The 144,179-nt window shown below is 39.1% G+C and overlaps 1 protein-coding gene across 4 annotated transcripts; it reads left to right on the plus strand.

Annotated features, from left to right (window-relative positions):
• Window positions 1–4,453: 4,453 nt before the first annotated feature.
• On the plus strand, window positions 4,454–116,256 carry ephb2b (eph receptor B2b). 4 transcript variants are annotated; one of them, XM_075461700.1, is made up of 16 exons: window positions 4,454–4,616; window positions 47,500–47,579; window positions 56,453–57,137; window positions 82,177–82,332; window positions 84,988–85,323; window positions 98,705–98,829; window positions 99,944–100,106; window positions 101,464–101,572; window positions 102,852–102,919; window positions 104,487–104,609; window positions 104,771–105,018; window positions 110,521–110,736; window positions 111,158–111,307; window positions 113,078–113,271; window positions 114,079–114,234; window positions 115,291–116,256. In XM_075461700.1, the coding sequence occupies exons 1-16, from the start codon at window positions 4,565–4,567 to the stop codon at window positions 115,397–115,399; spliced, it is 2,970 nt and encodes a 989-aa protein (XP_075317815.1). In that variant the 5' UTR covers window positions 4,454–4,564; the 3' UTR covers window positions 115,400–116,256. The 4 variants fall into 4 exon arrangements, with proteins under 4 accessions (XP_075317815.1, XP_075317817.1, XP_075317816.1 ...); XM_075461702.1 differs by having other exon boundaries at window positions 104,496–104,609; XM_075461701.1 differs by having other exon boundaries at window positions 102,855–102,919.
• The last annotated feature ends 27,923 nt before the right edge of the window (window positions 116,257–144,179 follow it).

The following is a 144,179-nucleotide window of genomic DNA, read 5'->3' on the forward strand; positions in this document are numbered from 1 at the left end:
TGCATTCAATTAAGCACAGGAAAAATCGCACAATAACAAAGTCTGACCTCTCTACTGAGACAAATAGATACACACACAGGTTTTAAAACCTGGATTATACAAACTAGGTTAAAATCCTCTGCCTGACAAAATTCCATCCAGACGACTCTACTCTGCCTGCCCATGAAAGCATTGTCTCAGCCAAGGTTAATCCACATGCAAAAAGTCTCTCGAGATTAGGAGAGTCCATAGCTTTTTCCGAGCGCAGGAACAGGGATCAGTAATAACATCAGTTATGGATAATAGGGCATTTTATTTTCTGTCCCTTTATCCAGTTGCTGATGCCGACTGGGTGAAAATACTTAATCTGAAACTCCTTAAGACTCCAGGTGAAATAAATTCAAACCTTTTTGAATGGACTGAGTTTCAAGCTAAGCTTTCTATGCAAGGTGGGTTGGGCGGCCGCCCCGTGTATGGAGGCTGTAGTCCTCGCTGCAGCTGGCCCCGGTTCCCGCACCGGACGGCCCTTTGCTGCATGTCTTCCCCATCTCTCTCTCCAACTGACTATACATTGAAGGCATAAAAAGCCCAAAAAATTAAAAATTAAATAAAAATAAAAGTCATAAACTCTATGAGTAAACAGTAATCTCATTTACATTTAATTCAAAGTAGAAATTACAAATACTGTTTTTCTTTTTAATTCCTAGCATTATTCAGAATTAAATGTGAATTAATTTCGAGTGAAAATACTTTTTAAAGAGCCTTTAGCAATTTTCTTTGTAAATTTCCAAGTTTAATTTCAAAATAATAATTCTCATTTAAAAAAAAAAAACACACTTCAACTGTGACTTTGAGTTTTCAAATTATGTATTTATTCAAATTTCCAATGTTTTAAATAACAAGACATCAGTGAATGTTCAGCTTTTGAACTCTGGGGGGCAGTGTTGATGCAATGACACATTACATGGCTCTGGAGCGGATATCTACTATAAATACTTGTTTCATTTTTTCTTCAGGTATTAGTTTTAATACATTTACATTTCTTTCTCTGAACTTGGGCACTGTGGATTGCTCTGTCAATGATTGTGTGTAAATTGGCATGAATTATAGAATGAATCTTTGTGCATTGCATTTCTCTGCCCGAGCAGCCTCATATCCACTATTATCCACCCTCTCATACATAATCTCATTCGCTTTAATCAATTCACTGTCAACCTATATTCTATACTCAATAAGTGCCTTTAATTTGATAATTCAATACAATTGTTTATGAATTTGATAAATATAAGGTGAGACATGATAATATAAACCTTTCCACAGCAGCTATTTCCTGGGTTTCAACTACAAATGTTAGGTAGGGAAACTTAAACGCCTGTTAATTATTTTCAAAAAAGGGTGCGGGTTAATATTAATACATTTTGATAATAATAATATAAATTTGTGTTTTTATTTGAACCTCTAATACTATATACATACTTTTACTGATTAAATTATTTACAGCAAGTTACAGCAAACCTAAAAAGCTCATCTCATTATATCAAATAAAATGTATCTTTCATGTGATATGTAAATATCATCAATTCAAACTGTGGACAAGAACACATATGTTTATCTGGGGAGGAAAGAATCTAATTGATATTTAAGGCTTAACTTAATGCTCAGAGTTTTATAGAAAACATTAAAAGACCAAACATGTCAAAATGTTTTTCAGAATATTTTGTATTTGCATTAACACGTGGCTCTGCATTGTTACAATAATGTAGCTTTATGTTACAAAATACAGATGTTTCACAGAATTGTGTCTGAATCGTTTCGACAGTGATCATATTCGTAAGCTTGGTCATACCTGTCCAGGAAAATCAATTCTTTGTGTACCTTGTATTCATCATTAAGGCAAAATTTGCAGGTAATTTGTTGCATGTATTCTGTGCTATGTTTCGTGTTCACTGCTGCAGTCAGTGTTAGCACATACTGGGCTGTCTTAATACTCCTGAGTTAAAGAACTTTAGTGCTATGTGTTTTGGATTTTACGGATTTCAGACTTGCAGACAAGCAAGAGAGGATTTCTGACGCATTCAGACTTTTCTGCTTTGCATGAAATATTTCATTACAGCCGTAGCAGACATTGTATCCATTATAACGCAGCGTGGCAGCGAGATCTCTCTGGGCAATATTAGAGGAGTATTAATATCATTTCTTCAACATATTTCACTTCACTTCTGGCTCAAGTCAATATTGAACTTGTATGGAACTCATTATAGTAAGTAAAAGCTGCTTTCTCAGTGCCTTGCCATTTTGTTCCATCTGTTTTGAAGTCACCTGAACATGATCTGAAGCCAGCCAGTCAAGTGACCTGGAATCAATACAGTCCTGCCCAGTGGAGGCAAATAAATCAGCCTGGTTCGTTTAACCCATGAGAGTCCTGCTGCATAGCTACAGCTGCACAGCTTGTAATAAGAAGGGCATGTTTGATGACAAACCACTTACTCTAAATTGTTGTTTCTCAGGCAGTTTCAGTAGCGTCAAATCTACAAGGCATCTCTCTCCATGTTTACTGGAACAGAGTGGAGAATCATGAGGACATGCACAACCCAGCTTTAGTTCTGCGGCCATGTCTGTATAATTCTTACAAGAAGCAATAAAACATTTTTGTGTATGTTGCAATATATTTTTTTTATCTGGTTCTCTCTCAGTATTATTCAATGTATATCCCTGCTTTGTATCTGACAGTAAGCAATTTCTTTAACATATGACTTTTGCAACGGCCTCCGTATATCCCCCATAACTATCTCTATATCTGCCATTGCTATATGATACTGGTGCGACTTTTCTGTTTTTAGAAATTTCTAAAAATATTAAAATTTTACCAATAGCCTCTTGATGTGAGATAAAGATCTTTTATAGCTTTGACGACATTTTTAAAATATGACTTCAGCTTGCAAGATGCACAATAAATTTAGATTCAGCGACAACTTGGTAAAGAGCAATCCCATTAAAACAGCAGGAAACTCATAAAAGTTGAACGTATTACGATCATTGATATGCATATGTATTTTACATTTAGCATTTTGATGGATCGTTGAAAATTGAAACGAACAGTGGTGGCAAACTGGCACTGTGCAAACTTAAATCAACTTAAATCAACTTACTGCAAACACAGCTCAGTGGCAATTACTAAAGATGAATTGTGTCATGGTTTGATATTCTGAGACACTGTGAGCCAGCAGCACAACTACCAATGATTGTTTTATGATCATTCTTGCACAGGAAGAAAAATGTTCGCCTCTGGGGGGGAAGTCACATTTCTTTTGACAGCTTTGGCTCTCTGACTCTGTTATTAAAATATAAACACTGTTTAGCTCTTTGATTAGGAGGCCTGCTCAGTCACTTGATTCCATCCCCACACATGAAATATGGTTAGTTGGGTATGAGTTCAGTTGCTTGAAGCTAAAGAAAAAGGCTCAATATCTGATGTTTAGCACGTCCTAAATTATGCAAATATCGACCATTTACCAAAGAATCCATGCAGTCAATATTTAGTGATAAAACATTCGCAATATTCAATATCGTTTTCATTAATTTACAAGACATATATAAAAAAATAAAAATAAAAAGAAAGGAGTGGATCCAACTTTAACTTACTGATACTTATTTGTTCTGCCCATTTCACAGCAGGAATCAAGCGTGGTATACGTGAAGGATTGTTAATCTGCTTTGAAAGCCAAACAACATAAAGATTATGTTATTTTTCGATACCCACAATAACTAAAAGTAACCCTGATAAAAAACTGCATGTACGTACTGTCTTTTGAAAAAAAGTAGAAAAGTAAAAAAGTAATTTTTTCCCTTAAAACAAATCCTCATACATCACATGACCTAGAAGATCAATTATTGTAAAATTGCAGCAACATCCAATTAAACTTCCCTCAAACGGAAATGTGCTTTTAGGCAAACGGAAAAGCAAATGTTAAACTTACTTTAGTTTTTGCCTCGTGCTGGTCACCTGTTACAGTCGGCGTTAAAGTGCTTTCCTAAGCCGTAAAAGCTTCACAGAGAACCCCGATGAAAACAAATGGGCTTTGTCTGATAAATGAAAGAGCGGCATCTCCAATTTGTGCGCCAGGAAGGAGAAGCTGCTCCATCTCTTATACACAGTCCCCAAACTCTTAATTATCAGATAGGTAAGGCAGTGTGGACTTTCTGTGTGTAGATGACTGACAGCGAGATAAATTGAAGTGGATATGAAGGGGTTGCAGGATCCTCTTCACGAGCGTCTATATTTATGATCACGAGTTTCAAAACGCTTTATCACCAATTCCGTACACATTGTTTCTGTTCTGTATGAAACGGAGTCGTGTAATATTGCAGTAATTTGCGGAGCCGTGAGTCTGTGTTGCTCAGTGCTCCCCTCTGTCTGTGGTTCTTTGGTTTCGCCCAAACTTGTTTCAGCATTGAGTTCTTTTGCGCTGCTGTGGGAGAGCGCTCTATTGGAGGAGAAGGACCGTCAGTCCCCTCTCTGCTTTTGCTGTCAATGGCTTTCGGGACTTATTTTATTTGAATGTCTGGGCTTTTTTAGTGACCAATAATGGATATTCTATGGATATTATGGACCATACCGGCCGTAATAGCTGTTGAAGGTAAGCTAATGTTTCCATCCCCACGGTAAAAGACGCATCATCACGCCGGCTTGAGTTTGAGACAAAGCGCGTGTGTGGATGGTTTCTTATTTTCATTAAATCACTCCTCTGCACAGTTTGTGTGTTCCAGCGTGTTCTGTCGTGGCGTTTATAGTGCTAAATATGTGACAAAGAGTCAGCTTGGGCAGGGTATGATAGTGGGACACAATGACATATGCTCTCGCGTCTCAAAATTGGCTCTCAACGGACGCTATTAACCGATAATAGCGATAATCACGGGATGAAGACTGCGGCTTTTTGTTTTGCCAATTCAGCTATGGATGGATAGAAAATATGAAATATGACAGTCACATCTCTATCTATGGAGGTGGGTCGCTCACAGTTGTCAAACAGTTTGTGATATACAAAAAAGGAAATCTGACTAGGACGTCTCATTAAACCTGTCAGATTTCTTTTCTTTTCTTTTTTTTTTAAATTATCAGATTAAACATGCATATCAGCTGAACATCCCCCTAGTTTAACTCACAACAGGCTCTTTCAGGTCTGCATGCAGGCAATTGTACACGAAGCTTTGCAAAGCAGTAAAGGGCATCAGTCTGCGTGGCTCAACGCACAATGAAACAGGTTGACTGGTGAAAACAGTCATCATTTGCTTTAATGTGTTTGCAGGAGTATGTTATGTCCCAAAGCAACTGCAACATGGGCCTTACTTACCACATCCAATCGTGTATTTAAACGTGTAAGATCATGGCACATGTAGACAGTTTATCACTGTAAGATTTACTCCTTCGAAAACATTCACAAATCTAGGAAGCCAAATTTGCTTAATTGTAAACGGGTCAGTTTTTACTATATCATTTCTAAATCTAAACTGCAGGTAATTTTGAGTCAGTGGACACAGTTTGCCCTTTGACAGGTCAGGAGACACCACACTGAAGAGTGGGAAGTGTCAGCCTAGTCATTTATTCAATCTATTTTGAGGATGCATACAGAAAACAAATGTGTCTTCTTCCTCTGGTCATTTTAACTAAACCTCATAATTACAGGTGGGGCCAAGAAACTATTTCAAACTAAACCAAATGTAACTGTGGGATAAAACAACAACCCAAAAAAAAAAAGAAAAAAAAGGGGAAAAAAGAGTCACATTCTCGTTTACACTATAATCCTGTGTACATGTAACATCCCACATTTATACAGACAGGTTAAAGGACCTGGGAGGCTCCATTTAGGACTGACAGACATCAAGCTATTAATGGAGACCACTGCAGCCTGCTTTAGCTTACGCTTTCAGTTCAGGTAAAACTCCAAAACTTAAAAGAGCATTCCTGCTAGCATGCTTTGCAATATTGATTGTCAGCTTTACCATTTGCGTAGCAACTTTTAATTAAATCTATCAACAGATACTGCTTCAGGGCAGCCTTATTATTTTAGCATGTGCAGTCCGGCCTAAGCAATATCATTAATGTTGAGAATGACATACATTTTGTGCAATCAAAAAACTGCACTCATATTTTAACAAATTAGAATTTAATGTAATTTTGGGTCATATTTTAGAAGCACGATAAAACTATTTAAATGAGATTAGATTTAATTTGCATAAATTGACTATAATTTCCCACATCATAGTTTTGACATTGTTGGATAGTGACTTAAACTGAAGATGAAATTGAAAATATATTCAATAAATGAAAAAAAAAGTACCATAAAGATATGGGACATAATCTGGTATAAATGTGCATAATAGTCATTATGATTTATTTTCATTTAATTAGCTTTATTGTGATTGCTTGATTGCTATAATAACAGTTATTTATTTTTTTAAACTTTAATTTAACCATGCTAGGCTTTCCGAGTGCAAGGGAAGTGCAGGGAAAGAAAACTGCCAAAAATAACAACAATTTCACACTAAGCAGTGCTCCACTTCCCCTTGTTTTCTCTGTCTCTTAGAAATGCAAACAACGATCATGTCATTGTTGGTTTTGCTTATGAAGTATAGTTTTCACTGCAGTCTTTGATCATGCATCGCCTCAAACAGCAGACAACACTTTCCTCAAATAGCCATTTCATTATATTAATAAAATTATTGTCGGTTTAAGAATAATGCAGCTGATACTCTGTGTTAGAGCGGACGCGTAGATGCGACTTTCGGGCTGTGGTGCTTTGTTTATTTTTTTTTATTCTGAACCCTGCCAATCCCGTCACCAACTGAATGCAGTCCCCCCTCTCATTTCTACCCCGTGACTCACCCTGTTCGACTGTCCAATGAAGTTGCAAGAAGGGTTTACGTAGGTAAAAAAAGGAGTTGAAAAAGAGGTCACTGCAGCTCTAATCCGAAAAAAATTACCCCATCCCAGCATGCAACTGAAAAGAGCCCTCCAGTGGATCGTTTTGACTAACATTTAGTGAAGGGACACTACATTTCGACGACATGCTCACATACATCTGTTATTTCTTGCTTAAAGCATAATTTACTGAATAAATCATGCTGTACCATCAAATTTGATTATTCACTGAATGATAAAATGCTACACATACTTTTAGACAAGTTTGGTACAAATAATTTACGATATAAAAGTGAATGGAAATCCTAATAGCAGCGTCTCTAATAGACTTAATTGCCAGGCAGCAAACATGAAAAGGCGTCTTGTTATACAAATAATCAATGAATCGGACAGGGACCAAATTGGAGAGGATTAGAGGATTAAAACTGTGGTCGAACTTAACAAAATCCTAGATGCGTTCCAAGTGTCCATTTTACAAATAGTATTTCAACATCGCAACCCATCTTAAACCTACGATAAATGTAAATTGGCCCAGAAACTTCGATGTTTGATTTAGTCCATGCCTGTTTTCCTCATCATTTCATCTCTATTCAGACTACTACACTGCGGTATGTTCCACCATTCCACTCTGTAAATGAAGTCCATTCATCAAATGCATTCAACCATTTTAAAAAAGCGTTTACCCTGCGGAATGCAAAAAAACTTTAAATTATTGATTAGTGTTAATGTTAACGGATGCCATGTCTTATTGGTTGAAAATTGAAAATTAATGGTTGTTGTACTGCCAAGAAAATGAGCGTAGCTCTGTCAAACATGTCTGAAAACACAGTGGCTTTATCCCTTCCTTTGCTCACCCGTTCATTGTCATCAGCACTAAGTTGACAGCAGGGCTCATCTAATTCTGTTGTGTGGAAATTCTCAGGTTCATCCCCAGCCATAAAATTGTTGTAGCCTGTATTGTTACAAAGAGATAAGACTTACAAGTCAGATAATTTGGCTTTTCCACTCTTGACTCCTTTTCTCTTGAGATGTTTGCATTTGTACTGTCCGACCACTTTCTGAGAGGATTGGTGTTGCTATGATGCTACAACGATCTCCTTTAGACTTGTATGCGAGTCATTGTTGGGGTCAGTAGGATGATAGATCACTTTGATTCAACCTCTTTTTTCTCTCTGTCTTTGATGGAAACATAATGGGACAGAAACCACAGTTGAAGATGGTGAAGTGGGGTAGAATGAGATCACAGCATGGCGTCTTTAAAAAATTGTCCCACAGATTTGATTGCATTTCAGTATGCGCTGCATTCCTGCAGCTCTGTATTGAAAACTGGAGCCTACTCGGTTGAACATTGGCAAAGACAAGCCATGTTGATGTCTCACATATTAGTAAATTACATACTGTATATTATATATGTATTTTGATTGCTCTTGTTGTACGCCTTTCTTACACAGTGTAAAATAGTTTGACAGTATAATACACATTGCATAAAGTGTAGCTGTTTTGTTCAGTATGACCCATCCAAGTTTAATGAAGATGCTTTCATATGTAAATTCAGCAGCTGCTTCTGACCGGAATGGTTTTGAAAGATGTAAAAGTGTAACAAGGTGGCATCATTCGTTTATTTGAAGAATAAAAAAAGACAGATAGAAGCAGGTTTTGAAATTGGATAAGATAAAGGTAAAACGAGCGACCGTATGCAATCCGGTGTTTTCTCAGTCCACCCGATGGGCATATGCAGGGGAGCTGGCCTGGACGCCAACCGCCACAGTAGGCTTTCACAAAGAATCTGTCTCTATTCAAGCCTTAATCCATGCTGCCGAGGGCCCAGGCATTGTCACTTTGCATGCAAAATTTCAATTAGTGCTGGTACCAGTTGTTTCACTTGAAGGGGGTGTCACATTTCTGAGACATCTATGGCTACCTCTAGGGCGAGATTAAAGCGTAAGTATCATTGATTTGCTTAAAAAAATGTTTTGCTCCTCACACTGCACGAGGTTACAGACACTGGGACTGACCAGGCTTGCTTGACTTTGGCCGCTGCATGTATTTTTTCTAGACCTTGGTTACATTAATACGATAACAACTATGTTGTATGATACATATTCAAATTTTACTATCTAAAATGCAAACAGTTAAGGGTCTTTTAAGTAGGCTTTGTTAAAAATCTTCACACAAGGAACTTCTGTTTTTATAGGTTTTGGTCCCAGCTGGCTCTGCAAGCAAAATAGCTGCATACATCGCTCCTGGCATCAGCCTGTTCAAGCAATTTTATTTAAGTTTGAGTCCAACATGTGATGGACTGTTTGACACAGTTTCCATGCTTTCAGCTGTTAAACACCGTGTGCTTTGAGCAACTTTAACAGGCCAACTATCCAATTTATCCTGATGTGAACAGTCCCAGACATGTGCCTTCTAGATGTGATTCTAAAATTATATTTTAGTTTGTGGAATATATTTGAAGGAAGTTGAAATTCTGAAGATACAAGGTATTAAATAGTAGAATCATACAGTGTTGAAGTGGTGTTGATAGGGCTTCAGGTTGTCACATATTTGGACCTGGGTAGACTTTCAAATCAATGTGCATGTCATCTTGGTATTTTTAAAGTGCACAACTGTTCATTCTTGACCACATTGCACTTTAATCAAACCGAAAAGGTGCAACTAATGTCATGTTGACCTGACCAGAATGCAAATCATTCAGGCAGTCTCAGTCAGATGAAGCTACAGAGGCTAAAACAACAGGCTGATGTAAAGCACCACTATATAGTTCATAATGTTTGTCCTTATAAAAAAGCAACCGCTTGGATTGTGTGTCATATTTGCATCAAGTTCACGTACATTCACATCTGTGAGAGCACTGCAGAGTTAAGAGAGGCAATATCCAAGGATCAACTTACTTTACATCTAAATTTAAAATGCACACGAGGTAGCAGTACATCATACATTATAAACACAGTTTAAGCCACTAAATGTCAACATCAGTAGCAAACTGTGTTACACTGCACAACCTCTACAGACATAGTGGTTGACTACTTACTTTGTAAAGAAAAGTGCACAGTATGCTAGAAGTTCTGTGCAGAAATGGCTTTTTTGAAGTCTTACTTGTGCTGTATCAGAATTCTTCATATTCATTGGGTCTACTGCAGTTAGGATGACTTTTTTAATCTCTTTAAAAAGGGAACAGGTGTCACTTTGGTCTATAATCGGGCCTGATTAGTTTGCAAAGACCAGATGGTAAGATATGACTGCTTCTTGATACTATCTGAAATGAAAATATTGCCAGAGTCAACAGGTGTTTCAAGTCTTTCAATATGCCTCTTAATGCTGTCAAAGCATGGCTGGCAAATGAAAACTAATGACTCATTTCAAAGTAAATATGACTCTGATTTGTCCCAGTTTACATTTGTAGATAAAAAAAAAATTAAATAAAGTCTGTAGCAGGGATTTTAGTTTTTGGGCTGTCTGAATACCAGTTTTTGGGCTTTAGATTTGCACATTCTTGTCGGTGGGTCTTTCACTTTAAATTTTTTAAAACTTGTTTTCACTTTCTTTACAACATTGTCTGATAAAAGTTTCAGATGTACAACAATAGGTCAGAAACTAGATACTGCCAAGTGTTTTTCTTATTTTTCTCTTAAACAGCTTTCACTCAGGTAACAAACCACATGAACAATGCAGTGCATGTGCAAACAACTCTGTCGCAGATGTTGATGTTTGCTCTTCTCTGCCAAGTACACATCACAACGGGAGGTTCTTGCTTTTCAGAAGGGGGCGCAGCTCGCAACCTTTTGCTAAAAAAAAAAAATCACAGACCAAAATGGAACAAACAAAAAGCTGCAACACTGTTTGAAAAGTCACTTAATCTAAATCTTGTGACTAAGCCTCTGGGTTAGGACATGTGAACTGAAACACAACGTTCACTACAGTGAGTGAAACAGAGGTCGGGCAGACAGCCGTAAATTCCTCCTAAAAAAAAAAATAAATATAAAAATTGCAAACCAAATACCGTCACACTGAGCGATCATCTGAATGGTCGAATATTTGTGGCCAGCCATTTTATGCACAAAGGTTTTTGTTGTCTTGTTGAAATGACTGTTTAAATTCAGCTTAAATCAGGTATTAGTTACTCAAACGATAACCCTGAGCTTGTCCATTTGGTACATTAGGTATCAGCAAACTCTTGCACTTTTAGCTTGCCATGTTCACAGTTTGATTCCATTACCTAAAGTATATTTTCTATTATTGTTCTCCAGCTTGTTCACATTATTTTTTTTTTTAGCTGATAGCTGATAGCTGATTTAGCTGATTGTATTTTTACAGCCCAAATGAGTCATATCACCAAATTACAGACTCTTGATGAGTAATAACAGAAAGATAGCCCGTAGAGTTTCTCCTCTCACACCTCTCTCCACTCAGCTACCATATCAGTCTCTCCTTTGGCTCTCTCACGTCTGTTGTAGGCATTTGCTCAGTCCCACATTTCTGGCTCAAACAGGATTCCTATTAGCAAATACCACTCTAGCCATAGTGGAGGAACAAATCACTGTGGGCAGGGAGGGAAGCACGTTCCAATAAGAGGTACAATTATTGCAAATGAAAAGGTTTGCAAACAAAACTCTGTTATTCTCAGGCAAATTGTCTATAGAGGTACTTCCCATGAAGTAAAACGTCTTAGTTGAATTAGAGTTCTTGACTGATAGCTTTGCCATTTGAAATAAAGCTGACATGTGCTTTTTTTTCTTGCATATTAGAAAAGGATTGAACTTTACCTCTCCATTACCTTTTTCACATCTCACACAGGAATCTAGATCAAGGATGTTCTTATGTTATCTTAATTAGCGCATGTTAATTGGTGTTGTAGAATCTCTGGCTAAGTTATATTTATCAGGAAGAGCCTGATTCAACCTAACCCACTGGGAATCAAAGTCATTAGGGGACAGTGAAATGTATTTCCAGATATTGTTCATGACAAAAAATGTGGAAAGGCCCTCAAAATGGAATGGCCCAGTAAGATTTAGGCATTATTTTTTATCTTAATTTCTTGTAAAGTTTGCTTAATTTGACCGGAGTCTCCGTTATCTGGAATCCTAAAATGTTGTGTCCATGACACTGTACATGTCTTTTCTTTTTTCCAGATGTTGTAATTGTTTTTCATAAGTCTCAAAATGATAAGTGCGTTTTCCCAAAAATCAGAGCTGGGCTGCTCAGTTTGACTCTTATCCGTGTCACATCTTCTGAGTGAATATGAGTCATGCACATTAACAATATGGCGCTTCCAATATTCAACCACCAAAGGCAGCTACTCAGAGCGAGGATGCTAGGAGAAAGAGAGACAGAAGGAAGAGGAGGAGGGAGAGTGTACCCTGAGAGAGGTCAGACCTCGTTTCAGAGACCCACATCCACACACACCCCAGGTACTGTGACACTGCCTTTATGAGTGCGCCGGGAGAACACAAACCCAACGGATTAGTGTCTGTCTCTCAATGTCCCTGGGAGCAGAGCCCCTCGTCCGAGACAAAGCGGGGTTGATTGTGTTGTCATCTGCATCACAAAGGGAAGCCTTTTCTACCTGAACAGCCGCCTGTGCGTCGAGCTAAACATCACATCTATCAGCGACTCTGAAGCCACGTGACATCTGCCTTTTGTTTTTCATCCATCTCTGTCTCCCCCATTTCCATTCTGTCTCTCCAGCCCACACCGTCTGTCCACCAGCAGCAAGACCCCTCCCCCATCCCTTCTTAGTGGAAACCTGCATCTTAGTCTGCAACAATATTACAATTTTCTGGTTTTGCTGGTAGGTATGCAGTGTGCATTATCCTATCTTGCCCACAAAGCCAAAGTCTTATTCCAGCTGGGTCTTGCTTGCTAGCTGTATCTCAGGACTGCCAGCATGCTTCAGACAAAACCCAGTATCTAGGTCTATCAGCCTTTCACGGACAGAGAGAACACCCCATCTGAGGTGCTGCCAGTGACTGGATGTGTTTCATCTGATTAGTTTATTGAGCAGGCAGGTCCTGCTCTTCTATAACTGATGACTGTTGTCGTGTGTTGATGACGTGACGTAGCTGACGTGACGTAGCTGACTCTTCACAACCACAACAGAATTAGATCAAGCTTCTGTCTTTGGATTGTCTTCTCAAGCCTGTACACACACATATTTATATTTTATATATGTTTTAATATGCTGTGCTGTATTTAATCTTTGCTGCACAAAAACAAAAGGTTTACTTTTTGAATCCACAACTGAAAACTTATGAATACACTCTGATACAATCTGATCAGAGTTTGACATTTGAAAATCCGATGAAGGCATGGAAACTGAGAGAATGACTTTTTGTGTCCTCAAGTGTGATAGTTTCTATTCACAAGTAATTGCATTAGCTCAGAGAATAGGGAATTAACACAAGGCAATTAACTGATTTGGCCTTTGGCTGTGACTTGTCTGGTTTTTGAGAGTTGGATCGTATCCTGTATTTTACTAAATTAATTTGGAAATTGCTTTTAGAACCTTGTAAACCCTAAAATACAAAAACTTGGCCCTTTATGTAATTCAGTCAGATAAATTAGTAAACAAAACATTTTTAGTACAGAGCAAACAGTTGCTGAAAGATGTGATTAATTGTGATGAAATAATAGTAATGATGAAAAGCACAAAGAGTTCAGGATGAAATGTTAAGAAATCCAAACAACAGCAGGATAATCAGACTTTTAGTGCTTAGCTTCCTGTAGTCCAATCACAGAGGAATGCTAAGCCTCAATACTTTTTAGATATTGGTAATTACATTCTCCATGTTCTTTGCTGCATATGCAATATAAGAACCATTTGGCTTCTGCTATAACATTATTAACTCACCTGAAGAGCACGTAAAAATAAGGGCATGTTAAAACAAAACAAAAATAAAAGGGACTTTTGTTTCTTGACTGGCAATTTGAATGTCTTAAAATATATGGCAACTTGTGAGGTCAGATATTCAAAAAATAAATAAATATGTACAGTTTGTACAGTACAATATCAACATTTTATGTTTGTCAAGCATAACTTGGTAAAACTCAAGATGGCTTTCATTTGTATCCAACAGATATGTGGAGAATGACTCTGAAGCACAGGGTTCAGCCTATGTGGTTTAACTGTGAAGTCATTTAATGAAACATATTCATCATTTGGATTGTTGAAAGCCAGGACTTAGCATTTTTCTCTTTTTCTTTGACCTGATCCTATTCCAATCAGTCAGCCTCTGAAAACAGCTCTAAAATCAATAGCCCAGACTCAGCAAAGATTAGACTCCTATTACTGTGTCTATGGCGCTCTATCAATTGACACCTCATCCAAGTTGTTTAATATTCAGCAAAGCTGACGATAAATATTGGGCAGATTTGGGAAGTAAGTGGATTAAGTGGAGGTTCCCATTCATCGGTATCTGCCATGCTAACACTTGTAAAAGCCTATGTTATTGTAATAACTAATATCTTGTTCCCTTCTTGTTGCAACCAAAGTTTCATTGTTAACTTTTCTAATTTCAAACCTCTTAAAGCCATTCAGAAGGAAATAGTATCTCTAAAACTCATGCCTACAATTATGTTAAGCTGCCAAAGAAAGACAGATACATGTCCTTTGGGGTCAATAAAACAATGTCTGGAATCACAAAGCAGCATTGAGGGTTACTGACACAACAGGAGTCAGGTACATAAGGAGATGGTGAAATGATGACTGGTTTCCATGCCTTCCCTTGGCAGGGACCTTTCACGAAGGAATCACAGTGGATCATTTGGGAGGGCAGCTGGAAAATCCATATAGAATCTCAGGAGACCTGCTGTGCCTGTGAAATCAATACAAAGATCCAGCTGAGACCATTAAATGAAATGCATGTTATATGATAGGGTTAAACATACAGAATATTATTATCGCAGCATCCAAATAGGTTTTTCATCTGCAGATAATACTAGCAGGACTGGACGCCAAAGATTGCCTTTATTGTATGTGATGGCACGGAAGTAATATGCAACACATACAAGTGAGTCCAACATATTTCGGTTTCTTGAATAAACTAAGAACGTTGGATCAGTTGAAGATCAGAAAAGGAGTTGCAACAGATTGCAACACTTTCAGAGAAGACCAAAACACCAACAGGCACAGCTTTGGTGGCACCAAGGGTCAGAACTCCAAGCCACAGAGTCTTGTTGAAGCTCCAAAAGCTCTGAGAGCTGTGCAAAGAGAAACTTTCTCTCTAGTCTTTAGGACAGAATGATTTTAAGCTCCAAGGACACAGCTAAAAGGAGGGAAGAGTGTTTTGGCATGACTAGCTCCTGCTGTGAGGCTGTGGAAAAGTGTGTCATCATGGATAGCGGTTTGGCATGCAGACCATACTGTCCTATAGAAAAAGCCTGATATTTGCTTGTATGTAATTATAAGTGCTCATTTGAAATGACTCTGATTTGCATGCAAATCTACAAATTTTCAATCATGCAGTACAATTTTTGCAGCTATATGTCTTTATAGTCTGTTTCTGATTTTGCAAGAAAATTAGCAGTTTGATTGAGCAGACACTTGGAGCCAGTCAAACATTTTTTTCAAAGTAAAGTCTTTTGTCTGGGATTTAATCCTAAGTGCCTTACAGTATAATAAAGGAATAAAAAAAATCTGGCTTGGGTGGGCTCAGCAGGGAAGAAACCCCAAAATAGGCTACAATTCCTTGCATGCTGTGAGTAGTGTGGTAACGCCCCAGCTTGGTTACACCTCATCTGAGAACTTTAAAGCTGCTCTCCTTTAAAAATGATTTGACACTTTGTAGTGGTCAGGCAGGCATACTGCATGCACGTAGTGCCTGTGGGAGTTGGGGGGGGGTTACTGTCAGGAACCCTGATGGTTTGAGTGATTGAAAAGGCATTTTTGGGATTAGTGGCCTGTCCTCATCTGTGAGACGCTCTATTGGCTGGACAGCTTTCCGAGCCTGGCATAGTTCTGAGTGATGGAGTAGGTTGACCTCACTTTCCTCACTCTGCTGACATACAGTCTTTCACATTACTAAATGCCCACACTGTACATACCAACTCAAACTGCTTTACCCACATAACACGTGTAATTACAAAGACAGGTATATTATACACTTTTGCTACCAATTAAAAGAAATACATTGAGAGTGAACATTAAAATTCCTGCTCCAAATATCCTCTGGGCACGCTGAATTCAGCAGTTTTAACACAAAGGCAATTGTTTTGACTTATAGCTTCAGCTTGCCTTACTGAGCAAAATGAAAAGGCTGTGTGTCATTTCAGCATATGACCTAGCTTGTCTTTCTTTTGTTATAGCCAATAAAACAGCACGTTATGCAAAAAAATATATTTCTTTTCATCGCGATGCCTACAGTAATATGTCCTATTTCTGAGAAACATGAAATTGAGACCTATATTGTTTCCTCCTTACAGGCAGATTTTTGGTGTGGGCACGTCCTAATCTCTATTTCACAGATTCCGGCATGCTTATTTTCTGTCTCTTGTTCTTTATGTGTTTCTCACATACATAAAATGTATGAATACATCTACCAACACTATTTCAAACCAGACACCTGCAGTGTTGGGCTGTCAGGTTTTTTCTGGAATTATGGCATTAACTTGGAAACTAAAGACTTGAAGCTGGATTAGTCACAAAGAGGTGTTAACACAAGGTTAGGGAAAAAATGGCCTTTCAGCTAATGTTTGTAATCATAACTCCTTTATGTCTTGTTATGAAACTAGAATGTTTGGTGATAAGAAGCATAAATCCTTCCTTTACATATTTTTTCTTCATTATTTTGAGATTTTGGAACAAGTTTGCTGAGTGCAGCAGGCTTTTTATGGCTTTGCTTGGAAAAACATGAATTGTAGTTAAAAAGTCTTTTGACTGTGAAGCTTGGGTAAAAATAATCTGCTAAATCTGGCACAGTTTGACAATACAGACAGCAATGATTTTTATCCTTTAAGTCTGTCACATGATCATGTGCTGCTGTCCCTCTGTCACTGCTGTTAGATGAGATCTTTGATGTACTGAGATACACAGTCTTGTTCTAATTTTTCATATCTATGATTTATATGTATTTGCATAGGTGCTGTTTAGTGGAGTTTAGTTTTAAGAAATTACTTGATGAGGGTTTGGAATACATCTAGGCTTGTACTTAAACAAATACTCTCATAAAGTGCCCCATACAAAATTTCCTTTTTCTGCCTTACCAGGTGGCGAGCCTTTTGCAAAAGACAGAAAGTGTGGCGCCGCAATGAAAGTGGTGCTGAGTGTCACGTTTTTGTTGCAACCGAAGTTTCATTGTTAACTTTTCTGATTTCAAACCTCTTAAAGCCATTCAGAAGGAAATAGTATCTCTAAAACTCATGCCTACAATTATGTTAAGCTGCCAAAGAAAGACAGATACAGTTTTTGTTTGTGACTATTTCATTGTTTGCTGGGAGAATAAGTTGGTTATATAACGGTATTGCCATCACCATGGCAGTGATTGAAACTTCAAAGAATTCTACAAAGAATCTCACCAAATCCGGGTTGGATCAGACTGGATCAACTTATTGTGACTTTCAAAGCAGCACATTTATGAAATTGAGATTGTTAATACAAAAATAGCAGGTACTGAAGTGATTTAAAGAAATGGTTGTGGAATTATTTCATAGACAGGTTCAACAAACTGAATTGTTAAAGGAGCTTTAAAGCATCTCAAACCACAAAAAAGTTCCCTTTTGAATGTTTCACAGCACTCCATAAAGATGCATAATAGTACAAGTTAGCATACAGCTCGATTAAAGGCCTTTTAGATATGAATTAACAACCATAAGATTCCAGGCCCAAATATTTATGTACTACTGCATAGGTAACAAATTATGCAAGTCAGCAAAGAGTGATTAATGGAGTATGCTATCTAAACATAGGCATCTTAGAAAACTTTCCTATGCTGTAGATACATAATAAAATTGGTGCTCAGGGTAAAGATTATTGTCCCTATCAATGGCAAAGATAATTAGACACCCACTAACAGTGTTTGTGCAATTGTTCTCAACAAGAGAAGAGAAAAGCTCTATGCTGCAGGTTTAAAATTCACTGATTGCACAAAGACTAACAATGTTTAGGTAACAAGGAGAACTGGTTGCTGATGAAAATCTATTGCCTGAAGAGAGCGTTTTAACCTTGGAACAGTTTCCAAACACAATACTCATGATGTATGGTACAGATGTAAATTTAATCTGGACAATAATCCACAATGGGTGCATTTACTGTGACACTACTTTAGAAGAAGTAATCTAGCCATTATTCTCTAACAAATGGTCATTTATGTTTTAACCAGATCATATGTTTCAGAAAGCATCTGCTTCAACAAAAGGAAACAGTACTTCTTGGGGCTTTGCCTTTCAGTTGTAGCAAGGAAGTGGAACAAAGAGTTCACAATGCTTAATCCCTCATCTGACAAAGAAGTGTGTTAAATTCCTTACACCCTTGCACTCATGTTGGGTAGGTAGAGGGCACTTCTCAACAACTCACTCTTAAATCCTCATTTCAAAACACCTAATTTTCAGCCATCTTTTTCTCCTTTGTTCTGCTCCAGGCCTGTTCCCTAAAAAAAAATCCACTTGCTGTCCTTTCTCTGACCAGCCGCCACCTGTCATCCCAATGCTAATGTGAAACATTAATGGCAGCTTGAATAGAAATACATTACCTGTCATCCTGTCTCTGGATTAGGACTTCTCTGCTGTCAAATGATTTAAGGGCCCTTTGCTTCATTGTCAAGAGAGACATGATTGTGCCTTTGGCCATAAAAAAAACACGTGCTTTTTTTTTTCTTTCTTGAAGGTGTCAAGCAATCAGCACCAGATGTGTAGTGAATGTTTTTTTTTCCTTTTTTCTCTCACATGAGCGTGTGTCTGACACTGCGTACAGCTGCGTGGTGGAAGAGTTAAGTCTGTTTCACGGGGAGTGAAGAGGAGGTGAGAACCAGCAGGTCTAATTGAAGCGCTTAATGGGCTGTCTGAAACCATCACTCTAACCGACATTGCACATGGAGAAGCTCATCATCACTGAATTGAATCTGATTCAACAGCTCTTATATAAAAACAAGCTATTGGCCAAGACAGGGCATTTTTAAATGTGTAAACATCGCTTGATGAAAATTGTCATACTTGACTCTATCACAGCAGATGTGTGATATTTTTGGAGGGGAAGATTTATTTTGTTTCCTCTGAAGAACCCTTTCATCTCTATTCAAACAGCATTCTATATTGGCAAAATGTCATTTTAACTTCTGTTTTTACTTTTAAAATTGGATGCTCCATTTTTAGCTTTAACATGATTTAAGTTGTTTACTTTCTGTGCAATCTAGTCTAATTGATTCTGGCAAAAGAAATTCCCATCATTTGCCATCATCACTGAAAACTGTTTAAAATGCAGTTGGAACACACTTTCATTTGCTTCAATATATGTATATATATATATAAATATAAATATATGGATAAATAAAAATACTTTGGTTGTTTTCCCAGTCTTAGTTAGCTTCAACCCGGTCCCAACCACATCTCTCCAAAGTCTCAGTCCACTTTGTCTGGCTGTAGTCCCAGCAATAACCTTATTCCCAGCTCTGTCTCTGTTCGTCCCACTCCAGCCACAGCCCAGCTCTCAGTTCCAATGAAAAGCATACTTGATGAGAGGAAGGTTTTATGTACTGTGCACACAGCAAAACATTTCTGAACAAGCTGTTTCAGTGGGAACCTTTTAGCAGCTCTTACTGGAGCGGTTAGGTATCCTTGTCTTGCTCAAGGGCATCACAGTGAAACGGAATAGAAAGCAGGGTTTGTTCATTTAGCCAACTGGTTTTTCTAGCCATGTGGCTACCACTGACTGAGTGTAGCATTGGCAGGGGAGATGTAAAACAGGCGGGTAAGTCGATTGGTTATATTAAACATCACTGACACTTTGAATTGCTCCTTTGGGATTTATGTTGAAAAAGGTGCAAAGTTGTGTCAGAGGCAAAAGTGTGGTCAGGTTTAGTGAACAGACATCCATTATATCAGGGCTTTGCAGCTGGATCACATATTTCCCAACAACCAGGCAAGTCTTGTCGTGGAGATCTGTGGAGGAATTTGTTGTTTGCAAGTTATGCCTAGATTGATATCGTGGACTTGAGAAAGAGACACACAGTGCCTGAAACACATTAATATTGAAAGGTTTTATTTTTTTTTGTTTTAGTTATATGGTGAAGTAAGAAGGTTCATTTTCACAAGCTCTTCCCACAACAAACCACAAATAATGATTTGACAATAAGGGAGTGTAGATGGCATTAATTACTGTAAGTTTTATAACATTTGCAAGACAGTGTCGAGACAGTGTTTTAAGCTCAGCGGTTGGTCCTTCAGAAGATTTCAGCTTTCGCTCTTGGAGTACTTTTAAAAACAACATTTTTTTTACTCTGTAATCAGTTTCAAATTAAAACCGAGGCTTTGGCAGACTTTATATTGCTGCTTTTTGATTAATTCTGAGAGCATCTTAAAATTAGCACAAATAGTCAACGAGAGTCCATAAAGTCCATCTCAATTGCAAGTGCTACATTGTTAAAGACCATTTAAAGATGAGCTTTTCGGTGTGTGCATGTCTTGGTTTCAATAATTGACTATATCTATCAAAAAATAAGTCTTTGTAGGTGTTGAAGTAGCTCTGTGTTGTAAGGATAGTGTGAACTGAATTGTGAACTGTCTACAGCCATTAATTAGTCTGTGGTTTTGAAATCTATAAATGAGTTATTATTCAAATATATCTGGCCATTTAGGATGTTTTATTATTCTTAATGATAACATATGGTTCTTTGAAGTGATCATCTATTTGGTGAAATATATTTCTGAATATGAAATATTCATATATAATATTTTTGTTGTTGTTTCTTTCTTTGTAAGAACAATAATCAGCCGTTTTTTCCTGAAGCGTACTCCACTTCGTCAAATATTAGAGGCTGCTCCTCTATTCAGTTTCCCTTTTAATACAGCCTCTTCAAAGCGGGACTGTTTCACTTTGGTTGCTCCTTTTTTTCCCTGTAAGGTATCGAAACAGATATTATAGGTAACGACAGAGGAAAAGTCTAACCCATCAGCTAAGGTTGTCACAGAGCTTAACCGACTTCTGGCATCAACGCTGTTGTCACTGGTTCTTCACTTGAGAGCACTTGGATGTAGTTATGCCATCTCTGTTTAGTTGGTGTGAATTAGTACACTGACTATTTAAAATTCAGTCAGTGCAAATCGCAGTGATGCTTTTGCTTATTACTGGCCTCTACTTATTGCTTTAAAGCCCCATTGCCAATGCCAACAGGAGTTTACATGGCTGAGTGGGAATGGGATGTAATTTTCAAAGAAGACCATCTGCAGGGAATATCTTCTGCCTGTGCGAGTGGCATATGCCTCAGTACATAGTTAACAGGGCCAGTAAACATGCTTCCCCCCTCAGTGAATTAATCCGTCAGGGCACACTCCCTGTCATTCTCCATCTTATTCAAGGCTATCGAACAGTTAGGGGTTAAGTCTCTGAGCCACTCCTGTCATCCGTAAAAGAAATATATACCCTAACATACACGTAGAGCTGATCCATCAGCAGAGCATGAGTCATTAGTTCCTTTTTAGCTCCTTGGCCAGTGGACTCAAGCTGATTGCACATATTTGACCCAGGTCTGGGATTGCTGAGGGACTTACTACAAACAATAATCACATATTTTTGTTGAACGCTCGATCCTGAATTGACTGCAATCAACTGGCTTTTCCTTGTCAGCAGCCATATTTAATGTGAGGATTATTGAAGCCAGGCTTGAAGGGATGTAGTCAGGGCAGTATATTACACAGACCTGATGAAGCTTGGTACGAGCACAGTAGGAGAGTAATCATACCTAATCTTATCATTAATATTGGAGAAGTCAGGATGTAATTTCTTCCACTATGGGAGTGCATCCGACATTATCTAGTGACAGTCAGTACCAGGAACTTCGTTAGGCCATTGTTCCATTTTTGGACACAAGGAGCAGATGTGGGTGCACACACGTCTTGATCAACTAAAATGATCCTAAAGAGGTAAGCAGATAATTTACATGCATGGCACAGCTGACCAATATTTAGTATTCAGCACATTCAATGGAGAATATCTGAACACCAGCATAAGATGTGCATTTGCAAATGGTGAAGTAGGGGGGAGGGGGACAAATACAGAGGGGAGCATAGTCAGTTTTAGCCCTTGAGGACTATCTGGCCTGTAAGACTGTATGTGTGCGAATTGTAATTTTAATTGCCCCACTTTTTGTTTTAAGATGGAGATATATATATATATATATATATATACATATATATATATATATACATATATATATATATATACATATATATATATATATATATATATATATATATATATATATATATATATATAGATATTTATATAGATATATAGATAGATAGATAGATAGATAGATAGATAGATGTAGCTCTGTAATTTCACTTCATGTGCTCTTTCCCTTTCTTTTTTCTACTCGTGACATGAAACTCCTTGTTTTGAGGTGCAGAACTGCTCTCATGTCAGCTACAAGCAAATTGGTAAAATCAGCCAGCTCTACTCTGTCAGTGCATCATATCATGTAGCCTACTTCTTGGAACCAATAGCACCACTTAGAAGGACATTTTTATGATTTAACATTATGGTTTAGTTTGAATGAAGTATCTCATCATGTCAGGTGTCACTGTTTTTTTTTGCATAAATTATATGAAACTATTATAAATGCAGTGTACAACATTCTTCAGGTATTAGATGTTAGGATAAGAGTATTTTATTTTCACCTTAACTAACTATAAATGTCATTATAAACTTTCTTTGGTGACTTGATAAAATGTATCGAGTAACAAATCTAGCCACTTGCTCTCCTGCTGCAGATGCACCTCTTTCTGCTTCAACTACTCAGTGGCAGAAAATGAGCAGCTGCACCCTTGGATGAGCTGTTTGCACATGCACAGTGTTATTCTTGTCGGTTTATACTCACACTAGATGAAGGTTGTTCACTTTGCGAGAAGAAAAACAAGAAAGACATGCTGTCACTTCTAACTTTCTCCCCGAGTGATCATAATTTTACAAGTAAATCCAGCCGTAATCACTACACAGCTGTTGTCCTAAATTTACATTATGTATATGATGAAGACGAGGCTGTGGTTATAGTTACATCAGTTCAAGCACAGCTGCTCTGTTAATGCACCCCATCACTTATAAGTGTTAGCCAACTGAACTCCATTATATCTGCATAAACTCATGGAAATGATCACTCCCCTTTGTCAGCTAAAAGGTAAAGGCTGAGTGTGGATGTGGATGGCTGTGTTTTCCACTTAAAAACTTAATTCAATCGTACCTCTTTTAAGATAATTACTTGTTCAACCTTGTACGCCTGACAAAATTAAGATGTGTGATTTTATTTTATGTAATCATTAGGAAATAAAAACAGACGGTGACAGAAACAGATGGAAAGCAGAGTCCTGACCTCAATCAAGTCTGATTGTCAAAGAAAAGCAACAGCAAGCCAGTAGATAAATGCATGTGTTATTCAGAGCTGCTTTCAGCTAATTGGCTTACTGGTTAGAAACTTGAAAAACACTTCATTTGATATTTTTTATGCTAATCGTAAATTGTTTGCTTGTAAATAAATAATGCTTACACTTTAAAGTTTGAATTTGTTGCATTTTAGCTGAAACAAACAGTATTTTCCAAAGAAAGCATACAGGTAGAATTGTGGGTTGATACCAGGCAGGGCCTCAGACTTGTCACCTTTGAACACAACATCTGTTGATACACAGTCTCTAATTGTGTCTGTATAATTTCTTTCTCTATATCCAATCCTCAAATCAGCAGTTTAGTTTTTATGCCTTGCAACTGTATCATATCACTTCTTCTGCATTTTATTTAACCTTACAATTGAAGGGTTGTAATAAAATTATGATTCTTGTGGAAAAGAAATCATTACCTTCTTTCAAGCCTATTAGATTGTGGCTTATGTATGCTACCAGCCTCACGATTGTGATTTTCTTTTGTCAGTGATGTCATTACAATCAATAATTTTATTAATCTTTTCATGTTCATGTTCTAAAAATAGTACTTTTAGGAGGAGTTGCAGCCATTGTGGATCATTCCAATAAGAAGCTGCTTAAAAAAATCCACAGCAGTCCATCCAAGAAATACAGTTTACTGCAGTGAGAGAAGCTTGTTCTGTCTCATTCTTTGTTCATCCGTTCTGTTCAGATACAAAGTGAAGGTAGCAGTAGCTGGTGCTGATGTTGCTGCATGCCAACATTTGCCGTCCACTATAAATGTTGCTTTATATAGCTGTAAAGATTATGGAAATTATACCATGCAATATTAGGTCAACATCTTTCCTGAATGTCAGAGAAATAGTGAGTTGACTGGACAAACCATACCAGTAGGAACAACGAAAACAAAGGCGAAGACTTGCATTTGGCTTCCTTAGTCTTCTCAGGGTACTTGCAGTCTACTGAAAATATGCAAAGTCATGCTTGCTGAGATTTCTAAACCCTCAGATCCACAGCACTATTCTACACATTTAGTCTAACATTGACTTATTCTAAAATGAACATCAGTTGAGTATCTTGCTGTTTCTGAATGATCTCTCCCCCCTTTTACACGCTGGTTGGTGTAATAGCCAGTATCCACAGAATGAAAGCATTTAACTCCAATCAATGGGATTTATGGCTGCTTTAAAAGGCAAAGGTGTCTTTGCTCTCCAGAAAGTGCTGTTTTGGCTGTCTTCCAGCTTAAATCGAACCAAAAGCTATGAATGAGTAATTGTTATTATCTTGGCTGCCTGCTGTAGGATTCACACTTCTCTTTAAGTTTGAAAGGGGTTCAACATCTTCCTGCATTAATCAGCAGTGAAGCGGATTTTACCTTCCAACTATATGTCACGTCTTACTCTACAAAGATGAAACTAGGCAAATATAAACCAAACAAATTCAGCTACAGCTGGGGATTTATTGGGGAGCTCAGACAAACACATCACATCTTTACTTTCCCAAGCCTCTTTTCCACATATTTCTTATGTGTGCCTCTTAAATTCTTAGAAATGAATTCTGTTCTGTTCATGAAGTGATTACACACAAGCAGAATAAATTGAGAGCAAGTGTCAAGGAGTGAGTACTGTCTGGGTTAAAAACAATTCTCTGTCTTGTTCTTCTTATATATAGGAAAGGGGGAATGATTGCACATCAAGGTTAATGTCCAAACGATGGAAAGAGTTGTTTTATCAACTGCAGGACTATATTTTTAAGTAGTCACTGAAGCCTTTGATACTTTGGAGTTCATGTCTGCCAATGCATGATGTGATTTCTTGTAGATCTGTGGGTGATGACCACTCATTCGATCAAATGACCTGTGGAAGTGAATAGAGATATGTCGGAGACAGTGTTTTTATCCAATATTTAAAGGGGTTAAGACTATTGGATGAACCAGGCAGCAACAGCAAGTGGAGAGCTATAATCAGCTTCACATCTATCTAAGACTCAGTACCATATATAGAAATGTGTTGTGTTGTTGTTTGACGGAAATTCGCCTCGCTTGGATATGGTCCAAGCTGGAATATGGAACTCACAAATATGAGATTTCATTATCTGATAGAGAAAGATTGAACTCTCCCAGCAAATGTATTTATTGTGCTCAGGAAGTAAATGGGAAATGGAACGCTTACAAACTAAACCAACACAGACAAACTGGATATTTGCGATATGGCAAATAATTTAATATTTTGTTGCTTTTGACGGTGTCCGTCATTCAAAACAGTCTTAACTAGTTTAAACATGTTAGAACAGTTGCAAAAGAGAATGCAGTCCTCTAGATCGAGTTGCTCCTCTTTCATGACCCATTGCATTTCTGTTGCACTTGTGTACCAGGCATTTTTGTCCATGAATTACATTAAGAACTTGCAACTTTTCTGCATGAAACTGCTAATAGGCCATCAGTGAGAAACCTTTTCCTGTCAGTTTCTGTAATCTTCTTACAAACCGAAGCTCTTTCACACAGTAGGTGCTGGAGTTCTTTGAGTGTGCAGTAATGTATTACTGTCTGCTGTTTTTTAAACAACTGGAAGTGATTTAGTTGATGCTGAATTTTATTTGCATTGCATGTGAACTGTTTTGTTCAAGGATCTTCATTTCTGCTCTCTGAAGGGATTTGCTCCACTGCTGAAGAATATGGTATTGTTATTGATATGAATCCTCATTCTGAATGTGGTGAACAAAAAATAAAAAACGGTTCTTAATTAGATAATCACTTTTTGTCATCACTTATAATATCTGCCTAAACTATAATTTTAGGTTGTATAACTAAGAAAAATAGTACCTTTTAAGTGCTTCTAAATTTTTTGTGAGTGTGAGGATTGATTTTAAAAGAGAGAAGGGTCTGGGTTGCTGTCTATAGACTGCGTTTGGGAGCTCATTTGCCTAATCTTGGGAACTAGAGTGGAAGCTGTGTATAATCAGGACTAAGGCTTGTCTGGGATGGCGAAGAGGGGTTGGGGTTGGGGGAAGCAAAGTCTTAAAGACATGAAGGTATTAATTGTACAAAGGGGCAAAGGAAAAGTTTATGCGGGGAGAGAACGCCTGTGGAATGGTCAAACATTTTTCCATTTTGACTGCCTTTGTGAAAGGGCCAACCAAAGGACATCGAAAGAGTGGGACAAAGGACAGAACAGCGAAGCGAGAATTCTTTTTATTTTTACATTTTAGGGCTGCAAGGATGCGCTCTGATGTTTAAGCCCATCTAAAGTGTAAATTTGGGATCTTTTAGAGCACATTTTTGAATTGTTCATCCCAAAAAGGAGACACTGTTCAAATTGGTGCAAAGAAAGTGAAGCTGGCTATTCTTTGCTGCTTTAGGAATGTAGGTCCTGCTGCGAAGTTTATAAAGAATCAATGTGAATTAAAAGATGTTTCTATGAATACCCCTCCTGGAACAGATTGTAATGCATCTTGCATAACCCTCTCTTGCACAAGGGGATTATCTGAAGTAGTTTATTCATAAATATTCTAACAGAACTTGCCTTTAAGGAATGCAAAGACTGAGATATCTTTGTGGCATTTAAGCTCACAAAGAAAATAAGTCATATCAGACATTACTTTAAAACATATTCAAAATATTTGGAGCAGATTACTGTAATAACTTATTGTGACTTAAAGTACTACTTATTGAGATTTATTTTGATGCTCGTGTAGCAGAGCTGCGTTTTCCTAAACTTCTCATTTTAAACCAATGAATCACATGCCCCCTAGGAATGCCGCATCTTTATCAAGCTGTTTTGTTTCAATAAGTTATGTCGGCTGGTTTCCCATTCATATGTCTCCATTTGCGTAATTAATCACCATTTTCTTCGTAGGGCCATAACAACCTACATAAACACATAAATGGGTCTTCTTTTCTGTATTGACATATGCCCCTTACTATTCATGCCAAGACCACTGTCAACCTAATTTTGTAATGATACAGGCATTATCCAGTGTAATCTAGCAGTAAATTAATTACAACCCTCAATCCCTCAATTCCCGCAGTGTCCCCTTTGGAGTTTAGCACAGTGACTTACTGTGAATGAGTGCTTCATTCATAACAGCATAGTTTGAGAGTGACTGCTGTAGGTGTATGTTTTCTACAAAACATTCAGAACCAAAGATTTACATGGAAAACCTCCAGCCAGGTAACCTTGGCGAGCAAAAACCTGATCAGATATTCAGTTTACCATTCGTTTGCATAAAATCTGCCAACAGTGTGAATGCATTACTGTGTTGTGTCCTGTTGCCAAGGTCAGCATACATTTCAAAGTAGCCCACAACTTTGTAGAAATTAATTCACCCTCATAAATAACAATTAATGGCAGGCAGGTTTGACTTTGCTGTAATTAGTTCTGAAATATGCCCTTAGAAAATGTGGAGAAAGTGGTTTAAACATGACATTGGAAATGTTATTAAAGCTCCAGGGTGAAACTGTTTTTTTTTAATTGTTTTAAATACAATCATTATCATGATGTGCACTCATCAGAAAGTTAGATCAGGCAATGATAATCATTGTTTTGTGTATTCTTTTTTGTGCAGAGAAGATAAACTGCATTTCTTTTCATTTCCCAAATATGTCTCAGTTTTTGTCTTGATGACTTCTATGAGCAGCACTAAAATAGTAGAAAACATTCAGTAAGGATTTTCTTACTCAGCTTGAGGACATGTGATACTTGCCTACATGCACCAGGCGAACAGAAAGCCCTCGTGAGTCGAACAAGTAACCCAACATTAAAACATATATAAACACATTACCAAGAAAGAGCAAGAGAATACGTCAGGCACCCAGAGCGCTGAGTACACACACAGTCACACACAGTGAAGCACAAGGTCTCAGCACTGGGTTGGCTGAATGTGCTCAATGTATGCAAGCACACACCCCAACGGAGAGAATACACAGGAAAATTAATGCACACACACACACTCTTTCCCAGAGATAAGCTGTGGCAGCATGTTGTCTTGGGAATTTGACCATCCATATCATCCAAAAAAGGCTCTCCATTAAAATTTAAACCTTTAAGAGCAGATATTATATTCATAATTTCTGGTATTCATTTGTCACTATATCATGGACGGAAATCCTAAGAAATGTTCTCTGTAACTTTCTGAGCTCATGAATGGCTGATGCCATTGCATAGTAGAGATTAAGCTAATGAGATTTTCACACTTTGTCAACAAGAGGTGTCTTGTGAAAGGAATATCCAGAAATGCTTCACACAAGGAACAGAGCCAGACTGTAGAAAAAGAATTAGAAAACGAACTCACTGTTTGTCAGGATCACACGACACCTTTCACATCAAACCAGTTGTTGTTTTCAGAAGGAGACTTTTGCGATGGAGCTATCTTGGTTCATTGATGTTTGAGGACTTTTGTCCTCCTTAATTCTAAATAAAGCCATTTGAAAGGAATTACTGCATCAGTCTGACTGACAGTGGAAGGAGTGAGCTTGTGTTTAGAAATGGCTGTTTTCTGAGTATGTGGCACATAGTTGTCTGGACACCACCCTACAGAGTCTGTACAGTTTCAGACACATTTTTTACAGATGTGGGTAATTACATACCGCTTTGGACAATTAGCAAATGAGTATGACAATAACCTCCAAGCATTAATCACAGTAAATTACACAGAGGAAGGCACAGCACAGAGGTTCAATTAACCTTTTAGCCCTTGTCTGAACGTGGTGGATGGGGCTGGTTATTCAGCAAACGCCCTGAACACTCTCTCTAGGTCACCAGGGAGAGCGAGGCACCCAGGGCAACAGAGGAGTTGTCAGATACACACAGTCAGACCCTCGCTACTCTCCCCATCCCAACACACACAGTCCTTGTCAGGCCCAGACCCCACAATTTGGAATCACTGAGCTTTCTGGAAATCAAAGCAATCCTTGTGTTTGTGATTTTCTCACAGCTGCAGTGCCAAAACTCCCCTATTTATTTAGTTAAACTTAGCCAGTGGTTAAAGCTGACCTTGTGATAACCAACAACACAACGTGGCAACTCTCTGGGGAAATCTGGAGCCAGTGCTGGGGATTTGCAAGGCTATCTAGAATAATCTTCGATATCTTTAACTTGTGGTGATTAGAATTATGAAAGACGTTGCTGTCATTGGTTTGGCCGGTTAAGTGTGTCTCAGGGCAAAGCCTTAAAATTATTCTATGGCTTCTGAATTGCTGTAAAGGCCACAAAATATATGTTTCATCAGTAAGCCCTTTTGCTTCAAAATGCGGATTTTTGCTATCCGTGTATCTCAAGTTTGGTTCCCTGACGGCTGTGTGGCTTTAAACTACCACCTCATTGCCCTGTCGAGCAAGACACAGATCCACCGTTTCCTGCTGACTCGCAACTTTTGAGGCTTATTCTTCCGCTCTCCTGCATATTTGCTTTTATATCCTTTTCCTTGTCAGGCTGCTTGGTGAGCATTCCCCTTTAACAACGCTTAACAAAAGCTTGTATTAACAAACCGAGTCAAACTGTATGTTTCTACAACTCCTGTTTGCCACACCAGAGATTTAACAGGAAAAAATCTAATCAGCACTGAGTACCCCTTGCACCCCATTTGGCAGTTTTATATGTAGCACAACCTACTCAGAACCCACACACTTTCATTCCACAGTAATAATAAAGTTGTGCAAATGCCGAGGTGATAGAGGAAGGAAGGAGAAGCTGTACAGCCAAACAGAAGTTGTAAAAGCAAGGAGAAGTGCCACAGCTCAGAGCTTGATTGGAATAACAGACTCATGAGGAAGATTTCGTGACAGCAGTGATGGAGAAAAAATGGGACTGTGTGTGGTGTGTTAGCCAAGCCTTGTGGTTTAACTTTCTGTTTTTTTTAATTAATGCCATGGTTTTTTTTTTTTTTTTTTTAGATATAATCAGCACATGTATATAGTTGAGAAACAGCAGTTGAGAGATAATAAATTAATAATCGGTGATATGCTTCATCTTGGTGTTTTGCTAAGTAGTCATGTGAGGCTAAATTCTGGCTAAGCAGAGGTTAAATGAAGGGAAAAGAGTTGTTTTGATAGAAACACTTTGAAATATATCTTATGTTTGCCTTCTCTGTAAGGCTATTAATGTGCTGCTACTCCGCTTTGAGACAGACGGAGACATACTTTTCTTTGTCTGCCTGCCATTAGGAACAGACAACATAAACAGACAAATGAAGAGCCAGAGGCAGAGGAGGCATAGAGGCAGACAGATGAGGGGGGAATACTCCTCACAGTTGAGTCAGTTCCCAGAGACAAGTCAGCACAGCGCTGCCTCTGTCCGGCCTCGTTTAGTCCAGTTTGCGCTTGTAGGTTGATGCTGATGTTTCAGGATTGATTTGTCGCATTCAGCAGTGAGGCACCCTGCGTGAACAATGAAACAGGCATGCGGCCCTAACACGCTGCCCTCTTGTTTCTGACTGCTCAGTGCCACTGTGAGAACCAGTGGTCACATGACCTGGCCAGTCACAGATGAAGCGAGAAGGACTCTGGGGCTAACACCCCCCACCCTGTAGTCACCCCAAAATCCCCACTCCCCCGGGTCCACGGTTCTCTTTCTCTCTCTCTCTCACACACACACACACACACATGCTAAACCACTCTGCGATAATGCCTTTGTGTAGTGCCGGCACACATGCAAGTCTACTTAGACACACAGACATCAACACACTGACACATGCACTAAATCTACATACATGTTCATTCATGCATACAGCTAGATGTGTACACACATGTACACGCTCCACCAATAAAACAAGAGCACACATACACACATGGCCACCCACATGCGCAACAGGCACAACAGATGCCTTAAGGAACACGACCCTTTGTCATGCACACTGGGACCCTTTCCACAGTACTATCCAAGGTCGAAACATGATTTTAACCTCTAAAACTTCTTCCCAAAAGGCCTCTCAAAAACACCCGCTCACACAGATCAAGCTTTACTTCCCTTTCTTTTATCTTCGTTATGCCTGTCTTTCTTTCATACTGGAGAAAACCTAAATAAGTCACGCAGTCCACGGCTGGCTCCCATTTTTTTCCGTGACCAAGTATAAAATGATATCTATAATGCCAATTTTCACCGCTATTCTTTTTTTCTTGGAAGAGGCTAAGCTTCATATGTTTAATCATTGTCATCTTGAAAGATGTGAAAGTACTTGATGTCCGGTACCCAGATATCATGTAACATGATGTCATTGAATGATACTTTTACCAACTTGGCCAGCCTGTGGTCACTTTTACTGAACGGATGCATCGGGTCAGGTAATAAACGGTCCAGGCTCAGTGTGTGCCTTTTTTTGTGTTTGTGTGTGTTTTTGTTACAGTTTAGAGTTGCCTCTCTTGAATTAGGTGGTGTGAGTGCTAACAAAAAACAGAAAAAAAGAGAGGCTTTTTTAATGATAATTATTTTTTTCAGTGCACAACTACCAGCCAGCCCCCACCGCTTCTTGCAGCTTTGCTGGAATTCCTTGCGGATCACTGCCTTTGCCCTCTTTATTCCCATTCTGTGTCTCCTCCGACACCTGGCCGTTGCCCCCCTCTCAGTCCTCCCTGCCCTCTCCCCATTCTCTCCCCAGCCCCTCATTAATCGGTCCTGATATTGATGGGAGCTGAATGCTGGCAAATGACTGCCTGTGAAACCTCTTCACGCACCCGCTTCTCACCCTGCCTGTAACCCCATACAGGCTTGATTTGCATGCCAACCGCTCATCAGGCTTGTGAATCAGCCCCTCTGTGCTTCAGCTGGCTGAGTCCTTCACTTTATGGTTTATATATATCATTTTGTTTCTCTTGTATCCCATATCTGTGCCTAATCTTTGTGAAGATTCTCTTGGCAGCCTTATTGTTTAATTTTTCTCATTCCTCTTTGCCACCTGTTGATGCCTTTCTATCTAAAAAATTTCTAAGATTCGGTCAAAAAGTTAAAAATGATGCATGGACACAAAAGCATAAAGTGTATTTGAAGCTTGATGAAAAGGACAGAGAGTATCTGTCTCCGTGGAGCCAAAGTTACAAACACAACTGATGTTGGATTTTTCATTTGTGATGAACAAATCTCTTAAGTTGTGCGTACAAGTGTAAATATTATGTACATCCAGTACATGAACATACAATAAATTTTACCCTGTGCAGGCCTCAACTCACAAAAGTCTTCTTTCAAACTGCTTTAGTTAGAAACTTAAATGCTTTGCTTCAGGTTCTTCAGGTTTCAATATCTGCATGGAGAGACAACACTGCATGTGACCATGTAGCTCAACAGGTTTTTCTCACGTTTAATATCTAGTTTCCTCTGTCACTTCTCTTTTGCTCCTACAGGTCAGCATTATCATGTCTTAGAGGAATGGAGTCATCCTTTACTGTTAACGACATCCTGCAGTACACTGCTTACTAGTTTCCATAGCAGCAAGAGTTGCTTGGATGTGTTGACGTGGCTTTTGCCTCTTGACTTCAATCCATGGAACATATTCCTTTTTCTCCCTCTGGGCAACATTATCTGTTGCTATCACTCTCCACAGGCTTTGTTTTGACATCTCTCCCTCGTGCTCACCTGTCAGGCAGCCCTTGGCGCTGACATATGCCTTTTGTCTTTTTCCCCGTTGGAATGAAACCATAAAGTCCTTCGCAGACACACGTTTGCACTTCTTTTTTCCACCTCACCCTCAAAAGCAATCTGTCTTTCATCTCTGTCACAAGTAAACATGGTGATACAAGTTAAATCCAAAGTAGAACAGACGCCTAAAACACTTATGCGTTTCAGCTGTTGAGAAGATAAGGGGAACAGAGTACTTTGTCAGACTAAGTGGCCATAATGGCTACAGAGCAAACAGAAGGAGAGCTTGCTTCTTTAGAGCAAAGAAAGACTGCATTCCGCTGAGAGCTACGAACGAAGCATCTCTGGACATAACTTGAGCCAGACACGATTTCTTTACCTTGCAGGTTGTAATGCAAACATTTATCCAAGTTTATCAGTCAAAGGCCTGTTTGGGCAAAAGTCTGTTCTACACCTTACTGTTCTTGACATAATAATTCATGACAGTTAGACTAAGCCAAGTTGTTGTGCCAGTTACTGCAAACATATATCAAAAGCCAAGAACTTTGCTTTTGTTGGCCCTGCATATTGTAGCATTCATTGAGTAAGATCAGATTTTGATTCAATGCCCAAAATAATGAGTCAAGAATTCTTTGGCTCATTATTTCCTGTTCACTTTGTCCTAAGATGTGTTCCGTTATCCAGCCTTTTCTGATTATGTTGCTAAAAAAAATAAAGTAAAGTTGTGAGCACAGCCGCCGTAAGAGGACAATCTCGACATCAAATAATCTGAGTTATATATTTTGTATTTTACTCTGTAATGGTGTAGTAATGAACAGATTTAAGGCCTTTTATTGACGTACAAAGAAGCTCTCTTTTGCCAGGAGTATACTTTCTTTTTACACGTGCACATTGTGGGTGTAATTGTTCACATACTTACCTGTGTACTACACCTGTTACAGATGCTTCTAAAATGGTGCTGATCTCTTGCCAGCTACTTTCACAAGCATATTTGTCACTGGGCTGTAACAAAGATACACTGCAAAGATGCAAGTAGTAGTGAACATCACTACAAGTCTGTCCTCAAAACCTTTCCCCATTTTTTAACACTGCCTCCTCCATGATTCTACATCCGCTCAAAGTTGGCCCTATACTAACCCCTATTGCTCACCTAGATATTGCAGCTTTCAATAGGATGTGCACAAACAACACTCCAAACAAACGCAGGACACGCAAAGCAGCCAAGATAAACAGAAGTATGCATAATTAAAAGGATATCATTTCCTGGCTTTACTCGACCCCAACTGTCCTAAGTCCCCTTCTGGCTTGCCACCGTAGTGACACACAGGGGAACCGCATAGAAGTGAGCCAACATTGAGTGTGCAACGCCTTCTGACTGCCTGCTATTTGGCACAGTCAACTACCACAGGACCCTTGCTAGACACTTGTAAAAATGTCACAGATAAGATAAGATTTTTTGTGCAAAGACATGTGGCTCATTGTTTTTGTTTTGGGGAAGGGGGGTTTCAGGACTTTATGATTGAACTGGAACCACAAAATAAAATTCCAAGTTGCACTACAATCTTATCAATCATAGTTGAGCTGTAGAACGCCCCATGAAAAAATATTAAGACGATACTAAAGGATAGGACACTTGCTCTGACCACAGATGGATGGACATTGCTGGCCACACATGCTTATGTGACTGTCACAGTTCACTGCATTTCAGACACATGGGACCTTGACAGTTATGTCCTGTGTGCTAAAGAATTGAGAGGAAGTGACACAGCTGCCCACGTCGCCGAAAACATTGATAGCACATTGGATTCCTTTCACATCTCAGGTTAAGCAGTTGCACCATTTGCTGAAATTTTGACTGAAAATGCTCTGAACTGTAGTCCATCTTTTCAAAGGATTTGGAGAGGAGACAGTCAGAAACATTTGAAGAATTGCTTCTTTATTTCAAATTCATTCAAACTTAGTTTAAAAAAAAAAAATTACATCTCCGTGGAAAGTGGTATCCTGTTTTTCGTAAGTCTTTTATCTTCTTTTCCCCACTTCTGTCCCCAACCTTTGCTTACTTTTGTCTTATTTCACAGCTGGCCACCATGAAACCATTAGCTCTGTGTTTGTGTACCACTGGTATCCAATATCTCCCAGTGTATGTTAGTTTGGCTAACACTAAGTCCTTAAAGTGCCTTAATGGTGGGTCAACGCGATTTCCAGTGAGCTGTGCATTCGTTGATTAAGAGGATGTTGATTGCTGGGGCGTTAGGGGTGCCTGTACTATGTAGTGTAAAGTGATATTTGGGTTATTCTGAAGCATGTTGTTGCTGCATGTGTGTGTGATTGGATGCAGTAATGGTCCCACAAGTGGAGCAGGCAGGCGGGAATGCACATGGTTGAGGTACTGCCTTCCACTGCCTCCCATTCTCTGCTTTATAGACCTCTAGGGGGTCATGACCCCACCATAACTCTTCGGAAGCCAAAGTGGGTTAGAAGCTAGCTCACACGCCTGGAATCCACCAAGATGCCTTACCTCCCGTGTGATCCCCTGGCTTCTCTCTTCCATGAAATGTGTGGTCCCTATCAGGGAAAGCAGATGGGGTGGTGATGGTTAAACAGTCACGGTGGTTTGGAGGCACCCCGTTAACCTCTTTGGAACACAGCGTATAGAGTATTACAAGTAAAAATGGTGTGTTTATTTTGGATGGAATAAAAGAATATCAAGTGGTGGCAGGGAGGAAACAATACTTAAGACCTCCAGTAAAGTGGAGAGGAGATGAAGGAGGTGACCTGAAGGAAACCGTGAGGAAAGAAAGACGGAAAGAAGGAGAAAAGAGGCTATTGGAGAAGCAGGACTGCAGATAGAGTGTCCGTGGGTATTAGTGATTACTCCTCTTGCTTTCCTACCTCACTGCAGGCATTGTAAAACACAAGTAAAGATATCCATTAATACACATTATTATAACCCTATCTACCCTCCCTCTTTCAGTTGATAGGTATATGATATCATCCTTAACAGCACTATTTTATTGCTGGTTGCTCATACACCATCTTCTCCGCCTAGCTCATCATTTCTCAAAGTGTTTACAATATTTAATGCCTCTTTTCTGAAATATTATTTTTCTCCAAACATAAAACAACAAATAAGTGAGAAATATATATTGGCTGAGTATGCCATACCATTGATTAACTAGCAAGAGGTCTGGGAGGTGGATGAGTTGGTGTGTGTATGTGTTGCGTGCCTCTGGAAGAGAGCAGAGGTGGGAGGCTGCAGTATCTGCCCAGACAGAGAAACAACTCTGATCTGATGACTTTGTTGGCAGACAGGTTGTATTGACTGGCAAGAGATCAACTCCCCAACCTGACCTCTCACACATCAATAATGTTGTTCAGATTCCTCCTCATGACACACAGGCACAACATGTTTTACCTGGAAGCAGAGCAGATAACTTGTAATCAGGAAAATAGAAAGAGGCTTGTGGGCAGATGGGGATGAATGACTTATCTTATTAAGGGTGTCAGTGTCTTATTTCATCTCATTGGATTTATTTGTTGATTGCAAGCTTTCTTTTTGTGCAAGCACTGCCAGTCAAACAGATTAATTTAACAGTTCATTCCCAGGGTTTGTTATGCTCAAATAATAAATAGATTTTCAATACGCGGGTAGAGTTTCTTGGAGAACATGTTGAATTTTTAATAACATGCCAACTTTTGAGTTAAAATGTATCATCAAATACAATTTGATGTGACTGCAAATTGTTTTTTGTGAGTTCACTTGTATTAAGAGGAAATGTCGGTAACAGAATAGTCAGACTGGTACTATGTGCTACTTTGGATGACCAGTGCTAACTCTTGGAATCTATTTGCCATAAAACAGATACAACTTAAAGTCTGTAAACATAACCTCTTTAAACGTGATCTGGCTCTTGTGCTAATAGAGCTATTGCATGCACTAGACATCTCTCCTACAATATGTTATTCATTTAACTATATTTCATCAACAGATCTTCCCAGGCCCCAAGTCAATTTCTTAGAAAAAGGTGACTGAAAAAAAACAAGCATTAAGGCCAGTGTTGTTTCAGGTAATTTATTTATCTTCACAGAGTATGTTAATGTGCACTTTGGATTGTTTCAGAATTATAGAGGTGTATATACATAGTGAGGTGCTATAATGTTAGTGTTTTGTGAATCAGTGCCTGCTAGGTCACACCTTCACTAGCCAAAGTCATTGTTCATTCACCAGCAGGCAGCACACGAGTCGTCAAAGAAGAAATCAAAAGGCAAAAACCTCAGGCATTATGGTTGTGAAATCCCACCAAGTTAAAAGAGCTCACAATGGAGTCATCTTTTGATGCTTTGTTAAGTGTGTCCAATTGTCAAATCAGGATTTGTGGGTTTCATGTAAAGCTTATGCAGAGTGTCAACTTCCAGCATGTTTGTGCATTTTCAGAAACAGAATTTACCACAATTATGGAAGTTAAATACAATAAATAAGTGTTCTGATTCTGTTTGAGTCGTTGCAAATAAAAAAACTACATCTGGATTTCCTGAAAGGTTATTATTTTGATACGACATGCCTTTACAAGCACAGAGAGAGAGAGAGTTTTCTTTTTTTGCATCCTTGCTTGTAGTTACAACTTACCAAGACAAATACAGACAGCTTTGCAGCAAGGAAAAGCTACTCATTTATTTAAAGTTCATGAAACATTTACAGCCTCAGATGAGGAAGATTTATCATTAAACATGGGTATGTCTTAGGATTTTATTACTCCTTCCCCTTGTACTTGACCCCGAAACCAAACGTGCACCAAAAAAGGACTGCAAGGGATGTAAGGTGGTTTTTAAAAGTTCGTTTGATATATGATGACATGAACAACTAATTTGCCAAGCTCTGCTGTGGTCTTTAGTTATCATGCAGCAGTGGGGTGTTGACAAACCTCAGAACAGTCATGATATGTCTCAGATAGAGCAAAAGGAATTCAAGTTTGAAAGGGCTTAACACAGCACAGCTAAATATGTTAATCTGGCGAAATATGGTAACGCAGAGCAGTGATTTTAAAGCTTTACAAGCTGCAGAAAACTTTAAGATGGTTCAATGTTAAAAGTGGAGAGGCTTTAAAAGGTCCTTTGTTCGTGTGTTGTTCTGATGTCATACATGTTACTGCAGGCTGTGTAAAGCTAATGTTGATCTGCTTTTCATTGAACAAATGCTTATTTTAATCATAGCAAGTTAAAGCATTATATTTCAGCAATGGCTGAAATGATCTGAGAGAGATAAGCTATTTGTGGGAACAGTCATCCACAAATAGCTTAATATCAAGGAAATGAAAGTAATGAAAGTAGACAGTTGTGGGACATCGCTATGAAGTCCTGTTTTTTTTTTTTTTTTAAGAAATGTATTTCCCTTTGAACAACTATTCATTCTGTTGTCCTCTGTATTGAAATGTTGGGGGCTTCATAAATGTGAAGACTGACTTTTACCTTTCGCATTACGTGTTTTAACTTTTCACTTCGTCTGGATCTTCAACCAGCTCGTATATTTTTTTATCAAGAATATCATTCAAACAATTAGAACAACCCTGCAGCTGCATTGATTATACTTTTGTTAATAGGGTTGGAATACTTTCCTAATGTGATACATATATCACATTATATAAATGTCAGGATCTACTATCCAGAACAGTTAGCTAATCACAGCCTTGTCATCTACACTTGTATATTTATTAGGTCTTGTTACTTTTGGTTGGAATTCACAGATTCACATCAGACACTGATGGATGTTTTGTTGAGTAATGTTTATGAGTCTCTGTCAAAAATGCAGCTCTAAACCTTAAAGGTTGAACCTTATCACCACACTTCAGATGATAAGGACCCAGAGCCTCCACACTGGAATTTACAACAGCTTTTAAAGCATCTTTTAGAGGATCTTTTAGAGGATAAAAGAGTCTTTAAAAGGATGTAGAATAGGTCATAAACTAGATTTGTTTGTCAGGCTTTAATGACTTGACTTAGCTCATAATATGTGGTGGAGTCCTTTTATCAGCTAACAAGGACAGACCATCTCAATAAAAACAGGTACCTATCATTCACAGAGCTTTTACAAACAAACAAATGCATGCACACGCATACATTTTCAACACTAAGTTTTGGGGTCTCACTCAAATTTTCATGCAGTCACCTACATTATTATCATACTTCCTTTTCTACCTCACAATTTGTCTCAGACGCCTGTCAATTTGGTTGGCATGGGAATGCTGCTCCCTTAACAATTACAGACATTTTATGTAGAACAAATTAAAGGGGAGACATTCGTCTTTTTGCACCCACAATTTCAGTTGAGTACATTTGAAGCTGGGGGAATGTTTTATCTTTGGCATTAAGTAAGCGTATCACGGTCGTACTGTTCCTATAAGGCCTTCGGGGGAAGAAAAAAAAGGAGAGAGAGAAAAAGAAAGAACATATGTCTTCAGGCTAAGCTAGAGACCACATATTAGTGAAAAAACAGGATCACTTTATGTTCTTCTATGAGCTTTGTGCATTTTTTAATCATCCACTTTTGAATAATGGCTTGTAGCCAAGGCGTGGGAGGCTTGTGATTTCCATCAAGTCAATTAGTAGTGGTATCTGAAAAGCTGTCACTTTGTTGAAAAGTGATTTGTATATTCCTGTCTAACTTTGCTGAAGGTACTTCGACCGCTCTCATATGGTAGATTCACATCAGAGTGCTCATAAAACACTTAAAATGATTGGATGGATAGATGAATGTCACTTGTACTGCCTACTTTTTTTGAGTCATACTCTCGTTCTCCTCAGCTGCCGCTTATAAAAATGTGGGACCCACTTTTACAGAATTTTCCACAGCAAAATTTTAAATGTACTGATCTGTTAAACAGGTCTTTTTGGTTTGTCAGGGATTTGGGAAAAATGGAAAGTGTACTTATAAATTCTCAAGCCTATATTAGTAGCCAGGTTCCTTTCACATTGCAAAAGACTGGTCAGGTGATTGTTCCAGCTCACGATTTACTGCTCAGACCGATGTCTCTCTGCCATGGAACATGGTGTCGCTGAGACCTAAACTTTTTTAATGGTGACTGTAAACTAATGAGATCACTAATAGTAAAAACATACCTGGATGCATGTTAGAAAAAAAAAACTATACTTTCTTCTTAGCAAAATAAGACAATAATGGGCACTTAGAGCTAAGAGACCTTCCATGAAATAGTGTAAATTTTTCTATCATCAATGATTAAAACTTGGAACGTAACTCATAGACTGGTATAAAAGCCGCAATTCCAAAATAGCTGTAAAGTGTAAATAAAAAATAATGCAATTATTTGCAAATCTCATAAAGCAGGATTTTACCAACCAAGTGAGAGATTTTACTGTTTCATGAAAGATATCAGCTCATCTTGAACTGGAAAGGGTAAACGAAAGGCTGGAAAAGTAAGTGGTGTTTAACCAAACAGCTGGAGGATAACTAATGAGGTCAACTGGCAACAGGTCAGTAACATGATGGGGTTTCAAACTGGCACCTTAGGGAGGCAGAGTCTCTGAAAAGAATGGGCAGACGTTCAGTAATCTGAAAAACACTGCGTCAACAGTTAGCAATTTCAGAATAATCTTTCAGAGTGTAAAAATTGAACAGGCTTTGAACATCTACAGTCAATAATATCATCAAAATATTCTGAGAATCAGGAGACTACTCTGTGTTCAAGATACCTGGATGGAAATTCACGACCTTTGGATCTGCATCAAAAACAGGAATGATGCTGCTAATTATATGGATTTAGGAACATTTACAGAAATCATTGTCTATGCACACAGTTTGCTGTGCAGTCCACCCATCATTCAAAGAAGAAGCCATATGTGAACATGATCCAGAAAAACCACCATCTTCTTTGGAACAAAGCTTATTTAAAATATACTGAGGCAAGATGGAAAACTGTTATACGGTCAGAAATCATACTGTATCCTTTGGACTAAAGAGGAGAGGTACCCTCTGTGATGTTATCAACATCCAAATCAAAAGACTCCATATCTGATGGTAACATGAGTGCTTACGGCACTGGCAGCTTGTACACGCTCCCATCCAGATGATATCTTTTTCTGGGAGGACCTTGTATACTTCAGCAACACAAGGCTAAACCACATACTGCATCTATTACAGCAGCATAGCTTGAACTGGCCTGCCTGCCTGCAGTCCAGACCTTTCACCAATTTAAAATATTTTGCTCATCATGAAACACAAAAATATAACAGATAAGACCCATGGCCGTAGAGCTGCAAGAGTCTTATATCAGACAAGTGGGGAACTACATTCCTCTCCCAAAGGCCCAGCAACTGGTCTCCTCAGTTCCCAACGTTTACATACCTTTGTTAAAAGAAGAAGGGAGGCTACACAGAGACGAACATGGGCATGTCCCAACCTTTTATGGACATGGTTGCTGCCAACAAATTTATGACAAGCATACCTTTTACATTTGAATTACCTTGTGTACGAATTGTGCTCTATAAATAAAAATGTATTTGTTTTTGTGGACACATGAATAATTAGTCCTCGGATATAGTGCAATTGTCACATTTTCAAACATGATTTGAATATTCCTTTTAAATGATATTAAGTACATTTGGAGCAAAAAATATTGATAAGATTTTTCCTTTCCCATTGTAACTTTATTTAATTGGAGGCACGGGACTTACATGCTGATTATATTATTTAACTTCAAATCATTTTAAATGAACATCACTGAACAAATACAATATATGATGGAAGATGCAGCAACTGGACTACAAATAAGGTTACACTGTATTACATCATCATTGAAAGAAAAAATTGAAAATTGAAAAAAAAGAAAAACAGATCAAACTCTGAGATGGGATACCAGTCAAAGATAGTTACTGTCAGGCAAGAAAGTGTGTCAGGCAAACATCACATAGTATTTGCATCTCTAACATTTGTCTTTTGGCTATTTCCTATTGGCTAAGTGGACAAGTTCAGTCACACTGACTGATAACACAGCTTGGCCGTGTAAGGATTACTGTTGTACATCCTGTGTGAGGCCCCTGGGAACGCCATGCTGTATCATTCTGTCAACAGTCAGTGCTCTAAGAGTGCTCCACTCTCTGTGTTTGTGTGTGTAGTACTATATTTCACATTCACTATACTCTGCCAAAATCAACTGACCAGGTTCCTCGCTCATCTTTCTTCGCTTTGGAAAACTCTTAATGAGGTGAGGCTGAACTTTGAGCCCTACCTCACCTATCCCCGAAACACACATCTTCATCCTAACTCTTAACCTGCCTTCATAAGATTTAATAGTAACCTTCACACTCTGTTTATCTATTTTACAGAGGGCTGCAAGAAAATGTACTTTTCACCATAAAAAAACAGAAAAAATAACTCTTCTGTGGTTTTGGTCAAGACCTCAATGTCCTCAAAGTCTGCCTCATTGTAAAGGGGCATTAATAATTCATTTAACACATAGGGATAAGCTGTAATACAGTGCTGGGAGCTTTACAGTACCTTAATGAGCCCAGCTTGTGCTGACAGATAAGTTGAGCTGATTTTCTCAGGACCGAGGGCTCCATCCACTTCTTCCCTCTAAATGAAAAAGACTATTATTATTTCCAACAGGCCATACAGTAGCACTGTCCATCATTAAAGCTATAAATCACATCTCTGGCGTCCTCTTGAGTATATTATTGCCTTTCCCCTTAATCTGGGGAGATTTCCATGCTTGGTCCACAATATGATACTGTTTTAAGCACAATTACCAGCTTGCTCGTGTTACTCTGCAACTGTAGTTCATACTACAGTCTTCCCACATTTGCCATCAAATACTGTGGTTTCAGGTGTTCGGTCATACACAAGTTAATGCACATTCATCCTTCAATAGTGGTTAAATGGAACGTAACACAAGAGGGATTTTATGTGCTGTATTTTAGCTTTGATAGCTGACATTATCACAGCAACAGAAAGCACCATATGTGGTTTATATCGATTTTAAATTGAACATTGAGGAATTTATTCTATACACTTTGCTGAAAAGAAAGATAAAAGGAAGTCATGCCTCTGAGCTGCTTCACACTGTTTTGGAGGTCAATTGCTTTCTGGAAATACCCTTGTTAAACAGTAGGACCTGAATATAAGTGGGTTTGTTAGAAAATTGGTTCCATCTCTTTGATTCTTGGTCGAGCCACCGTGTTAAAGTCATTTATAGGCATGGTTTCTCCTGTGATGCAATAACATGCAAAGCAGTTTGTCAAATCAAATTCCGCATGCTGAGAAGAGAAAGCCAGGCAGAAATTTCTCAATATGTGGTTACATATGAACATGTACCTTCAGTTTTGCACTTGTAACTCAAAACCTTGTGCTTAGATATGACTCTTGGCAGTAGAGACATCCATCACTCAGACTCCAGAAATCTGTCTATCTCTTCCACCTAATTGGTCATCCAGCTGTCACACCACTATGTATGCCCTTTGGTCAAATCATGAATTGTTAGTCCATTGTAAAGTGACTGCACATGTTGGGAAACAGGTTGACAGGAAAAATAAATAATTGAGCCTTAAGGAAATAGTTCTCTCTGGATAGAAAGTGAGCACATTTTACACACAGTATATTATGTGCAATTCAGAATAAACATCTGGTTAATATCACCAGTACTGATAGGGGTTATTGCAATGGCTAGCAGTTAATTTTCAGTCTTAAGTCTTGTTGTTATGGATATTTCCTGCGATTGTTTGTGCTGAAGCATCTTTTCTGTAAACAGTTCTCCTCTCCGTCCCCCAAAGAAAATGCTGCTGCTTTCTTTGAAAAGCAGGGATGCAGCATTGACCCTTCTCAGAGAAGAAAAGTGTTGTTATAGTACCGCGGCCCCCCTTTCCACTCCCCTCGCCTGTCACTTCAGACAGCCTCTCACTTGAGAGCTCTCTCTAAGATCAGCACTAAACTCTTCTGACTCTTAGGAAGTGTTGGAGGAAGCACTCTCTTTATAGTAGGCTTTTCTTAGACTGATTGCATATTCATAGCCATCTCCAGTGTCAAGGGTATCACGTTTAAAAAAGGACTCCTTAATTATTTACCGTCTTATTGTTAATATTCTCTGTGTTAGAAACACTATAACTTTGCTCATTAATGTTTCATATTTTAAAAAAATGTCTTTTGTATTCTGAAGTATTGCTGCTATGTTTGACTGCTAAGATAGAGACCATTTTCCCATGAGCTCAAACAGCTAAAACACTTATGCGTCACTAAACTGCTGCACAAATAATAAGACACTTATCGCTGTAAGTGGGAAATGGAGAGGCTACAATTTTTCATCAGATGTTAGGGCAGTGAATGTGTGCTTCTGGTCTTTTGAATAACACATTCTGGCGTTGAACAAATCCATCACACAACAAACTGCACCGCATCAGGTAATAAAATTTGTACAGAGTTAGAGCAAATTTAGCACTGCATTTTTCTCCGATAAGGTGAGGGGAAAATAAGAATGTCATAGTTTTCAGTGTCTTGGGATGTATAGCAAAATACCAGAATACATATATAGACAAAAAGCTTGGTCTATATTTTCCTTTCATTTTATTAACTTGTCTTGAGAATATTGAGAAAATTGATTTAAAAAAGAGGAGCTAAAGTAAGTAGTTAATTTTATAAAATGTTTTTTTCAATAAGTTTTTTAAACATTCCTGATGAATATTTTCTTTCACAATAATATAATCCATTTTATTTCAGATGCAGCTTAAAAAAGGTTGTTTAAGACTCAAAACCAAACATTGGTAAATATATCAAATCAAATCAAATTTATTTATATGCACATTTCATGTACAAACAGTTCAAAGTGCTTTACATAAAATAAAAGCATTGCAGCGGAGTGGAAGAAGCATTAAAAATACATAAAAGAATATAAAGAGAAACAAATAAAATCATTTAAATGAATATATGTTAGTTGTTTAGCTTGAAAATTATACAAAAGACAAGGACTTAGACTTTCATGTCATATGTCTACATTCAGGTGCTCCTGAGGTCACAAAAATCTATCATGGAAAAGTAAACATTCAGTGACAGGCCCAGCAAATACCTTCATTAATACACTGTTATTGATTTTACTGACAGACATCTGATACTCTTTCTGATAGACTTTCAGCGTAATAGTAATAGCAATAGCGTCACTTCTCACTTTTTTATGTTTTTGTTTAGTATCCTAATGGAGAATGTGTGATGTCTGTAAGGCATTCAACATTATATTACCCGACTAATTAAAATCCTCCAGCGTTACTTCTTTCCTTCATCTGCTTAAGAGTGGCTGTAAAAAATGTACGGCTCTGAGCACAGTTTTTATGAGCATTAGTATCTTGGTAATCCTCACACCTTCTTGACTCACATTATATAGTCCTGATTTACCAGTCCCGCATAAATCCATTTGAGATTTCTATTTGGACAAGTGGTAACTTAATGTCAACACACCCAGCCTTTGCCATGAGGGGCAAAATTTAAATGATCGCATTGTAAACAAGTCCCCACAAGAGGAAACAAAAAATAACTGATTGCTATGCGTTCATGCGAGAACCTCTGTGCCATGTCCTCATTCTGATTAATATCCACCGTGTCTTGCTGAGCATCCATGCTCTGCCACGGCCGGGTGTTCAGACTGAGAACGAGGTAGAGGCTGACAGTGGTGAGCTATGTGCTGCTCAGCCTCATGGGAGGTAATGGATCTGCGTGGCTGCCAGGACTCAAGTGTAGACAGCAGGAGGAAGAAAAGTGATCAGTCTTTCATGGTGAGGTACTTCTTGTCCAGCATGTGGGCCACTGATAGCCGGAGAGAGACGGAGCCTGAAAGAGAGGGCAAAGGAGGGAGCAGAGGTCTGTGCGAGAGAAGGGAAAGAAAGACGTGAGAAGGAGCAACACAGCAGAAAGTATGAAGGGAGCGTTATTCAGGTTCAAGGACGACAGAGAGTGGTGGATAAGAGGAGAAAGAGAAACGGGGAATGTGTGGCTGCAGCGAGAAAAAGACAAAGAAGGTTTGGCGGAGAGGATGACGTGTCACCGTTCTTAACATTCCTTTTGAAATTTGCTCCCTGTTCCCCCACAACTCTCTCTAACTACCACAGAGGGGGTTCATTATTCTCACTTTACTCCCCCACTAATTATCGTTATCATTATGGGGTATAATTACCATTTCACTGCCAAACACCCATGTAGACTGCTCAGCTCTGAGTCACACAGAAGGTTATCAATAGCTGCTCAATTGCAGTCTCATCTGCCTAATTATAAGATTTAGGCTTTGTGATAACTGAATAGGATGTGAAATCTAGTATTATGTCTAGTGAGTGCTGGTAAGATGCTGAAAGTCAGCAGAAGGCCCTGAAATAAACCAATGTGTACAGAGCCTTTTAATTAAAAGCGGTGGCTGATATAAATCAGAGGAAATCCAAGGTTATGAAACAACTGCAAGTCTCTGAAATATCATCCTGTTCTTTATAACTTTAGATCCTTTGTGTTTTATTCCCCTGGCTCATTACCTGTATAAAGAACTTTTACATTTTATCTCAGTTTTACTTCTCCACCAAGACTACTTCTACTTTCAGTTAACCCAGGCTAGTAGCACCATTTCATTCAATCCATATCATCATTAATGAAGAGCCTGTGTTGCAGTCACTGGCTTTGACTCATGTTAAGATTAGTAGTCGTGTTTGTCAAGGGGGTTTCTAAATCCCTCTGTGGCATTTTGGAGTTGCAGCTGACGCCTTGAACCTGATGAATGCTCTCTCCATCTGCTGCAGCTCTGCACTGTTGTACAAGACTGACACAGGCCTAATCAGCAGAAGAAATTCATTAGACCTGCCTTCTGTCACATACAGAGAGAGCACGGCAGAGCGGAGAGGAAGTTTTGGATGGAAAAGCAGACATGAGGTCGTGGGTACAGAGATTAAAGGAAAAAAGGAAAGAAGATGACCGTATGAATGGCTCAGTAAGCATATGACAGACGGTTGGACCAGGCTGGTGGAATTTGTGCCATGGAGAGCCTCATGACAGACAGGAGGCAGATTCTCTTTGACCCCAATTACCAGAGGTGTTTCTTTCCACCAGCTAATCCATGGCGTTTAGGGTGGCCCCTCCTCTGTACCGTAGAGATTTGCTTTTCCAGCCTGTTGTTTTCCCCACAGAGACATAGGAATGATGGCATAGTTCTGCTGACTTGGATGCATCTGAGGTATTCTGGAAACCTCTAAAAATCCATTTCATTGATATATTTTTACCCAAATACAAAATCCTGACTCCTAGTTTTGTTGAAAGCTCCTCAATTATAATCCTAAAATGTGATAACACACTTTTAACACTTCGTAATATTATGAAGTAAAAGTGGACATAACAGAGATTTGACATTTTAAAAAGTAAACTCAACTTCTGTTTCCCAGAATGATTGCATTTCTTAAGCGGTTTCTCAGCAACTGATTATCTGATGGGCATTTATTTTTCTCTTTCTGCAGAGACACTCATGGACTCCACCACAGCCACGGCAGAGCTCGGCTGGACGGTCTACCCTGTGTCGGGATCGAGTGACAACAGTGTAAGTGACCTACTCTACTTACACTACATTCTAACTCTAACAATGACACTTTAATGTAATTACTTCCAAAGCAGTGATATGTTTTCATGTTATTTTAGGCCATTTTCCTAATGACAAAGATAAGGTGCGAGGTGGCCCTATTTTTCTAATTGTGTAAGTGAAGTAAATGTGTAAATTTGCCCAGTCCCCCATGAAAACTTCACTTCTGTAGTCAGTGTTTTGAGTTCTCACTCTAAGGTTAAAAGATCAGTCATTGAGCCAGCCTGCCCCCCGGTGTGAGCAAGATCGTTTTTCTCTTCAAACTAAACCAAACAAAAAAATTCCCATACATAGAAATAACTTGACTGATTTTTTTCTCTTTTGTTTGTTAAATTTCTACCTCTTGTAGATATTTGAAGAAAACAATAAAATGAAAAAAATGATAAGGATAAAATGTATTTTCACTCACACTTTATCACTTCTTTTTGTTCATTTTTGTCAAAATCCTGCTTTTTTTTTCTAATTTTGGTTTTAGTTTAAGACAAACACGTTATGATTAAAGAATCATAAACTCAAAGCTTGGTTTGTTAGTTCTCCCGCCAGCCTGGAAGCAATGTGTTATAAAGGCCTTATTGGTGTTTGATGCACAGTATTTCCACATAGTTTGCCAGGTCAACGGTTCTGCCACATGTAAGCCAGGCCCACTTAAAGCAGCCAAAACCAGTGTCTCAGTCTCCTTAACTTTTTTCTCCACCACAGGATTTAGACTTCTTAGAATGGATCTAAAAGAGAGCAAAAACATTGCAGACTTATTTGCTGGTGCATTTTAAAAACCGCTGCCGATTTTATTCAATTATTCTTCTGTGGTTTGTTTTAAATATGGTTTAAATCATACACTATTTTGCACTGTAAAAAAGAAAAAAAAATCTAAGTAAGCTTATCCTCAGCAGTTCCATGATACACCTTCAAAGCTGTTCAGTGAAAATTTTGGACAACGCCATCGCTCAAAACCTGAAGGGACATTGTCTCCTCCCTGCCAATTTCTACAATCAAATCCAAAGCACAAAGATGCCTGGTTTCCCTTTCTCTTTCTCTTGCCAGCTCTGGATCCAGTCTGCCCAGAGACAGTCCAGAGACCATTTGCATCACATCCTCCTTTCATCTATGAAAAATGTTCAGGGAAACATTTTTCAGAATCTGCTTTAATGTTAAGTGGAAACTTCAGACTAGAAAGTTCAGCACTTAAAGAGACATTAAAAGGTCACCGTAGCAAACCATTTCTTTTGTAAATGAAAATGTTCACTTTGGCCAAAAGTAAGGAAAAAGTTAGTCTAAATATAAAATTAAAGACATCCAAGCTCCTCAGTGATTACCTCTTTCAGTATTTTGGTATTCTGCCTGATTCCATGGTTGTTCTCTGTTTTGAAGCAAATGGCCTCACATTCAGTTTAACTAAAAAGCTTGAGGTTATTTTTTTTTTCATGTGTGCTCTTATTTTCTGCTTTTGACCCTAAATATTTCCATGTCTCTAATGAAAAGCCCCACATGCAGCTATGATATATCCTGCTCCTACAGCACAATGACATGCAAAGTCCCTAAGCTCTTGGATTTAGTCAGGTATAGGTTGGCCTTATCAGCGTGGGCACTAAAGTTTTATGATATGTGGCTGACTTTATCAAGAGCCAAGTCCACTGGAAAGCTAAGAATGAGCAGGATGGAGATAGCTTGTCCCTCATGGCCCAGAGCAACAGGTGTAGAACCACAGCTTGGCTTCCCTCTGAGTATAACAGCAAGAGGTGCTTTACAGAAGCTATTGTCTTACACTCATGCTGCAGAGCATGGCTTCATGGGCTTAGCTGGTGGATCAGTAACATCCAGCAGAGCACTGAACCAGCAGTTGGCTTTCACTGCTCCCTATAGCTCGATGAAATGTATCCTAAGTTGGCATGTGACACATTGCAACACAAAAGAAATGCAAACAAGAAACAGCAAGATATTATATCAAAAATGGTTTGGCAGTTTATGTTATTCCACTCTTATTTTACAGGTTACACGTTTAAGGCCTGTAAAATAATTATTTTAAAAAATATCTATAAAATGCTTTGCATTGGACGGTGTTATACTTCACTGTGTGTAAACCAAGCTTTATAACCCTCTCTGTGTCTAACCAGGCAGTTCTTCCATCTAACCATGCAGGACAACTATCAAATGCTATCCTTGACCCAAAAGCCAATAGCTGTTGTTCCTCAAATCGCCACTTGAGGCAGAACCCCACTGTTAGAATGTTCAACTAACCACTGCTTGGTACAAAAAGAAAAAGAAAAAAGATTTTAGTCTGTGGTGGCGACACAGGTGAAAACATGGTCAGTTCTCTTAGTTTTAAATTGTATCAAAACTTGAAGTCGTGCACAAATATTAGATCTTACTTAGATCCATCCCTTTTATGTCACTTCTGATTTGAAAAATCCAAGAAGAGAATGGCTAAATTCTGAATTTAGTCCATAAACCTGTGGGTGACTGCAGCCAACAGTCTATGTGCTGATTCAATTCACAACAGTACATTTCTTAGCTTCCCCACCCTCTCCAAACTCAGATTCTCCAAACAGCTGAGATTAACTATAGGTAATACACTGAATATGTACTTAATTTGTTTTAGTGAATATATCCTTAATGAGTATATGACGCAATGTATAGCCAGCTAGCAGTGCAGGGTCAAGTGGTCAATATTTTCCTATCAAGTGGAGCTGAGATACATACGAACATCAGGTCAGATGTCCTGACCCACTCATTGCTACACTGAAGTACTGACAAGTGCAGCCACTTAGAAATAAACTTATGGCCCCAGGGAGCACACACAACTACTGTGGAAGGAAAACTGAGGCCGTCTGCGTCGGCAGTGAACATAATGAGGTGGTGTATGTTGGTTAGGTTTTCATTATGAATGTGTTATAATGTGGTGGTGTACCAGCATATATGTCTAGTGTCACTTAGGGACACAAAACACAGCAGACTTTTGCAGGAGGGCAGTATGCAGTGCATGCTGGGAAATGTTTGTTAAACAAAGCAATTTTATTTGTCAAAACTGCTGCTCTATTAAAATTCCTTTGGAATATGATTATGGTTGTTTACATATAATTGTGCACATGTGCAGCAAACCAACAAGACATACCTTTATTTTTTTGAGTAACATTTCTTTTCCTTTAAAAGTTATTTGTTAAACACTGGATCGCTGAAGTTCAAAGAGACCACAGAATTGCTGTATTTCACAATTAAAGTCTGAAAAATTATATTCTAGGAAGTATGCAGAAACACATGCAAACAGGATCCATGTGCAACTTTGTGGAATGGGAGTAAAATAATTATTCACATGTTGTACATTAGTAGTGGACAGTGGTAATTGAGGCTGACTACAGCAGACAGTTCTACTTAAGGCTGTGAGTGGTAGAGTCTCTCCTCTCTTTGAGGCCCGGTCTCCTTCAGGATTTGGCTCCCATGGCCTCTCATGTAGTAATTGAATGCAGACAGTGGGTGTCATTTGTCCTCTGTCCCTCTAGGGAAGGCACTCTTGCTCTGACAGATTTCCCACAACTCCAAATGGGGCGACTGTGCCCCGGGAGTTTTCCATTGGGTTTCTCTCTCTGCTTTTGTGTGAATAATTTATTTACTTCTGTCAGTGATAGAGTGGTGATATGTAATGTGGTTCAGGACTGTGAGGCTAGTTCAGGTTAACTCAAACATTGCAATGACAAGGCGTGATGAATTCGAGTTTGATGCTATGTGAACACAATGAAAACGTTAAATGTTTGATTGCTCTGACAGTGTGTTCAAACTGCTGCTTGACTTATGTGTCTGACTTTTTCCTGACCACTTGCTTATTGAACAGGATGTTTCCTACTGTGTCTGAGTTTTGAAACTTTATCTCTAACATGACACTTTGCTGTTGTTTGCCATGCAGCAATGGCAGTAATAAGACCTAAAATTAAAAGTTAAATAAAAGTTGACAGTGATGGTGGGTATAGTATTCAATGCAATTCATTGTTTGGGGTTGATTCATCATCTCGTATTTCAAATAGGTTTGACAGTCATTCACAAAGCTTTGAATGATTTTAACAGCCGGCAAAACGAGTCTTTAATATGTGTTTTCCAGGCAGATTTGCAAGGTACGTATTTACCAGAAATATGAGTGGCTGTTGAAGACCACGAAGAGTGAATTTGTGGTCAACTGTTTGCAGCCAACAAATGTTTTGACAGTCTGCATTCAGAGTATTGGCTTTAGGTGCACATATCTGCAGAATAAAATCAGATTTCTGACAACATAGTTGTGTTTCTAGATGTTTGAAAACTCTTTAAGAGTTGTATTAATGCCACCAGATGCTTATACTGCAACAGGTATCTACAGCCATGTATTTCTCAGCAGCCAATTTAAGAGCAGACTGTCCTTAAAATATGAGCATTTGGCCATTTGTAACATTTGGCTTTGTTGTCATTTGATGTTGTTGCTTTTGTGTTTAAGGTAATCCCTTTAAATCTCACACTAATGCTTGACAAGGACATTATGGTCTTGAGCAGCACACTGAACCAATCTCTGCTCTTTGTGAACGAGTTTGCATAGAATAGACAAGAATGAAATAATCATTGAGATTAGTGTGCAGTATCTGTTTCATGATACTTACAAAGAAGAGAAGCCTTCTTTGGTGAATTGTCTCAGCCAAAGGGGTGACTCCAGTCTATAGTTCAGCCTTGTCAGTGCAATACACTTGGCTTTACGGATAAAACAGAGTCCTATTGTCATTGACACATATGGATTGCAGGTTAGCTGAACTTTCTCCTGGAGTGGAACAAGTGATATTGATTCTCAAGCTTACTCTTTGTAGCATCACTGGACTGTAGCACTTCATATAACTCCAGAGGATAGTAGGAGCTTACATACTGTATTGTAGCCTCTCCCACTCCTGTCATATTCCAACCATTATAATCAATATTGCCTTTAGACTGTTTTTCTGTACAGGGTAATTGTCTCTTAGTATTGCCCCTAGATAGTAATATAGATTGTTTTTGTCTATAGAAGATCAACTAGCAGACACGTAAAAGATTTTTCTAATAAAGTAAAGATGGGCTGATAATAATGGGCAGGAAGACAAAGTTTCTTCAAGTCTTATTTTGATGCATGTGAGTCGTTTAGACCAGAAATGTCACAATATACTTTTTAGTGTCATTGATGCAGCTCTGTCTAGTAGTAGATAATGTAAAAATGCTTACATTGGTTCTTTTGATAATACATGCAGGTGGTTCTTCGTGATTCATTTAGTCTGTTTGGAATAATAGATAAAAAATATGGAACATCCTGTTACTGAACATTGAAAATGATTTTCCTGAACCATTCAGTCCAGGATTGTTAGACCAAGGACCCCAATGAGAGCAATTAAAACATAAAACAGTATGCTCTTGTTTGGAACCAGTCGTGCATTCCGCTTCACACCACTGATTTTTCATCAAAAGAGTGAGTTTCTCAGTGGAAAGAAGCATGTGCACTATGAATTTGCTTGTTGTCAACCTTGAAATATACTTATGTCTAATTTTGAAAAAAATACTCTATGTATATATATATATGTATAAAAGGTACATATGCTTTTGATAATATTTGGCCTGTTTTAAGTTTTATCTGATGATTCACATTAGTTGATGATAAACATTAGTTTAAACAGTCCCTATGACTGATGACTTCCATAAGAAGAGAAGTAAAAATAGACATTTTATTAAGTGTAACAGGATTAAAGTATAATGAGCTGGTGATTTTGAATCGTCATCATCTGAGTGCAGTTTATTCCCTCCAGTGTTACCTCTACCTGTTGTACTTAAAACACATGACCACCCTTTCAGAGCACTCTTGGTAAGAGGCAGGGGAAAAGCTGTGAAAATGAAGACGTTTCTTCTAATTTCACACTCTGTGCTTGATCGTTAGGCTCTTATTATGCCCCATTTGCTTCCCTCCACTGGCTGTGATGAAAGGAGGGCAAAGAGGCCATGACAGGACAAAAAGGGGCCCTTCATCAAAACACATTTTGTTTGGGCTCTTTTTTTTTTTGTCAGACTCAACCCCCCCACCCCCCACATCACTGCCAACACTTTTTTCTGGACTTTCCCGTCTGCATCCCTCATTAGCAGCAACCCCCACCTGTTTCCACATTCATTTTATTAAACTGTGATTGTCCAATGTGCTGTGCTCACCAGAACAGGCTGTCTGCTCTTGTTTAATTGGCCCAAAGCCTCCCCACAGCTCCTCAACAAGTGGGAAGGTCAATGGCTGCTCATGACCTGGGATGATGATGTCTGTCAGTATTGGGCAAAGACAGATTCATCCTCTAGCCCTACCAAACTTAACTTGCATTGTATGTGTACAACCATGCCTTAACTACTTGATAATAAAACCACTAAACAGACAACACTTCTAGTCGCTAAATAAACATTTTTCAGACTATAACCCTTTGAAAGTCTCGAATATGTTCATATAGTTAAACACTTATCTGTAAAATGATCTAGTCTCAGTCACTTGCCAGAGGTAAATTACCCATGAATTCCAACTTTAAAGGATAAGACCGGTTTTTTGACATTGGGCCCTTGATTTCACATTATAACATGATGTTCTACTCACCCCTGCTTGTTGTTGGTCATTTGGAGCTGTTCCGAAGATATTCGCGAGGCGTCCGGCTGCTCTCTTGAGATATTCGGCCATGAAACGGTTTCCTATGGGCAAGCTCATACAGGCACAAACTATGCTGTTTATAATTTATTAATTACTCTACACTAGCACTGATAACGTGGAGGTGCGTCGCTTACTTAAAAAAATCCGGGTTACTAATTTTGAATTTTAGCCGAATGAATAAATAGGCAGCAGGTCTGTGGGCTGTCTGTGGCAGTAGCACCACGATGACGTCAGTAACACCCACTTTACGACAAAAAAATCAAAATTACAATAACCCGGATTTTTTTAAGTAAGCGACGCACCTCCACGTTATCAGTGCTAGTGTAGAGTAATTAATAAATTATAAACAGCATAGTTTGTGCCTGTATAAACTTGCCCATAGGAAACCGTTTCATGGCCGAATATCTCAAGAGAGCAGCCAGACGCCTCGCGAATATCTTCGGAACAGCTCCAAATCTTCAACAACAAGCAGGGGTGAGTAGAACATCATGTTATAATGTGAAATCAAGGGCCCAATGTCAAAAAACCGATCTTATCCTTTAACACGTTGTTTGTTAAATATGCTCGTCCAGCCTGCCTTCTCATTAGCCACATTTACAAGAAAGACCTTTTTATTCATCCAACATTTTTTTCTCTCATTATTGCTATTAGTTTTGGCTGTACATCAGACTTTTTTGTTTGGGCTTTTGTAATGGTTCGGGTCAAACCAAGCATCACACTAGCAGTGATTAATTGGGACATGGGATTTAAGAACTAAAGCTGTTCTAATTAGTCAAAGTGTTTGACAAAATGCACGTTGTAACAAGAGGGGTGACTTTTTTCTCCCAACCCGTCAAAATCTGTCAAAATCCTCACTAAGTGGGTACTAATTTGAGAAATTATATCAGCTGTGAAGTGAAGAGTGAAGGGGGGGGGGCAGTATAGGGTGCACCAGATGTAAAGTTGTTCAGAGGGGTGAGAACAAGATTTCTTCTTGGCTGAGATGTTGAGGTCGAGGTCGTGACCTGCATGGTGGTTTGAGTGCATGGTGTTTAAAGCTGGTTTGATCCATAGCCAAGGGCCAGGGAAACCACAGAGGTTTCATTTGGACTCTGTAAAGTCACAGCGAGTCCTCAAATTGGTGTACAATATGTAGACTTTGAAGCTGAACCCCATACCCAGAGAACCTGGGGGGAAATTTGCTCCTTAATTATTGTTTATATAATTACCTGTTTATGATAATTGTGCCAGTTTAGAGTGACTTTGTTGTGAAAAGTTTATGTCACACTCAGCGCTTCGCTACAGTAAAAGTGTCGTCCTATTAAGAAACAATAAAAAAGTGCAGCCCAAGTCACACAAACCAGAGCCTTTATGCTGTGTCCAAGTAATTTTACTTCATGTCTAAATTTTCTTTTAAAGAAACAGTATGTTAACTGTCTTTCTCATTGAACAGAAAGAGAGCATCAGAACAATTTGCCTTCATCATCTTAAACATCACAATATATAAAGCACTTATCCTCATTGAGAAATACTCAAATGCTACATTTACCATTTAGTAGCACCTACACTACACTTTGAAAAGACCAAACTGAGTAATAACTATCTATTCAAATAGCCAAATGCGTTTAATAACTTAATGAATCCAAATGGTAAACTATAATGGGTTGATTTTCAATAGAAAAAAAACAACAACGATAGCTTTGAAAGATTTTTTCTTTTAATTATATTTAGTTAAGTTCAGTAAGGTTCTAACAGTCAAATGTGTTCTTACCATTGTTAACCTGAGTAATAGCTTAACAAACGAGAGAGCATACTGGAATGGCTACTTCACATTTGTTCCTTTAGATAGACTTAATGTGTCCTTTCAAAGTGAGTTATTAGAGATATTATGTTTCCTCACCATGTAATCACTTTCATCAAAATATTGCCTCAAGCTGATTACTTCCAGTTATAAAAGTGCCCATGAAAACATACTTGTTATTGCTGGAAAATAGGTATCTGTGGGACTTCATGACAGTTTACATTAATAGGAAACATGCAGCCCATTAACTACTTTACAGCTGAATTGCTCTTAATTGAATGAATCGGGGTAGCTATGGGCCTCAATTACCTTTTTCCTTTTTTCTTAGATAAGGACTGTATGAAAGTTAAATTCCTTCTTGAATGTTAACAAAATGTTAATTTGCAATTTTTTTGTGTCCTTGATCAACAGTGGGAGGAGGTGAGCGGTTATGACGAAAACATGAACACCATCAGGACGTACCAAGTCTGTAATGTTTTTGACAACAATCAGAACAACTGGGTACGGACAAAATACATTCGGCGTCGTGGTGCGCAGAGGATCCACGTGGAGATGAAATTCTCAGTGAGGGACTGCAGTAGCATCCCCAATGTACCAGGATCCTGTAAAGAGACTTTTAACCTGTATTACTATGAATCCGATTCAGACACTGCCACCAGAAACTCTCCAGCTTGGATGGAGAACCCCTGGATCAAGGTTGACACCATTGCAGCAGATGAGAGCTTCTCCCAGGTGGACCTTGGGGGCAGAGTGATGAAGATCAACACAGAGGTTCGAAGCTTTGGCCCTGTGTCACGAAATGGCTTCTACTTGGCCTTTCAGGACTATGGTGGTTGCATGTCACTCATCGCTGTTCGGGTCTTCTACCGGAAGTGTCCCCGAATCATCACTAATGGGGCCTTGTTCCATGAGACATTATCAGGAGCAGAGAGCACCTCCCTGGTGGCTGCAAGGGGTGTTTGTATCCCTAACGCAGAGGAAGTGGATGTGCCCATCAAGCTGTACTGCAATGGAGATGGGGAATGGATGGTGCCAATCGGGCGCTGTATGTGCAAAGCTGGGCATGAGGCTGTGGAAAATGGAACTGTTTGTCGAGGTATGTTGTACTCTTATTATGTGTACATCATATATCCGTCTATACTGTAAGCCTAATGAGTCAGTCTGCTCTGCAATATTGAGGGAGTCATCGCACCACTAAAGGATTCCATCCATGGGATGGTTCCACTTAAAGCTGTTCTGAGAATCTTTTTAAGTCTCATTCAATTATACTGTAAGGTCATGCATCACAAAGGGCATAAATTACGTGCTCAGATTATTCAGATCATCACATTTTCTGAACAAATACCTTTATCCCACATCCTTGCTACTTTACAATGTAAATACATAGAAATATTGCATTCCCACCACAGTTTGAGAGTGAAAAACACTGCTGTCTTTGGAAGTTGACTACAGAACATGTTTAGTTAAGTTCTTCTGAGCTACAATAAATGGAACAAATTGTTTTATTACTTGAACTCCTCCAAACTGTTGCACATGCTGCACTGTTGAACTTAGTATGACAAAAAATAAATCCGTTTATACGGACTAATGAATAGACACTCAGTGCACAATCACAGTTTATGATTTTGTTAAGACAGTATGAATAAAAGGAAGGGTTATTTTGTTTCACAATTAATGGATTTAAAATGGTTTTGGCTACTCATCAGAAGGATTACGTCTCTGTTAATATCTAAGATACCCTCACAGAAAAACATGAAACACAAACGCAAATAAAATAAGAACTGCAATCTTTAACCTTTAAAAGTCAGTGTATATTTTGTTGCTGGAATGCCTCCTGCCATTCAACAGGACAGAGAGAATATTTTTTTCAAAATTGCTCGCATTTTCCTGTCAGTAGGAATCCCTCACAGGCAAATTGATTGGGCCTTTCAAAGCATCAATGTACCCAGCATCTACCTGTACCAAGCCACACTCTGATATGGGGTATTTGGTCAACGTGACCAGAGATCTTGATCACTTCACACAGTTTGACAGCATGTAGCCTGCAGAATGTAACCATGCTGATCCAGTCCAGCACCAGAAACCACCCACCCGCGGTTCAGATCGGTTTGTTGCTGCCTCTCTTACAGTATGTGTGCCTGTAATTACAGCACATCCTCTGGTGTCTGTGTGCTGGGAGGGAAGCCGTGATGGGTGCTGCCTCACAAATACTGCCAGGCCTGTTCAGTGACTACTAATGAGGACAGACTTAAGCTCCACCTTAAGGAATACTGGCCAGCAGGAGGCCTTGAAGATGGCTACTCTGGTGCAGCTATCTGCTCAGAATTCACATCCTTGCACAATTACACAAATCTGCTTATTTTTTGACCTACATATAATGCACTGCATGTGTTGGATTCGAAGATCTCACGGGTGTTCTCAGTCTTGGTATTTTTTTGGCTAAATGGGATTATACAATTATATGGTGTTCGCATGGGGAAAGCATGTTGATCCACATTATATCCTCACAGCCGGTCATGAAGCTTTTTAAGAAAAAGAAAAAAAGCAATTCATCTTCTGTTCCTCATCAGTCAAGTATTTATTTCTCCTCACTTACCATAAACTGGCTTCTTCTTCATCAGCACCACTGTGGTAGTAAAGGTTGTAGGTTAGAATACTGCAGCTTAATGATTCGAACAAACACAAGTGCATATAATTTGGACCATTTTTTGTGTTCATCAGTCATCTTTGATCATGTGACGCAGTAACTGTACATTAAAGCTTTACGAGAGGAATACATTATCTGTGAGAGCATCTGAGGAATGCAGCAAAACGCCATGTACGGTGATGGATTTTATGACTCTACACACATCCATAAGTTATATAGACAGTTATCAAGTGTGTATTTTACCAAGAAGAAAAATGAAACTGTTAAAGTTAGAACAGATTTTATTGTGTCGTTCCTTCTTTGTTGAAAAGCCGTTTTTGATGGATCTTTCAAGGCCGCCACCTTTTTTTTCTTGCTCTCTAGTCATCTTCCTAAACACCGAAAGCTGATATCAGTGCTTGAAGCTGTGGTCAACCGCTGTCTTTCAGCTGTTAGAGGTTGGATAATGAATTGATATGTGAAAGATGTGCCTTCGCCTGCCGATCTAACGGAGTAATGAATTGATTTGTGAGAAGTGCCATCAAAGGCTTTATAAGATATCCTCTTTCATGGCTGGATTATGGTGCCACACAGACATCACAAAGCAGCAAAGATGAAAGACACTGTTTCTACTGTAATATTAATAATACAACCAATGCTCTGTTCTAACATTTCCTCAACTAAACGTGTAATTACGCATGTAACAATTAAACCCTTGGCAGGCATCCTGACAAATAATTATGCTGTCATGAAATCTGTCAAAATATTGACAGCAGAAGGGGGTGCTTACATCAAATTGCCGAGGCCTTTTTCCTCTGCAATTGTCTTACAAGTGAGATTAAGTTTCCTCTTTAAGAAGTGCTGTGAGTGAAGGAACCATATGAGGACTGTTCAGCGGAGACGGTCCTGAAAAGAGAGATCTGATTTCCCCTCAGAGCCTTGAGGAGATGGTGCACCACAGACACACGAGGTCCTGTTTGCCATTGCTGTTCACTCCAGAATGAAAAGCATTCTCTCCAATGGGGCACAATGAGAGCCATGTTCATGGGTGGAATTGCAAACTCCCTTAACAATGCCCATGTGTGTCTTTCAACGTAATCTGATCATCCAACCCCATGCTATTGTGGGTTCAAGGGTCTCGACTGTGGGAGCGTGGCTTGGGTTATTGAGCAGTGAAAGTTTGGATGGAGACAATCTGTCAGAGCGATAACAACAACTTGATTCATTTTGTGGTTATGTTTTTAGTGATATTGGCTGTGTTTAGGGAGAAAATGAAAAGGATCATGAATCAAACAGCACAGTTTGTGTGGCCTTGTGGCCCACATTTGAAGGGAGAGGAAGAGATAATCTTGCACAACCTGACTGTTGATAAAAAAAAGTGCTGTGACATACCATAATGATGTGATGAGGATTTTGAAGGGAAAACAATTAGTTTATCAGAGAAAAAGATATCTAGTGTTCTTGTGTGTTGACAGAAATTAGAGGTATTTTGTTACATCACATAAACATACATTTTGTATTAAGCAATGTTTTGTCTCAGCATTCCTACATTCTACCTTACTCTTGTAGTTTCAGAATTTCCTCCAATTTGACACCCTTGCCTTTCTGCATGTAACAGCAGCTATGATTGAGATATTCCATATAATGGACATAGCAAATCCAACTAAATGTGCACAAAAGGCTCCTCAGTAGTCTGTCAGAGACATGGATGATGAGCATTTTTAGGTCAAAGTGTGGAGAATATGGAATAACAGAATGGCCTCTAGTGACAGTCTTGTGGTGAGGTATGCATCAGTGGTAGTAAGTACTTGGAAGTCAGGTTCCTGTTGTTGCACCAGAGCAATTAGATTAAGGAGGAAAGGCTTCAGTAATTCTTCAGCTAAATGTGGCTGTAGATAAAGAGAGTTAGGGGGATCGAGTGGAAAAGGTGCCAGGCAGACATGATTGGATAGACATGATTGCATGGAAAAGTGGAGGGGAGGGGGCGAGAGTAGGAAATGAGTCCCCCTAACCCACTGTCAGAATACCAATTATTGCAGTCTCTTCGTCTGGAGAGGGTTTAAGGATGGAAATCAGTGTAGCACAGACAAATCCACGCCACTGCCTTTATTTCCCTTGCTACCGCTGTCTTTAATGGCAGCTCTAATTGACTAACAGTGCAAGTGGGAAACAGCCCCGCTGATGACTGGATGACTGTCCTCCATGCTGGAACAAAACACAAAGCAAAACAAACACACACACACACCCCGCAGGCTTTTGCTGCAATGTGTATTGTGCAAACAAAGATGAGTGAAGGTTTGCATTGGGCTGCAGTAACACCGAGAGCAGGGGAGTAAGAGAGGGGAAAAATAAGTAAGAGGGACCAAAATGTAAACACTCCGCGTACACAGTAGGCATTCAGACAATATTATGTTAAAGCAAAAGCCACACTTACTCTTGTTGATTGATGGCTGTTTCGACTGCTGTTAGGAGCTGTTAGTAAAGCATAAGGAATACAAATTAGTGCCTGAGCAGATGTTCATTACCGCAACATTTTCCTTCTAAAGAGTATCACAGGCAACATGACTTAATTTCTGCATCACAGACATCCTCTGATTTCCATTACTAATCTTTTCATTTAGATCCAATGCAGGGCTTGTGATGTGTGTATCATACAGGCAGCCTCTTTGGTCTGTACAGCGTGTAGGATTTTGTAGAATTCTGTAACAGCATGAGATAAACAGGCAACCTCTAAGACATGTCACTGTTCGCAGAGGCCTCAGGGAGTATTTGGAAGCCTTTATTCCATATTCCCCACTGTGATGAGATTTTATTTTTCTGTCTTCTGACTCTATTTCTGCTCCAAGACAAATGGAGAGCAAGAAAGCATATTTAAGCAGTGATGGAATCTAACTAACTGCATTTACTTCATTTGTGTATATAAGTAAATTTTTTAGGTACAGTGCATTTCCATTTTAAGCTGCTCTATATTTCCACTCCTCTACATTTAAGAGGCAAATACTCCATAGCTTAAGTGGATAGTTGCTTTTAAGAAAAAGATTATACACAGTCGATGATATAACAGTTGTTGGAATCTTTCATAATACAACACACATTTATTGTTCAAAGTTAAATAAACTGACACACACCCTCATAATATATATATATATATATATATATATATATATATATATATATATATATATATCACTATTGACTTATAAACCCTATTTTCTTTCTCCTCACCACCATGTGCACAGCAGCTATGAAAAGGCCTGAGACACTGAAGAAAAATAGTATATACAAGCACAATACATTTACACTCAAGATCCATATCAGATGGATATGTTGTATTGCAGTAACGCAACAGTAAACAGGAACTATATTGCCAATGTGGACACTTGAATATTTCTTTTGTATATTTTGTCACATCACGGGCATTTTAGGCCTACAAAGTATAGTTAGTGCACAAAGTATACCCAATAACATTGTAATTTTTACAGCACATTTATCATCCACTGAAGTGATAATGTGACCTGTGATCCCTCAGAATCTCCCTGAACTCAGAGATCACGGCCTTTAAGCCCGTAAATGTTTTCCACATGTTTTTGCACATGTTGGGCTCTGCTCCACATGCCCCTCTGTCACACTCCTCATTATCCCACACCATCTTTTGCATCTCAGATTCTGACAGTTTGACCTCTTTTAATCCCTGTACCCCTTTCACATCATTGGTCATCTCATCGAGTGTAGAGTCTTCCTGTAAGTCTGGTTCTTTCTTGTAACACCTACATATGTCTCACTCTGAACACGAAATACTGCAGACAGTTTTCTGGTGTTTCTCCATGAAAGCATAGCATGGTGACAACTCTGAGAACTTATGGTTCTGTTCAGAATAAATTTGCCTTGGGTAGGCTGTCCTGGAAATAAGAGCTGTGTGGTATATAGATTCTTATAAACTCTTTTGTCACCAGAGACAAGGCTGGGGCTTTGTCAAAACATCCCCATGTGCACTCTCAGATGTCCTCGACTCATGTCCTGTTCGTGGAATCATGTCGCCTTCTCAGCTAAGGGAGATGAATCTAGCATCTGCCTGGATAAAAGATAAAAAACAATCAAGTGCACTATTATAGACAGGAATCCCTCTGAGGATCAGTGACCTTGTTTTTTAAACTCGGTCAACACTGAGAGAAAATGATGGTGTCTTAGCTTGTGTGCTTTTGACCTACATTAGAGATATTCTAAAAGTGAGAAGAGACTGGTAATGATGTGCTATGGGTTTTCAATGGCCAAAGTATACAAGACATGTGCGCACTTGGCAGAATTAGCCCCTCGATCACTCACTAAGACTGTGAAAGCATTGCATCTATATTCTGCTTTATATAAGATGATCATTCAGCCCGTACGTCATTACAAATATTCAATAGTTAAATACGCAGACAGTTCAAAATGTGCCATGAGTATGCGCATCAATGCTGCGTAGAAATGAAAAAACAGTCAGTCATATAAATAGAAAAAAAAGGTGTTAGTTATTTATTGTTTTTCCGTGATGCTCATTTATCTTTTTCCATGAAGAAGAACTTTGATGACAGCACTTTATGTAACGTCAGTATAATCTGGCTGCAATCTTACGTAAAGGCAATACTCCAGAACTAGAACGTGTTCTAAAATAAGTAATATCACTCAGAGACAAAGATGTCTCTCCTGTTAAACTACAGGTGATTAAAGATTAAATGTCTTCACTGGTATGGCCAGGAGATGGGAGGGAAAATATTAGAATGGAAAAAGCACAGGGAAGTGGGGGTTGGGTGACGGAGGTAGAGGATATTAACAGGGACACGGAAAGAGCAGCAGTTTCTCTCTCTTCCTCTCCTCCTATCAGTGTTACATACCTAACTGCCCGTCAACAATTTACAGATAACCAGGAGAGACTATCTCCCACTTCGTCCTGAAAAGAGATGCTGTAGAATCGAGAATGTAACCACTATGAACTGCCTCACACCGTTTTAGCTTCTAATGTTTTGTCTTCAAATCAGGGATTACTGGACCGTTTGCGTGAGGTTAGACATATCCTGATGGCTCCTCTCAAAACATTTGAAAATATTGTTGTAAAGCCAAAAGTAAGGCTGATTTCCTTGGTTCTTGAGAATTAAACAGTTCTTGCATGTTTTTTGTAATATTTTTTAGAAATACTTACAGTGTTTCTGTGTAACTAACAAGTTAAACTGGTCTTACAGAAATGTTGCAAAAAAGACTAAAAAGAAAAAGCTATTCAGGATTGTTTTCCATTAACTGGTTTGGATTTGAATTGACTGTTTTCTGTTTTCAATAGAAGATGATATACTTTATGCGAGTCAGCATCTTCACTGAAAAAATGCCTCTGGAAAAAAAAAACAACTTGTGGCCTTTGTAACTATTTTTTCATGTAAACTAGTGTCAATCATATTTATTTCTCAAGAGGCAGAAAAAGTTGGCCAGTTGAATATTCTCTGCATAAGAACTTATTTTACTCAATTGCTTCCATCTCCAATGATGCACATTAGCTGTTTTCAAAAAATGCACAAACCATCCAATTCTTTTTCTTTTTCCTTCAAATACTTCTCAATCCACATATACAAACCATTGATGGAAACCTAGATACTGACAAAGTATTGAAAATATGTTGTTGATTTCCCCATGTAAACAAATTCCAGCTGTTGTTCATCCACTGGATTGTCTGCCTGAGACCGTGAGTTAGCTTGCACGGTAAATCTCTGTGTTCTCATTAAAGCTCCCTTGCAGTGTCATTAAGATGAATTTCTGTCCATTTAATTACTGGCCATCAAAATAATTTAGATTCAGAGAGCACACCCTGTTGTTCCTCGAAGGAAAAGAAAAAGACTGAGTTAAATTAACAACTAATTCCACTGCTGGAGACCCAATAAGAAGAACCAACAAACTGAGAGTATCCTTGAATTCAAGGGCAACATGTCAGTTAACCTTTGTGAATCCCTATGAGGTGATTTTATCCACACAAGCTTTATGTAGCCACAGGGGCCTCTGCCATTTTTGAGCAAAGTCAACAACCAATTCAAGCTGCTTATATTTGCATTTATTTTATTTTGGGATTTAATTCTGCAATGTTTAGAAATCCACAGGCTAATGTCAACTCAAAAGCTGGACTGGTGTAGCATAGTTTTCTGTCATCAGCCTCCCCAGGAGGTTTCTGAGTTGTTTTGAGTTTGAAATTGAACACATGCCTCTTAAGCCCCGTCGATGTGAAGGGAAGTTCTCCCCTTTCGCTGCCCACAGGATTCTGCTTTGTTTTATTTTTCAAGTTAATACCTGTGTGTCCCTGCATTTCATGTGAGAATCCATTTGAATAATATTTTGTTCAACAGATATATTGCCTGTTTCATTCATTTTCTAAAGTGTCAAGGTTAGAGAGATATTAATAAAAGAGCAACATCTGTACACTGATTTAAAACCACAAGTCCATTCAAATAAAGCCCAAAATGTGTTCCAGAAGTCTTAGTCCAAACTAGATATGCTTACATTGACAATGCACACTGTTGTCAAGCAATTATGTTGTTCAAATTCATCATCTTAGAGTTAGCAGCCTGCCACATACATTCAACAATAAGCTTAACATAAAGCGGCAGAGATTGTAATTTTGGCTAATTATGGCGCTGGATAGATGTGGAAACAGCAGTTTATCAGCCTTTAGTGGACCTATCATTGCTTTCTCAATATTCAATATTTTTGTAATTAGGAGTTTGTTTTGTTTTTCCCACATCTCACATATCATTGTAGTGACTGTTTTCAATCTCAACTTAGCTATTTTTTAATAATGGGACTCGATTCGGTGTGTAATTGTTCAGGATGAACATACTGAATGCTGAGCAGGAAAACATTCTTGGCCTGGTTTAATTGTGGAAGCCTAGTTGAGGGGGTGGTGTTTCACTGCTGCGGGGGACAGCTCGGCTTTGTAAATGGACTACTTACAGAATTTTCTGGATGTTAAAACTTTTTACACCCCTTTGGGCAGCCACTAAACAAATAAATTACTCAATATAATGAGCTGTTTCGCTCTTATATGGGATTCCCAAGCTTAAGGCTAAAAGGTGCTGTTGGACACAGTTTTTGAAATTCTTACGACTCATGTAAAGAATTGGGTTCATCCAAAGGGTACAGATCTTTTTTTTTAACCGTGCCTTGGAAGATGAAAGGCGCAGCACAACCCGCCAGGCTAATCCTTATCTAGTCAGTTAGAATTCTATTCTATTCTATCAGTGGTTTATGGGTTAGAAAAATGTCACCACCCCCCTCCTTCATGTTCTTCCTTGGCACGTTTTGGTCTTGTAATTGTTAGTAGTCCTATTTTCCCACACTTTATACAGCAAAGTCTTGAGGGATTCCCTATTTATACTACATTTTATGGAGAAGGAGGAGGTGATACTGTAAACATCAAGCTAATAAGAAGATAGCCTTTTTTGCCTTGTGTGCAAAATTAAAATCGCTTACTGTCCAGCTCACAGCATGAGTTTATGTAGTCCAAAAATAGCATGTTATAAATCAGGTTTTTATGTCCCTATAATGTTTGAAAATTAGATAGTAATTTATTTTTACTTTTTAAAAGAAAAAACTTTTTTACTTTTAATGTATTTATTTTTTTCTGAATTGCAGACTTTTAATTTAAAAGTCCTGGGTAATTCATATTGTAAAACTCACTTACCGGTACATTGTAAAATGATGCGGTGTGTACTGTACATTTAAAGTGGCCTCAGAGTTCCCCAAGGAAAAGTAAAAATTTGTAGCAGACTTAGCCCATGCATTTTACCCAGGAAATAGACCGATACCACCATTGTTTGTACAGGGAAATTCTATACTCTCAAAACCTTTCATTGGTAATTCATCAAAATTCTGAAATTGTGGTTTCCGACAAAGAAAGACCTAATATAGATTGTTGAAAATCCATTACCTCTAGGGTAAGTGTTGGATTTTTGTAATTGACACACACCCCCCCACAAAAAAAGAAACAAAAGGTTATTTTGGATCGATATTTGATTTCCCATTTACTGAAAACCTTACTTTGATGCCTTGGTAAATGCCTAAGATTAACAACTCTGTATGACTCAAAGAGAGAGACAGATTGGAAAATAACAAGCACTAAAACAGAGACACAGCAAATAGGCTAAACAGAAGAATCACGTACCCAGTTCCTCCGGTTTGACATTAACCACCCGCCAGTGTTTACTACAAAGCCCAGATTGGCCTCGCAGCGAATTGATGCCTGGGAAATGCTCACTTCGTGCTGAGACCAGTGTTCTGGTTTATTGTGGTCATCTTAAGACTGTGTGGTCTCAACAGAGTTATGCTCGCTTTTTGGGTAGGTGGGTGGTAGGGGTGGGGGTATGAATGCATTTTTTATGTGCAGGGTGTTTTCATTACACCCCACAAACATACTTTGTACAGCACCGCCTCGGCACACACCAGGGCCACTGCTGCCTCCCCTCGCTGTATGAGTATCTCCTCTCTGTGAAGTAACAGGCTTAAATAATTGTCTGGAATACATTAGTCACAGCTATTAATGGGGCTGTTTTGATTCCGCTCTCCCCCTTGTATTAGCCTTTTTTCCCCAACGTGCAAAGTCATGGCAGAAGTGAGGTTTTTGTCTGAAAGTAAGAGACGGGCCTTGTCAGCTCACAGGGAGACAAATGGAGTTAAAAGCAAACAGTGAAGTTGAAAGATGCAAACAGAATAGAGTTAATAGTGTTCAGTAACTGGGTTTCCATAGATGTTCAGATGCACAAGACGTAAGTAAGAAAAGGTGAATGGTAAAAATTGAAGAACACTTGAGGCACGGAAGTAACAGCATGGAAGTAACAAAATTACGGACTGCAGCTGACCAGGCAACAATGAAAAGAAAATAGGAATTAGATGGGTTTAGGGCTCTCTACCACTTGTTACCTTACAGTGGAGGCCGTATGCACACGAGCAAGCAAAAGTCTTCGACACCTGATGCTTTTACACTCACATCGGTACACAAATGTGTTCCTGTTAGATGCAATGCCTTAAAAATACTGTAAAGGCAAAACAAGTAAAAAAAAATAATAATAATCTGATACGTTTATGAGAAAAAACACTATGCAAGAAAACGTTTCTTCCCATCAGCTCATTGATTGAAGTGCCTTAAAGGTTAATGACACCAAGCAGTTAGTGACATTTCCTGCCTCCATTAGGGATATCTTAAATCGCTGCAGTGAATATTACACACTAAAGAAGACAATTTGATACATTTGCATCCGAAGTGAGCAGACTCCTTTCAAGTCTAGCGCTGATACACTGATGTCTTTCATTCCTTGTAGAGCCTTGTTAACTCCTCCTTACGACCTTCTTACTAAATATAGCAATTCATGTATTGATTTGGGGACGTGGTGCATTCACAGCATGCCTCTGCGATAATGACCTATTTCAACAGATTGCTTGTAGATAAGTAGTTTTTTTTTCTTTTTTTTTTCGAATTGAGTCTGCAGAGAGATCTGAGAGAATAAGACACAGGCTTACCTCAGGACTTATCAGCACAACCTAGCTTAGTTGTGTTGCATAGACCAAACATCCATGCAAACATCCATCATCTATGCAGAATAAGTTCTTATGAAAGCACTTTCACGAAATTTTGATTATCGTGATGCTCTTTAGGTCAACTGCAGATGTTCTATCTTAATATAGTGCAAAGTTGCAACATTACAGTATCAATCAGAATAAATAGCTCCTACAAGCAGCATGATTAAATGCGGATCATTCACAGCATTGTACCTCATTGCTATTAAAGTGTGGCAATGGGGAATAGAGCCAACAAAAGCTTGCCAAAAGATGGTTTAAATTCCATCTGTGAGTGCACCATGCCAGCAGGCATACTTCCCATTACTGACTGACTGTGAATGAAATCAGTATAGTTCTGCAAGAGGGATGGGCATCAACAAGATCACTGGTATGCTACCCAGAGCAGCTAAGATCCAGATACTGTCATTGTTTTATCAAAACATTCTTATGTCATGCCGAAACACGTCACTATTTATCTTTTTGCCTTCCCAAACAAAACAGTAGCTCAGTCAAAGGCAAGCTACAGGCTGTCTGGCTTTGCCTGTTAATCCTCAGTATGCAAAGGGAAACAACGTATTAGTTACAGTATACTCTCAATTTCAATAGAACAATCTTTCATTTAAAACTCATTTATCAACACCATTTCTATCTTTTCTGCTATGGTCATTACAGGATTTTGACCTCAGTGGAGGTGATTCATCCAGATAACTTTCTGCAGTGGCATTTTCATTCAGCTGGAAGAGTGTTATCAGCCAAATCACACAACCCCAGAGAACATAAGTCCTTCCTCCTGCTTTACCCATTCACAGACTTTCCAGGGACCGTCACAATCAGGCCTTTGTGGGCCCGGCTTGTCTGTCATCTCCCTGGTTCTGTTGATGCAGGCCTCGTGCTGAGAGCGTGGTCTTCTCATACTCTGCATTAAACGCTAGCTAATTGAGCTTGTCGAGCCAGAACCTGTTGGTGTGCCGATAAGAAGGTATTCAACCTCCTTAGAGGCTTCTGGTGGTGCCTTTTGGGATATATATTTTTTTATGTCTTATTACCTTTTTTTTTTTTTTGTTTAGGAAATAATTATAGGCAAATGGAGGGGTCCTTGAAAATACCCATCCACCCATCCATCTATTTTCTATACCTTGTTCATTCAATTCAGGGTTGCAGGAGAGCTGGAGTCTATCCCAGTTGCCACTGGGCGAGAAGCAGGGTTCACCCTGGACGCGCAGCAAGTCCTTAAAATCAGCTCGTCTATAATTGTAAATTATTTGAACACTTGAACATTAAACTAAATGTTACATCTTAAGGTTAATACAGAACACAAACATGTGTACAGAGGATGTCAGGGAGGGGCCAGGACATTAAGCTAGTTAGATTGTTGATCTTAAAAGAAACAGTCCATAAAATCCCCATTCGTGAACCCAAGTAGTACTTTCTTTCATTAATCAGTTACTTATGTCTCTTTTTAAGAGAGTTGGAAGAGGTTCACAATGGAAAGTCTTAGATAGATGTCCTTCCCATGTCCTCATCAAACTGCAAAAAAGTGAAGCAACTTTGCCTTCATCCCTCTTCTTTTCTTTGCGCAACACGAGCTGGCTGAGCTGTATAAGAAACAGTTGATATAATTTCATCCAGCTGTTTCAGCTTGTTAGGAGAAGAGGAAATTGCACTCTTGTACATTGTCCTTGTATGGCACTTTGTCGAAACCCACACCTACGTGGTATTTCTGTCAGGCTAAGATGTGTAAAGACTGTTTGCCTATGGCATTTCATATATCTGTGCTGTGATGGGGATTTTAGTCTTAGTGCAACTGACATGACCCCCGCTAGCCTTTCTGGCATAATCTTGCTGCCTTCAGGAACCCAAGACTAATCTGCCATTCGTCTTTTTGGAGGCTTCACTCATTTGAGGCTGAGTCAACCTCTCTACAATAATCATGGCCACAAAGCTGGATTTTGAACCAGCTTGATGTGTGTTTTCAGCTCAGAAAAGTGCTTGGGTATGAAATCTGTTCTGTTTTTGAATTCACTGCAGCAAATTTCTGCTTTACATGGGCTTCAAATACACATAGTTTGCATGTCTCACATGACTGTCAGTTTATGAATAAGAACAGTAGCTATCCACCAGGCATTAGATGCATCTACTCATCCATTATAATCTTAAAATGACCTTTTTTATCCCCTCAGTTTTAATGTCAAAGATTATATGCTCTGACATGTATGGATGTATCAGATATGCAGCACTGGAATGTGCCGAGCAGTGCCAAGGCAAGGCCACGCCTTCAGGCTAGTAGGCTGTGTTATGAGTTATATGCGACATGTATGAAGTTAAATTATACCACTAATCCAGTTTAACTGGCAGGCATACAAGCCTCATCAGAGGTTCTCAAGCATAATGTTGGATGTAAATCTAGAACCCCATCTATAAGGATATGAGCCTTAAAGAAACAGGAGCTTCAGATTTACCAGGGTTACATCTACCAAACTGCTGTGCCAAACTAACAAGGAAAGACCCAATTAGGTCATCAAACTTCTTCAACTGATGTCAGTATTTCTGTTGGGCTGAGAAGAGAAATAAGATCACATCAATAAACATCTTTGTAGTAACAGTTAAATGCATAGAGGCGCATTTCCAAGCAGAAAGTGAACCTTGGAGATGTTAATACTTCAAAATCAGTCCAAACAATCAACCACAACATTTATTTTGACCTGTTTTGTTGGTAAACACGCACTACAAATAAAGATATTACGTCAAATTAATTAAAAAGGTTTTTTATTTAGCAGTGAAGAGGGATTTTCCATCTCTCGTGTGTATACTTTGTGAGAATGTGGACACATATTTGGTTACCTTCCAGTCATTACTTCCTTAAACACTCAAACGATTAAAAAGTATTACTCGTACTGTGGTAAAGTATCACAATATGGATTTTCTTGAGATAAAGAAATTCTTACCTGCCTGCCTCTCTTCTTTTGGCAGTCTACAAAATACAACCGAAGGTCCAAACTAAATTTAACATTTTGCTTACATAAAAGACCTGCAACTATGAATTTCAGTCATTTGGAATTTCTCATACTGTATCGGTGCTTTATATGCCTCTATTAAGACTTATAATCTGTTGAAACTGTATCTTGTAATATTAATTTGTCAATTTACTGACCCTGAACAAACATTTCTATGAATGCAAAATACATGTATTTCCGTATGGAAAGAGCACTGTAGGATATTATGTTTGGAGAGTAGCCATTTTGGCACAAACTATCCCAATACGGTAAGAGCTGGACTCCAGAAATATTCTGGGAGAACAGAGGCAGTGGAGTTACCAAGGTAACAAAGGTTTCTCCCTCAGCCCCAGCATCACCCTGATCCCTCTCTGTGCGGGCTGGGTACTTAATTTCACTGACCCCCGGCGTCTGGGCTGAACAGCCTCCATTATTAGGACTAATGTAAGGAAGGCCAGCCATCCAAGCACCTCCTCTATCAGGGTTAAGGATTTTAGTCATACAGGGGTGGAAGACATAGAACAGGCCTATTAATAGCACAGGGATCTTATTTTAGATTAATCAAATACATATTTAAAGGCTAATTAGTCAATTTATTCACTCAGTGCAAATTTTCTCAAGCCACCACCTCACTCTGCAGTTTAGGTGTCTTTTGTTTATGTGGAGATTTATGTGGAAATGTCTGACTTTGATTCTTAAGGTTGCATCGTTGGAGGTAAAATCCTGTTTTTGTGATTTGAGTCTACGATGTCATGTCATGACTTGATTTTGCATGAGCTTATTATCCTCTTGACAAGCAAGCTTTATTTAAGTCACATTATCAGGTTAGAGAACTCAGAGCACTGCCTGAGTGGTCCACTTTTATCAAGTGTATTCTGAGCATTGAAGTCCTCAAAAGCAGTTACTGAACAATTAATGTAATTGCTTCTTGATTTTAGTTTTTTACGAGACGTTTACAAAAGCTGCCAAAAAAAATATTTTTTTCTCATGCTGAGAGCAGTATTTCATATTTGGGTACGTTTGTGCATGCACTTTATGGATGCATGAATGCATGCAACACAGGCACATTACAGCTGTTTTTTTCCTCTTGCAGATCAGATGGATAATAAGATTCCCTGACTCTGTACTGCCTCTTTAAATGCTTGTAGTCAAAATAATTGATATAATCTTTAATAAACATACTCTAGGGAGAGATGGCTAAAGATATCAAGTCTAGCCTCTGAACATGATACCCACAGTCGGGTAGGGTACTGTTTGTCTTTTGTGCTCTGTATGTGTGTGTTTTTATGTGTGTATTGAAGTGTTGTGCTGGGACAGTGACAGGATCCAGCACCAGCTGCTCCTTGCGTTGCCACCCCCCTCCCAACCACCCTTCCTCTCTTCTTTCCTTCTTCCTATCCTCCCCCTCCTTTTGCTGTGACACCCCTTGTCCCTTCTGACTGGACAACACGCAGCCCCTTTATGCCACCTGTCCATCAGCCAGACTGCACCTTAGGGAGCCTCTGTTGCTGAGCTTGGAACTGCCGCTTGCCGCCTTTGTTTGGACTCTGGTACCCCCCCTCTCCTCCTCTCTCTCTCTTTCCCCCTCTCTCCTCTCTTTCTCTGCTCCCTTTTGCTCTCTGTGGTGCTCTTTACAAACAGACATACAAAAAGACACATACAGACAAGTGATTGCCTCTGTCAGCTATTTCCTACATCTGCCTCCAGGCACAAAGGACTCCACCCCCACTACCAATTTCTCAGTTTGCCTCTCACCTGTAGTGGCAAGGATGCCAGCAACTGGGGCTGTTGTGCTTGGCAAAAAATAGATGCTGGCTGTTGGTACCAGGTAGTAAAGACTGATTCATCATGAAGTCGATGATATATTGCTAATTCTGAGAAGCCCTCGATACAGTGAGACAACATTAACAGGTTGCCTATCTCACAGACGGGGCAGCAGAAATCATCCAGAACTGCTTCTTATCTTATCCAAGATAAGATTCTGGATTCTGGATCGAGATGCTGTATGTCTTCAGCAGGTCACTGAGGTTATTTATTATCAATTCGTTCCACTACTCTCCTTCCTCTACCTTTACCATTCATTTTCCTCTACCTCCAGTCACACTGTCATCAGCAGTCTGTGGCTGTGATCAGGGCTGTAAGGTCCGGGTGCAGCCTGCGGAACGGAGCGGGGAAGCTGCCTTACATAGCAATGGCTCCTGTTGCCCTAGCAACTGGCTGTCCTTGGGAAAAGGACGCATTTGGGGGTTTGGGAGGCTAAGCCACTGGCAGCCCCAGTAAAAACTCATAAAGAGTTCAGACAAATCGATCTGTGCATCTCGGAGAGCACATAGCATAAACACAGTCCTCTGCAAATGTCTTAAAAATGTATGAATCATTGAAAGAGAGAGCTGTGGCATATAGTATGAGTGGTTTGAAATGAGATTCACTGTCCGTGGAGGGAATAAAAGGTTCTTTGATGTGACTAATTTTGGACTCACTGTACAGTCTTCAGTCATCGGTGGGTGGGTGTTTCCTAGGGATGCCTTGTATTCTGTGGAGCAGCAGGTGATTTGTTCCCATGAAGTCAAAGGCGAGAGCTGTTGGAGCCTGACCGCATCCTTTTGTTTGCCTCTGTAATGAAAGCTCAACACTCTGACATTTGATAACCTCCATGTCTCCGCATTTCCTGCCTGTCTCATATTTGAAACACTGTACACCCATTTACTCAGTGCTTGAACAGAAAGGTGTGTTTTTTTTTCACCACTCTTACCATAGGGAACATTGTAGAACTCTAAACAAAATAACTGTCGCTTGGTGTCACATGACAGTTTGTTTACCCTACTTTCAACTTTATGAAATGAAAGAAAATACTAGCCAACTCTAAGAATTCCAACAGATACGTCACTAAGGTTGGAGATTAAACAATCTGTTGTATCGTAAAAAAAATCTGATGTCATATCCCATCCTTTGGTTGTGATGTGATTCGGTTTACTAAAGACATTCTTAATTAGAATCTCAAAGCACCCATTGATAACGGTGAAGCAAGCTTATTGATGTAAAATAATTCAATTAGGCTATTTGTTAATAACTGACCATTTGTTTGCTAAACCTATCCTTTTGCACTAAACTACAAAATAAAATAACTGTGTGTGTGTGTAGCCAGAATGTGGAATGATGTACCATTATCTGCATTAACTGACATGTTTTCATCCCCTTTAATGACCTTTCATTAAAAATAATGAAATACAATGTAGATCATTTCAGCATGGGTTTGACAAGACAGTTTAAATGGAGATTATTATAGACAGCAGGGACTGCCTACTGCCACACCCCAGCCATCTGCAGCCCACTTCACCAAAGGGGTCCACCAGCAACATGATTGGACCTCTACATCCTCTGAAGAGCAAGCTGTCAAGTGATCTGCCTGCATGAAATGACCCTTTCCGCTTTATTCCCCTTAACCGCCCTCCCTCTAGTCTTGTCCGTATTCCTCCCCCGCGTATATATATGTATTGGCTCAGGTGCCTGTGATTTCACTATTCCCCATTTGAGAATAACTTTTTATCTCTTAAATTGGAAAAAAATGAAAAAGAAGAAAATAAAAGAGTGCTGTGAAAATTCCAGAAGTTATTACTGTGCTGCATTCATGGCTCTCCTTTCATCTCTGTTTCCTCCTTTATTGTCAGATGGTACTTATCAGACAGTAAGGAAATACTGTGGTTAAGATAGTTTTCAATTATTCCCCCCCCCCTTTTGGTATTTGTGACCTAATGATCCTCATGAGAGTATTGTGGTCTCAAACATAGGGTCGCTCTTCTTGTTTGAATCAAGAAGCTAATATTTGCCACATGCGGAAGATGCTCTTGAGATGTGTAAGTGCGTGAGTGTTGCTACCAGTGTTACTACATATCAGAAGTAATTGATTGCTCAGTCAACAATACCCGACTTTATTTATCGCTTAAGGCATTCAGCAAATTAATAAATATCATGATGATTTGCCACATTTAAAATCATTGTCAATTTGATAGCCTTTGAATTTTCACTTTAATGTCCAGATGTCTGATTTGAGAATGTTGAAAATGTTACGGGGCTCCATGGTATGGTTAGTACTTTTGCCTCACAGCAAAAGGGTTCCTGGTTTGAATCCCGGCCAGGTCCCTTCTGTGTGGTGTTTGCATGTTCTCCCTGTGTACACGTGGGTTCTCTCCGGGTACTCCAGCTTCTTCCCAATGCCCTAAAACATGCATGTCAGGTTAATTGGTGACTCTAAATTGACCCTAGGAGTGAGTGTGAGTGTGGTTGGTTGTTTGCCACTATGTGGCCCTGTGTTGGACTGACGACAGCTGGGATAGACTCAAAGGCACAACTCCAGCCTTTCATTCAGACTTTGAGCCTTATGGGATAAACAGGACATTGATTTGCAACAAAAGAACATCCATCCCAGCTTGAACAGGTGTTGTAAAAAGGGCTATAAAACTTTAAGGACTACATCTCAGCACGGAATTTTCATGGGAAGAAAAACACTCAGTGTTTTATTTATATGCTTTTCATGACTAATACTATAAGTCAATGAAAAAAAAAAAAGTAAAATGAAAGTACAAGATAGGTGGTGCATGTACATGCCGTCTTGCTTGCCAGTATTATGTTTGGGCAAAGTTAAAGAGATAATGAGAAATAAGGTCACTTAGTGGAAAATTAATTTACACCAGTTGTTACATGACCAATATTGCCCTTACAGGGTATTTTTAGCTACCACTGACATTCTGAAGAACGCTCCCCTCTTCATTTTGTCCTTGTAAATACCAAACCTTGTGATGGTGAGCCCTGTATATGTGCCACATATATGAGGTTAATCCCTTGCAGTGTTAGCTGAAATGGTCTTCTGGGCAGTGGCCATATGGGTTTTATTAGTAGCTCATTGCTTTATGGTCTCTGTTTATTTATGTTTTGATGTGTATGTATGGGAAGAAGATGGAATTAAATGAGCTCTGGACCTGTGCACGTGATGTGTGTCTGATGCTGTATCCTATGTTTCTAGTTTCCCGGAAGCATGTACACTGTATGTCTTGTTTACGTGTGTGTACTTTGAGGCTCAGCCTTTCTGATGTGCCTGCGGCCTCAGAGCTCATTTCCCAGGTGTCCCACATTTTTAGCTAATCTTCTACTCACTTTGGCTCCTAATCTGTCTCAAAGGAGCCTGCTGGAAGGAGGGGGATTGGGGATCTGGGCTCTATGACAACTGCTGAGAAGATGCAGCTTATAGCAAAATGCTGAGAAAAGTCACTTTCAGTCATCCTGCTGGACTGTCATATCCCATGACACGAGTCCCTTGTCATATAGGAATAAATAATCACACAATGACACAAGTTTGCATTAATTAATTTATGTCAGATAGCTAAACCAGCAAATGTGGTTGTGGCATTTGGACCACTTAAAGAGATCGCATCTATGGGAAAAAGCTGCTTTGTTAGTGAAAGTTGATGTCAGAATTGATGGAAATTTTTATGTGAGATTTTATCCCAGGAAGAGGTTTGAATTCACTGTTGAATGAAGCCACTGTTTGTAGCTGTGACCCCCCAGTTATTTTGGTTGCTGTGGAAGTGTTTTCCCAGCCACTCAAATATTAATCTAAATTCTAAATATTAAACATATGATGAGATTCTTGAAAATGACCCTTTTAAAAAAAACCCTGCCCTGTCCTTGAATTTGCGAGTAGCCTGATTTACACCTTGTAGGTCATCAGTGCTTGCCCTCAAACACTGGCACTGTCCTGGTTTTCAATGTCAGAGGCCACAGAGTCCCAGACCTGTTAATTGCACAAGACATGGAAACCTAGTGGGAGAAATGAATATATCATTTGTGTACGTGTGGGGTGAAGCGAATGCCAGTTGTCTAATAGCTTTCACACAAGCCTGATTGAATTAGATGGCCAGGAGGACCACATTCCTAATTGAATCACGAGAGCCTGTGTTACAAACAGTACTAGCTTGTGTTCCCCATGGAAGGGCTTAGGTGGGGGGGAGGGGTTTCGGGGGGTTATTCTGGCTGGTCCTCAATCCCAGGGACAGACACACAACTTGTAGCTGCTCTCCTCTTCTTTATCTGTGGCAAAGGCTGTTCTTTCACAGGGTTATACTCTATTTAGCTGTGACAAGTGAAAAGGCTGATGTTTTACTCTACATTTGTGATGGCTGGATTTTGGAGGTAATGAGCTATTGCAGAAATGAGCACATTCGCAAGCAACAGAGGACCAGAGATGTACATGGATCTCAGTAAGAGCTTTTTTGGTCACAGTGGAATATAGGGAAATACCCAGTGCGCACAAATACAATCTCTCTGATGCTGACCATTTTCACCGCTTTCAGCACTTTTTCCTGCTGCGCTCACAAAAACACAGATTTTTTCTTTTACCCCTGCAGCCTTTTGTCTTTCACACCTTAAACACCACACACACTGGCCTAGTCTGTCTTTGTCTCTCTTGTGTCTTCTTAAAGGTTTGGTTCATTACATAAAACAGATTTCCGGAGGGTTGTATTGGGTCCTGAAAGAAGGGAAAAGCGAGAATAGAAGAGGGGGCCAGAGGGCTGAGCTGTAGTGGCTGTGATGCCCCATACGGCGGGACAAAGAGTTACCCTGTTTGGTGCGGTATTTAAAGGAGACTAAGAAGATACTGTTTTTTTTTTTTTTTTTTTTTTAAAAACAGGTGTGGCCTTGCACTGGATTGTTGGATAATAGCCAGCTGATTGTCTTGTAGTTACCATATTGCATGTGTCAGATGAAATGGAAATTTCAAATGATCGGTTTTCGTTGTGTGTTCTATTTGTGTCTTTGTCTCTGTATCTGTGTCACTGTCAAACATACTAAGAAGCCAGCAAGGCTGCTCACATCGGGATTGGCTTGTTTTTTCTTCTCTCTTACGCTCATAAATATCCACACAGATCCAGATACTTTATAGAAATCAGATGGTTTTTGCGGCTGGTCTCTTCTTCAATGTGCTATAAATCGTTGCAACTGTAACATTCAGGAAACCTTTGAAACAACCAGCAAATTACCTGCTATAAAAACTAAGCAGCACCCAAGCTCTCATACTTACCTTTCCTCACGGCTCCTTCAGTACTATTTTTATTCAGTGAGTCTAGCGAAAGCCCCCAATTAAAGCTTTTATGTCGCTATATATTATTAGCAGTCATAAACATAGGCAGACACAAGCAGCTGGGGTTTGGTTTGTGTGCGTGTGTGTGTGTGTGTGTGTGTGTGTGTTGGGGGGGGGGGGGGGGGGGGGTATTTAGAAGATTTTTTAAGTTGTAGTGTTACATTAAAGCAATATAACACTTGGTGCTTAAATGATCAGATAAAAGTGAAAACAAAACTATTTTTAAAAATTAAGATTTAAAAGTGAAAACGTGTGCCTGGAAGCAATTTAGCGTGATCTGGACCTTTTGACACAGCTCCCACTAAACTGAGTCTGAAGTGTTTATAAATTCCCTTAAAGCTTTTCTATGTGGCTTTTGTTCTTGACTTATCGCCACGTTTTATTGTCAGTCCCATTTCCAAAACCCACGTTTGGAGCCCCCGGAGAAAAGAGCAAAACGTGGCATGTTTGCTCGAAGCTTTTGATGATATTAATAGCAGTGCGCAGAAGAAGCAGGAGGAATAGTGGAGTGGCTGTCAATGAATATTCTTAAGGTAATTAGCTATTCTTGCCAGGAGGATATCAGAAGTTAGAGGAAACATAAAAAAAAAATAGCCTTCAGTTCTCACGTTTTTAGCAGCACTGCCAGCATAATGATCAAACAGCTCAACAGCAGTAATCTGGCAGGTGGGGAAGAAGGGAATTAAAGCCCTGATCTGATTTTTAATCACAGCTCTCCATGTCTCTGCTTCTCTTCATCTGACACCAGCCAACTGTGCAACTCTTAAAATCTGTCATCTGAGTATGAAGTGGAAATTCCCCAAATATTTCCCTAAAATAATGGCCATGGCCATGAGACATATCATACTGTGTACTTCTGAACTGGATGGGATGGTTTTCACAAATACTTTTTGTGGTCTGGTTTAAGTCTCTTGTACAATAATTAGGAAAAAAAACTCTCTTACAGGCAAATATCTGTGATTGTATGTCATCGTTGTTTGTGTTTGCAAGTCTGACTTGTCTGACTTTCCAAGTTGAATATAGAAATGATATAATGTCAACCTATTTTATGAAAGATTTGGTTAGAGGTGAAAGTGATAATGATTTTGTGATTGTTATAAGACATTCACAAATTATCATATTATTCCAAGTTGCTTTCGCAACCCTTTTTATCTTGATAATTGGCTGAAGAAAAGTATACAGTTCAGCAGTAAGTTCACACAACTTGCGTAGAATTTGGGATTTGACCACACAGAGTTCTTACGTATTTTATGGTCCCATTGAGTATATAGTAAAAGAATCCTCTTTTTCACGTAATTTTGACACTCAGTTTAACAGCTATAAAATAAACAAAAAGATACGTCTTATTGTTTAGTGTTCAAAGGGAACATTTTAAATGACCCACTTGCATGTCATTCAGCCGCAACCACAGAAAATATAGATATAACCACTGCGGTAGCCGGGCATCATGAGGACTTGTGAACAAGAGTCAGTTATTTTCATTCACGTTCCTCTTCATGTAGATTTTTAAGTAATTTTTGGGGGGTTGTTACGCACAGTAGCATAGTGTTACTACTCAGACATTTAATGTGGGCACACTAATTCATTAAATTCCTTGGCTGAAAATGACTGAACACAGCCATTCCCCACCTCTCCCCTCTTGTGTCTTTGTTTCCATCTTTACACTCCCAACCTCACCACCTCTGTACACTGTTTTGCTACGGTGGTGCTCCTCAGAGCCCCACTCTCTCATAGACCACGCTGTGCCTCTGAGGTCCAATCTCAATTCCCCACATGGCTGTTGCCTGGGTCTCATTCACAGACCCTGTTGACTGGCAGTGTGAATGTCCAGGCCTCATGTTTCACTCGGAGGCCAAAACCTTTTCCTCCATCAATCACGGAAGAAGAAAAACATGTCAAAGCTAATACTTTGTGAACAGATCTTTAAGATTATTTCAATTATTATTTTGGTGTAAGGTTTTGCTGTTGACGTTTCTGCTTCTTAACAGAAACTGTTGCAAAGATACCACACAAGCTATTTATGTTTTTCATAAATAGAAATAATGATTAAAATACATTATTTCTGTATTTCAAAGCACACATTTGTTCTATTTCATCCTTTCTTTTGTGCAGAAGATGAAGATGGTTGAAGTTATGGTGCATTTTATGAAAACTGGGACATTTATAAACACTGTGACGGCACATGTTTGGTGTATATATCTATTGCTGACTCTTTCATAAAGTGTCTTCATCAGTCATGATTGTATGTTCAGGATTTCAAAGGTGACAACTCTGAGTGTTGTATTTGATTTATTTGAAGGGGAAAAAGAGCATTAATCTGTGGCCTGTATGGTCTCAGAGCGCAGCAAAGTGTCTTTCAAACATAAACATTGAGATTGGAGCCAGACTAATTAAGTCTTGTGATTAGACCTTCTTTAAATGGGAATTGCAGCTGCTGACATTTAAATATTCCAGATGTTATAGCTGAGCTGTAAGCCTTGGAAGGAAGTGATAGCTGTTTTTATTACTTTGTACTACAATGTAGAAATGACGCTTATAGAGGGTCTTCAATATTAAAAAGAATATGTTCTATGAGAGAAGAATTCTTTGCAAATGTACAAGCACATGAAATAAGTGCACTCCAAAGTCAGCTTTGATCGCTGAATTTAAGAAATACTAAAATGTTTTAGAAAGGAAGCACATAGGTATATCTTTTGTTTTTCCTTTCATCAGACTTAATGAATTATCCGCTTTTCACACTGCTACTGCAGAAAAACAACATACTGAAAGACCTGAGGGGTTTTAACTTCAGATAAGCAGCATGTCCCGTGTGGGATTTCTTTTTTTCAGGTTACTGTACTTCCAAACCCTTTTTATTTTATTCTTTCTCAGTGGTGCAGGTGGGAGCTGGATTACCTGAAGCAAAACCATAGCTTTTTTTAGGCTCACAGTACAAGAAAACTCTTGACATGGTGCAGGTGCAAATACTGGAAAATGTATTTTTTTCTTTTTCTAAGCAGCGAATGTTTAGACAGAATGTGACTGGAGATGGAAGGATAAGTGGATTTCACAGACAGCTCAGTTATTTTGTTTTTCACATAAGTCACTTGTGCTTATGGCTACACACAAACAGATTCAAACCATGTACAGCAAGTGATTCATCTACACACAGTCAGATGAGCAAGCACAGCGTTTAATGGCTGGTACAGTGTATGTGTTCCTCACCAGAGATAAATTCATCTCTCCTCCTATGTCTCTAGAAAGGGACCTTTAAAAGGATTTTCAGCAGGAAACCAGGGTACTTTAGAGAGTTCTCAGACAACAACAGCATAGTGAATTATTGAAGGCAAACTTACTTGTTGCCTTGTCTGCAGCGTTTCCTCTCAGGCCAAACTGTGTCGGTGTGTACTTATTTCTGTTATGTGCTTTTGTTGGACTCATTTGTGAGTTTTGAATTCTGCTCACTTAATGCTTTCCCTTGTATAGTATAATTCAAGTAAATGGCACAGTAACTCACTCAAAATGCTGAATGATTACACATTACTATGTTTAAGCCGCTTTCTATTTCATTATCAGCACTGTCTATTTTAGTAACAAATGTTAAAATCTCAATGTGTGTAGAAATATCTATATAATAAGTATATTAGATGCTTACGAATATATCTATATCAACAATAAAAGGGGAATTGTATTCTGTATTCTGTAAATTGTATTATCATTTTATAAATGATATATAATGTATTATTATATTGAAATTTGTTTAGTGAAATTATTCAACATTTAGCCTGCTTTTTTTAATTTCTTAATTCTAACTCTCTTATTCTCCTCTGTCTTTTAGCTTGTTCATCAGGATTTTTCAAGCCAACTCAAGGAGATGAGTCTTGTCTGCAGTGTCCCATTAACAGCCGAACTACCAATGAAGGTGCCATTAACTGCGTTTGCCGCAATGGATACTATCGTACTGACTCAGATCCACTCCAGATGCCGTGCACAAGTAAGTATAGTATTAGAGTCTTTGTATATGAACTCTCAAATTACATGCGCGCATTACACAAACACGAACAGTTTCTCTTTGATTTCAGATATGAGCTCTTTGACACAAATGCATTTCATACCCACAAGCAGAAGAGCCCCCAGATCAAAGGACAGTGGTAGTCTTTGCAACTCAGAACAGAGAAACCCTGTCAGAGCTGTCCCTCACGCAAACATGATGCTGACATGCTCAAAGCGTGGCCGTCCACAGATCTGACCCAGCAGACAAAGCTCAGCTGCCCCATCTCAACATCACAGAGTCCGTACTCCAAACCAGATCCGAGGTTACTGGGCCAGGGCGCGTAGCTTTGTGAGGGGTCAGTCTCGGAGAATGAGTCGAGACGAGACTCTCTCTTGTCATGCCAATGAAGCTGTTCGAATTAGAATTTGAATTTGAGACTGACACAGAGGTTGGGAGAGAGAATGACAGACGGACGGATAAACCAAAGCAAAAGTGAGCAAGGGAGGGCTAAAGTATTAAAGAGAGACTCGTAGAAAGAAATGCAGAAGGAATTTGAGGGAGAGGAAAAAAAGGGGTGTGTGTTTTGGAGAAAGAGAGAATCGGTGTATAGAGTGAGAGTGTGCTCTAAGTAAAACAAAATGGGGGTGAGTGAGAAAAAAAGCCGCTTTTCAATGTTGCAGTAGTGTTTTTTTCCTTATTCCTCCTTTCTGCCTGTTGAAAGGGTGAGAGGAGGGAAAGATTTGATGGTCTTCAACAAAGAAGATTTGCATAAGCCTGGCTCTGGGAGTTGAGCAGCTGTTGTGAATGAGAAAGCACCAGCGTCACGTCACCCGCATTAAGCACAGCAGGGCCCGGTCTGATTAAAGCAAGGGAACAGGCCCATCAGAGAGGCCCGCCAGCTAATGGGAGGGATATTAGTCCTCCTCCCCAGGAAGGAGATGCCAAGGAGGAGTAATGTTTCCGAGAGACACCAAGAAGGGCACTCCAACGGGCTTTCTTCCAGAACTTGAGATCTACTAATTGCAGCAAATTAAAAGGAGGTTGAATAAGAAGTGATCGATTCAGATTTAGGATGTTGTGGGCGGACTGGAATTGTTTATCTCATTAGTCCTGGAGGATACGTCTACCATAATTAGGTGCACATGTCTGTAAAAGATAAACAGTTTTTACTGTTTGTTTGTTTGGCTCTGTCACTCAACATGTAGAGCCATGTGGAATGTTTCCATTCTGTAATGCCTAGCTGCTAAGAATGTCTCAATGTGAAAAATAATAAGTTTCACTCAGCTGCAGTAACTCTATATGGTCCTTCATGAGAATATTGTCAAGAATGAATGTGAGAAAAAAAAACACTTGACAAAGTGGACACCAGCAATGAAATGAGAGTGTAAACGGGCATCCCAAGGGAAGAGGCACTGCCAGCTCGGAATGCAGTCAGCTCAAAGAGGCTATAGTATCTTTGCAAGCTTGCGGATTTTCTCCCCACCCGTGAAGGGGGTGTGTAAGTAGAGATAGTAATTATGCCCTTCACACCATCAAGGACACAACACATCATATATCATAAAATAACACCCTTGCTGTGACTCGCAGGGTCTAGTTGCAGACAAAAGGAAAAAAAATGTACTCACCAAAAAAACATTTTCATTCATTTATTCATCACTTGACTAACTTCATTCAGTTGTTAGTATACAAACACAATTTCAAGGAGAAAATGATGAATTAATAATTTTAATTTTTTTTTACTTTTTCATTCAAATCCTTGTTGCCCCAAATACCACAACTATGTATTTTAGATTTATTATTTGGCCAGCAAACTCATAATATTTAATTGCCAAAGCTCAAATTTACATGCATTTGGCCCTTGGCTGGTAATTTTAGAAGATGACACTATTGTGCATTGTACCAGATACACTAAGATGAATACAAACTGAAGTTAACTTTATGTGCGCATCTGGTGAAATATGGGTGGAAATTGTCAAAAATGCACAAGATGCATTATTATGAAATCTTTTTTAAATAAAAGGTCTCTGACTGAAGACTCATTTTTAAATTTCTGTCTTGTGTAGAAGATTTTCATTGTTATCGGTTACACCCACAATTTAAGATTGTTACCTTTACATAAGACACTGTTTGGGCCTGGTCTTGGATATATCTAGGATATCTTACAAGCTTAAACAGAAGGGAAAAAAAATAAATCACTAATATGTTGCAGACCTGGATCCATTAGCACAGTCATGTGGCCACATTACATGTGGCTCTGAACTCCAGACAGTGAGTTACACTATTAAACCTCTACTACTGTTATACCCTTTTTCAAGAAACATTTCTGGGTCAATGCCACTCCTGAAATAGCCTACTGAGACAAGGATTTTTAAATGTATATTCTTCAATCTTATTTGCTCTAATTTTTTTCTTTTATTTCAAATTGTTATGCATAGCAGAAATTAGAATAAATACACACATTTGAGAATTTGAAAGTTGAATACTGTGACAGTCATTACTGTGATGTGAATTTGAATGACAAAATATACAAGAGCGGTTGCAAACAATAATTTTGATTCGCAATATTTTTGCTCAAAGAACTCTCCTTGAGAAATATTTGTCTGTTTTTGCGTAATGAAATGTTGTAACGACACAATCCGTCCTGTGTTTTTTCAGCTGTCCCTTCAGCTCCGCAGAATGTGATCTCGAGTGTGAATGAAACCTCTGTGATGCTGGAGTGGATGCCTCCTCGAGATTCAGGGGGCCGCGAAGATGTAGTTTTCAACATCATCTGCAAGAGCTGTGGTGGAGGCCGAGGAGGATGCACCCGCTGTGGGGACAATGTTCAGTTTTTACCACGTCAGCTGGGCCTGACAGAAAGCCGGGTCTACATTAGTGACCTGTTGGCCCACACGCAGTACACGTTTGAGGTGCAGGCTGTCAACGGGGTGTCAGATCAGAGTCCCTACTCCCCTCAGTATGCCTCAGTCAACATTACCACTAACCAGGCTGGTAAGTGGGTCCATCTTTGTTTTTCTGTACTTTATGTTCCCTATATTCTCTCCTCTCCTCTCCTCCTCTCCTCTCCTGCTGTACAGACCCTTTTTCATCACACTCATTCCTCAACAAGCACATAATGCACAGGGCCTCCACTAAGTCTGTTTCTTTCCTCTCCTGTATGGTGATGTATGCAGATTAAGGGCTGTAAAATGGGAAGCAGAGCACCGCTGATGATGTGACAGACAGAATGTGATGGCCTGCTGGTCTTTATAGTGTGACCTCATCACCATGTATTTCAGACTGGGGAGCTGAGAGCCAGTGAGCTCCTGTCCCTCACTTCATCTGCTCTTCACTGATTACAGCTTTATCCACCCACTTGGTTGTGGAAATATACTTAAAAAAAATATATTCTTATTAGTATGAACATTATATGAACAGTTGAAAAGTAAAATACAAATGAACAAGGTGTCAGTATTTCATGGTGTTGTAGGTCTTCAGAAATACAAACTGGTTGGGGTGTTAGCTTTTACACGTTCAGGATTTTAACAAATAAAATCTTCAGTCTCATTTCAGCCTCAGCTTTGCATTTTTACAATGTGAATGTCAGCTGTCACACCTCTGATTATTTAATCAAGGCAGAAGTATTCATTTGCTCTAACTGTCTCTTTAGAAAACACATCATCTGGCGCACCACGCTTTATTTCTGCAACTACCGATGAGCATATCTATGCAGGCTGGGCTTTATCTTTGCACTAGTTTGGCAATGGTGACATACTTACATGTCTTTATTACTCATTGTTGATCCCCCTGCGCTGAGGCCTCTCTTAAAAGAGTGTGCTACCTAAAGCATTGTGTTAACCAGCGTTTTTATTGGGTTTCATCGAGTTTTGGTTAACTACACTACCAAAGGCCCAGGAGCATGCACTAAATCAGTTAAACAGGAACGAAGCACAAGTAAGATGAGCACACTTAAGAGATGGCATTTCATCGCTTAAATTGATTCACTGTTTTGAATTTCAATGTTCGTTGAGCTCTGTTTATTTAAAAATGCCATGAAGTGCTCAGTTACAATGCTGGGACTAAAATGGAAGCTTTTATTTCCACGCTGACCTCTTTTTATTGTCTGTTTTGATTTGAGTCACTGGTGTGGTGGGTTAATGAGGGCCTGTGAGTGCAGTTAAGCGTTGTAATGAGGCCCCTACCCCACTCCGACTCACTGGGCCACAATAAGTCTGCCACCCCAACCCTTGGCTTCTCTGCTGCTCCTGCTGAGGGGTCCTAGCGGAAATTGGGGGGCTCTGCGCCCTCTCCACTGAAGTGCCCGTCACTTTGGATTAGGCAGCTAGAGCTCCCGTCAGAGGGAGCTGTGAAAAGAACTCAACTCTTGCTCGCACCCACTCAGCGTTCCCACCTTCCCCCATCACCCTGTACCCTGTTCCCTCTTGTGACATGGGATTGGAGTTTTGCGGTGCAAAACGCTACAGGTCTGGGGTCACAGGGACCAGGAGACAATAATTGCATCTGGTTTGTGTGGCTTGGGGGTTACATAAACATCATGTCATCCTTAATTACTTCAGGCAGGCTTGTGCCTCCCGTCCTCAGTAAGAATAAGAGTGTGACATGGAGAAAAACAAAAATCAGGGCCTATGAAAATTTGTAAACACACGTACGTGTCAACTAGTCCCTTGCTAAGCTTCTTTTGGCCACAGACTTAAGTGCTGTATGAAAGCAACAAATCTGCAAATTGAAAGTGAGCACCGTGAAAGCACGTCTCATTTGTTGTTTGGATGGCTGCCTCCTCAGCTATGACTTGTTGGTGTGAAGGGTGGCAAGGGGGGGGAAGAGTGCAAGCAAAACTTCTCACTCTCTATATCCAATCAAGCACTCACCACACTCTTTTTACCCACAGGCTTACCCTCCGTCTCTGTAGGTGGTTGGTGACAGTTCCTCTGTGATAAAGGAAGTGATTGCTCTGGAAAGTGTGGTGCTTGATTGTGTCACACAAAAGCAAATGCTAGGCCCAAAGGCATTACAGCTTTTTTCATGAGCATATGACTCATTTTCTAAAACTTAAGTAGTATAGACCCCTTTAAAAAAAAAAAATAATTTATTAATTTATTAAGTTTTATTTTTTTGCAAGTGTGAGTCACAGTCAAGCCATCCACTTTGGCATTGCTCTGTATATAAAATGCTATTCTTGTGTAAAATTAAATGAGCTTAGGGTGTGACACAGAGCTGTAAATCTAATTCTTTAAGTTACAGACCGAAGGTGAAAACCTCAAGCATTCTGTCTTTCGAAATAATTTAGTGATTTTAAACATTCCTGAGAGGTAAGAATGGTGATGCAAGACCAGTCTCTCATTTGGGATATGGTGCAGTATGCAGTATGTGTACTTTGTGGGAACTACAGCAAATGTGATAATATATAAATTTATTATTGTGTCAACATAACATTTCCAAAATAAATCTTAGATATAACATGCTTGTGGTTGTTTTAGAATAATTATATTTATAAGGTGATACATTATTATCATTATTATTAATAAATAAGGACTAAAGCTGCGAAGGATTAAAAAGTTTTTCCTTGTACCTTCTTTGTTGTCAGAAATGTACAAGGAGGGGCCTACTGTTGGCTCTCGTGTTCTCTCATTACTGTAAACAGAAATTTATTTTAGGTCTCCTGCTGCTTAAAATATTCATTAAGGTCAAACATTTATTAATCTTTAATACTCTCCAAGGTTTTCCAAATTCCCCAAAAAGTGGAGCTCGCAAAGTGAGTTCATCTAAGTCCCATTCATGCCAACTGAACTTAAAGTGGCAGGTCCCAAATACATAGATTCCCTTTTAAAAGTGGCTGTGTTCAACTGAAAGAATGAAAATTAATTTGCAGATTTAATTCACACAGGTTCGGAGACAAAGGGATTTAACCAGATATGAGATATTCTTTAAAAATTGAATCGCCGCCCAGGATACATCAATTCAGAGAACACATTAAAAACAGCATTTTTACTGTGAAATAGTCAAACGTATATGACAGCTGAGATTATGTGATTTTCTCCCAATAGACTTCACAGCGATAATCTGGCATTTTGTCTCCTCACAGTCTAAGAGACATGGTTGGATAGACGGATTTGAAACGCAATCAAGAGCGCTGTGCATATTTGTATAAGTCTACATATTGCTCACACATGGCAGCAAGTGTTTGATTCCAGGTCATATCATCCAAGGCTTCCTGAGCTGTCAGTAATGGTTAAAGACATAGTTCTGCTTAAGCACAGCTTGGGTGGAAATTGTAGTCATTGCCATGTGCCATTTACTGTATGATTTTATGAAGGCAGTGTGCAGTTGTTGTATAGAGCAAGACTGTTTATGAGCACACAAATGATAGCTAAGACATTTTATTATTTTCTACTTTGGTTTTTTGCCGCTATCTCATAAATTTCAATACACTGAATAGAAATCATCTCCTAACTATCAGTATATTCCAAGTGAATTCAGCCTTGCACAGCAGATAAATTTGATTTTTGCACATGCTGCGTATTTGCAGTATTACCTTCTATAGTTATTTGGTATATTAGATTCTAGAGGACATGTTTGTTTAAGTATTTCATAAACTCAAGGTGAGCAGCTGCTTATGCTATCTAGGAGCAGAGGGTCTGAATTGGTTTCTTATCAGGCGAGCTGGCTGATTGTGGAAGTGAACCATATTACACGGAAGGTGGGGGGTGTAATGAGGGGCAGCCTTTTCATATGGTCTCAGGAAGATTTATGACTTAATTATTGTCCAAACTGCTCAGATTTGCTGTAACCAGGCTACCAGGGACTTTTCTGCTCCACTGGACCATGGTGCAAAAAGCACTGGTGCAGAGCCAGGTGGGGCTGCCAGAATGTCCACCAGCAAGCCAAGTATGGCTACTAAACTGTTGACTTATGGACAGTGACACCGGTTAATAAAAACTGGAGTGGTCTATTTTGTGCTTTTATTATTATGTCATATAAAGATTTTAAACACCCTTTTATCATTGCAGTTCTGGTAAATAACAGAACAAGACACTGTTTCCTTCCTCTTTCACCACATCAAGTCATAGAGAGGTGAAAGGTGATAAGCTCAAGAGATAGATATCACTAATAGCTACAAAATATGTGGGACAGTTTTTATTATAAAAACAACAACGATAACTAATTTCGTCTGGTATTAATATTATGTGATTAGAATGTATCATTAGCTAGCTCTAAACATATAAGGGCACCAGAGATACAAGCTGCAAGAAAACGAGATTGATTGAGAGTCAGACAGGGGCCACCAGCATACATTGTGTGCAGTGTGACAGTGACAGAAGGTGTTAAGAAGGGTACATATGGTGGGTGCCAGTGTAGGTCAGCCAGGCAGACAGACAGGAGGCCTCAGCAGGCACCTGGATCTCAGCACTGACAAAACCTTCCGAGAAGGGCTGCACTGCTAGTAGGCCAGCCAGCCACACATACCACAATGATGGCACTGTAGATACAGAACAACTTGTTTACAAAAACAGAGTCACAGAAGCACTTTAGTAGAGACGAAGTGAGTGATTTGCTTGGTGATAAAGTGTGTGGTGAGCAGTCTGCAGGGTTTACAGCGAGGTTCATCAGATGACTTTAAATTACCTGTGCATGGAATATGAATTTAATTATGGCTCCCCAGAAGAGAATTAGCACAAGGAATGTCAAAATTAGTTAACTAATTGATCTTGTTCATAAATCCTTTAGTAGCCATGTGATTTTTCTTCCGAGTATAACACTTAAATCTCTTCCTTCTGACTGGGATCTCAAGCTTTGCATGTGTGCAAGGGAGAGATGCTGAAAATACACAATGCTTGCTTATATATCATGGTTAAAAGGCCATGATCTTTTGGTCCATTGCACTGTATAAGAGATCGCAATGTGAATACTCAATTAATTATTGTTGAGTGCATCCGTTGTATACTGAAATGCCTAAATAATTGACTGTGCTTTAATGCAGTAATTTATTTACTCTTTTTTATCCAAGAAGATGAAGAAAATGACAATTAAAAATTATGATATGAAGCGAAAAGGGGTCACAACTCAACCAGCAATGTTTTTTAATCTATTAATTTTTCTATAAACTTTATGGAGTCAACTTAATCAATTAAGCAAATGGCTTTGTAATAAATACAACAGCACTTCCCTTCTTGGCGCTCCCCAGGGACTACTCTTCTTTCTCATCCGTTCTCCTTTCTGTTTGCCAAGTACACTCAAATTCCCGTTGACAAATATCTTAAGCATTCCTTTTAAGGCGGCTGCAAAACAGAGCTGTCATTGTCTGAGCAACCGTCTTGCCACTGTTTCGAGTTTGCTTCCTCCTGCTTCTAGTCACAAGTCACTAATATCCTTCATTTTTAAAATGAAACCTGGATTTGCTCACATAGGTCATGCAGATCATGCAAAGCATATTCACATCATCCTTTTAAAGGTTTATTTATAAATTTGGGTCAGGAACTTTAGAAACAGAGATGAGCTTTTATTATTCTTGCGTCATTTATTTTCAAATAAGTGGCAGTTCCACATTGGTTAAAAGGCTTCCACTGTCTTGGTCTTTTGTTGTCATGACTTATATTACCACAACCAATTAGCTTTTATTTGATGATATATATTTTTTGTGTGTATGTGTTCTGTTTATCATCTCAAGGTAAAAAGACTGCCAACAGGGAAGAATATCAACATGATTTCTGTGGTTTGTGGAATTATTCTCCTTGGAGATGCCAGTTCGGAAGTTGCAGAAATGCAGCCTGCTGATTAAACAGCTGTTAAGCCAGAGCTGTGTGAGTCAAAGCCTTCATTCCACATCTCTATGGTGGTCAGCTCAAACATTGTCTGTTCTGCCTTAATCGGCCCAGAGAGCCTAAATGACCCCAGTCAATCTGTGGATTTTGAATTGCAATATTACAATCTGTCTACAATCTTTATAGGGATTTATATGCCTTTTTTGGCTAAATTGAGGTCTTTTTGTTATGAATTAAGCTTGTTGGTGTGGTGGTAAGAATGGTTGCCTGACAGACAGAAGGTTCCCTGTTCTACTGTCAGCTGGCGCCTTTCTGAGGGAATTTACATGTTCTCCTTGTGCCAGCGTGGGTTCTCTCCAGGTACCGCATTTTCCGCCCAGAGTCTAGAAATATGTATGTTAGATATATTGAATGGCGATTCTTAATTGATTGCAGAAGTGGTTTTAAGTATTTAAGTTTGTCTCATTTGTCTCTGCATTGGCCCTGTGATGGAATGCCAACCTGTCCTGAGTATACCCTGCCTCTCACCCGATGGCAGCTGGGATAAGCTTCAGCTCCCCTTTGACCCCATGAAGTGGATATGAAAAATGAATGAATGAAAGAACAAAATCTCTTTTCCACTGTAGTATTGTCTCCACATATACTAATCTCTGCTACAAGTCCTCCATCTGCAGAATTATCTATTTAGTTTTGATTTAAACCCTAACTTCTACTATAAACTAAAAACTGTCAAAAACTCCTGAAGTGCCTATTTTAGAATTAGCTTATGGTGTGTATATGGGTGTATTAAAGTCCCCATTCTTTTCCAATGCAGCTGTTTTAAAGTTTGATGAACTGAAATCTCACTTTTGTAGCTTTACTGCATTGGAAAATCTTTATAGATGTAAAACCCACAATCCTTTGCAGCTGGGGAAATAGGGCAGGCAGCCAGTATGCTAAAAGTACATGCAAATATGGGCCTCTCTCTTTAAGACATCTCGATCTGCAGCTCATAAATGGATGGCAGTCAAAGAGAGAGGAGCAGAGGCAGCCAGTTTTGGAGACTGACTGGTAGAGGGCCAGCTGGTTTGAGCCCTCTGGGAGAGATCGCTCTGCAGGGAAACTGTTTTTTACAATGAAAAGGAAAAGGGATTTACGAGCCCTGACCTGTTCTCGCTACCTCCCCCATCTTCCCCAAATCATAGCATTGGTCTCCGTACCCGAACGTCTAATCAAATCAGAGCCACATGGTTGCAGACACAGTGGGTTGTTAGAAAGATGCAGATAAAATACTTTAAACATACTTCTCAGGGGCATATGACTCGTGCTTGCAAATGTTAGAAATTTTCCACCATTTCCCTCTGCTGTTTGGTTTGCGAAGTCTTTACTTATCAGGTGGTGTTGACTGTCAGCTGTAGGAGATAAAGCCATTATTTTCAAGACAGTGATTTTTCCACCCCTCCTCCATCTAACAAGACTCTATGTAAGGTTGATCATTGATACCGAGGCGCCTTAGAACAGCTTCATTCTTGGAAGTCTATCCAGTGAGTGTTTTTTACATGGAATCCTTTGACTGAGCATCCTCTGCTGCCTGTCATCCACAGTGGTCTCGCTCCATCAGCTTTGCATAATGAAGATGCCCATCATGTTCATAGTAGTAATTATTAATAGAGGCCTAACAGTAGAAGTCAAGGAGATCTTCAAAGGCAGAATGAAGAAACTCTTTTAAAGAGTGTAATATAATAACGTCATAGAGGCATACATTAATTGGATGGCCTTACTTTTGTCTTGGATTTTATTAAGTGGGTATATCCCTGTAAACACATTTAATTGATCTGGGAAGTCGCTAGGTGTTCAGACATAACAGTGAATCATCTAGATGCTGTGCAAAACAGAGCCTTTGTGCTCTCTTTTATTGGGCCGAGGCCAGAGTGTCATGCTGGAATGGACTCCAAAGTACTGTCTTTTCTATCAGATCCAAGACTGAGTAATAATGTGGGGTCTGAAACCTAATTCTCTGACAACAGCTGGGGCTGCCTATCCTCTCATAATTAAGCAACATGATACCCCCCTCTTGCCTCAGTATATTCATTATTTGATTTGATTGTCACTCTGATTATCTCTGAGTTTTTTAGAAGTTTTGGCATATTGAAGGTGAAAAATGTAAACACAGTCTGTTCACAGTTCTAATTATGTAAAGATACTCTTACACACAATAAATAAATTATTATAATACAGATGCTTTCTGAGCTTTGATTTGGACAAGAGAGACATTCTTGTGACTAAAATATCAACTTTGATCAACACTAGTATTTCTCTTTCAGTGGTATATGGGAAAGTCATAAAGTCCACAAAGACCATTTTTCTTTCCAATTCTGCCTTCTAATTTGATTATATGAACTTACAATCTCTGTCCTTGTCTTTGAAATTGCTTCCTCAGTGTTAATAAAGGTAAAGAAAGCATTCATTGAGAAAACCTACGAAGCAAGTGTCCAATGAGAGTGTTGCTCTCTCACTTTGAAGAAATTGATCTTACTTGACATAGAACTGGCTTGCTTTATCTAAATAACAGGGAGTTTTTTTCACATCCTTGTTTCTAATTTATAATTGTGTTAAATGGAGTACAATCCACATAATTTAGAAATAATTATTGTAGCAACAAAGAAAATGGCTTAAAATGACTGCAACATGTATTTAGTGGCATAACTCGATGACTTATGTTGACACAATGGAAACCAAGTATTTACTCAACCCTTTGAATTATATATTAAGTTTTGGTAAAAGAAAACCTAGGCAGACTTGAAGATTTGAAGTACAATGAAGACTTGTGGATTTGGAGTACATGAATTAGATGTACGAAAATGGTTTTCATATGTGGATCGGTGCTGTAGGGCCTTATTGCAATAAAACATTGACTTGGCATACCACTACATTCCACAGTCAATTGGTGGAACGTCTGCTTAGCTTGAAATGCTTGTGCTGAATGGACTTGAAATACACAGCACAGCTGGATTTATATTTAAAATGTCTTATTTTTTTCTACCGACCTAATGTTTCAACACTTTACATTTTTTCCTAGTATTTACCCCAAACAGTCATGTCTTGGTCTAATTTAATCTCAGTTTGTTTTCAGTTACACCACTCCTTATCGGTTTCTTGAGGCCAGACATGGCGACTGCCACTCTGGCTGTCTGGAAGTTGTCCTTTTACAAAAAGAAACCACAGTGTTCTTCTCCATAAGGTTTTCATGTTGGCATGTGTCCATCCTCTGTACATGAATACATGAGCTGCCTTTGTTTCTTTGACCCTGTATCAGGTTACAAGGCATGGCTGCTCCGTGTGTTTAATGGAAATGCTATGCAGGAAAAGGCCATGTGGCAGACTTGAATATATGTACATCCGTAATAGGATACTCGTGAGTTTCCTTCGGAGTAACTGTTGCCTTATTAGGCTGTCGTCTTGTGACTGCAAACAAACTGGTAAGTGCTTTGAAATGGAGGAGATTCCTAAAGCTGGTGTCCTGACTGGATACCAGGGGTCGGGACTCGAGTCAAATGACTTAGACTCGAGTCATGAATTTAATGACTTCAGACTTGACTTGACAAAATGATAAAAGACTTGTAACTCAACTTTTGACTTTCACTGAAATGACTCGCGACTTTACTTTGACTTCAGCCTATTGACTTGGAATTACTTGATACCGCTCCTTAGTAACTTTTTAGGCATGATTTGTATAAGTTGTTGGCAATTAAATTAGTAACAAAACATCAGCTTTTTACATGTTAGTTGGTGATAAATGGTAATATACTTAATATTTCATGATTCATTAAAAAAAAACTATTTGATGAAGAGCTTGTGATGACTTGGTTGTGACTTGAAACTTAGTGTTGAGAACTTGCACTTGACTAGGACTTGTCAGTCTTGACTTGTGACTTGACTCGGGACTTGCAAAATAATGACTTGGTCCCACCTGCTGGATACTGTATACACTTCAGTACCTCTGGTTCCAGGATAGGAGCATGATGTACAGACATTGGCCATCACGGTGAGAGGGCTTTGCTAGGATGAAATGCACAACCCCAATTTTTTATCTTCCAGCAGCAGCAGATAATAACATCCTCACTCCTTTGGCTGCCACGGTTTATGTGAGATATAATTTGTTCCATCAACCGGAGGCTTTTGTTTTGGTAAGGCTTTGCTAGTTAAGGTATGAGTAAGGAATAAAATAAACATTTTATCATTATTTCTAAGTAACTGTATTCACTTAAAGTACAGTTTTTTTTTTCTCTGCCTCACCACAAGGATTGCAAAATCTGGCTACCTGATACTTAAATATAACCAGTTTGTGACATAGATTGGAGATAAATAATTTACATATAATATGTAAAACCACACACATGCAACCTCAGAGTCTTAGATCATAGAGGCGGGGCAGTTGTAGTTTTCCAGTCAATGGATTTTCCACAGAGAACGCGTGCCGAGGGAGAGACTTCTGACTTTATTGCTGGGGCTCAGGGGAGCCACTGTGTTGCTGGCTGAGGGCTGTGTGTTTGTGTGTGTAGCACGGGCCTGAAATGGATGAGCGTGGGGTTTGGTGTACATAAATCTTGCCCAGCACCCCTCCTTCTCTGACACCTCAACCCACCCTACCCTTTCACACACACAGAGGCTCAGACGTTGAGGCCTTCAGGCCTTGCCAAGCTTCCCAGACAGAGCTTTTTATCCCCAGCTTCTCTTAGGTTTACGCTGACCTACAGCACCCTGAACTAATCATAATGGTTGCTCAACGACTTGAGGTGATCACACCCCTCTCTGACCCAACAATATTTAAGGTCACTTGGCTATGTGAGACTATAGTAGACCACACATGTTGTGACGTGTCACCTAGATTACTACTGAGTCTTGTTTTTGGTTTGAAAATGTTGAAAAATAATGTTGCCTCTGGAGGTTTTTTATATTTGCTGGATTCTTGAAAAAAAAGGGAATGAAAGTAAAACTATTTTAAGTAATGTGACGTAATGGCAATGAAACATTTTCTTCTTCCCCGAAGTTGTTGCAAAATGTTACGCAATTATCTTGCATTAAAGGACAAGACCGTTTTTTTGACATTGGGCCCTTGATTTCACATTATAACATGATGTTCTACTCACCCCTGCTTGTTGTTGGTAATTTGGAGCTGTTCCGAAGATACTCGAGAGGCGTCTGGCTGCTCTCTTGAGATATTCGGCCATGAAACGGTTTCCTATGGCCAACGTTATACAGGCACAAACTATGCTGTTTATAATTTATTAATTACTGTACACTAGCACTGATTACGTGGAGGTGCGTCGCTTACTTAAAAAAATCCGGGTTACTGTAATTTTGAATTTTAGCCGAATGAATAAATAGGCAGCAGGTCTGTGGGCTGTCTGTGGTAGTAGCACGACGATGACGTCAGTAACACCCACTTTACGACAAAAATTCAAAATTACAGTAACCCGGATTTTTTTAAGTAAGCGACGCACCTCCACGTTATCAGTGCTAGTGTACAGTAATTAATAAATTATAAACAGCATAGTTTGTGCCTGTATAACGTTGCCCATAGGAAACCGTTTCATGGCCGAATATCTCAAGAGAGCAGCCAGACGCCTCTCGAATATCTTCGGAACAGCTCCAAATTACCAACAACAAGCTGGGGTGAGTAGAACATCATGTTATAATGTGAAATCAAAGGCCCAATGTCAAAAAAACGGTCTTGTCCTTTAACACTTAATTATTCAGGCATAAAAAAAAACAAATAAGGTAAGGGATAAACCCGTTTTATGTCTGCACATAATTAACAGCTTAACAAATAACCAGTTTTTCATGGTAACTTTTGGCACTTGGCCCATTACTTGCAGCCTTTTGTTAAGACACTTCATTTCTTCATATTTCTTAAGCTGTTTGACAGGCATAGAATACTATCTTTGCAACAAAATGGTGACTCCTGAAGAGCCATTAAAGGGGAACTGCGGTATTTTCAACATTAAGCCTCTTTTCTGAGTCGTCTGCAATGTTTTAGAACCCCCCTCACTGCTTTTTTGATGTTTACTGCTGTCTCTGGTATTTGCCTAATTTTGATTCTTCTCAACCTGCTTCAGAATGGCAAGTACGGTGCATGTCTAGAAAGGTCCGTAAAAGCACAATAAACGTCCGTTTTCAAAATAATCAACTCACCGGAGTGGTTACTGGTGTGCACTGGTAATCCATATCAAATTTCGTTGCAAAAAGTTGCTTCTGTCGTGTTTTATTTGGCAGCTCGTTCATGCTCGCACTATTTTCTTAGCGGTGGCGGAGTAATATCAACGAACATCCAGTACAAAATGTCAAATAAAACACGTCAGAAGCAACTTTTCGCCACGAAATTTGATATGGATTACCAGTGCACACCAGTAACCACTCCGGTGAGTTGATTATTTTGAAAACGGACGTTTATTGTGCTTTTACGGACCTTTCTAGACATGCGCATGACTTGCCATTCTGAAGCAGGTTGAGAAGAATCAAAATTAGGCAAATACCAGAGACAGCAGTAAACATCAAAAAAGCGGTGAGGGGGGTTCTAAAACATTGCAGACGACTCAGAAAAGAGGCTTAATGTTGAAAATACCACAGTTCCCCTTTAACCAAAAATGTGGCATATATTTTGCAGTGTGTTCTTAAAAAAAATAGGACTAGAGGACAAAAGAAGTGGCAGAACAAGTGATGTCCTTCACACAAAAAATGAAAAAAATCCAACAAAGATCTAACACAGAACCTGATAGATGTATCTGGCCCTACAGTTGATTTTGCCTTATGCCTTCTATTAGCATACATGTTTACATGTTCACATCTTTCAGTATGTCCTTGCAGCTCATATTCCCTGTTTTCCTGGCAATATACTGTAAATAGAAATGAGGAGTAGCTCAAAAGTTTTGCACAGTACTGTACAATAAGCCATTAGAAGTCCTAACTGTCCACAACAATCACAGGTCCTGTTAAGACATTTACAGGCTTCTGTTTGATGATGATAAATGAGATTCAGGATATGTATATGCAATATCTACTTCACATTACATCATGCTTTAAGTATCAACTTAATTTTAAACTCATCACAGTCAATAGAAACTCATCACTCATCAGTCCATGTTCATTATTCTCTTGTCAAAATAAATGGATGCTTGATAAAACTTGGATGCAGAGGACTAAAATGTGACACAAAAAGGATGTTACGTTGCATCTCTTATGATTTATGATGAGGTGATGAAATGTGCTTTCATCCATGTATTACATGGTATTCTGTTGATTCTAAAATGATTTATTTGCAGAGGGTGGTCTGTTATCAGCAGTGTGACAAGTGTAAATGAATCTCATCAAAGTAACAGTTGATGTTGGGAAGTCCCATGAGGTTGCTCACATGGTTTAACCAGTGTTGTGACTTGCCAGGCCGCAGTGCGTGTTTAGCCATGATCCTCTGATCCCCTGATGAACAGGAGTCTACGGAATATTATATACTATAGATGTTATGACCTTGTACCTTTGCAGAACCCAGTGTTAAACCACGAGATCAAAGATCCTGTAAAATTGATGGTCATTGATTTGCTTCATAGTTGACACGCTCTGCTTTTGTCTCTTCACAGCTCCATCCACTGTATCTATAATGCACCAGGTCAGTCGTACTGTGGACAGCATCACCCTCTCCTGGTCCCAGCCAGACCAGCCGAATGGAGTCATCCTGGACTATGAACTACAGTATTATGAAAAGGTACAATGTGTGCACAATCATGCAGGGACATGGACATATTCTTTCTTAAGTTTCTAAGAATAAATCAGGAAGCTATTTATTTCATTCTCTTTTCCATCAGGCTAAATTAAAAAAGAAAAAGGACTTTTCTTGATTCACATTTAAATTCAGAATCTTCTCACGCTCGTATAGCAGCAGATCGTTGAAGGCATGTAGCTTCTGAATATCGTTTAGAACCTCTGCTCATTCTCCTCCAATTACAATCATGGTCATTCACTGGGAAAGGAAACCACAATCAGCCCTGCAGTAGGGCCACCGGGGATCGATGCGCTGAGACTTGTGGTTGAAACAATGGTACACTGACTGATGTAAAAATAGTTTAAAAGGGGCAAGCTTCTCCAAATCAGCATACTTTCTCACAAGACGTTTTAGAGTTGCATTTGTGTGTTGATTCAAGCACATCGATCACTTAAACTCATATAGTCATAGCCACAGATGTTATAAAACAAGCACTTGTATCTTTTTGCAGAGGCATAAATACACATTTGTCTTCATGTTGAGTGGTTTCATTTTTGAGTATAATTCCCTTTTCTGACACTGCTGGAGAAAGCTGTCAAAACAATTGTCCTGGCCCCTGCTGTGGCTCTGAACTGTGAGCTGAGAAATGTATTGAAGGAAGCAGCTAAAACAGTCTTGGTGTCTGCTCTCAAACCTGTCAGCATTCTGGAGAGGAGAGATATGACAATGAAATTCAGCTCTGATCATCAGAGGGCATGGCTCAGAGAAGCCACCTGACCTGAAACTGCCACCAAATCTGCCTCCTTAAAAGCAGCTGCTGGGTCTTTGCCTTTTTCAGTCTATTCTATCAAACATTATTCATATTAGTTCTGTGGAGTTTACTTTAAATGTCTGTAAAAAAAAAACAATATGGGGATGTCTGAGACAGATTTTTTCTGTTATGTTTCAGCTTAAACTTGTTGAAGTATTATGTATTATGTAATATTTTTTGCCTCTTGAGTCACAATTTAAGATAACATGTAATTTATTCATGTGGCATTTCATAATTTTTACCCTTTGCAATTGCACTGTAATTTCTGACCTGCCCAAATTCAACATGTTGTCTTTATGCTCCCAGGACCAGTCAGAGTATAACTCCACTACCATCAGGAGCCAGACCAACACAGTGGTCATCCGTGGCCTCAAGTCAGGAAGCATCTATGTGTTCCAGGTCCGGGCCCGCACTGTAGCTGGGTTTGGCCGCTACAGTGGCAAGCTGTACTTCCAGACCATGACGGAGGGTGAGAATTCGGCCGATGTTCACCAGAGCACGCAGACTTCTTATCACCTTTCATGCATAGCTTTTCAACACATCATATAGTGCAGTATGGATTCAGACAGCTGCAGGAATGAGAAGGAGGCATGTGTGGTAAACAGTTCTCAAAACCCAGACAAGTATGGCTTGAAATCATACTTTTACTGTCATGTTTTTTCCAGTATTAGCAATGATCCCATATATTATTTTCATTCAAAAATTAAATAATCTAAATTCAGCTTTCTACATTATTTCTTTTATGTGTAAATGCTTCTGATTCAAAGAACCATTGCTTGCCAAAGACCATTAGAAGCCATTGAGTAAAAGATAATGTCAAAATGTAAAATGTATGGATGTCTTCTGTAAAACAACTTTGAAAGGATGGAGCATTCAGTAAACATCAGTCATACAGGTTAATGTAAGAGCTTTGCCTGGGTTTTCCCTCCTGAACATCTAATTTTTATCATCCTGTTGTGCCCTGGGCGATCATTAGCCTGAACTCACGCATAAGCATCCGTGATGCTGCCACACGCACAGATCTCAGCATGGAAAATGGAACAAACTGACTTATAGCTATAAATTATTGTGTAAAGAGGGATACATGAAGCAAGCTGTTTTTCACAATAAGATGTTTTAAGCTGCAAGAAGACAACAATTCATATTTAAAAGTAAAAAGGTTAAACACAAAGTGATGATGAAGTCCTGTGTAAAATGTGAAAAGAAATGCTTTGAAAATGTTCTAAACCCCTCATTTAACTGAAAATACAGCAAGATTTAATTCTTTATAAATAATGAACATTAAACATGTTTGGTTATAACTACCAACACTTACTGTACAATGTATTGTGACATAAGCCATTTGATAAGTGCCATTTGTTACACTGGATGCAGTATTTTTGCTGAGAAGATAAAACTTATCCAAGCTCAGCAGTATATCTTGCTGAAATTAGGCATTTGCGTGTCATTTGGTGTTGTTCAGAAGCAGAATCTGTCTCAATGTGCCCATTCAGTAGCTGCTTTCTCATTCTTGGCTGTCGGATCAATTTGGGCCTCACCCAGACATGCTCTCTCTCTCACTTCACACGCTTTCTGCCAGATGATTTGTCCGTATCTGCAGCATCTGATAACATTCAGTGCAGTTTGTGAAATGGTCTGTGCAGCCAGTCAAGATGCCAAAGATGCTCATAGCTACACCCAGCCGTATGTTTGTCTGTCACCCATTGCTCCCTCCATATGCAGTGTCTCAGATGCTTCCCCATATGTTTCAGCTTGTGACTCTGCGTGACTGTGTGTGTATGAGTGTGCATGGCATTATGTTTATCTTTACATCTTTTCTTTTACAGAGGAATACAACACAAGTATTCAAGAGAAACTACCTCTCATCATAGGCTCGGCAGCTGCAGGGTTGGTCTTCCTTATAGCTGTGGTTGTTATCATCATCGTCTGTAATCGGTGAGTCAGTCCTGTCCCAGTTTTTAAGAAAACCTTTGCCAATATAACAGCAGAACTAGCTAGTAAATTGAGCACTATTCTTTTGAGATGCTGCCTTATCATTTGCCAAGTTTACATTTGGTCTGTTTGTTTCATAAATCTGAATAGTAAAAACAGGTAAAAAGAGATAAAAAAAAGATTTTGGTTCAGATATATTCATTTCTTAGGGAATTCCAGTCTTTCAGGATCAAAGATAAATATGTTATAAAGTTACCTTCTTTAAATATGAAAGCTCCTGCTCAATGGGTATCAAAAGTTTATAATCCAAGGTTAAGATTTCAGTTCCCACTTCAACTACTCATAATAAAATTGTGGGTCTGCACCTGTGCAGTATTTTAAGTCACAGAAAAATGTAGAAGATGAATTCCTGAGCATACCTCTATTATTGCTGCAGATTTCCCCCAGGCGTGTACACTATATCACCATCTTGGATTATTGTAGCATAATGACAGACAGTAGGCTGTACCTATACGGTAGAGTTTAAGAAAAAAACAGAAGGTTTGAGTTTGATAAGAGGCTTAGGTAAGAAGAACAGATTGTGAAACGGCAAATTATATATATAAAAATGGTTACTCATATATCTGCAATTCCTCAAATTCAGATAATACTTTCTTTTCGTGATTTCCAATCTGTTTAAGTTTAAAGTGTAAGCTAACATGCAGCCTGGGGCTTCTGTGTTTCTAAAAACTGAATCAGTGGAAAAGACTGAATTTTATACTGACTCTTACAAAGAAGCTGCAGTTAGGGTGAATTGATCACACCCGGCCAAAAGTTGATCCTCTTATGTACTGTACTTATAATTCAATTTCAATTCAGTCTTATTTATATAGCACCAAATCACAACAAATCTCCTCTCAAGGAACCTCAGAGACACAGTCCAGTACTTATGAGTTTACCTCCACAGTTTATGATGAAAACTTTCTATCTAATTCTGTACAGAAATGCTCGCTTGGAGTTGGAGAAAAAAAGAACAATTGGTGTAATAAATCCAATATTTCAAACATTTACAGATACCAAACTGGCATGCTCTTGAAAGAAAGATAAATGTATGTTTTTGCTGTATGACTGCATGATGGAAGGCCTTTTTTGATGCAGCAACAAAACTAAACCCAGCATTTTAAGTCTTGCCTTAGCTCATGTATCTTCGGCGTAGGTAGACCTGGGGGTTTTCGATTCATGTCTCCCCCCTCCCTGCTCCCTCTGTTTGAACCAGAGCTTGAGTTCTTTGTCTTTTCCCCAGGAGGCGTGGCTTTGACAGGGCTGATTCAGAATACACAGACAAACTGCAGCACTACACTAGCGGCCACAGTGAGTAAACCACCATTACTCTGTTCATGTTCACCCTTGGTTTCTCTCAGTATTATACACATCTGTCTCTATGACTACGATGTCACATAGTCTTCCCCATGGCAATCCTTCAGCACTCTGTTGCCTCACACACCTGTCTCCATGGCTACCACCTTGCTTGCTGCTGTCCTTGGCTACAGCCCTGCACAGCGCCACTTCAATTTCCCGGCCCCCACTTCCGACTAATCTTGCCCATTGTTTGATTCTGCTCACTCAGAGCCTGGATTTAACCACATCAAAACCAGTGTTCAAGTGTGTGTTCTGCGCATCACATTTCATAGTTAACTAAATCCATTGTGCCGGAAATAGGTCAGTCTTAACTTGCGTGAAGACCATTAGGATGCAAATGCACATGAGTCATTTTCCATTGTTAACATTTTCTAAAGATTTAGTGAATGGATGGAATTACTCTATGATTTTCCCTCCTCATACAGTGCAGTTTCAAAGCACAGAGATAAATCGATGAGAAAGAGCTGAGAAGTAATTTCAGCTTGGCTTCGTCTAACATATTACAGCTAATCTGTCTTTCTCCTGCCTAATTTGGAAAAGCAAAGAACTATTTCCATCTTAAGTTTATGACCCCATTTTTATTTGTTTATTTGAGTGTGTAATTACCACCCTGTTTCATCCTTTAGAAAAAAAGAGAAAATCTGTGGAATCCAAGAAATCTGTGCAAAGAAGTCTGGGTTGTGCTTCAGTGAAAAGTATGCCAGTAAAGGGCTTTGGGTATTTCACAGCTATTATCTAAAGCCAATGTGTCTTGTGTGTATCCTGTCGTCACACCAGTCGCAGTTCAGGCTTCTGCCCCTGTTTTTGGTGCCATTACACGAAGGTGGTCTGTTGAACAGTGCTTGAGCTTGAGAAGAGATTGTAGGGTTTAGTAATGGGGGGTTTTGCCTGGTAAGATCCTTTCCATCTGTTCGACTCGGCAGCATGTTTTCTCAGCATATTGTGCCAGGTTTTGAGGCAGTGTGCATGCTCTTCTAGCACTGCAGCAACCCAGGCGTGAGTTCAGTATCCATTCAAATAGCTTCAGGTCTGATATGGAGGTATGAGCAGAATAATCGGATTTAAAACTCAGGACACTTAAGTCCCTGAACACTTAAAGGCCAACTTAAGCCAATTTACCTGGCATCGGGGCTTAGGACAGCCAATTTATTTCCAGGAGTGTAGCTGGGCAATGCTGATATAGGACCCAGGTTCCTCTCCTGAGTGTTAATGGCACTCTGGCTCAATGGAGATGATATATATATATATCAGCTGACATGTCCTTGCTGGCTGAAAAGGCATACACAGTATCCATGAGGTACTTGTTGTAACTACCATTTGCAATTACACATCCTGCTCCATCTCCCAACCTTGATTACTTGACTGTAATACGAAAATATCCCATAATTTCACAGGAATGTTGGAATGCAAGGTAACTGGGTTGCTAATGTGCCTGGCTGCATTTGGCTGTCAGGCCCATAGGATTTTAAGCATGACCACAAGAATCAAATATTATAGTTACTGTCTCCTGTCTTACAAGTGACTCCAGGAATGAAGATCTACATTGATCCATTCACATATGAGGACCCCAACGAGGCTGTGAGGGAGTTTGCCAAGGAGATTGATATATCCTGTGTGAAGATTGAACAGGTCATTGGTGCAGGTAATGGAAAAATATGACTAAAACGTGGATGGAATACAGCATGTGGAGAGCTGATTTATAAATAGAAGTAGATGCATGAAAGCCACTTACTTTTAGTTGCACATGTCACTCTGAGTGTAATAGAGTGGCTTTTTTCTCAACCTTTTGCAACCTTTCTATAGGAGAGTTTGGGGAAGTCTGCAGTGGCAACCTAAAGCTCCCAGGTAAAAGGGAGATGTTTGTGGCCATAAAGACCCTGAAGTCTGGCTACACAGAAAAGCAAAGGCGGGACTTCCTGAGTGAGGCCAGCATCATGGGCCAGTTTGACCATCCTAACGTTATTCATCTGGAAGGCGTGGTCACCAAGAGCAGTCCTGTTATGATCATCACTGAGTTCATGGAGAATGGATCTCTTGACACCTTCCTCAGAGTGAGTAACTTTTTTTTCTATATTGCAGTATTACAGTTTTGATCTAATTTGCTATTGTTTCTTACACATTTAAATTTTTTGTTGTATAAATTTTATCCATCAAGATATACTTCTACTTAATCACGACATTCCAAATCAGAATTTTCTTTACTACCAACAGTTGTATGATGATGATAAGAAACTCTCAGATGTATCATACCAGCAACGTGTGATGTCAGAAAGCTCTATGCTGTTGTTTGTGCTAACAGAAATGTTTGCTTCACAAACTGACAAGACGAGCTGCTTTGAAGCTTGGAGGTCCCCATTAAGACTTTTTACTTTGACAAGCCTAAAAATTGATATGATGATCTCGGCATAATGAGTTTATGATGGCTCCGTCTAACACTGTCTGCTTCACTAGACACTGCAGAGCCACTTGCTAACTGTCTGTCAAAACCTGACAAGAGGAAATCAGTCCTGCTATAAAAAATAGCATAAAAATCCCCTGTATGAAAGGTACTACCTCCAGGAGGGGTCCTTAGGCAAGACCCCCTTACCCTACCTGCCTACCTGTAAGTCGCTTTGGATAAAAGCGTCTGCCAAATGCATAAACATAAACATAAACAGAATATAACTATCCAACGATTTACCGAGATTTCTTTATTTACTGTTGTAATGACAACTGACAGTTTTAACGTTAAAAAAAATATACCGTAGCAAAATTACCACCAGTAATGGACAATGTTGGTTTAAAATTTGCTCCTCCAAAATATTAAAACGCATCAATTGGAACCGTTGAAGATTTACTTAAACCTTAAAATTTGATCTTTTGTGATTTATAAAGAATATATTTCTAATGCGTGATTGAAAATTCAAATTTGAAATAAAAAATGATGAAAAGTATTAAGAAACTTTTGTTATTTAGAAGCTTGACGAACAACGATTCATCCTTTTGGTGTATAAACATGCTCACACATGCTCTTACATTTAAACATTTAAACACCCACTTTACGATTTTACATGGTTTTTACATTCAGTTCAACTAAATATCATTCACAGATTCTCTCCTTAGTTCCGGTTTATCATAACTATCTCAGGTGTTGGACACAGAGTAACCGTTTACCTTTTAAACTGACATTTGTTTTTACTCCCCTATTAATTTTATGTACTCTTTGGAGTACATTACATGATAAAGCGACTCCTCTGGTAGGATGGCAGGATTGTGTTTGCTTGTTGACATTTCTTTTGTTTTTGCTTTGTAGTCACTCTTCCTCTTACTGTTAATTAGACTGTTTTGTGCATGGGTGTTAATAGAAATAAACCTTATTCCCCCAGTACTAGACAAAAGAATATACAGTGCTCACGAGTTCGTTACATTTTTAGTTTTTTATAATCTTACTAGCAATGGATATTACAGAGGACTGTCCCCCATTTATAACCAACATAAAAAATTCAGATACTTTGCAAGACTCAAAATGAGATGTCAGATGTTTAAAAATGAAACTGTCTATGAGATGATATGTAAGGCAACCTGTCTCCATCTGTCTTGGGATGACATGAAATAAAACTTTTTTCTGTGTACTTTGTAATGTAATGTAAGTGTAATCGCTGGCTTTGCCTTTTTAGAATGAGCAAAAATGGTCCCTCATTAATGGAAACCGGGGTTGTATATCTTTTACAAAAGATATAGATATACCCACTTTAATGATAAAAAAGGAGCTCTCTATTTAATTTGACACACATTAAGTATGGAGGAGTACAGTAAGTGCTGTAAGAGTACCATTAATTCCAACCGTTTCCTCTCATGTAGTAACAAAACTTGGGGAAAAGGTACATAATGCCTGCTTTTGCTGAGTGTGTGCGATTTGTTACAGGGATAGTCAGCGTCTGCAGTCTTGTGTCCAGTATGCAATCATTTTTTTTTTGCCAATATGTGAACATGTGAACTAAAATCTTTTTTCAAGGATTTTGGTTTTGTCTGTTCCTGTGTTCCAAGATTTTTAGGCCAATGAAAAGTAATATCCTACTCAATCTATCCAGTACCCTAGTGTATTTATTTAGAAGTAAAACTAAGCATATTATGGGCAACATGAACATGCCTTATGACAAAAAAATTAATGACAAAATTAATTTGTCATATTTGATGTTAATTGCTTGTATGAGATCTAAAAGAGTATTTTCATCTTTGTCCATCCGGATCATATTGTAGTACACTAACCGATTAAACAGATGCAGCACGTGGTTCAGAAAGATAAAAGGAAATCCCTGAAAAAGATGTCACCTGTCCGTTTTAAATTAACTTTGGCCCATCAGCAACATATCTGGATCATGTTCATGTATGGCTTCTTCTTTGCATAATAGAGCTCTAACCTACATGGATGGCAGAGTGAATTGTGTTCACAGACAATGATTTCTGAAAGTGTTCCTGAGCCTATGCAGTGATTTCCATGACAGAACAATGCCTTGAGATGTAGATATTCCATAATCTACAACACATAATACCATCATAAGATTCAAAGTCTTCACAATTTTAAATTGAGGAACATTATTCTGAAATAGCTCCCCAATTTGTAGATGCAGTTTTTTGTACATCGCTGAACCTCTGCCCACCTTTAAGTCTGAGGGACTCTGCTCCTCTAAGGTGCCCTTTATTTTTACTGTAGTGTTTGAGGACTTCTTCCACTGTTGACAAATTTTAGCTTAGCATTGACCTGAGTGACTGGTTCCATTTACTGCAATCATTGTCTACTGAATGATTTCATGCAGTCTGAAAGCTAGAGGCATGTTTTGTTCTACCCCTATAGTAGCATTGCATAGTTTTTGGAAGTGTGGCACATGCATTAAACTAGATGCATAATTAGGAACAATTTAATTTCATAAACAGAATCAAAACAATCTTGACTGTATTGCCCGTGTCACTAAGCTTCTTGAAAACAGTGTCTGCCTTTAATTACTTCCCACCAGTTTAATACCCTCCCTGGTTGTCAGTGAAAGCTCCCTCTTCCAAAACTACATCAAAAACATCCTCTTGAAGCTGACATCTGAGATCCTGTCAGCACACTGCTCAGGCTGGGTTCAGAGCCTATATTTGCATTCTGCCTCCGACCTCTGAGACGCAAAGCATCAGCTCTTTTGAGAATTTGATCTTGTGGTGAAGGCTGTTTGTGTGCAGTTGGATGTAGTTGTTTGCTAAACAGCTTTGACAGCACATTGTGCTCAAAACAGCAGGGAACCTTTGTAACACCTACCAGTGACAGTTTGACAACAGTTGCTGACAGTGTCAAAGCCTTTGAACAGGATTTGTGTTTTTCAGGGCGATTGGTGGTTGGTTGTTTATGATGGTCACTGCAGTAAGTACTGAGCTGCCTGCTGTAAAAAAGCCAGACGGGTCGGTAGGGCAGGAATAGAAATATCAGAGCCTGGATCATACTTGGCTCTCACCACAAGCTCAGAAAAAAAAACAGAAAATGAACATCAGACTTTGCTGTGGAACATTTTCACATAATTTACATTAGATCTCTCCTCACAGTGTTTATAGTTATATCCTCCAGCTACCTGAACCAAAAGACATAGGAGATATCTTTCAAATGAAAATATATGCAAACATAACACTCAGATTAGGTGGCATTGTGTTTTTGTAACAAAGGTTTGATGAATAATGCATTCTGGTTAATTGCTGTGATACAAAAGGAGGAGCTGCTTGACGTGAGGAGAGGCATTTACTCGTGTAATGAGCAGCAAAGCTTTTGAAAGAGAAATAGGTTAGAGGAATCTGGCTCTGCTCTGGGCATTCCCTGCTCAGTTTCTTCTCTTAACCTTTCTGTCCGTCTGCACTCTACCTCATACTCCCATGCTCCATTCTCTGGAATCTTGTGTTTTACTGGCATCGTGGTGGGTGGTGGGGAGAGTGCAGGTGTGCACAGTTGGAGGCACAGCTGCACCTCTGCTCCAGACACTTTCTGTGCATGGGGTAAAGCCATCACCGAGCCAGGCAGGGTAACAGCTGTAAACCGACAGCCAGGCCCCGCTTAGTCTTGCTGAGGCCATAATGTGGGTATCCTGCAGGGTCACTTCATGGAAACTAATAGTTTAAAGTAACTTTTTTCTGTTAATCGTATACAGGTTGGGTTTTGTGTAGATATTGTATGTCCAAATAAAACTTTTATACATTAATTTGACTTAAAGCAATACAATGTAACTTCTCAAAAAGCCCATTATGGAGCTCCCCCTACAGGCTTGGAGGTAATGTACGGTTACACTGTCGTAAATACAACACCCTTTCGCTTTCACATTTGTTGACGAACCGGCGAGGAGTCAGCAGGTGCAAGCTATGTCGATCGAGAAGGTAAGAGTAATCAAATGTACCTGGGAGCGTGAGAGGGGTCTATTTGTTTTTGCGGTAGGTGTGCCAGAAAGCAAGTGGAAGTACTTCCGCTCAGCTACCGGGCCGGTCCAGCAAAGTTACATAGCGAAGTTTTTCCAACTCAGACCCCCGAAGGGCATCGGAGACAGGCCAATCATAATATTAAAACTCATTCTAGCCGCACAATTTTTTTCAAGCTGTTATTTAGAAATGTTACATAGTATTGCTTTAAGAAAGAGTGAATTTTCATATATTTGTTCATATAATTACACGTATGAGATCTAAAAAAAATAATTTCAAAAGAAAAATCCTATCATAATTTGCAGTAAATTTAATTGATTTAAATGGCTGTAGATATTCCTCTCACCTACAGTCTTTTTTGCATCTTAATATTACTGTAGTACACTAACAAGGACATATTTTAAAAAAGTTTGATAAGAAGGTCATGTCAAGGTATTGCATGGTCATTACTAAAGAAAAAAAAAAGTACAATCTAAAAAAAACCAACATATGGCGGGCAGTTTGGTAGTTAAAGGCTGCCTCCGGTGAAAATCAATCCTTTGACCTTGTTAACATGTCCATATGGTGTTTTTATTACATGCTAAAATGCATATCATGAGTGAAATAAGCACTCAGCTCAACCTTTGAACTTCTATGTACCAACGACTGCCTCAAAAATGAACAATTCAACCTAAGGAGCGAATTCCATCAAATGCTTTTTGGGACTTGTCAGAGCTGGTTTATGAAATATTCGGAACACATTATTTGCTTTTTGGAAACATTGTCAAACCTAGTGTGTGCAAATGCATTCAAGCGAGCAGTGGAGATAGGCAGGCCTGATTAGCATATTGATCTGTACATGTTAAATGAGGCAAAGGTGTAAAGTTACATCTAAGGTATTATGAGACTTCAAGGGATTTTTTTATTGAAAAAGAATATCTAAATATGTTATTTTGAAGAGCTGAGATGCATTTTCATTAGAGGACGTTTAAGTTTGTTGGGTATTTGTGCCTTTTTGTGAATTTAGAATTTTAAATTGGAGATATAACCTGATGGCCTCACTCTGCTTCTATATTGTCAGATGACCCCAAATATCACGGGGCCTCTCCTCTTTATGAACCACTTCATGCAGTATATAACACAATGCATCTGTTTTACAGCAAAATGATGGCCAGTTCACTGTGATCCAGCTTGTTGGTATGCTACGGGGCATCGCTTCAGGCATGAAGTACCTCGCCGACATGAATTATGTGCATCGTGACCTTGCTGCCCGAAACATCCTGGTCAACAGCAACCTTGTGTGCAAAGTGTCAGACTTTGGCCTCTCACGCTTCCTTGAGGATGATACATCAGACCCAACTTACACTAGTGCTCTGGTATGTAATGTTTAGATTTTACCTTTACAGACACTTTCACGAAAGATGGGGAAATCAAGTCTTCCTTAAATAATTGTTGTGTAAATGAGAACTTCCCTAGAATCCAAATTATCCGGTCATGTCTTTTTGTGGGTTATTTCTATGGAGAAATCAACCATTGATGCACAGACAAACCGTTGCACTCCCTCTCTGCTACCCCTATCAGGACAAACATCATCCCTCACCTGTTCTCCTCTTCCTTCTTCTACAGTATTTCACGTACCACACTTTCGTCCCATGGGTTTTATTATATCCGCACCCCAGTTTGGATTACCATCAGTATTGTTACTGTGAACAGTGCCTCTCTCCAGAGCCAGGACACTGTGACGGTCAGATTTCGGTCTTGCCTCCCACGCTTAGGTTGTGCCCTTTGTGTTCACAGGGAGGGAAGATCCCTATCCGATGGACTGCTCCCGAAGCTATCCAGTACAGGAAGTTCACCTCTGCTAGTGATGTGTGGAGCTATGGGATTGTCATGTGGGAAGTCATGTCCTACGGAGAGAGACCTTATTGGGACATGACCAATCAAGATGTATGTATTTAACACACTTATCTTTGTTTCCATGGGTGCTGTTAATTCTTAAGTCTGGGTGCCCCCAATAACATTTTAACACAAGGCTTCACTGCACTCATACACTTTTGGCTTTCTGAGTTTCATTACAGCCTCAGATTCCTCAGAGATACATTTTGTCATTTGTATCCGTTTCCCTTAGCTAAACACATGGGTTTTATATAAAAATTCCCCCACACTCACCACAGAAAAATAATCAGATCATTTGAAATGCACAGCAGAGCTCACTGGACAATTTCTGCTCTTGACTGGAGCCTCCATTTTCTATCTCCCTCTGGGTAGTGGAGGAGAGAGCAAATTATGGGGAGCGAGATAATGAAAATAGTTTCAAATTGAAAGTGAGAACACTAATGTGCTGAGAGGGACTGAGGACCTTAACGGTTATCATATTAACAGCCCCAGATAGTGTTTCTGCTCCATCGGGGTGCTCTTTTGGAGGTCTCGTGAATTAGATTAATCTGGGTCTGAATGGAGCTCCTTTAATGACCCTGATAATGAGCAGGGGATTGTGCGTTCTCCTCACAAGTGTCCTCCGATTTTTTTCCTCTCTGTTAACCGTGCACCACCTCTGTGTGCAAGTGTCAGACATATCTGTGAGCTAACTTTACGTAGAGCGCGTTAAATACACTGCACAGGCCAGAGATAATGTCACTTCTGGCAGAGTGCAGGTCAGTGGAACAAGGTTTATGTTCTCATTGACCTGACTGGTATTTCTCAAGTCATTTTACCTCCACTGTATTTACATGTCAGTAGGTTGTAAACAATTGAACATTTTCTTTAAAATACCACATATTTTAGATAAAAAGATTGATTAAAAAAACCAAACACTCAACTGTTGAATTTTAAACCCGAGGATTTGTGATCTCACATAAAAGCAGTTTCACTTCAGAGATGCTTCACCTTTAAACTTTAAAAGTTTAATTTGAAATAAATGTAATGCAAAATCTCAAAAGTAAAATTTTGCTCAATTTTGAACTGCTAAATATTAAAATACTATTGTTATTGACAATCTGTAGATGTAATTTATAGTAATATATTTTATGGACCATTTTGACAAAGGGGTAGTAGTTTTTTACATTTTACTGTCAAAGCAGGTTTGTGTGAAGTACGTGTATGTAGTCAGTGTCCTACCTGCAGTAGGCAGTTATTTATTTTGTCACTGCATTTTTTTTAAAATGCAGAGCTTCTGTAGTGCAACACAGTCCAAGGCCCATGTCACACAGTCGTGTTGCAACACCGTGTCCCAATGTAGATTTTATCACCTGGACACAGTCCCTTTCAGTGTCTGATACAAAAGTATCAGCGTAATTATCCACAATATATTATTTTCCTGTCCTGCAAATCTTTTTTTTAAGTTTGTTTTAGATAGCTAGAAATGTGCTCTTCTGTAGCTCTGTGCTCAATAGCTATTAGCATAGCTTCCCCATTAGAATACCTCATTGATTCTCCAAACAGAGAGTGCTCAAACTGCCATCTACTGCAGGTAAGACACTGACAACTCATAAGTACTCCACACAAACCCACTTAAAAAAACAACCTCCCTTGAAATAACATTACATGCATGACTTGTAATTCCATTAATTTAGTATTTTACGCTTAGATATTTTACCAAAGGAAAGGATACCAGTACTTCCTCCAAAACTGGACTGTTCACTCTCTCCTCTCTATCAATCGATATCCTCTCTGTAGAGCCTTATAGCAACCTTTAGAGATCTGTGTCTCCCCCCGCAGGTCATCAATGCCATAGAGCAAGACTATCGGCTACCTCCACCCATGGACTGTCCCAGCGCGCTGCACCAGCTCATGTTGGACTGCTGGCAGAAGGACCGCAACAACCGGCCCAAGTTCAGCCAAATAGTTAACAACCTTGACAAGATGATTCGCAATCCCAACACGTTGAAGGCCATGACCCCTTTATCTTCAGGGTGAGTGATACATGTGTGTCCAATGCATCGTCTTACTGGTGTTTTCCTTATCGGGCTGTGCCTTTTTTTATTGTCTGTACTGCATTCTTCACTTTCTGTGTGGCATGCACATATCTCCTCACCATAGACATCCCACAAGACAGGCCTTTATTTTAGCATCATCTCACACTGATGTGAATAACATCTTAAATCATACAGTGCCACTGAAATTCTGTCAATATAAAAGCTTTCATTTCTAACAGGAAATTCACGCTCTGCTACACTGTCATCCATGGCACATTTCACATTTGCCAAACACACTGTCTCTTGTTTCTCCTGGCGCCAAGCGGTTATGTAAATTAAAGCCTTTTGGTTTGATAGATCCGATCCTTCCCACGAATGCTTCAGGCAAATCCTGGGTTGAAGGAGTTGTGCAGTTTTCAAAACAAAACATTTTCAAGCATTTTTGCTTTGGGTGTTAGTTTCCCCCTAAGAGCCAGGGTTTGCTGATTTTCATTATCCCTGTCTGTACTTTCATTTGTGGTGGAGTGCAGGAACATGGGCCAGATTTTCCACAGACACTGAGTGGATACATTGGCTCCCTGAAGCCTATCACTTCATTTGGAAAATACCCTTTATGAGGAATCAGTTTGGAAAATATTGGTTCATGGATTAAGCCTGTGGGATCCTCGAACTTCCATGTAGTGTTTTGAAAATGAAATATAATAAGTCATTTTCAAAATCATATGCAGGTGGTCTGCATTATAATGTTAGACCTGCCATTCTGTATTGTTGTACTTAATAGCTCCTGTTTGTGTCCACCCCCAGTGTTCATCTCCCTCTCTTGGACCGCAGCATTCCAGACTTCTCCACCTTCAGCACTGTGGATGAGTGGCTGGATGCCATCAAAATGGGCCAGTACAAAGACAACTTTGCCAACTCTGACTTTTCTACATTTGATGTGGTGTCTCAGATGACCATGGAGTGAGTGCTGATGATTTTTTGTACTTAGGTTTTGATAAGTATAAGTGGGTTTTCTCAATCTGAGTCTAAAACCTGCTCAGGAGCCAAACTCTGCCTGTGGTCTTCTATAAATGATGCTAGCTCTGGATCTAATTATCAGATCGTAATATTGTAGTTGCAAGGCTGAACAGTGGGCACAATAGCTCAAAGCACAACGGTACTCTTTATTGTCTGCCATGTGCTCAGCAGACCTCTCTTTAACTTCAGTTTGAGGATCAGAGGAAACATTAGAATATGAGGGTGCCATGTGGAAAAAACTTTGATAAAGATCCTCCCACTTGTAAAGAAACAGAAAATAGTCACTTCCTGTCAGTGGATAACAACATAACAAGCCAGAAATCACCCCACAGAGATGTTTACCTTCAGGTCTTTGAATTAAACAGATGGTAATGCGTAATGCAGCAAATGTGATTACAGCAGAGATTCAGCATGAGGGAAGAGGAAATTCATTGTTTTATGGATAAGTGACTGCTCAGCAGTGAGTGAATAATGTTTGCTGATGCCACTGCATTTACACAGTGCTGAACTGTTTATTTTGGCATCAGCATGTGACCTCTGCGATGAATGTTGTGTCTGTCTATCGTAGACTTTAGTTGAAGAGATGTTGTGAATTCGAAGCTTTTGTTTCTGTTGCGTAGGATGGGCGGGGTTAACCGCATCAGCCAAGAAGTTTCAGAAACAGAAAAATTGACTTTCAAACTTTTGTGTATGTGTTTGATTAAAGAACCATCCTGGCCTCGAAAATGTCAGTCAGAAAGAATTTTAATACTTGTGTTCTTTTCCTGCCACCCTACTGTTCATTTATCTTTTCTATTGTCACACAGTCATGTCTTATGTCATCATGTAATATTGGGATTGCGTTATGTTATTACCAGTTGCTGACTGAGAGCTGCCGGGTTGTTTTTCTATAAAGACATACACACTGACTGATATGAATATAGACAGTTAGATGAGTTATGAAAGACTGTTTATAGCCTGTGGTAACATAAGCCTGACATCTGTTTCTGCGCTTCACAGTGACATCCTTAGGGTTGGTGTGACGTTAGCAGGCCATCAAAAGAAGATTCTCAACAGCGTCCAGATGATGCGGGCACAGATGAACCAGATCCAATCAGTGGAGGTTTGACCTGCCAAGTGGAGCAGAGGGGAAATAATGGTGGTTAGGATGCACAGGTTTTGGGCGCGGAGGAAGAAGTGGATGTTTTTTTGTTTTTTTTCGTGTGACAGTGTGTCTGGTCTTCCCACCAGGCTACCATCCAGCCCCCGTTCCCCTCTCCAGTTCTCTGTCCCCTCCTCCCTCCTTGCCCTGACTCTCCCTTCCAAGCTTGGGATCAGCCGTGGGGAACTGTGGCAACACCAGTTCAAGTGATGAAGGATCCAGATGGCCCACAGCAAACCCACCCTTAGAGCCAGAAATGTGGGAGGTTAGAAGTGACCAGCAACTCATTTTTCAATCTTCCACCAACTTTTATTTGATGTTGAACATTTATCATTATTATTATTTTCTTTTTTTGGTTTGTTTGTTCTAATAATTTTGTAAAGAATTTTTTAAAGAAAAAAAAGAAAAGCTGGTAAGGAAAGGAGTTTATATCTAAATTTATAGATGATATAAGGCTGTACACTAGATGAACTGAGTAGGAAGGCTACCCTTTAAAAGGGCCAAAAAAAAAAGAAAAAAAAAGGAAAGAAGGAAGAGTTGCGAGTTACGAGACCATCCTCAACTAGGTGTGGATATTATCTTTGTTTTTAATTTTGGACATCATGTGGAAACACAGAACTCTTTGGACTCCTTTAAGGCAAACTTTAGAGAAAACTGGTAGGACCCGACACAGAGCCAACTGATGCCACCGGTAACATGATGAATTCAAAAACAAACATGAAATGGACAACTTGTGGGTAAGACTGATGTCAAAACCACGTTCAATCAGACTGACAATTCACGCATTGAAATCAACTCTAAAGAAAAGGGAAAAAAAAAAATTTCCTCACTGCAAGAAATTTTCAATATTGTTGGACTATTTGTGATGAAGATTTCCCTCTCACCATGCTTCCTCTCACTGAACATTGATTTTTTAAAACATTTTATTTCTTTCACGGTGAAATATTCACAGCCTGCCAAATAGAACTCTTCCCTTTCACACACCAGTCTTGATCCTGTACTGTACATATCAGATGCACTTGACCTGCCATTAACATGATGACTCAGAGAAAGTTATTATTGGTGATCAGTTCAGGAGCAGAAATACTGACTACAGGGAGGATTTAAGTCATTGTCTCCATTAGCTGCTTTCCTCAGCTTGTGAAGATAAAGTGTGTGTAACAAACAGCAAACTTGGCTTCCAACAGAGTCTCACAAAAAGCAACAGGTTCTACTCTTTACATCAGACCCACCATAGATACTGTAAAGTTATAGTATTCCCCCTCATGTTGTTCATCTCCAGAGCCGGGCTGTGCGTACGTGCGCATGTTAGACACACAAATACCACACGCACAAAGATGCAGTTGGTCCCGAAGTGACAGAGCTTGTGTTTGATAGCATGCTGAATGAGTGGTTAATTTCACAGTGCTTTGATTTGCTGCAATTACTAGAACTCTGTTTGGTTATCGCTTGGATGTGACACACTTACAGTATATTCAGTATTCTTCCAGTTTTCCTTTTGAAAAGACATTTTTTATGTTTGTTGTGTTTTGATACCACACACAGTTGTTTTACCCTTACCAATACACAGTCACAAATAGAATTTTACAATCAGACATTTGTCGAATAAAAAGGTAAAACATGTGTTATATTATTGCAATTTCTGTATGGATGTTATTGAATTGTTAATATTCCTTAAAGATTATTTTCTGCACTGAGTCTAATGGCTGACTCCAGCAAACACTCTGGATCTTCCATCAATGCTTTGAATTTATTTTTGAAAAAGAAATCACGTTGCTGCACAAACCGTGTAGATAAACAGCATTACCATGTAAAATGTCTTGGTTTCATTTTGTAGACAGTATGTATGCATTTATTGTATGGTTTCTTGTGAGCAACGCTGTCTCATGAGTACAAAACTGTCAGTCATTGTTTCTCTTGTTGCCAGCAACCTGTTGTAAGGGTTATGGGGAGATGGGGGTACTGAGTTTATGGCAATGTGGGGATTCCCAAGAGATGCTGAATCAGGCAGGGGTTTACGCACATAGACAATAAATGATGCAATGCAGAGCTCCCACTGGGTTGTACTCCGAGACCTGACAGCCAGACATGGATGTCCAGCTGTGATCCATCGTTTAGATGTGTCCGGTCACAGCAGGGCGGCTGCACCCCAATCACAGCCGCTCTGTCCAGGCACCGGTTCAGTCTCTGTCCTCCTGATCACTCACATAACTGTGGGCCACCTGTCTGCCACTTCCAATGATCTCTGCGTAGTCGGCTTTCGCCAGTTGTCCGGTTTCGTCTCGGCGTGTTTGAAAGCATCAGCAGCAGCAGCAGGCATATTGACGCTCAACAGCAGTTGTGTCAATTCTTGTCACGATGCTGCGTGTCACTGAGATTCGTCCAGACCAGACAACACTTCCATGTTTGCTTGTACCAAATCCTCAGATGCTGACCTGAGTTTTCAAGGCTGCCACGACAGACAGCTTTAGCACCAAAGCCCTGGTGAAAGAAAGTGAAAAGCCTCAGCAACTGCACCACTTTAAAAGCCCCTTTCATTTTTCCTGGCTGTCCATAGAATTTAAGGCCAAGAGTGGAGGGATTGATTTTTGGTTCTTTTTCTGCTCCACAATCCTCTGCTTGGTTACTGCTTGGTGCAGTATGACACATCCGAGCAAATATTTCCCTGGAGGCTGTTCATAACGTACAGTATGAAATTGGAGGAGGAGAATCATGAGCTGTGAAGTCATAGCTAAGAAGCAAGACGGAGGCAACGCTGTGACCTGAATGCCACCAACGTTTTTTGTTTTTACCCAACTTTAGTTTATCTTGTCTTTCCATTTCTCAGTACTTAACAGTTCATCAGTTTAATTTAGTTAAGCGGCATGTCTTCTCATGGTACGGCAAATGCTTCTTCGTCAGGAAAAGCACTTAATGCGCAAGAAATTACTCTCAAGTATGCACAAGGCTGGTGAGGTTTTTTTTTTTGCTCCAGGCCCATTATAGCTCATTCAGATGCTTGTCCATGGATGCTGCCAAGACTCTGAGTTATTAATCAAGCAATTATCCTTGACATTTGCTTCAAGGAAGTGCTTTAAACTGGGTGGGCAGACATTGTAAGAGCAGAGTAGTGCTGAAGTGGATTTCATGTTGCATACCGTCTCTATTTTTCTTGCTGCAAAGAGTACTTTTTGCTGTTTTTTTTTATTTTTCTTTGAATCTCAAGGAGTTTGAAAAACCTTTCATTTGATTGTGGAGTGTTTGGAAGCATTGCATGAAGTATTTACTTGCATTTTATGATTCTCACTACACAAAAGCGAGGTATTGTTGCCTTCCAGGATGAGCAATGATCAATGGGCCCATATCTTATAGTTAAGTTATTCAACTTTTAGTATTGAAAAATGTCTAGAAAATAAGTTACTTATTCATCTTTTACATTACTATGGTAGACATATTTCTTAAAGGATTTCACTAATTATTTCTTTTTTTCCCTGTGAAATTAAACCGAATATTTCATTTAAATTTGTCCATAACTGAACTGAATATCGCTGTTCAAAAGTGCAGTTGGACATATCAGATTTTTTGGCCACTGGAACAGTTGTTGATTTGTATATAAAGAAAGTTATTTGGGTGCTTTGTTTCATTCACTTATTCCCCCTTCAAAGCAGTGGATTGTTGCTGCTGACTTTCCACAGACGGTATGTATTATTTAACTTACAAGATGTTTAAGTGTAAAATTTTACAACAACAAAAATATGCCAACTGCACATGTAGACTCCAGCTTTCCTTGTTAAATAGCATTTGACAGTTTTTCTCTAATGCAGTGCGGTTCTAACGCCGGTGATGGTTTTAAACATTTGCCAGCTGCATTTTTCAGCAAAACAATATGTTACATTCTCTTTTTACATCTGTGATTCAGAGTAAAACTACTCCCCCTACCTCCCCCTCACCGTGTGCCAATTTTTGAAGGACGGAGGAAAACCGTTAAGTGTCAGAGTTACAGTTACATGATAGTGTGCATAAACACGGGCTGTGCCAGGCTGTACCCACTGGGCTGCGTTTGAACACCACTTAACTACATCAGGGTCAGAGCAAGAAGTCTGCCTCCTGTTGTGGCGAAAAGAAAATGGCTCCTGTTTAATGGCTGCAGGTTGAAGCACCAGAGCGCCCTCTACTGATGTAGCGTTTTGGAGAGAGATTTTCAGTTAGTCTGTGAATGCTGTAGCAGGCAGGTCTCCAGTGTTTTGGGCACTTCAGCAAGCTGCTGACGGACAAACACCGGCTGCTGCTTAGAGTAAGCCTGGGTATTTCCCTCTGCTGGAAAAACATTTGTACCACGACAACATCCTGGCACTTGTGTTCTGTATGACCCTGTGTTCCCCTCTGTTTTCCCCATCCTGCTTCTATACCCGCCCCCACCCACCCACCCACCCCCACCACCACTACCACTCTGGCTCTTGGTTAGTGCAGGCAGGGGATGTCTGTGTTCCCCTGGTCTGTTTAAGCCCACATAATAGACCAGTGCCGGTTCAGACCACTGTGACTGATGTGGGAGATCCTGTATTTCTGTATAAATGTATATTGACTGTAACCCTGTGAATGATGTAACAATTTCATTATTTGTAATATTGTCATTGGTTTATTTTCTAAAAATGGAAAGCCCAACTTGACTCTCCTCAATAAAAAATAAGATCTGTTATAAAAACAACAAAAAAAGAGTAGTTTATTTATTATTAACTCTTTTTTGATGATAGTATCATTTGTGGTGTAAATTTTACAATCGTGTGAAATATGGCAAATGTGAGAAAAGTCATTGCTTATTTTTGATGCAAAACAAATAATGGGTGGTTATGAGAGTTCCCATCGTAGAGAAACAGAAAAAAAATGTGCTTCCTTACTGTTATCTGACATTTACGAGGGGCACCTGCAATGCTTGTTTTACTGTGCAAATAAATAGGGGAAAGAAATAAAGAAAATGGAAAAAGTAGAATTCAATTTAATTTGAATAAGGACAGTAACGCCAATACTGATGACTGGAGTGTATTTATTAAGGAAAATTAACATTATCAGTACATTTTTTTGTCAAAATTATATTACATTTCAAATTAAAATCCATATCCCAAATACAAACCAAATATTTGGCCATAAAAATATTGTTTTAAATTAATTTAGTAGAAAATGTCTCTAGACAAATTTTCTACAAATGAGAATCGAAAGGCAAGTCCAACTGCTTTCCGTCTCGGTAAACAGAAGATTAAAATCCCTACGGCACACTGAAAGGCATCCAACTGCTGAAGACAAATGGCGAGATGGTGGGATAAAACTACCTGAAACTGAAGTTAAACCTCGTATTTTATCCCTAGAGTTATATCTGAATTAAAAATGACAGTTTTCATACGGTGACATCTTGTTAATGTAATTATTCCAGATAATGAAGCATCCAGCCATGATGCACAATAACGATTCAGCAGAATTCCTGCTGAAGCAAAACTGTTCCTAATTTTTTATTTTGTGAAATCAGTGTGATATGAGCAATCTTTGGTTTTGATAATTAATTTTATCTAATTAAGCAATCATTTAGCTGATTCATTACATGGACATAGCAAAGCTGACATGTATTTAATTCTTTAGAGCTATAAACTGAAAATAATGAAGCACAATTTCCTCAATAGATAAGTTATAATGCAGTTTATATTAATTATGTTATATTTATAGCATGTATTGTGCCACATACACAGCTCAAGCAACAAAATAAATAAAAACAGCACATTTACATCTTATTCAAAACCATGGAAGCAAAGACAAAATACAAAAATACGCCATGCAGCAAAAAAGGAAAAAAATACAATTAAATTAAAAAATGAATAGTAATAATATTTTTGAAAAAAAACAAGAGACAACAGGTAAAATGGCCAAGTATATAAATAGAAAGAACATGATAAAAAATGTAGATATTACAACAAGAGAGGAAATAAAGATTCTGTTACCTATAATACAGAATTAAAAACAGTACAAAGAAAATAAATAAATGTATAAAAAATAAGATAGAGTTAAATTGCATTATACAAAGATGAAAAAATAGGAACAATAAAATGCAATAAATTAGAGTAAATTAAATTACAATAAAAAGCAATGTGAGGAGTCAATTATAGAAAACTCATTGATGGAAATTTAGAATGATAAAAGATAATGAATTAAATTACACAGAAAAATGACCATTTATAGATAAAACTTAATAATGAAATAGTAAAAATAATCTATTTAAATATTATGGTTTAAGTATGTTAAAACTAAATTGAATCAAATATGATATTTCAGCACTTTACAGTAAAATGTTTAAAGAAAAGCTTGTTTTATTTGTATTTATTCCATTTTTTTTTTTTTTTTAAAAAGCCCATCTCTCACATATCTTTGGATTGATTTTTCTACAACTGAGGAGCACAGCTGAAAAAATGCTGCAGCTCCAATTTTTTTATTATGTGTGAGCAGAAAAGCCAGCTGAGCACAATCTGAGGGCCCATAAGGGGATGCGAGGCAGCAGGGAGTCTGATGTGTGCCGGTTCTAAACTGTTAAGTGCCAAGAAGTGGAGGGCCTTTAAAATGTAGCAACACAATTCTGGATTTGCTGCAGCATCTCAGTTTATGGTTGAACCAATAAATAGTGATTTTTTCACTATCCTCCTGTGTTCGGAATAGATACATCAATGCATACAAGATTTGTAATTTCTAGTTTGCTTTCGGAGGTCAAAAGAGCTGTGAGAGCAGGTTTATTTTTAGTTCTGATAATGTTCCAAAGTAAAGTGCAGCATTTCGATAGTTTAAGTTCTATTGTGAGACTTTTGAAAATGTTTTCTCAAGGGTAGGGGTCAGCCAATATAACTCAATGTATTAATTAAAGACTTTTCAGTATTTATGCATGTATAAGTTATACTGTCTTTGAAGAGTAGAGTGCAGTAAGCTAGATGTGGGGTCCGAATGAAAAAAAAAGAAAGAAATGAAAAATATAAACATCTAATAGAAATAACATTTTGACTTCTTTTAGATCACACTGACATTCGTAAAAATGTCCTCGAGCAACAATTCAAACTCCTGCAATTTAAACATTACAAAAAAAAAAATCTTATTATATCATTATTAAATCATATTTTTCTCTGCAGTACATCATGAAAACACTTAGTAAATGCTTTCATTTCCACAAATGCCACATTACGTACACATCCAAAAAGACTTACCAAATAGCAGCTGCAAATGCAGGGAGATAATTTTTTAGGTCAAATTAAACAGAGGAGTTACCGTCACTTCTCTCAGTGTACTCCCAGAGCCAGACTACTGCACATTGCTGTATGGTTTTATGTCAGAACTGATTTGGCCAAGAGTGCTGCTGTCGCTCCGTGGCTCACTGTAGGTCAGACTCCCTTCACCCCGCGTGGAGATTCTGAAACCTCATTAGCGGCCAACGCGTGAAAGGCTAGAGACCTCTGCCTGACCCAGCAGAGAATGGCGCGTGTTAAGAGGTTTTATTCCATGAGCAGGAGACGAGGGGGTTCAGGAGTTCAGTGGAGGGGGGACCCCAGTGGTGCGGCTACCTCTCGACCACCCATAAGTTCCCACCACCTTCTTACACCTGGATGGCTCAGGGCCTACGTCGCAGATAATGGGTACAAACAGCGAGGCTTTTCATCTGAGGATATTAATGTACAACTGGGGGAGGAAAAGAGGGATATTACAGTGTTATGTGACTATTGGTCAAATAAAAACTATTGGTCATAATGAGTGTATGAATTCATGAGTTACAGTTAAACCCACGTTTTGGGTGGGTCCTCACGACCTTAACCTTTGACCCCTCAAAATCTAATTAATTGAACGTTAACATTTGGCGCCAGAGTTGTACATATTGTCTCAAGGCGTCCCTGTCTTATGGGACAGATGGAGGGACAGACAATGAGAAGTAATAATACTGTCGATTCATAACCAGTGTGGCAAACATGTGATCACATTTTTTATGCAGAACAAAGACAGTTCGGTGATTGGGTGTTCAATCGCCAGCTACAATCAGCCTAGTACAAACATATAGTGTATATGTATATTTTTTTTCCAAACATTAATTTACATTTTTACAAGTGCAGAAGATTTGCATGTTTGGTATATTCTCAATATTTTAGGGTTATTTTTGTTCACTTCAGAGTACAAATAAAAACCTCTTTTTGATTGTTATTCAAGGGAAGGCCAAAGCTTGCTTGATAACATCTTGTTAGTGTACAGTATGAAATTGGAAGTGAAGTCATAGCCGAGAAACAAGAGAGAGGCAATGCTGTGACCTTAATGCCACCAATTTTCTTTATGTTTTTACCAAACTTTAACTCATTTTGTCTTTCCAATTCTCAGTACTTAACAGTTCATCGGTTTTATTTAGTGAGGCAGCATGTCTTCTCATGGTACGGCAAATACTTCATCAGTAAAAGCACAAGAAAAAATGACTCATACATAAAAGTTTTGTGATGCTGAAGTGTGATTTTTTAAATGCTGAAAGCATTTAACCCCTTAAAGTCCCCATCTGCTGTTTGGTGGAGCACATTTTTCAGTGACTATACTGTCTTGTAAAAAAAATGTGTGAAAATAACCTGCATAAGCTATCTCTGCTTATTGGTTGAAGTATTTAATGCTAAAATAGTGCATGTGTTATGCAATTACTCCCATCAAGTGATATCTTAACCATTTGTTGAAAAAAAGAAACCTACTCTTTTTTCTTATGCCTCAAGGAAATGAAATGCAAACAAACGTTTCTCTCTTGCTTTTTTTCTTTGTGCAGACATTAAATTCATTCAGCGATACACCCCTGAAGGATTTACAGTTGTTTGATTAAACAAGAAAATATATTTTTTTAAAGATTGAGCAGGAACAGCCATATAGACTTGTTTGTTTAACATGATCAATTTTCTGTTTTTATTTGACTGAGAAGCAGAGAAGTGGCAGCAGGGCATGGGTTACAATATCAAAAAGAAAAAAAAAGAAAGAAAGACTGCATTTTTACGATCCATTAAGAATCTAGCTGTATTAATAAGGTACATAGGTCGATAAGTTGTCAATAAAGGGAGTTTGGTCCACACAAAGACATGTTTTATCCGGGCAACACTGAAAGCCATCTTTACATGTGCTTTATGATTTTTGAAAGATTGAGCGATAATGATACACAGTTTAAACCACAAAAGCCTTAAATGTGAAATAGCTGTTACATATAGCAGGAAAGTTTTTTCTCTAGATTAGTCTTATATTTACAGTAGCTGCCCCAAACTGTCTGCATTGCAGCAAATGTCCCCACCAACCAGGCAATTTTGGAGGCAGGAGGTCACTGCAAATTTTCCATGATGGTAGCGGTGAGATGAAAACTGTATGTGGCCACCAAGGACATTAAGGCCAATGCGAGCGAGGGAGGAAGAGTTCACAGACTCATGTTGTGTGGACAGACCTCCAAATGGGTCAGAACTGTCACGAGTCATTTCCATCATGTCCCGCTCCCAGCACATGATGGAGAGTGGAATCAGAATGAAATAAGACATAGTGGTTCCTCCAGGCACGGGGGGCATGGATCTGTTTACCACGCAACTGGCAGTAATTGCTAAGAAGCTCAAAACTTCAACCCCGGGAGCCAATTTTAAAGAGAGTTATGAGATGGTGGCTAATGTAGCACGCACTGCTAAAAGACCCTTTGACTGAATTGATGAATTATTGTGTCCAAAAAACGTGAACATCTGGATTTGAGCTACAGAGAATTACATTCTGCTCAAACTGGACTCTGGAATCTGCTTAATCCAGCCCAGGAGGTACAGTAAATATGATTGAGAGGTTAATTTAGACCTTTCAAAGGACTTCAGTTGTAAATAAAAGCTATTTTGAAATCCTGCTGCACACTGTTCTGGCTTGCTGAGGAAGTTGAAGCAACAATTAAGCAAAAGCTGTCACTCACGACTTTATTTATGGTAGTTGCAAAGTTCCTAAGTTCAAAACTCCAAGGTAAAAATTTTGTGATTCTCTTCAAGTTGCACTGCAGGTGAGAAGGGTTTATAGACCTATGGAGCTAATCACAAAGACACAAATTTTAATTGCTGATGAATATTCACAAGTGAAATGATAATTGTGTGTCAAAATAAGGTGCATGAATAAAACATGCTGAGACACAATGACATTTTTTTGGCTGCAGAGCACAAACATCAAAGTGTAGGTTTAATATTTTTGCTTCAAAACTGAGAGACATGTGAACTCTCTGTGACTGCTTTTAGACTCCCTCAACCGCTTCTCTTCCTGACTCGCTTCCACTTGAGTTACACAACTCCCAGACGCCACATCACGTCGGCCAGAACCAAAGAGGATATCTTTCTCCTCTTGCAAAATTGCTCACTGGGTTTTCAACCGAGCTTCATGTCTCCTACCAAAACTGGTGGGGTGTAAAACATGGAGGCACGACTCTGTGAGGGGGCATGGCTCAGAATGAGAAGGGGGCTGTCTGTGGGACATTTGTGGCAACATACAAAACATACTGTACTCCTTATGTATTATCTTCAGACAATTATATTGGCTTTTTCTGTATATCATTCCATATTAGTTGAATAATATGTATATATCCTAATAAAAGATGTTCTAAAAAGGCAATTTTTAAACAATCATGTAAAATTAACTGAGCAATTTTGTGAGCCATTTTAAAGAGACCGTGATTGCCATCTACTGGCAGATAAATGGAATCACAATAGGTCTCTTTGTACCCAACTCATTGCCTAAATCAATGTGTAGTTCAAGTCTGAATCAAACAAGATGCAGAACTATTCAGTAAAACATAAAATCAAGTTTGAATCTAATTGAAAAATACTTTTGGAAATAAGGGGTGCTACATCTTCCCTGCTAAAAGAAAGGGGGAATCATCCAGCTTGTTATCAGTGCAGCATTCAAAAGTCGACATCTGTGATGAGACTGGGCTGCATTCGTGCATATTGCGTGGGTAAATTGCACATCTGTGAAGGCACCATTGATGCTGAATGTCATATATACACAGACAGGTTTTCAGGCAAACATATGCTGCTATCCACAAGTTTTTTCTTCCCTTTTCTTCCCCCAAGCAACTCAGTAGCCGGGGGAAATTTCTAGAAACCACAATGTGTATGATCGCAATTGGCCATCTGCACAAGCTCATAGCTTATCTTGTACAAGTGTGTTCATTATAAAAGAGCAAATACATCAGGTTGGAGGGATGGTAATAGAAGACGTGGAAACCTGGATTCACCTTCAGTGTGAGGCCATAATTTTTCCCTGATCAAGTTCTCTTTGACAAAAAATTCTGTATGTCAATCTTTTAATGCTTTTGTTATTGTTAATGTTTATCAAGTTTAGGCTTGATAAACTCAAGACTCAAAACTTTTTGAGTACAGTTGGTAAAATAATTGAAAAATAGAGAAAGTTTGGCATTAAAATTCAGCTTTCCAAAATCCTTATCAATATGTAATCAATATAATCTCCTCTCCTTAGTTCCTACAAAACACAGACTTTTGTTAAGAGGTTTTGTACTGTGGAAAAGACAATGGAACAACTGTCCAATTATTTATAACTATTTGCTGAGGGGCCAGGAGAGTCATCAGGTTTTCATTCCATCCGATCACTAAAACCACATATTTCAGTGATTACACATCTGCTTGTGGTTGAATACGAGTAAGTGAAATCAGGCACAGGTTTGATTTAATCAGTTTTGTTTTGCAGAATATGATGCATTCAGCCATTAAACATACAAATCTGAAAACATGAGACTCCTGTTGTGAAGAGACAAGAAGTATGATAAATATTAGGTGACATTTTATATGAAATGCTCAATTAAAAATGGCCACTTTTCAGACTCTGAACACGGAACTAATGACAGTACAACTTAGTTGTTTCCAATGTAAATACAAAAATTGTCATGTCAGTTTGTGGAAATCAAGTGTTCCAAAAAAATAGGGATGCCTGGATTAGTGGGTTTATTCTTAAAGGGGATAGAGAATCAAAAACGTCTTTTTCACGTTTTTGGTGTTAGTTCTGAGTCTCCCCGCTGTAGGGAGTACACACGGAGTGCCAGCAAGTGTCAGAACCTCTGTTTCAAGTACTCCCCTTTTTAATATATATCCCCCTATCCGTTTTTGTGAAAAAGTGACGTCACTTTTTCAGCAATTTGCACCACTCCCCTCGGGCAGGAGGCTTCGGTCCATTCGGACCAGAACCTCCCGTCACAAAAACAGTTTTTCCCCCCTTGCAGTTGGACTTATGAACACTTCATAATCACCTCATAACCTGCCCCAGTCACTTTACCGTCATTAAAATTGCACTAATGAAGCTGCACTGTTGTTGCTCTGTATATTGGATACTGTGTATTGTTGTACACACCTTGTACATTTTATATTCATATATTTTTATTCTTTATTTTTTATTATTATATCCTATGTTACATGTTTGCACCTTACGCCGCAGCAAATGCCTAGTTAGTGAACACTGTTCACTAACAATGGCAATAAAACGAATTCTGATTCTGATGAGCTTTCTTCTCAGTCAGTGTATTACTCTATAGCTCTGTTTTCGGTGAAAGCAAGGGCAGCCAATCAAGCAACGGCAACCGAATAGCGCCAACACCTACCTGCATTTCATAATGAGGTTGCCAGATAAGCTCTGAAACGACGCCAATAAGGGCAAACGACGCATTCTAAACCCAGCATAGTAACAGCTGTTTCAGAGAGCCTTTTAGGGAGGTTCTGAGCCATTACAGACCCAACCAATTTTTTTTGGGCTACATATCATATCACAGAACAAGGATTAATGCCCCATTCAACCATTCTCTATCACCTTTAATTTCTGTTCTGACTATTTTCATTTAAGTGGCTTTTAAGTTTGATATCGTAAACTCAACACTGGGTCAGTAGTATCTGCGCTTAGCAACAACTTCTGCAGTTTGACATCAAGGCGTAATCATTAGAAATTTAACATTAGCCACAGAAAAGGTTTGTTATTAAAACTGACCTACAGATGGTGTAACAATGAAATTTTCCTTATTTCATCAACAGCAGGAAAACTGGACTCTAATGTTGTATGTCTGTTTAGTAAACTTTGTCTCGTGGAACAGGTATGGCATCATATTGTGAAATCATAAAAAAAAAAATCATGAAAATCATTTTCAGCACACAAATGAATGTGTTCCACATCAAAGATGATTAAGATGTGGGTATACTGAACGTTCAATGAAAAAAATGCACAATGATGATAGGCCCAGTCTTTAAAGATTTTATGTAGCTCATTTATGTTTGTGGAAGCTGCGGTTATGTAGGCTACCAATCAACCAAAGCAAAAACATGCATACGTGAGATAAAACAACATCTTGAAATAGCTACATAAGGGCTGTAGATACATACGTAGTGTAGTTTTCTGAAAAAATAATGGGGAATCATATATTCCTGGTGACTGGATTTAAATTGACATAACTTACAACAAATGAATCAAGCTCCGCTTAAGTTCAATAAGATCTGTTCCCTCTCACATGTACTCATTCTCTGGTGCACAGGCTTTTCATTCTGTTACGCTTTGTCACTTCCATTTTCTGGCTCTGTCTAACTCCCTTCATTGTCAATCATGTCATCACTGCTCTGGTGAAATCATCTTCTTGCCTTCAACGTTTTAAGCCCAAAAGTCTGATCCCCACTATTTTTAACCCAGGCTGACTGTTGAGCGAGCAGTCTCCTCCCCACCTCCACCTTTTCCTGATTCCAGAGAAGCCTTATCATGAGTTTCTGCCAACTTCTATCTCTGGTCATCCACCAGGCCGGAGCGATTTAGACTACGGAGATGGTGGTGGGTCTATACTATCCCCCTCCTCCGTTTTACTTCATGTCTCTTCTTCACCGAGATGATGCATCAAAGTCTAATCACCAAGCAGAATTATTGCAAATTGAATGCTTGTTCTTGAATAAATTTTGTTACAGCTCAGTCATTTGGACTGATTCAAAATGAAAGAAAATGTTGTGAAATCATTATTATTGTGCTACATGTGTAATAATCCCTGACGGACACGGCATACGTTTTTTTTGTTTTTTTTAAGAAATGCGTCTGAAAATGTTTACAGTATGGTGCATTTTTGCACAGAGACTTAAAGTTGTCAGCAAATGCTACTCAGTGATATCCTTTTCCAGTCAAGAGCCAGTTCACATGTGACAGCAAGCTTTAGCAGTAACAATTTAAAGTTATTTTGGGGATTCCCCACACAAATCTTGACTTTCTGTTGAAAGAAATCCAGCAGGGTGGTTATTTTACCCAAGTACATTGTGGTTTCCTTGATTTCTCTGCCTCATCTGCTTATATGGAAAAGTAAGAATGAGAGGGAAATAAAACATCAAATTAGTTATTTTCTCTAAAGTAAACATTTGCTAAATTCATGGAAAACACAGATACATCTGCCCTGCTGCCTTCTCAAAACAGTCTTACATTTTTCACATTCCTTTCAGAAACCATGAGAGAGACCATGTCTCTCCTGTGGCTGATCATGTGGCTAGATTTCAAACAAAGTCTGATCTGAAAAAACACTTGGAAAAGCCGAACCATTGCACTCCTCTAGTGCAATGGTTTTTACAGACAGACAAAGTATTGTTATTTCTGGTGCTTAAATGTGCAGAATGCATGACTCGCCGTATTTAACATCAGGCCTACAGGTAGGAAAAATGTTTTTCTTGAATCCCAAAGCATGTTGTGGCCTGCTGCGGTTTCACTTATCATAAATGAATACTGTTTAGCCAAAAATCACAACCCCACAGAGCCATAAATTCTGGTGGATCTCACAAAGTTGAAAGGCTATCAAAAATATCAGACTGAGTTTGATTATTAAGCAAGAGAAAAAAAAACATCAAGGATATTTCCATCTGATGAAATTGTGATGCATACCTGGGATGGGACATTTCTCCCATAAGGCACAATGAAAGTCACATAAGGTCAATGAATTTCAGAACCTTTTCAAAGGTATGATCACCCCCCTCCATAAAACAAAGCCACCTGCATGAAAACCTGCATGCTGATGTGTGAACGCTTGGTGTTAATCTGCGCTGTTGACACATTTCACCACAGGAGGGCAGTGTTTGACAGCTGACCAGTCTGAAGGTCTCAGTCTGTCGAGACAACTTACAATTTTCCTGTATTTTCTGAGAGGGAACAGAGATAATGCAAACATTTTACCTGAGTGGTTCAAACAGACAAATTTGCAGTTTATTAGCTATTTTGTTGATGAAAATTGTCAACAAACCAGATGGAACTAAAATTGGGCCTCAAGGAGAAGCAAGAGGCAAAGAGGACATCAGTCATAGTGTGGTAATAAATGTCAGCAGGTGCAGTGATGTAATATCTTCTCTCCTGATCTCATCAGGTGGAGACAGTGACAGAATGTTTTAAGATGCAGCAGAGTGTGTCCTCAAACCTCAACAGATTACCGGGTCTTCGTGTAATCCTGGGAAGGTCATAGCTCACCTTTAATCTCCTCCCTCGTGCCTTTATATGAACAGTTATCACCACAGTTCTCTGAATGACCGATTGGAGGACATTAGTATCATGGCAGCCACACCATCCCATGTGTTCATGATTACAGATGACATCAAGTGATGATGTGCAGGACATTATTTACTGAAAGCCTGAAGGGTGCTGGATTTTAAAACAAGACATACGAGTGTGACAATGTCTGTGGAAGAAATAGAATTGAAAAAAGCCTCCTAAAATATATGACTTTGACATCAATTTTCATGTTTATGCATTTGGCACACGCTTTTGTCCAATGCGACTTACAGGTAGGGTAAGGGGGTCTTGCCTAAGGACCCTAACTGAAGGTAGTACCTTTCATGCAGGGGATTTGAACCTACATGAAAGGTGGCAATCTTACCACTACACTATCCAGTCCCTGGAAGAAAAAGGTCTTTGCATGTGGACAAAGCTTACTACTCATAGTATATAATTTCTAAATCAAATGTAGTGCTGCATCAACCTTCAATACGTAACCAGACAGAGTTGGAGGTGTATGGTTCACTCTTTGCGCTGATTTGATGACAGACTTGCACACATCCTTTAACAATGAATTGAAATACAATCATGAAGGTAGACAGAAAAATGCAGCTTTGATGGTGATCTTCCTCTGAGGTCAAATATATTTTGTCAAAATGTAACACTTCCTGGTAACTAAGTCAGTGGCATAACGATAATTAACACATCTAAACCTGCAGGTTAAACCAAAGCTGTCTAAGACATTCAGAAGAATATGAATCATCAATGAACCTCGGGTGGTGGCCTGATAAACAAAATATAAATCTTTAAAAAAATCTGAGACGTAGTTTGCTACAACCTTAAAAAAAGAAGGATCTTCCTTTGAGAAGACAGTCTAATAAACTCTGTTTTTAATAGAAATTCTTGGTTTAGTTTTCTGTTTTCTTATTCTACTTAAGCCTTTATGAAAGAGACTGTTGAGCCTTCATGTTCCTTTTTCACGCAGTTTTCTAATAAAACACCCTCACCTTTATCTATTTGATTTTATAAAAAAAAAAAAATAATTAAAACAAGCAATAATTCTCTGTGCTGAACCCCACCCGTCAGGCACTGCAAAAAGAGGAATGAAAAAAACGTTTTTAACTTTTCTAAAGTGTTTCTGTTTGAGTCCATCCATATCACCTGTCAGGGTAGAATGGCAGCTGAGTTGAAGGGGTGAGGAGTGAAGTGGGGGATGATGGATTGAACTGCTTTGACTAATACAGGCACAGGCAGACGTTTCACAGCAGCCGTCTGCTCTTCCTTCCCTCCGCTGCTGCCTCCACAGCTACGCTTCAATCCATCTTGTGCTCAGATGTCTCAATGCTCCCTACTCAATAATGTTGACACTCACACATAACAAACACACCTGTGTCTGCAGAGTTAGGGTAGCTTATGATATGCTGACATTTGCCAGGCAGGAGGGTGTTGTGCATGATAAGGTGGGGAGGCATGAGTGATTGCAGAATTCCTTGCTGTGACTCCCTTTGAGACATCCATTAGATTGGAGAAGAACTGATGGGGACATTTCTCTCTCAGCCGAGTTCTTTCTTCATTGAGTTTCAAATCACAGGTACTTTTAGAGGAGGGGTCAGTGGGAGTTGGACATTTCATGTCCTGTTACGTTGTTGCGTCTCAGGTGCTGTATAACTTGTCTCCTAATGAGGCTCTCTGCTGCGTTCCTTCCTGTCTCGTGTCGTTTGTTTCCTGTCCCGTTGCTGTAAACTTTGTCCTGACATTTTCTGTCACACCAAGTGTTTCTGCATTAATAATAAGGAGTTTTGTCAATAGCTATCATTGCTTTGTCTAGATGGGAAAAATAGACCTTTGTAAACTTGCTTGTGGTAAAACAACCCTGTCTTATGTGAAACAGCCATGTAAAATTAGTTTATTGATTAGTCTCCGCAGGCAAAATCTTTATCGTTTTCCATACTACAGCGCATGAAAAATAATTCTGCAGAGTAACAGTGTCAAAGAATTTTGTGAAATAGTCAATTATGGATTGTTGCATAACATTTAGTTTGTGAAAAGGTCTAACTTTCTATGTTTAAGGGCCCTTTGGGTGGCCTGACTGCCGATTGGAAAAGGGTTGAGTCCCATCCTGATCACCGGTGCCTTCAATTACCTTCCTTGTAATTTCATCCTCTGTTCTACACATTGAGGAAAGCATTATGGCTTGCATTAAAATTGACCCTGTAATCTATACTATCAAATCAAATCAAATCAAATCAAATCAAATCAAATCAAATCAAATCAAATCAAATCAAATCAAATCAAACTTTATTTATATAGCACCTTTCATACTAAAAGGCAGCACAAAGTGCTTTACATAATAAAATCATTAATCAAATCAATTCATGCATAAACTCACACACAACATCACACCGACAACCACACTACACACATACCACCCCCAACATGAGCAACATCAATATCAACAACATTAAAATCAACATTAAAATCTGGCTTGACGCATCAAAAGATCCATTTCCTGGATTACTGACTGTTGAGTCCAGCCCTCGTGGCCAACTCTTCTCCACTAGATTTGACCCTTTTAAGCCAAACAAAAATCTAAACAGATAACAAAAGGTCTTAAACTGAGGTAATGGGAAAACATTCCTCACAAGATGGCGCTAACGTCATTACTTTGAAAATTGTGCTGGATGGCACTAAAACAGATTTTATTTTCATGCCCACAAATACATAGTTTTCGATTAGATGACTATTTCATGTTTCTTTTTGTTTTTTTGAGACTGGGCTGGCTTGTGAAACTGCTAGAACACCTTGCAAAGTCAAAGCTCTGTTTCTTTCCCCCTAGCTTCCTCCCACTGTCCAAAAACATGCATGTTAAGTTAATTAGTGTCTCTAAAATTGTCCCTAGTGTGTGTGTGTGGTTGTTCGTCTCGTTTGTCTCTGTGTGGCCCTGTGATGGACTGGCGACCTGTCCAGAGTGTACCCCGCCTCTCGCCCTATGACCACTGGGAAAGGCTCCAGCCCCCCCGCGACCTGAAAGTCGGATTAAGCGGGTATAGAAAATGGATGGAATAGAGTAATATTTGTGTTTAGGAAGGGCTTTGACACATTTTTCTTTAAGTTGAAGGCTAATTTACTGTGATTGTCATTTATTGTGAAGCACAGGCAGCAAGCATTGTAACTTTAATGTAACTCACATTGACCTTCTCTATAGAACAAGTGGGTAGGATGGTGTGACAGACAGGTGCTTCACTACCAGCCACTAATGGTTAAACAAGGTCAACAGCAAAGACTCTGGAGAGGTGGGACCTGCATCCCTTAGAAATCCATGAGGAAAGCCTGCAGTATTACAGCACCATGATAGTGTCAGATGGATGTGGTTCCCAGAAAAGAAATGACTTTAAAATCTAAAATAAAAAACTGAGCAATCAGAAACTTTTCATTGCAAAATAAAGTTCGGTATTTTATCAAGGTCAACAGAAGTTTAATCAAGACTCATCGCTTGCATAACATAGCTACTCTGCAATAATTTGTCAGCAGTGTTCAGATCCAAATGAGGTTCGAAGTTTGAGGAATTCAGATATCAGGGTGGTGTTTAACGACAAAAACTTAAATAAAACAACTGACAGTGTTGAATGGACAAGAAGTCCAAAGAAAACATTCAACCAAACAGCAACAAACACCACAGAACAGGTCAACCAGAACTGATATTCACAAAGCAACTGGCTAATAACTGGCGTAACTGAGTGAGTAACTGGGGAACAGCAGCTGCAATGATAATCTGGAGACAAAAGATGATGGCTAAGGACATCTCATTTGCAATTTTTGCCCCTTTGCTTCCTTTCTCCTCCATCCTCCTGTCTTTGTTTAAAAGAATGTTTCAGTCCTTCAATAGTGATGCTATACCAGAATACCCTTTGCAGAAGTTTTTTCTGCATCTGCTGCATCTGAAGGGGACTGGACAGCTTGATCCCATATTGCAAACTGAATTAAAAAAAAGTGAATATTTGTTTTGTTATAAAACACATTTAATACTCACCTGACATGATTAGTGAAATGCAGCAGTATGCTGCAAGAAAACAATATGTAAATGAGGCAGTTGTGTCACACATTTTATTGACATCATTTCAAAGCAAAGATGTCTCATTTGGTTGAATACATTGTTACCGGGGTGGCTGTGGCTCAGTGGTTAGAGTCAGTTGTCCAATAACCGGAAGATTGGCAGTTCGATTCCCACTCTCGCCACTCAAAAAAGATTGGTGGAACTGATAGCTGGAGGGTTGTCAGTCCATCTCCTTGTCATGGCTGAGGTGCCCTTGAGCAAGACACCGTACCCCCCAGGTGCTTCATGGCTGCCCACTGCTCCAGGTTGGCGCGTGTGTGTGTGTGTGTGTGTGTGTGTCTCTCAACAGGTGCCAACCTGGATGGGTTAAAAGCGGAGGACAAATTTCTTGTGAATGCATGACCAATAAATCAGATCTTAATCTTAATACCTTGCCTCCTCATATCTGCCCTTGACTCCTCTGCTCACATCTCTGGTGTGGGAGAGACTAAAATGGATGGAGAGGAAGTGAGTGGAATTGGGATAAGGCACTAGCATATAAAACAAGCAAATAATAGCAAACCATAAACAAAGAGTCCGGACTGGAGGACAACAAACTAAAACAAAGCCACAGATATGATAGCATCTCAGCGACTCCAACATAGCATGGATGCCTCTGCAGACACAAACTCTTCAAACCTGCATGTGGTTTAACAAAAAACAAGAGAGCAAAACTACTTGTAAAATATACGAGTAACAAGGATTTCCATTATGCAAGTTTTAATTCTAAAAATTTCTTACAGTATGATTTGTCAGTACATTTACAGTAAATTTAATATTAAGTGTAACGTTTCAGCAACAGTGTGTCCATGTAAAGCTACGGTCAAATAAATTTGTGTCCTTCCTTATGTAACATGGCCGAACAGAGCAGTGGGGGAAGACATGCATATATTTATGCATGCGTGCCATTCTGTGCGTCTGTATGCTTAGTTCGACTAAGTGCACATACAATCATGCAACACTTTATCAACTAACTGAGGTGGAGTCTTTAAATGCCGCTCCCAATCTATTCATCACTTCAAAACACGACTCTCTTTGCTGATTTAGAGGAATAGTGAAATGCCCCACAAAGCTCAAATGTCATCTCTCTCCTCCAGTGCGTTTGCTTGTGTGTTTTGTGTGTGTGCGAATGCGTTTAGATTGGCATGTGCTGACAGAACATCTGTACACTTGCTAACTAGTTGTGAACAGGAGGGAGATGTGACGGTCAGAAATATTTTCCTCCACTCATCGCATGTGGAGCCATGACTTTGACAGTGATCTTGGAAATGGGAAAAGAGGCGACGCCCCCACCTACGTATCCTTGGTGATGGTGGGGGGATGGTGGGTGCTGGAACACGATCTCTGACGTTGCAGAAAAGAAAGAATGACATACATACACATCCAGCAGAGGAAAGAGGAATCGTAGATTAAAATGGTGACGCACGAGTGTCACACCTCACACTCAGAGGACTTATCTCCTTGGCAACTATCTCCACCCGCTCCAACTGGAAACACCTGAAATCGTCCCTGTATTTCCGTTTCTTTCATTAGCTTTCTCAAAGTTAATGTGTCTTTGAACAAAATGACGCATTCTGTCCGAGTGTCCCCCACACAGTCTAATTTCATCTTCTGTTGGACAGACTTAAAACAGAAGCACATCTTTCATATGGCTGCCAACACAAACATTGCTAACCTTGAATTTCAAGATGAGATCAGTGTGTCCACTGCCAGACCCTAAATGGCAACATCGTGCTAGTTAGAGGACAGTAGTATGTTTCCATTCGCCAAGAGGACATCCCTGTTATTTTTGTCTTTCTATCATGCAGTGCCAGCCTGAATACCCTCTGCTGCCATCACGTTTCCTGACTAATAATGATATCACCATCTGAAGCCATTTATTTGCTGGACTTCTTGACCCTGAAGCTTGTACCAGGGACATGTTAATGATGCCTGTGTGTGGGTACAGCTATGAAAAGAACAAAACAGTATCATGCCAATATTCTTAACCATGCTTAGGTGCCACAAAATACAATTTCAGAGGCTTTCCTGACATAAATTGGAACTGATTTAAAAATACATTTAGTGTCTTGGAAAATCATTTATGCTGACAGGCCTGCAACAAAAACAGAAACAGTCAAGGACTAGCTTGCTCAGGGCGAGAGATTTGCAGCCACAGAAAGACATCAAAGCATAGGGGATGATGTACAGTTGGAACATCACTAACACCCTGGCCTGAGATGCAGCCAATCTGATTAAGAAGGGCTGACCTCTGGCTGATATAATATCTGTGATATCTTTGGCCTGTCAAAACGCAAAGGACTACAGTTTTCAATGATGTGATTGGTAACTTGTTCACTAGAAACTTCCTCAAATCTCCCGCCCTCATGAAGTAAAATGCCGGGACATTTCTTGTTCCAGTTAAAAGAGCCATTATTTTGCTTCAGCTGCTGCGGTCTGTAGGAGCAGTCAGAATAAAGGGCCTGTCAATCAACCCATTCCTTTGTCAAATGACAAGTTCATTAGGCTTCATGTGACTTCACATCAGCACATTTCAATTCATTAGTCATAAGTCAGTTATGGAGTTGTTAAAGTGTCCCCATAAACTCAGAAAGCCACTCTTAATACAACCCGCTGTCCTGTTTATCCAGCTAAATGTAATGTTATATATGTGCTGTTCTTACATTATTTTATATGGCATGATAATGTAAACACATCTGTCAAACGATAACCTCTTGCTTGAATGTGTAAAAGCAAAGCTATAATTGAAAATCCCTGGATGTCTTTTGGCCTGCCAATCAAAGCAGTTCTATTTTTGCCTGAACCTTAGGGACAACTGCCATCACTGAACTCACTGAATGTGTGACATCTTCACGATGGGCTCTCTGCAGTGTTTTGTGGTCAATCCACATAGGATTTTAGATCCACTTTCTCAGCAGATCCTTAATTGAGATAAAACAGATTAACTTTTTACTTAACCATTCACTATCCGAGGAGGTTGCTCCATTGTGCATCATATAGATATATGGTGCTTTTAACCAGTGCACCATTTTTAAAATTTGTGGCAACCATGCAGAGATTTGCTATTCTCATATTGTAACATAGACAGATCAGCCACTTTACTTAGATTAAATTCACACACACCAAATAACATTATCCAACAGTCGACTTCGACTTTTACATAAGTCGAAAACAAAAACAAACCAAAATAAATACAACATTGCCTGCTAGGAGGATGTGACGAGGTGATGAAGACTCTGGTCTCTGTCATTTTCCTCATCTTCCAATTTCCAAGTCATTGATTCTTTTCCTTGCATAGTCTTATCTATCTACCTATAACAGGCGATTTGAGAGGTGAGAAAATGAGAGAATAGCACTGTTTTGCTACATCTTTTCTCTTTTTAATCGGAAATAAGACCAACTGCCATAGTTTTGGAAGCAAAATGTCTTACCATTCTTGATTAATGTAACATTTTAGCTGCACAGTTCAGGTTCTCATTTGTTATATTTTTTTGGTGATTTGGTAATTTTGTCTTGGTGAGAAAAGCAAAATCTTCTATCAAAAAGATAACATCTCAGTGGAAGCTTACATTGGTCCAAAATCTGTATTATTCAGATTTAATGTCAGCTTCACAGTGCAAATGACCAACGCCGTGTTCTTTAATGAACCCCCATACTCATCTGGCTTTTGAATTGTGTTCCATGAACAAGCAGAATGAACCCTCTTCTCTTTAGAATCACAATTACACATTCTTTAGTCTTTCTATGGCTATATCTCAACTCCAAAATTTTAAATATCTTTTTTTAACTATTATCTATTATAGTTTAAAGATATGGCATAATAATTTAATTCCATTATTTCATTTCACAGCATCTGAATTCTTTCGAAAAAACAAATTTTCTACTCTATTTCTCCCCTTTTCATCAAATCTAAAAACCAAAAACCAACAGATGGGCAGACATTTAGAATTCTAGAGACTTATACAATCACTGTCCTACTAATAACTTCTTTAGTATTAATGAGGTGTTTTCTTCCCCCCAAAATCTGTATTTGGCAACCGGTAACTGCAGCCATGTATGTATTCATTTTTAAGCCAAGATCTTTGTTTTTCCTTTCATTATACCCGACCCTAACCAAGCAATCCCAACAGCGAGTTTAAAAGTGAAAAGTCATTGGGAAATATTGGGTTGGATGGGGTTACAGCAATCTGCAGTGTAACACTTTCTACTCCCTCCATGTCTCCTTATAGATATTTTTGAACATGTAATAGTTGTGCAATATCCCTTTTGAGACAGTTTAAGGTGATGCAAATGCTAGCATGTCATATGTCTTTAATTTGTTAAAGCATGCTGTACAGGTTCATGTAATGCAAAGATGTAGGCATGTTAAGACTTTAAAAGGCAGGTGTTGACACATTTTGATTCTGGAGCTCAAAAGGTCTTGTGATGTTTCTATTTTGCAGCTTTTATTGTAAAACTGTGATGTTTTTCAGGGAGGAACAACATGGCTATAAAACGTTCTGCAGTGGTACTGGTATTTAACTCTTTGAACAGAAAAATGGAAAGATGAGTTGCAAAGAGCACATGTTGGGTCAGAACAGGCACATAGATTATTAAATAACATCTTCATTGACTAGAGAAACACTTTTATGGTACATGATGTTTTTTTCTGTTGGTATAAAGTGTACTTAGAAAGAATGATTTACTTAGACATGTGACTGGACAGTATGTGTGGGTGGATGCATGGCAGTGAGCTTAAGTTACATTAATGTACTGGTGAAGTTTTTCAGTGACTAAAAATAGATTTTTTTAGCAATTTTACCAAAATGCTGGAATTGAACACATTTTGTTTGAAGCCATTAAATTAATGGAATGTGTAAATGAATATAATTTGATCTTTTGTATGATATATGTTAAGTGCTTGTTCAGTCTCGGTATTCCTCTAAACGGTTTACATAAGACCTGAGCTTAAATGATAATGCAGTAGCTGTCTTTGGTTTGTGCATTACACAAGAAACAGATGTTCTCTTAATCTTGGCCTCTAGGGTCTGTGCATCCTGTAGTTTTGTTTACTTTAATGATCAGCCTTAGAAACACTAGTCTTTTACACGCTCACGATTGCCAGACTGAGGGCAAAGAAAGAGACTTCCCTTTGAAATCCAGCCATATTGCCCTTTTCACTCACTATTCTGCAAAGCCTAAGGACTGTTGGGTGAGACTGTCCTTGGGTTGTGCTCTTCTGCAAATGTATTGTGTCCGGATCTCTGTGAGAGTGTGTACAGGAGGGAAAGATTGAGATGATAAATGACTGGTGTTAACAATAATGAAGTCACATCTGACCTCTCATCTTTTGTGTAAAAGGTAAAAGGATTGCAACAGATAGGAGAAAAGAGAGTGAGAGTTTAGATGAATTTGAGGAAAGCTGGTGTGTGGGTGGAGGGTTACCACACATTTTGATCACAATTTTCCCTAAAGGTAATGCTGTATAATCAAATTTCATGCCAGCTCTCTTTGTTAATATCTATGTAAGGTCAAATTGGATTTAAAGTACAGCCGCAATTCCAATACAGTTTGAACACTGGTTAAGACACAGATAAAAACAATGTAGGATTTACAAATCTCATAAAAAAATCTCATTCACAATAGAACATAGAACGCATATTAAATCTTGAAAGTAAAACATTTTATGAACTCATGAAAAATACAACCTCATCTCGGTTTTGAAAGCAGTAACACGTCTCAATAATGTTGGGAGGGGAAAAATAGATAGCTGAAAAAGGTACATTTGAACATTTGTTCACGTTTCAACAAATTAGCTTCACTGAAAACAGGTCACTAATGTGATAAGTATTAAAAGAGCACCTTAGGGAGGCAGAGTATCTCAGAAGTAAAGATGGGCAAATTTAGCAATCTGAAAAAGAGCCAGAAATGTTGGAGCACTTTCGGCATAATGTTCTTTAAAATAAAGTTGAGAGGACATCTATCCATCCGGTTACATTTCTGTGTGCAAGGACCACAGCGGAAAATCAGTTCTATTCCAAATGTTTTGGAATAGAACTGATATAGAACTGGAATTACACCAGTTTAAAAGTTATTTCTTCTCAAAGGAATAAGTAAACAACAATTAAAAAAAAATTTGAAAGACCATTCTCTTATTGGCGTAAATCACTGGTGGACGTAGTTGCTCCGTAGTTGCTCCGTAGTTGCTCCGTAGTTGCTCAGTAGTTGCTGTGAAGACAGCGAGGGAATGCCTTTGGATATGTTCGTACCAGAACATTTAGAAAAAACCTCTAGTACTTCTGCTCTGTTGTGAACTAAACAAGTAGACCGGGACCCTCTTTTCTGAAATCTAAATAAGTAGTTTAAATGCCTGGCGGATAGAACTCTAGTCTCATGTTTATTGGTACTGTGACTTTCCCCCATGTTCTCTCCAGCAGCTTTAGGGGGATATCTTGTCGCTTATTCTTAAATACCAGAGAATGATGTTGCTGCATTTGCTGTTGGCGTTTAATTTCACCACGGCCAGCCGGGCCTGGCACCTTGTGTGTCTCTCAGAGACTTGATTGGCTGTGACAAACTGGTAGCATTTCATGCCCAGGGAATGGGGACAGATTGGCCGGCACCATACCGATGGACGCTAAATCTTATGGTGAAAGATTTATGTTATACAAATATAGGCATCTGAGGGCACAGTTAAATCCTTATTGACACATATACACCCTCAACAGCACAGCTGAGAGCTTTGTGCTTGCTAGAGGGTATTTCAAACCTTCTGTAAGATCAACCGACCGTCTCATTTGCCCTTGCAGTAGGCACGGCTACAAAGGTGTGTGTTGGTGGTTGACAAGTCAGGCGAGAATCGTGGTTTGATAGCATACACTCGGTGAACAACGTGAATGGAGGCAAGGGACACTGTCACAAATTTGCACGTTGATGATTTTATTCTTCAATCTGTGGAAATACAGCTGTATTGAGAACTCCATCTTTCATTTTCACTCTTAATCCTCTTTTATTTTACACTTAGTCCTCTGCTTTGCAATCTCTGTGTCTCGTTCTGCCTTGTCTCCTTATTTTCTCACCTGCTTCTTCCCATGCTGTGATTTGACACAGTTAGGAGACCATGGTTATTCAGAGCTCATCCTTGGGGCTGAAGGATGTTGCTACTGTGTTTATATGGCTGCTTCTCTTCATGCTGTTTTGATTTCTGCAGTGTTAGCAACACCCTGAAATAGCTGGCGAGTCATGAATGAGGAATTTAGACAGTTTGCTGTCTGAATGATATGACATTTCACATCAAGGACTAATGATGGCTCTTAGTGAAGTAAAATATTTTCTGATGGGGAATTAGAATTAGAAAAAAACACCACAGAGTCCTAAATCACCACATTTCACTGATAACTGGGAGTCTGAGTTCATTCTTTGTATGTGCTCATTGTTCATTTATTGCATGTGCTTTATTCCCCAAATGCTGTTGCTCGATGGTGTTCTCAGCAAAACTCTATCAATCCAGTGAACCTGACATTATGTTTAAGAGGCTTCACCCATGGCCCCGTTCCCCTAGATACACCGAAGCCACTGACAGCTGACAGGCACAGTGGAGCTATGCCCAGTGACAGATCAAATCTCTCACTGCCCTTCCATAACATCCCTGTGAACTGACATAAAGGCCCAATCTAAACATAAATGTGAGTTGAGGGGCAACAGAGGTCATCACAGTGTGCCTGCAGGATATATTTTATAATTGTATTCTTTTTCATTCACGAATGCTGTGGAGAGACATTCACAGATTTCCGTGGCAACTGATCATTCCTCCTTACGCCATATGTTTCATTCTCTTCCTCACCTGTAAACATTCTATTTGAATATTTTGGATCTTGTGTCCAATTTTTATGAATTAATATCTTATTTGATGAAGATCTACTGTATTTTGATTTATAATCTGAATTTCGGGTTTATGGGGCTGCACGTTGGAATGGTGGTTTGCACCGTGGCCTAACAGCAAGAGGCTTCCTGGTTCGAATTCTATCTGGGGCCTTTCTGTGTGGAGTTCTCCCCGTGTATGTGTGGGTCCTCTCTGGGTACTCCGGCTTCCTCCCTAAAAACATGCATGTCAGCTTAATTGGTGACTTTAAATTGACCCTAGGAGTCATTTGTCTTTATGTGCCCCTGTGATGGACTGATGACCTGTCCAGGGTGTACCCTGTCTCTCGCCAAATGATAGCTTCAGCCCCCCTACGACCCTGAGTTGGATTAAGCGGGTATAGAATAAATGGATAGATTTTAAGCTTTATTTTGCCAGTGATGTTTTACATTTTTTCTCAAAAAGGTACACAACCAAACTTTCAAAAGAGCAATGAGTATATTTATTATATTTATTATGTATTTATATATGTATGTATATTGAGCTTTTTCTGTGAAAACACAACATTTCGAAACATTTATTCATATTAGATGTTGTGCAATTGGAATGATATCTACCTTTATTTCAAAAACTTTTTAACATCTGCTAACAGGAAAACTGTTGCCATGTAGGAGCAGCTGACAGAGCTTTTCAAGGCCAAAGTAATGCTTGGATTAATAATAATAATGTTAAAGAGGAGACATCTAGCAACCAGGACAGGAACAAAACAGAGATCAAGGAGGAGGAAGTTGAACCATTTCATACCTCAATCATCATGGAAAATGTGAGATAACTGGCAAATGAAATGGATGAGCTTGGAGTTGGACAAAAACAAAGAGGACATATTTTGAATAAAGAATCATTTGTTTGACTGAGACATAGCTATGAAACATATTCAAGACTCCAGTTCTTTTCACCTGCCTTTCAGATGTTATGAGCAGACAGACACCACAGGCTGAGTGATATGAATAAAGGAGAAGGGATTATAATGCTTGTAATCCTGTAGATATTATTCAGAAGGGGCTTCTCTGTACCCAACACATTGATTGACTGTGAGTTTCAGCCCATTTTGTCTACCATGAGAGTTCAACCCCCCCCCCCCCGTGCTTATGACGTCATTAAGTCAGGTATAGCAAAGTTACAATGCCTCTTTCTCTGCCTCACTTCCTACAACACAACAGTTTCAGATTTTTTTTAATTTTATGTTTGTTAGCTATGTATTTAGTTATTTTTCTTCAGTAGTTCTGCAACAAAATTGTTTC

This window comes from Odontesthes bonariensis, chromosome 3 (genome assembly GCF_027942865.1).
Source record: "Odontesthes bonariensis isolate fOdoBon6 chromosome 3, fOdoBon6.hap1, whole genome shotgun sequence".
In the NCBI taxonomy this organism is placed as follows: Eukaryota; Metazoa; Chordata; class Actinopteri; order Atheriniformes; family Atherinopsidae; genus Odontesthes; species Odontesthes bonariensis.

Coding starts and splice junctions, on each gene's coding strand:
- ephb2b (XM_075461700.1), top strand. CDS start 4,565: ATGGATATTCTATGGATATTATGGACCATACCGGCCGTAATAGCTGTT. Junction 102,920..104,486: donor GCACTACACTAGCGGCCACA/GTGAGTAAACCA, acceptor CTGTCTTACAAG/TGACTCCAGGAATGAAGATC. Junction 110,737..111,157: donor CAACTTACACTAGTGCTCTG/GTATGTAATGTT, acceptor TTGTGTTCACAG/GGAGGGAAGATCCCTATCCG.